Genomic DNA, 144,179 nt, shown 5'->3' with positions numbered 1-144,179 from the left:
TAGGTTTTTGTGATACTTTTTTTGAGCCAAATTCGGAATGTGTATCCAGCAGAAAAAAGTATGGTATATGTCATTCCTTTCTAACCAACTTCTTGCATTGGCTAAAAAAATAAATAAAAATGCCATGAAAACATGTGTAAACCCACCCACTCTTACGGTCCATTCACACGTCCGTAGTGTATTGCGGATCCACAATACACCCGGCCGGCACCCCCGTAGAACTGCCTATTCATGTTATATTTTTTTTGGGAGCTGCGGACCGGAAGATCGGGGCCACGCTCTGGAAATGAAAATGCGGACAGCAGACTGTGTGCTGTCCGCATCTCTTCCGGCCCCATAGAGAATGAATGGGTCTGGATTCGTTCCGCAACGTTGCAGAACGGATCCGGACCCATTTTACGGACATGTGAATGGACCCTTAGGCCTCTTGCACACGACTGTATGGCTTTTTCAGCATTTTGCGGTCCGCAAAAAAATACGGATGACGTTCGTATGCATTCCGTTTTTGGCGGAACGGAACAGCTGGCCCCTGATAGAACAGTACTGTCCTTGTCCGTTATGCGGACAATAATAGGACAAGTTCTATCTTTGAACGGAACGGAAAAACAGAATGCATACGGAGCACATTCCGTTTTTCTGCGGACCCATTGAAATGAATGGTTCCGTATATGGAATGCAAAAAACGAAACGGAAAAACAACATTTGTGTGCAAGTGGCTTTCAGCTGTGTTGACACTGACGTATTTCAGCTACACACTAGGGATTTATATTTAGCATCAATTAGCGCTCCGATTCTGGCAGGGGAATGTAAGATAAGGACTGGATTTTGTTTTTGGCTCCAAATATACAGCTTGCATAACAGTCACAATATGAATCAAGCCATCTCCAGCTTTTGTGAAACTACATCTCCCAGTATATGATGCCACTTAGTCAAGACTTCTACGTTTGTACACTTATGTAAAAGACCACTTGAAATTGTGTGAAGAAGTCTGCTTACCCCTCTTTCGTAGGTTCAACCCCCTCACCCCAAAGCATTGACTAACCTCAAACTCACACAGTTAATTAATTTAATGAACAGAGTTGCACAGCATCCTCTGGAAAAGGCAGTTTCCATGACAACCACAGCTTTGTACCAGCGGTACGATACACAACATATGATGAAGGTCGAAGACGTAGGAGAGGAGCCAACTTCTGCCCTCGTAGGGTTCATGAGTTGAAGTTCTCCAGCTGATCCAGGAGTGCGAGATGGAAATGTCAAATGTTTTTTCGAAGGTTGAATGGATGAAGTTATGGAACTTGTATTATGTTGGATGTCTTTCAGAAGTGTCAAAATTATAAAATGGTGGAATTTATAGAGAGTCTCTGGGTTGTGATCGGTCATGACTCAAGTTGTCTCAAGGAAAAGTGCAAAGATCTGATCTTCCTTGAACTTACTCATCTTCTGTTGGGTTGTGGATTAGGAGATGCGTGCTATTCTATAGGTCCCTCATATATGATTAATATTCATTTTCAGGAAGTGGCATGAGAAAGGTTGGAGGTCCTAACTGAGCCAGTGCATATACATGGGAACATGTAATGGTATATTGACTTTGACTGGGCTTCGTATCTTGTGGCCAAGACGTAATGTGGTGGAAATGTCTAGCAAAAAGTCTCAGCTGGGGCTCCCAGCAGGACTTGTTTCGCTACTATTACTGACAAGGCATTCATTGGATTTCAGGCTTGGCAACGATTTACAGCTGGGAATAGATGCCAAAGATCCGCACAGGCCCAACATTGATGGGGTAGGGTCCTTACCTGAGGACAAAAAATTAATAAAAATCAAACATCTATAATAAACCAGAGAAAATAGCATATAGATCATGTAATCACTGGGGGCAGTGTATCATTGAAGTCTAAGGAAAATGTTGGTTGCGCCCGATAGTGGCGAAAAGTGGAACTGCAACTAGTGACAGACGTGGATGAACATTGCAGTGAGGTTGGGCAGAAACTTATCCAAGGGATGGCAAAATACCCGTAGGTCATCAATTAAATTAAAATCCTGGACAACCCCTTTAATTAATGTACTGTATATAGATAACATATACTGGTGTTATGAGTCAGAGGAGGCAGGCATAAAGACCTGAGATTTTCAAATCATAGAATCCAATATAATATTTTAGAGCTAGAAATTTGCTCAGTTGAGTGAAACCGTAAGTGCAAATTTTAATAATTGCAAACTGAATAATTTGATGCTCCAGGGCCGTAATTCAAAATCCACTTTCAGTCTTTTATAGTACTGGTGTCCTTAGATGGGCCAGAGGAGCTTGGATGGGACTGCAAACTCTACACCCCCTACAGCAGTTTTCCCCAATTCTGTGGCTCTACAGCAGTTGTACGACTACAACTCCAGCATGCCCTGACAGGCTAGGAGTTGTAGTTTTAAAAACTGAAAAGACACAGGTTAGGAATCACCACCCTATATGCATACAGATTAAAATTGTACAACCAATAGGGTCCATACTTCTGAAGAGACTATAATAAGACGTCTTACCAATAGGACCCCATGGCTCCCCATCCTGTTTTGCTTCTCCCCTTTGGGATTCGGAGCTCAGGCTGAGCTCAGCAGACAGATGATCAGTGCTCATGTAGCTGTGCCTGGGGAGAAGAAACACTGGTATTACATTCCATAGAACATCAGCTTAGGCTGAGTTCACACTTCAGTTATTTCCATCAGTTAATGTGAGCCGAAACCAGTAGTGAAGCCTACTCGGAGATCAGGTATAATAATTTGATTTGCACCTATTATGTGTTTTTGACCCACCCTTGGTTTAGGCCCACAATAACGGATTTAAATACAACTGAAGTGTGAACTAAGCCTTACAAGACAGTCATTGCTATGCAGACAGTGGGCAGGCGGTGTTCACAGATAATAGGGTTTCCACATCTATATTCCGGGCTTACGGCATACATATTAGGACATCTTCAGACATCATCCACAACTCCATCTTCCGTCAGGCAAAACTCCATCAGTCCTCCTCCCTCAGACCAAACTCCCTCCTCCGTCAGACTAAACTCCGTCCTACCTCAGACGTCAGCCAAAACTCCCTCCCCCTAACTGAAAAGTCCCTCGTCCCTCAGACATCAGTAAAAAAAAATACCTCCTCCATCAGCCCTCAGCACAAACTCCATCAGCCGTCAGGTGTCAGCTCTCAGCCGTCAGGGGTCAGACATCAGTTGTCATCCCTCAGCCTAAACTCCATCAGCCGTCAGGGGTCAGCTCTCAGCCGTCAGGGGTCAGACATCAGTTGTCATCCCTCAGCCTAAACTCCGTCAGCCATCAGGTGTCAGCCCTCAGCCTAAACTCCATCAGCCGCCATTGGTCAGGTGTCAGACATTGGTTGTCTGGGGAAGGGGTGGCACAAACAGTGGCATACATACTGGGGTCGCAGTTGCGACCGGGTCCGGCCACCTGTGGACCCCCCTGGCCCCTGCAGTCAGTGGTCCCTGTAAGCTGTGCGGGTGGGTGGCCGCGCAGCAATTAATGTGGCCCCGCTCACAACTTTATAATCCCCGCTCAGCCACATCGCGCCGCTCAAGCTGCTGGCAAAATACCAGCAGTCAGTGCAGACTCGTCGCCACGCCGGCAGATTGAGCTTAACATCTCTCCCTCAGTCATGCGCCTCCTGCCCCACCTGCCTGCTTCATTCATAAAGTGGGAGGAGCCGGCAGACAGGGCAGGAGGCGCATGACGGAGGGAGAGATGTTAAGCTCAAGCTTCCGGCGCAGCGACGAGTCTGCCTGCCACGTTTCTGTCACTGCACTGACTGCTGGCATTTTGCCAGCAGCTTGAGCGGCGCAATGTGGCTGAGTGGGGATTCTAAAGTTGTGAGCGGTGCCACAATAATTTCTGCACGACCGCCCACCTGTGTGCATGAGGCCTAAGGCAGAGTTCACATCTTCACATTTTTTTAGGTAACCGGATAAGGCATAGTTCACATCCTTCTTGTTTTTGGTTTCCTGTCCCGTCATGCAACAGACCCCATTGACTTATAATAGGGCTATTGTAACATCCCAGAGTTATGTTACTAAACTCTTTTTCCCCGCTACTATTTGTTGGTAACATGTGCCTTGTCATCTAATGTGTAATTTTACATAATATTCCTCACAAATGTGCATTTTCTAAGCCTGTTACATGTAATTTGCTGTAATTTCCATGTACACCAGCAGGTGGCAGCATCGTTTAGCAAGGTCTTAGGTCAGTTTAGTGTATCTAGATCTAGACTGGAATAGTACATTCCAGTTTAGCTCCCCCTCTATGAGCAGAAGTGGGCTGGCCCATGTCCTGCCTCATGGGGAGGAAAGGAAGTTACAGTGAGTGTGCCAGCCACCCCGGCTAGGGGAAGGCTGTGCTGGTAGGAGCTCCCAGTTCTAGGGATCCCAAACCCAGGATCGTGTCTCGGCTGAGACCAAAGATCTTCATCCCCAGTCTGAACCTTCAGCCTCAACTGGTTGACAAGCAAGCAGCACCTCCAGAACTCCAGGACGAACCATTCCCTGTGAGCATAACTGTGAGTAACATCCAGAGACCAGGAGAAGCCAAATTCCTCCTCACCTAGTCAGTCCCATACACAGCAGAAGATAGACAGAGCAGAAGATAGATTCCTGCCATATTCTCCAGGCACATGATAGGAGCAGAAGAGATATTGACCCCTGCCATACATTGCCAATACCTGCTGGGACCAAAGACTATTGCTGTATCTCAGATGGATTAATGCTGCCTCCAGTAAAGACAAGTTGAATTATATTCCAAGTCTGGATCTCATTTATTGCTACCAAAAACCTCAATTACTCCTACTAGCAACACACTCATTTATTGCAAGTGAGCCAGGATCCAGGAGTCCAGCCGTACCAAGGTAGGAGACACCGTTGACACTATACCTACTACTACACAGAGACATTACCCCACTCTGGCATTCCTAACCTGGTACATGAGTTGCAACATCTTAAAGGGCCCTGAGACTGTACCCTGCGCACGCTGCAATTGGCATCACGAACAAAAACTATAGACTTATATACCCATATCCGGACCCACTGCAGAATTTGGCATCCGTGTAACCGTACCACGGTCCTGCTCATTGCACTTAGCTTACCATAGAACATAGAGCTGCCTGCTGCCCTTTTTTCGCCAAATGTGACAAAATTTGAACGTGAATGTGAACAGAGCTTGATGAATAACAAGGATGCCTGGTTCAATATACTAAATGTCAGCAAGCGGGAGAAAGGCTTGATGAGTGGAGTTCAGAGTTTTCTTCAGGTCTATTGCTAGGCCTCTGCAGGCCACCCTACTACTGGATCCTCTGTAAAGAGGATGGGCAAAACGGTGGCTCAGTGGTTAGCAATGGAGTCCTAGGTTCGAATCCGACCAAGAACAACATCTGCATGGAGTTTGTATGTTCTCCCTGTGTTTCCTCCGGGTACTCCGGTTTCCTCCCACACTCCAAAGTCATACTGATAGGGAACTTAGATTGTGAGCCCCATTGGGGACAGTTGGATGCTAATGTCTGTAAAGCGCTGCGGAATATAGTAGCGCTATATAAGTGCATAACATAAATAAAGAACCTTTAAAAGGAACTCCCATGATTCCTTACAGTTGAAAAGATTTTTCTATGACTTAGATAGAGGGAACAAAGAAAGGGGGGTGGGATTTATTGCAGAAGACTGGGTTCTGCTAGGTAGGGCCATGACAACCTCTCAGCATCTTGTAATTGGTTTGCGACTTCAGTGGAGCTCATAAAAAGCTTATCAATATTTGTAATGGCTGAAGAAGTATTTAGACTATTGACATCCATGGCCAACCTTTCAGATACATTCCAAATATCTTATAGATTACATCCCAAAACATGGACGAACAGGGGTCTCCATTATGCCAAAATGGCCATTGGCAGCCAAGAAAGGGACAGAGCAGGCTGGAGATGCCCATTGATCTATCCAGTCTATGTGAATTATGGAAATAGCAAACCTCAGTGATCGCACCTTCTCCTTCTCGTTCATACCTTGACTGCCACTGTCCATTTAGATTAGTATGGCGGCATTACCCATTCTACGCCAATAGCAGGCTTCAGACATTTCTGTGGTATCCAACATATACACTTTAAATGACAATGGTCAGAATGCTTCTTTAAATACCTAATTCTAAAATCTAGAAAAGTGAATGTCCTATAATTCAAACATCTAAGCAATATTTCATGCAACATAAACATGGTCAGCATTTCAACAAAACCACAGAAAACAGAAAAAGTGATGTAAAAAGGTGTATGATTCCTTTAAATGAGTCAGTTTGTGATGAGTTAACATCAGGACATGAGAAATATGGTGCATACTCAACGAACGTTCAGACTAAAGATGTCTTGTGGTGTGTGTCTTACCTCCTGTACAGCGAGGGCTTAACAGATGTCTCGTTATCATTAAGGGTGCCCAGGGACGGCCACTGGTTTACCAGAGGGGCCCCAATGCTTGAGTTGAACTGTTTGATGGGGGCATTTTCAGAAGGGAGTAGCCCAGTGCTGGAATTACAGGGAAAGAATGCTCTAGTTATGAAATGCCAAAGTGCATGACGGGTATGTCTGGAAGGGACTGGCAAATGTTGCCCTCAAAGTGTAAACCCTAGCTGTTGTGAAGCTACCATTTTTAGCATGCACACTTGCCCAGCTTCCACTGAAGAGAACGGAGCATGCTAGGAGTTAGAGTTTCACAACAGCTCAACTGCCACAGGTTGCTAACCCCTGCCCTATAGCATGTTGTGACCTCTGTCACCGAGCCAATATCAGTTATGACCTTCTTATAGGTTATATGGATTGTATGCCCCTTCATCTTCCAGGAAGAACCCACATCATACTTTCCTATTGTGGTTGGATTTTTCATTTTGGTTAATGCAACAATCAATATTGCAATTTTGTACACTTTATTTTTCTATGCTTAGTGCATGGTCACAGTGTGTGGATGATGAGGGTGAGAGTTCAGGAGTAGGTAGGAGTACGGTCAGAACAGGGTTTGTTAGCCCATACTAAGAACTTGTGTGGGACACATGTATGAAATGTTAGTGCTTGGAGTGGACAAGTAGATAGGTGAATCTGTGCCACATCAGGGGTCTGTGGCCACCCAGAGTTTACTATGAATATGTCCCATAAACAAGTGTAAGTCCAACAGACGTGGTTGGAAAGGAAAGAGCCGTGTGAGAAGGTAGAATACTTTTGGGGTAGATAAAATGGGGATTTTCTGTGAAGCATTTCGATAGGGCTATGGTCACTACTTGGGGTAGATATACAGGTACAGGTACATTCCTGACTAATACAATGACATATCTACTTGATTGATTTCCTAGTGCTTTGTCTTACTCACAGCTGTTCCTGCAGTTCAAGGATGACTCCCTCCAGCTGGTGCTTTTCTTGAAGACTCTGTTCCGCCTGCTCGGTGAGCCTCTGAGTCAACCGCTTATTCTCAGCTTCTAGATTCTTCAGCTGAGACTCTCGCAAACGGACCAGCTCCTCCAGGTAACCCTAAGGAGGTACCACAACAATGAGGACATCATATGGTGGAATGAGCTCCAACAGTAAATTTGGAGGTTCACACAAAAAGGCTGATCCTTCTAATATCGTGTTGCTATTTCCTCTTGGCTCGTACTAAGCCACCAACCATGCTCCACCACTGCCCCAGGTTGTCTCTGCCGGTGGTACCTTTTAAGTCAATGGATTGCAACACAATGCATTGACTTTGGGCTACAAGAGCTTACAAGGACACATCCCATGCCATGGCAATTAATACCATGCAGCCTGGAGAATAGGCCACCATGTCCTTTACATTTACACACCCCTGTACATTGATCTGTAACTTTTTACAGCAGATAGACATCATCAGCATCACTGACTTCTCCTATACAATTATGCAGGTTGCGGAGCTCATATTTCCCAGCATCCTCTGCTTATTCAGACTTTGTGCTGGTGATTTACTTTCTTGAGAAATGTATTTTGTACACATATTGTAAAGTAATCTAATATTTTAAAAAATAAAATTCAATCCAGTCCGACAAGCAGTGGATTGCTCTAGCTTCAGAAATCTTCGGCCGCCAGATGTTACTTCCCGGGCCGCCCTATATATGCAGCACAGTCAACTAGAGCAAGAGCTGCAGATGCCTTCATAGGCAAATAGAAAAGGGTTTATGTCTTTGTAAGAAAATTCCTTTAAGACGCAGTTACCACATTTTTCTGTATTATTTTGCTCAGATTTTGTGGTCTCACATTTTGTATTGTAAAAAGGAGAATTCGGAACAATTCAGGACATGAAAACTCTTTACTTATTTTGGTCGCTACTCAGCCCCCTATGACTTTTCCTTCTTTCTTTTGTCAACAAGAGGTCTTTTTTAAAATTTTCTCTGTCTCATTTCAAGCAGCCCACCTATTCTCCAAGAGGCCTCCAGGCCCCATAGCAGCTGCTAGGGCTTGTAATTATATCTATGGATTTAAGGGACTCTCCAACTTTTTATAAAATTTTGGCTCCCCTCCCCTGTCAAAACTGGCCACAGCAGTGATCGTCCCCTAAGCAGCACATCACTGGGTCATGTGCCACCCTGGGTACACATCATAGCTGCGGCCAGTCCTTGGCTGCAGCAGCACACATGACCCCTTGTCCATGCCAGAATTTTACAAGCGGTGACTGAATGCAGCAGTGGACCAAAGGACTCCCCTCTACAGCTATGGTGGGATGGGGAAACGGAGTGACAAAATATGGTAAAAAGCTGGAGAACCCCTTTAAGGGTTAGACTGGTATTACTACATTTATGCAAGATAAAGTGATCCAGCAAGCTAGCTCCTTGATAAAATCTAAAGAATTTATTGGAGAGCTAAAATGATATCATGTAGCACAACACCGCATGTCTGGCCTTTAAACCCTGCAGTACCATGGCCCTGATTAAGATCCGTAGGGTAGATTTTATCAAGAAGCTAGAATGCTGGGTTGGTTTATATTGTATGTTCATCTGCTCTGCTCCTGGGTTTCCATACACCTAGCTGTCTGGGTAAAGCAACAGAGGTGAGCTGAACTTTTCTTTGGTACTACACTTTAGTGTTTTTTTATTACACATTATAAAATATCGCCTACCTTTTGTGCATAGACGATACGAAATTTCTGCTCCATTTTACGCCACTTGCTGTACCAGGTCTCCTCATCCGTGAGAAGTGGCAAATAGGGGTGTTCTGGGGAGCTGTCTTCACTGCTGCTACCACCCACACTCTCTCGATCTTCTTCTTCACTCAGGTAATCATAACTGGGAAGCAAAGGGTAAACAAGAGTGAACCCAATGTAGTAACAACTTAAAGGGGTTGCCCAGCCATTAATATTGATGACCTATCGTCAGGATACGTCCTCAATATCTGATCGGCGGGGGTCCGACTCCCAGCTGTCTGTAGAGGAGGCGGCGCTGCATGCGAGAGCAGCTTCCTCTTCATTACACTGAACGTCGTCTCAGAAGTGTAGTGTAATATGAGTACTCGCTCTATTTAAAAGCTCTGAACCCGGACATACCCATAATTTCACCCAGGCAGCCCCCCTAATTTTAGCATCAGAGCATCTCATGCTCTGATGCTCTCCCTTGCCCTGCGCTGGATCGCGCAGGGCAAGGACTCTTATTTACAATAACACACTGCCGGGCGGAGGCTTCCGTCCAGTAGTGTGTTCAGTGACGTCACCGGCTCTGATGGGCCGGCTTTAGCGCTGCCCTAGCCATTTTACAGGCTAGGGCAGCGCTAAAGCCCGCCCATCAGTGCCGGTGATGTCACCGGGCTTCCTGGCAGCCCTATGGAGAGCCCGGTTCGTCACCGAAACTCCAGAAAATGCCTTTGCCCTACGTGATTTAGCGCAGGGCAAAGGAGAGCATTGGAGCATGAACTGCTCCAATGCTCAAGTCAGGGGGGCTGCCGGGGTATAAATGGGGATATGTCTGGGTTCAGCTCTGAACCCGGACAACCCCTTTAAGTGATCGGAGCGAGTGCTTGTAATTACAATACGCCACCGCTCCACTGGAGATTAAACACAGTGTAATGACATGGAGCACTGCCTCCTCATCAAACAGCTGATCCACGGGGTGCCCGGTGTCAGACCCCCGGTGATGATATTGAGGATATTAGCTGCCACACAAATACAACCAGTTATGTGCCTTTTTTTCTACTCACCTTTGTGTGAACTTCAAGTACGGGGTGTAATCTATAACTGCTGGGGTCTTTCCATCAATGCCTTCTCCTTTCAAACAAAAGCTGCAAGGTGGTAAAATATAAGGAACAGACATTAAATTCCAAAAGACTGAAGAATTAATTGGAAGACTGTATTACCATCATAAGGTTCCCCTACAGTGATCCTTACCTGAAGTCAATGGCGCTCAGTCCTATCAGCATCCCTGTGAGTACGGACGACTCTTCACGCAGTAAGATGGCTCCATCATCATAAAACCTTCTGCAAAAAGTAGGCGTCCAATGTCAAAATCCAATTTCATAGTGTTTAAGAAAGTAAACACCAGGGCACCGTAGCGGGAAGCTAAGATCGGGGCTGCTGTATGTGGGGTCCTCACACACCATAGAGCGGCTTTAGGGTGGTTGCACACTATGTGGATTACGTGGGTTTTTTCCGCGCAGATTTTGTGTGGAAAAACCGCAGCATAATACAGTGCCAGCAAAGTGACTGAGACATAGCAAAGGTCATGTACACTTGACCTGTTGTGCAGATTTCAAAATCCGCAGCATGTCAATTGTTCGTGCGATTCTGCACCTTCTGCAGAGTGGTTTTCCCATAGACTTCAATGGGGTTGTTTTCATAAACAGAAAAGCCGCACCAAAAACCGCATAAAACCACAAAAAAACGCACCAAAACTACAATAAATAGCGCAGATTTATGTGCGTTTTTTGTGCAGTCATGGTGCAGATTTTGACCCTTACAGTCCCTATTCATGGTCGAGACATGGAGGTTGCAGGATGGTGATGGTCACCACTGGTAGCTTTCCAAGCTAAAAAAATAAGTTTTTTACTCCTTTATCCTTCAAAGAACATAACATTAGAAGTGGTGGCCATCTTTATTAAAGCAGAGAGACAGATAACGTAGTTCTACAGTGTTAGGAAACCGTGCATATAGCAGCCCAAACCTCAGCTTCCTAGGCCCTTGAAACTACTGTATGTATTAGGAAGGGGAGTAGGAAATAGTAGTAGTTGATCTGAATGATAACATTAATGGGGTCTGTGTCACTTCAGCAAGTGGCATTTATCATGTAGAGAAAGTTAATACAAGGCGCTCCCTAATGTATTGGGATTGTCTGTATTGCCTCCTTTGCTGGCTGGATTCATTTTTCCATCACATTATACTATATTGTTTCCATGGTTACGACCACCCTGCAATCCAGTAGAGGTGGCTGTGCTTGCACGATATAGGAAAAAGCGCCGACCTCTCTGGTGGCCAGGACCATAGGAGTGCACACATAGGCTGGTGCTTTGTCCTATAGTGTACAAGCATGGCCACTGATGATGGATTGCATGAATCAAGCCAGCAAAGGAGCCAATATAGACAATAACAATACATTAGCAAGTGGCTTGTATTAACTTTCCCTATATAATAAATGCTATTTTCTAAAGTGAGAGAACCCCTTTAAGGGTGGGGACATTCATTCTTCTTTAGGCACACAGCATTTAAACAGGCCCTGTAACTTCTCCCGCTCTTGACATGTCTGTTTTAGTAACTACTGGCATATCCCATGTAATAAGAATTGAAGCTCCAGAATTGTTATGACTCTATGATGTGCCATTCCTTTATTATTCCTGCTAGAAGTTTTAAATGAATTGGTAGCAGTTTGCAATGAAGGTCCACATGGGTGGTACCAGTTGGGGAGGGGGGTGGGGTGTCCCTGCACAGTCTGACACTATCTACTCAGTGCTGCCAGTGGCAGACTGTTCAGGGATACATCCCAAACTGGTAACACCCATCTGGACCTTCATTGCAGACTATGATTAATTCACTCAATTTTTAGCAGGAATAATATAGGAATGGCACAACATAGAGAAGAATAGATGCTCCAAAATTGGTATTACATGCGGAATGCAAGTAGTTACTAAAACAGACCTGTCAGGATAGTTGGGACAAACGTGGATGATGCACAAACACAGTGAAGCATTTTATGACCAACATGGAGTTTGTTGCTCACCTGGTGGTCCTGGTGTCTCTTAGTGCTGTCACTATATACTCGGAGAGTCTCTTCTCCATGAGCGCCAGGCGGATCCAGGCCCGGCCCTACAGCAAAATTTGCTGAAAGTGAGTCTTCGCCTTTCATCATCAGATCATTTATAGGTCCTATTTCATTTCTTAATATATCTTTCATTTTAAAGGATTACATTCTGCTATGCCACTCTATGGGCTTGCTACATCCCATTTTAATCGTAACCCTACCCCAAAAAAAAAAAAATTGTGGCATAGGCTAAAAATGTTTTAACAAAAGGAGCCTTGCTCATCTAGCCCCACACCGCTCCTGTTTTCCCCACCTTTTCCAGCCTCCCCAACTACCCCACCTGATCATAGGAGCCAGGCACATCATAGTTGTAGACACCAATGACAATGATCACGTGGCCACTGAGGCCAGTGACTGGCTGCAGCAGTCCAGTATGTCATCGCTGCAGCGCCAGAAACAAAGACTGTCAGAGAGCAACGGGGTGAAAGGTGAACATTCCCTGCCTTCACCTTAATGTTCGGGGGTCTTGGAAAACCAATATAATATACAAGTCATAAGCTATATGCTTTTAGATCCCCCTGGTGATGGCTCCCGGAAACACGATCTTATGATTTACAATTGCTGCTATGGAGGGCTAATTTTGACCACCACGACAGCAGATCTACACAAAAAGGTCATAATCCTACTAAATAACCCAGTTACACAACTACTGACCTTTGCTCGTGATGTGCTAATGTTCTCCATATTCTCAATACTGCTAATGCAGTTATTGGGCACTTTGCTACAAGCAATGCGAATATAATCCCAGAATCCTCTCTGTCCATCTGTGCTAAACCAGCTAACATGGCCTATAAAAGTCAAAAAATAAAGAAATGAGTCTCCAATGTAACTTTATGTATAATGTATACAAGGTGCCAAAATTCTACACATGCACCATATCCATACCTAACAGCTATTACAAAAATATGAAGAGCACAGCACCACTCCTGTCCATGGGTTGGTATTGCATTCATTTTGTGAATAAGGCTGAGCTGCAATATCAAACATAGCCATGGATAAGAGTGGTGCTTTTTTTATTTATTTATTTTTATTTTAAAGGTAGCCTTTTTTCAAATTCTGTACAATCACTTGAATTAGGCAGGTATGGAGCTAAAGGTGGTCCAGATGTAGCAGTTGCACCCAGACCCTGGTGCCTGTATTATGAAACGTACATAGCAGGCGGACAGCCTTGTTGCAGAGGCCCTGAACATGGGGGGGGGGGGGGGGGGGGAATTAATTTATCAAAAGGTGTTACGCCAGTTTTATGGGGTAAAAAAAGACGGCAATTTTTGCACAAGCGGGAAATTTGTATGTTCTGCACCTTAACATCATGCTCGCCACTTCCTTAAAAAGTGGGTATGGCGCAGGCTTTTAGCCAGAGGGCATGTGGACTCCAGTAAGTTACTACAGAAATTGTCATAAGTTATAGCTCAAATATAGATTTGACTTTCTGGCTTTGGAGGGCCTAATTTATTGAGAAGGTCGTGGCTCCCACTCCAGTACAAAGTAGATAAAGACTGGCCCATAAGACACCAGCCTCGATAAATTCCTCCCGAAGGGATCTAAGAATGTGGCATGCAAGGTGGGACAAATTGTAGCAGGCCAAACAAGCCTCAAGCCAACAGCTACTGAAGGTGTAAGACCAGTTTTACTCCTGTTTCCTCAGTTCTCACCTTTGAAGCGGTGGCTCAGGATATGTTCCAAAATTGCAGCAAAATTCACAAACTCTTCTGAGGAATCATCAATAGGTTCTGCTGTATATTTCTCCAGTAGGGTCTTTACTGAGAACCTGGACGGATATGGTTAATAGTGAGTGATGGCAGCAGAATTATTAGATCATCCAGATGAACAAATCCAATATCTAAAGAGGTTTTCTCATAGATGACAATGACTATGATGCCTCCAAAAATAGCTGAAGAGGCAAGGCAATTTCCTAGAACCATTACCACTTCTTCCAAGCAATCAGCAAGGATTCCCACCAGTTGGATACCCACAGAACGGGCATTGGTGGCATATTCTAGGAACAAGCCATTCATTCTAAAGTCAGACAGCCCCCATAAATTGAATCAGTCACGGCAGGCCCCTTACACTGAGCGTGTTACAGATTCCCTGATGATGCAAACTCGGATGGTGCAGTTGTGCCCTCTGTAAACCCTACCAGGCTACCACCCATTCAATCGATCCAAAAGGTCTCTCCTATCTACATGTACCCTTTGAGCTTTAACAGAAGTACATAAGACAATAGCTAATAATGCAGTTGCTTAGCATATATGTCAGGATATGTGGCATCGGTGCATTTGCCACCTTATGGTTAATGACTACTTCCTCCATATACTCGAAAAGCCACCCAATCTCTAGTCCTGATGTCACTTCCTGTTCCCATCTTACATGCATTCCCAAAGACAGCAAACCTCAGTCCTTCCCATCAATGATGATATCCTGTGGAAATTGTTTCAACCACAATTTATTAACCCTTTATAACCCTCATTTTTCCCAATTCCCTCAATACATACAGTTCACAGCGCTGGTCTATATAAGACCTTCCCCTTTCCTGTCACCTTGTGATCACACGTGAACTCTTCCCATTGCCCATGCACTGTACAAGGTTGTGAATTCCAATAGCCATTTATTGTAATTCTTTAATACCCACCCCCTCGTTCTTCTTCCTTAAATATTATATTACATGAATACATTATCCAAAGAACAGCACTACCACAAGACCCAGCACTGACCTGCACACAGTGAGAAGGTTTTTCCTCTCTACAGCAATGTTCCTTGAAGAAGCCTTCTTAGATGGCAAGCCTAAAGCCATGGCCGACTGAATGAAGCTTGGTTCCATGCAAAGCTGAAGAACCAGGCTCTCTATTCCCACAAAGGCTGCTCCAAACCACCAGCAGGCCTGCAGGCTTCTCCACACCAGCCAGGACCCCTCCCCACCTCCTCCTGCAGGCCTGTGGCTCTCTGCCTCCTCCTATGGACTAGCAGGATGGTTGGAGCAGAGCTCAGGAGGGATGAGGAGAGGCTGCTCTCCCTGGTGCTGAAGCTGAGCGTTGCTAGTGACGTCACCAGGCCTGGGAAGACAGGAGGGGGAGGGGGAGCTCAGGTTATAGTGGTAGAGGGAAGGACAGCACAAAGGACCCAGCAATGAAAGAGCAAAGCATTGTACAGAAGACATCCTACCATAAAAATCCATCCAGACAGATGGGATTATCTACTCTGCTTCCTGCCTCATAACCGGAGTGTTTCTAATAGGGGATGGAGAACAGTATATATAAGTCAATGAGGAAATATATGGAGTAATAGGAGGAGATATAGGAAGAGGTTATATGGAGTAATAGGAGGAGATATAGGGAGAGGTTATATGGAGTAATAGGAGGAGATAAAGGAGAGGTTATATGGAGTAATAGGAGGAGATATAGGGAGAGGTTATATGAAGTAATAGGAGGAGATATAGGGAGAGGTTATATGGAGTAATAGGAGGAGATATAGAAAGAGGTTATATGGAGTAATAGGAGGCGATATAGGGAGAGGTTATATGGAGTAATAGGAGGAGATATAGGAAGAGGTTATATGGAGTAATAGGAGGAGATATAGGGGAGGTTATATGGAGTAATAGGAGGAGATATAAGGAGATGTTATATAGAGTAATAGGAGGAGATATAGGGGAGGTTATATGGAGTACTAGGAGGAGATATAGGAAGAGGTTATATGGAGTAATAGGAGGAGATATAGAGAGAGGTTATATAGAGTATTAGGAGGAGATATAGGGAGAGGTTATATGGAGTAATAGGAGGAGATATAAGGAGAGGTTATATGGAGTAATAGGAGGAGCTATAGGGAGAGGTTATATGGAGTAATAGGAGGAGATATAGGGAGAGGTTATATGGAGTAATAGGAGGAGATATAGGGAGATGTTATTTGGAGTAATAGGTAGAAATATTGGAGAGGTTATATGGAGTAATAGGAGGAGTTGTGTACATCTCTTAAACATGTAACATGAAGTAAATAACAGTAACTATATCTCTGCTACATCTCTACTTTTGATAATTTTTGTAGCCAAGAAGTAATGGGGAGATCACCCTTGGGCCAGCTGGCTGACATTGATAATATTACAGACTGAGTGTTTTTGGCGTACAGTGAGATTTCTAGCGCAGGATTTAAATCTACCAATTACAGACGACAACAGCTAGAGGGTGTTAGTAACTATTACAGATCTGCATGTTATGTAACATGGTTTTCTAATTTTCATGTCTTTTTGCAATTTACCAGGAAGAATATGGAGAACAACCCTTTACTTTATATTAGGATCTTACTTAATGTCAGCTGAGGAAGGTAATGGGAGACTTTGTTTTAGGAACAGTGTTTTACACGGGGTCTTAATTGTAGGAAATTGTTCCCACAATCATTTTGCCTCTTTCTACTCTCCACTGGATGAGATTTATCAAAGGCAGTGCAAGGGAAAAGTGGAGCAGTTTTTATAGCAACCAAATGTATCCTCATTATTTTATGGGCTTTTGGAAGATAAAAATGTGAGATTAGAGAAACAGTACCACTCATGTTCATAGGCTGTGACTGGTATTGCAGGTCAGACTCATTTAATTGAATGCATCAACACTAGTCATAGCCTATTAGAGTGACACGGTTTCCTTTTTCCCTAATCTAATATAGTCCCTTTAGAAAGAGGATAGTCCCTCCTTCATTGTCCTATTCATTTCCTTAACCCATTTTCAAATGTCCTATTAAAGGGTTTATCCCAGGATTATTGTCAAAAATAAAAATCAGACATCATATAGATCTCGTACTAACAAAGCTAGAACCAGCTCTGTAGCTCACATGGATCCAGAGATCTCCCCATTCATTGCTCTGCTAGATTTATAGCAAGCTGACAGCTCAGGGGGAGTGTCTTTTCTGCTGCAGCTACGGGGGCGTGTCCATGCTCTCCCTATCACAGCTCAGGGGGTGTGTCCATGTTCTCCCTATCACAGCTCAGGAGGCAGTTGAAGGATGAAACTGAGCATGTGCGGCCTTCTCAGTGAGCAGAACAAAGAAATAAGAAAAAGAACAGCAGGTGGCGCTATACAGATAGATTTAATTGAATAACTCAGTAGCTATACAAATTTTTTTATTACATGCAATTACAAAAATATTTAGATCAAGCTGTTGGTTCGAAAACTGTAGAATATTTTTCACGGGACAACCCCTTTAAGGAATTCAGAATTAAAAGACTGAGCATCCCCTTCCAATGGAGAGAATTTAAAAGGAAAGTGTAATCAGAAAATGACCTATTGTTTAAATCACGTTTTTATGTTTAACATATTTTAAAAGAATTTTTGGTGATGTTATTTTTAAGTTTTTGTGTCTATATTTAAAACAAAAACCATAAAATCCTGCAGTTTTTGCACTGGCCAGCAAGCCTAATAATAGGCACCACTTCTTGGTCTGTATAGATGTCTTTACTGCAGTTATAAACCATTCTAAAGGCTGTATTACACAGTCTAATGTGGCAGACAACTGTTGGGACAGATGCGTTCTCTCCTGGCAATCACCTGCTTGCTAGTGGAGGAGACCGCTACTATTACATGCAGCAATCTCCTCCACAGCATGGGGAGGAGCAATCGCTATGCCATTGCTCGTCCCCATGCTGTATAGTGGTTTGCAAGCAGCAGGTCGTGATTCGACACCACGATCTGCGCCTGCAAACGATAATTTTTTTAACATGTCAAAAGATTTGGATTGCCAGATGATCGAATGCTTGTTACCGATTATCTGCCGAAAAACCGGGCAGTGTAATGTAGGCTTAAACCTGCTTGTAATGATACGGAGATATGACCTCTGTGCATAGATAAGTCAGGACCCACAATACACAATAGGCGATTGTCAGAGCTGATCTATTCTTTCCTTGTACAGTGACCTCTGCACAGGTCACAGAGCATGCCTAGAAAACTCTCCCATACAAGTCAATGAGGTCCCCATCCTGACCATTGTGTCTATGGCCAGTGGGACTGCTGCAAAGCAATTCACTTCATGCTGTTTAAATGCTGATACGAACTGCTCAGGTAAGATGGCAGCCCCCATAATCATGTTCAGGAAATAGAATTAAAAATCTGCAATCAGAAAATAAAAACTGATTTGATAAAAAGGATATGTGTCACTATCTGATTTCAACTGGCAGATAACATTTTCCTAATTTGGGGAAGGCCAGTGTGCCAAAGCGTTGCTGTTATGTGATGTTCAATCCACAATAAAGCATGCAAAAATGTAGCTGGCTGTACCTTGGACTTTTCATGCATATCAGACTTTTATGGTGGATCTAGATAAAACCCATCCAAGAGCTCATTGAGACGGGTGATGTTCATGTCCAGGTGCTGTCCAAGGGTAGAACAGATCGAGCCCAGATTTATTACAACCCTTCATAATCAATGGGCCAGTTCACATGTGTGACTTTCCATAAGGACCATCAGGCTAGGTCTACATGACGACATATGTCGCGCGACAATTTTTATAAGGATAGTCTATAGTGTTGCGACACGACAGTCGCAGAAAAATCCATCTCGAATGGATTTTTTGCGACTGTCGCGTCGCAGTATGTCGCATGTCGCAGTGCGAGACCATAGACTACCCTTATAAAAATTGTCAGGCGACAAATGTTGTTGTGTAGACCTAGCCTCAGACTATAAAGAGAGTCTTGCAGTGTGCACCATCTAGCTAAGATCTTCTTACAAGACTCATTTGTGTGAACTGGTTTGCAAGAAAAATGTACTGAACCACAATGCCATCCAATTTGCAATCAGTAGCAGGACCAGCTGGACTAATTTCAGATTGCTCACCTAAATTAGGGCTAAGATAGCACGCGTCATTCTTACCTGGTACATTCAATTTCTAATTGGAACCGTTATGTTTATGAATTCTACAAAAAGCGCATTGATGTAGTGTAATACTTCATTTTGCCTGCGGGAGTGCTGTGGAGAAATGGGACACTTGCTGATGCATCCCCTAATCATTACAGCAGATCACTGGGGGGATCTGTTCAGCAGGGAACATTTCTGGATTACAAAAGAACCTTTCAAAATGCCTATACCATGGATGAATTTTGCTAGCCAGCAGATGGCTGCATCAAGGGACTATCGCGAGTCCCCAACATTTGGACTTACACCCATTTTACCCGGGCACAGTGACAGAAGTGTTGACTTGTCAATGCTGGTATTATTACAAGCTTTTAGGGTTCTGAGTGCATTTATTAACTATATTCCAATACCTATTGGTTTAGCCCATACAATATGCGTGCCTCCAGTGATGGTGCTCTTTAAACTATACTGGGTGGCAGCACATTTGCACCGGGTACAGTACTTATTATACCATGAATTCTATGTTCGTAGGGAATGTGCCTCTACTCAGCTATTTCTTTGCAGGACGATGACAGGGAGGGGTAGCACATACTGAAGCAGCAGAAACAGCTTAGTCACGTAGCAGCACTGGGTCCCTCGGTGGTAGTATCAGCACATGACAGATGCAAGCAGATACATGTAGGAAGAAGCGGGAGGAGGAGACGACGGTGGGTATGCATTTTCCAAAATGCCAGCAAGTATACATGTACAAAAGGGGAGTGTACCACATCCACACACAGTCAAATCCTATACAACGATCTGTCATATCTGTTTGTTGGAAAGCTGAGTAAAGCCTCTTGCAAACGAACGGTGTGCATCCGTTCCGTGCATTCAATGCACGTGCAACGCCCATGCGGCAGCCGGAACGGATCGAGACCCATTCAACTTCAATGGGTCCGTGATCCGTCCGCACGGCCAAAAAATAGAACAAGGTCTATTTTTTTGCGGTGCGGAGGCACGGACAGAAACACAACGGAAGCACTCCGTAATGCTTCCGTGGAGTTCTGATCCGTGCTTTCGTTCCACATCTCAGTGATTGCAGACCCATTCAAGTGAATGGGTCTGCATCCAAGAGGCCTAAAGGTGGGTTCACATCAGGTTTTTCCCATCCGTTTAAGGATACTTTCACACTAGCGTTTTTCTTTTCCGGCATAGAGTTCCGTCCTAGGGGCTCTATACCGGAAAAGAACTGATCAGGTATATCCCCATGCATTCTGAATGGAGAGAAATCCGTTCAGGATGCATCAGGATGTCTTCAGTTCAGTCATTTTGACTGCTCAGGCAAAAGATAAAACCGTAGCATGCTACGGTTTTATCTCCGTCGAAAAAACTGAAGACTTGCCTGAATGCTGTATACGTATACGAATGCCGTATACGTATACGTTTTTTGTATACATTAGGGTACTTTCACACTTGCGGCAGTGTGATCCGGCGGGCAGTTCCGTCGTCGGAACTGCCTGTCGGATCCGACGATTTGGTTGTGACTGGAAGCATTTGTGAGACGGATCCGGATGCGGATCCGTCTCTCCGCTTGTCATGCGGACAGACGGATCCGTCTTGTATTTTTTTAAAACATTTTTACCGGTCTGCGCATGCGCAGGCCAGAAGGACGGATCCGGCACTAATACATTCCTGTGGGGAAAAATGCTGGATCCGTCCTTCCGGCCTGCGCATGCGCAGACCGGTAAAAAATTTTTCAAAAAAATACAAGACGGATCCGTCTGTCCGCATGACAAGCGGAGAGACGGATCCGCATCCGGATCCGTCTCACAAATGCTTCCAGTCACAACCAAATCGTCGGATCCGACAGGCAGTTCCGACGACGGAACTGCCCGCCGGATCACACTGCCGCAAGTGTGAAAGTACCCTAATGTATACAAAAAACATATATGTTAAACGGATGCCTCAGACTGATGCCATACAGTGGCATCCGTTCACCATAGAGTTCTATTGTAAAAAAAATAAAAAATAAATTATACTTTTTTTTTTTACCAAACTGTGCAGGATAAAACAACCTGGTCTGCTGCTTTTTGTATCCTTTTTTTTTTGTAACGTATACGTACAACAGAGGCATAAAATGTGATGTGAACCCACCCTAAGAATTGATTTGACTACCAGTAGATCTCTTATGTGGGTTGTGACCTAGCTTTCCAGCTGTACGGGTACATAATTAGATAGATTAGCCAGGGTCAATCCTTGTCCAGTCTGTAATGGGAGCCATATTGGTTTCCATCCAGCTTTGCCAGAAGCCAGTGGCATAGCTATAGGGGAAGCAGGGGAAGCGGCTTCTTTGGGGCCCAAACTCAGAAAGGGCCCACCTAGGAGGAGGCCTAAAAGATTTTATTGTCAGGGTCCCCGGAACAGTATTATAGAATGACATTATATATAGTGACACTGTAGGAAACAGAGTGGCTGCCGGTCCTCGTCTGAGAGAGCGATCTTGGCTAGCCTCAGGAGTGGGGGTTGAACAGGAGTCAAGAGTTGCGAAGAAGTTGTTGGGGAAGGGGGCCTGTACAAAAATTTGCTGTGGGGCCCGGTCATTTATAGTTACGCCACTGCCAGAAGCATGTTTTTTCCGAAAGTTTGTGTAACAATGAAATGAACAGGGGTGTAGCTATAGGTGGTGCAGAGGTAGAATAGCACCCAGGCCCTAGTGCTTCAGAGCACCCAAATTGCCCTCTGCCACCAGTATCATAAACAGCACATAGTAGATGGGGGGCTTGTTACAGATTTTGCACTGGGGCCCATGAGCTTTAAAGGGGTTTAACTCATCTCAACACTTGTGGCATATAACTAGGACATATCACAAAGGTAAGATAGGTGCAGGTCCCACCTCTGGGACTTGCATCTATCCCCACAAAGTGAGAGCAGTCACACATACACTGGCTTGGCTATTTCCAGCAGTCCCATAGTGGTGAATGTAGAAGTGGGCACGTGTGCAGCTTGCTGTCCATTCACTGCTTTGGGACTTCCAAAAATAGCTAAGCGCACTTGCTCTACTGCTCTAAGCGCACTTGCTCTACTGCTCTAAGCGCACTTGCTCTACTGCTCTAAGCGCACTTGCTCTAAGCGCACTTGCTCTACTGCTCTAAGCGCACTTGCTCTACTGCTCTAAGCGCACTTGCTCTACTGCTCTAAGCGCACTTGCTCTACTGCTCTAAGCACACTTGCTCTACTGCTCTAAGCGCACTTGCTCTACTGCTCTAAGCGCACTTGCTCTACTGCTCTAAGCGCACTTGCTCTACTGCTCTAAGCGCACTTGCTCTACTGCTCTAAGCGCACTTGCTCTACTGCTCTAAGCGCACTTGCTCTACTGCTCTAAGCGCACTTGCCCAGTTCTGGATATAGGAGGGGGTCACACTTGTCTGACAGTTGTGGGATATCCTAGTACAGGGGTAGGCAACCTCCAGCACTCCAGCTGTTGTGAAACTACAACTCCCAGCATGCATACTTACTCTTCTCTTCTCTGAAGTCCCATAGAAATGAATGCAGCATGCTGGGAATTGTAGTTTTACAGCAGCTGGAGTGCCGAAGGTTTCTGATCCGTGTCCTAGCAATATGCCATCCGTGTCCCACATTTAGTTTCAGAAGTTACACCTCTAGAAATGAGCTTGACCTGTCGGGACAAGCAACGTGGCTCACATTTTGTTTTAATCTTTCGTCTATGAAGGTGTGAATGTGTGCCTGGTACAAGACAGGTTTCTTGGATCTTAGTTTATGCTGGAAGCTCCCCTAAATTAAGTACGTTTGGGGTTTGGCTGGGAAGCCGCAGTCATACCAAGACTTTCTTGCATTCAGTTCACTGTTCTAGACCTGTATCTAAATACCTTATGTAAGGCACAATGGCAGGTAGGTACCCCTGGCCCCTGGAGCACACGCTCTATTAGTCACTCTCTTTGGCAGACACACTGTAAAGGAAGAACTGGGTACTCTTATGTTCCTGTGGGCACTGCGTCACCCGGACTTTCAATTTGAGTGGTAAACAGACTTAGGGCTCATGCACACGACCGTGAGCGTGCCATATGTCCCGAAGAGGCATACATTGTGCGAACGGGAGCGCACAGCATCATAGGTAAGGCTACTTTCACACCTGCATTTAGGTGCGGATCCGTCTTGTATCTGCACAGACGGATCTGCACCTATAATGTAAACACTGGCATCTGTTCAGAACGGATCCGTCTGCATTACTCTGTCAAAAAAAAGTCTAAGTGTAAGTCAAACGGATCCGTCCTGACTTACATTGAAAGTCAATGGGGGACGGATCAGTTTACAATTGCACCATATTTGTGTCAATGTAAACGGATCTGTCCACATCCAGGATGGAATGGAGGCGGAACGGAGCCAAACTGATGCATTCTGACCAGATCCTTATCCCTTCAGAATGCATTGGGGCTAAACGGATCCGTTTTGGGCCACTTCTGAGAGCCTTGAAACGGATCTCACAGGCGGACCCAGGAACGGCAGTGTGAAAGTAGCCTTACTATGATACTGTGCGCATCGATCCGCCTGCGGGACTATTGTCCTCCACTTATAAGATCATATGAGTGCAGGACAGTAGTCCCGCAGGCGGCCCGATGCGCACAGTATCATAGTAACCTATGATACTGTGCGCTCCCATGCGCATGATGTATGCTCCAGGACATATGGCCCACTCACTGACCGTATGTCCCGGAGGGCATACGGTCGCGTGCATGAGCCCTTAGGCTACTTTCACATTAGCATTTTTTGCGGATCCGCCATGGATCTGCAAAAAACGCTTCCGTTACAGTAATACAACCGCATGCATCCCTCATGAACGGATCCGGTTGTATTACGTCTTCTAAAGCCATAACGGATTGGTCTTGAACACCATTGAAAGTCAATGAGGGACGGATCCGTGTTCTATTGTGTCAGAGAAAACTGATCCTTCCCCATTGACTTACATTGTGTGCCAGGACGGATCCGTCCTGTCCGCGATGGGGACGCAACCAAATGGAACGGAATGCATTTTGGTGCATTCCGTTTCGTTCAGTTTTGTCCCCATTGACAATGAATCGGGACAAAACTAAAGCGTTTTCTTCCGCATCCTATGACGGATCTCAAAAGTAGCCTTACTGCGAAAGTAGCCTTACTGTATATCCCCCTCGGAAGCAGAGGTATAGTGAGAGCCCCTGATGGCCCTAATTAACCCGCACCCCATAAGCACCTTGTTTAAAAGTGCACCTATTGCATGTACTTTCCAAATGATGTTTTCTTTTAATATCAGACCTGTTTATTTGCACAATGAGGTTGCAGGTCCGTCTGTACGTTATAGAGAAGGCAAACAATAGCACAGCTGTGATTCGGGCTTGGCTCGGCATCAGGCAGCTGCTGGTAAAGCTGAAAGCAATATGGTCAAAATAAAAGTACCCATATACGTTAATCTAAAGGTAATCAAAGTGGACAATTTCAACCAAAACGAGCGTGAGATTTTACAACGAATGACCTTTTATCCAACCAATGGCAGACCATCCTTGTGGAACATTTTTTTTAAATTTTCGTCTGATAGTTGGAAGAAAGATCTTTCATGCTAAGAAGGATTGTTCGTAGTCGAAAGATTGCCAATATGGACTAATATGTGTGCTTGCGTCTGTGAAACAATCGTTCACCCGATGATTCATTCAACGGCTGTTCAACTATCAGGCATGCTCAACCTGCGGCCCTCCAGCTGTTGTAAAACTACAATTCCCACAATGCCCTGCTGTAGGCTCATAGCTGTAGGCTGTTCGGGCATGGTGGGAGTTGTAGTTTTGCAACAGCTGGAGGGCCGCAGTTTGAGCATGACTGAATGTGTATGGCCACGTGAACTGAACAAGAGCTGCTTGACTTCCCACAGATTTTAGCTGGGTGCTGGGGGCACCAACAGCAGGACTCCTTGCAATCAAATGACTGTCGGGGGACCCTTGTAACAAAAATAAGGATTGCCTGAAGTGGAGAGCCCTTTTCATCCGAGGTGACACATAGCATTGTGTAATTACTCTCCATACATAGATAGGGGTGTTCTTACTACTCGTCAGGCACCCGTCATCATCCATAGTCGGTACACATGTATAACGATTCCCTACTTGACTGTATTACAAGGAGACTATCAGAGGAAGACACTGCACATTCATAGGCAACAAACATTATTTTTTGCAGATTTTTGCCATGGACACTGTCTGCAGAAAAGAACCAAGACATGCTGAAGATAAGGCACTAAGCAGCAGAGCTCACAATCCACTTGACGCTGAGAAGATGAGGAGAAACTGGTGGATGCTGGTTAGTAGACGCATTTTAGCATTTTTTCTTTTAGAACAAGAGCATCATGAGTTAAAAGGGTTAAGTGAATGGGACTGCAAAGTGAATGCAATTCCAGACAAAGCCTGTGAACAAGGGTGGCACTGTTTCTAGAAAAAAGCATATAACAGGATATCCGCTGATCAGAATTTTAAACCGGTCCATATGCTCTAGATCAGGGGTGGGCAATTATTTTTTCGATGGGGCCACATGAGAAACTGAAAATATTTTGGAGGGCCGGGCCAAAAGGCTAAACTCAATACTGCATAAAATCAATTGTATTTCTTTATAAAAAGCAGTAAATATCATTGTTGGACAACTGGTACGAGTACTTGTTATAGTTAAACAATGAAAAAGTGAGGTTGCCTTACAAGAAAAAAATTTAAATTTATTAAACAAAATTTCCCAAAACAATGAACATTTTTCACTATTTGTGACTCATATTAGTGAAAGCCATTGTCCCCCTGTGAATCCAGCCATTGTCCCCTGTGAATCCAGCCATTGTCCCCTGTGAATCCAGCCATTGTCCCCATGTGAATCCAGCCATTGTCCCCTGTGAATCCAGCCATTGTCCCCCTGTGAATCCAGCCATTGTCCAATGTGAATCCAGCCATTGTCCCCTGTGAATCCAGCCATTGTCCCCTGTGAATCCAGCCATTGTCCCCTGTGAATCCAGCCATTGTCCCCTGTGAATCCAGCCATTGTCCCCCTGTGAATCCAGCCATTGTCCCCTGTGAATCCAGCCATTGTCCCCCTGTGAATCCAGCCATTGTCCCCATGTGAATCCAGCCATTGTCCCCATGTGAATCCAGCCATTGTCCCCCTGTGAATCCAGCCATTGTCCCCCTGTGAATCCAGCCATTGTCCCCTGTGAATCCAGCCATTGTCCCCTGTGAATCCAGCCATTGTCCCCTTGTGTACAGAACACCCCCCCGGCCCCCCCCATCATATACAGAACACCCCCCCCCCCCCCTTACAATAGTACACACCCCTCCCCCCCCCCCCCTTGCCTTTAGAAACGTAATGCTCAGAGATGATCAGCCATGTGTTAGTCACACTGACTACACACAGCACAGGGGGAGGCGGCCGCAGCTTCATGCTTGTCGGCTCTGTGACTGTCAGTGTCAGACAGTCACAGCCGATACTATGAGAGCCGCGGGCGCTGCGCTGTTACAGAGAAGGGAATAATTGCGGCCGGCCGGGTCCCGGGTACGGCTCGCACGAGGCACCCCCCCCCCTGCTGTGTCTTACCTAGACAGTACTGCCGCTGACGCTGCCTCCCTGCCACCGCGCCATGCCACACGCAGCACGCCGAGTCGGAAGTCCTCTTCATTCGCGGAGGAGGGGTATCGTTGCTTGGCACGCCTCTGGCTCCGCCCGGGGGCCGGATTAAAAGGTCAGCCGGGCCGTATACGGCCCGCGGGCCGTAGTTTGCCCAGGTCTGCTCTAGATGAAGGTCAGCTGAAACCACCTATATTGATGAGACCGGCCTGACTGACTGTCCCACAATGGCAGATGTGAGGGGCAGGAAAGGTCAGGTATGTAGAATGTATTGGCTCCTATGAGCCGAAGTTATTACTTCACGAAGTCTCGCGAGACTTCGCATAATAACTTCGTAAATCAATTTCTACTGTAAAAAATCATTTCCCGAACTCGGGTTCCGTTCCAGGTGGTACACTGGAACCGAACCAGAGTTCGGGAAATGTTTTTTTTACAGTAGAAATCAATTTATGAAACTACCCGAAGTCTCGAGACTTTGCGAAGTAATAACTTCGGCTCATAGGAGCCAATACATTCTAATACTGTACTGATCACTCGCTCCGTACAGTATTGAAACGAAGTTTTATGTGAATGTGATGAAACATCTGAAGTCTATTCGCTCATCCCTAATCTCCATCAGTGGTTGTGAGCCAAAACCAGGTGAGGCTCTAAATACAGAACAGGTGCAGATCTTTCCCTTATACCTTATGTCTGTGTACCCTACACTCATGGTTTTGGCTTAAAATCACTGATGGAAATCACTGACCAAAACACTGACCTGTGAATGAGGCTTTACACTGTGAAAGTAAGAAGCCTGGGAATGCGAGATCACCCATAATGCCATGTAGCCAGCCACTCCGCAGTTAGCCATCCCCCTGTGATGTCAGAGCCCTATAAAAACCTCATCCCAGCATAGGGAGAGACGTGGCCGGCGCTCATGCCCTAGGGACAGTATTGCTGAAAACAGTTAAAAAAAATAAAAATAAATATTGGATAGGGAGAGTGCATGGACAGTGCAGAGAGATCGTAGGGAGAATTTTTTGAGACTGTAGGGAGCAGGGGCGGATTAAGTGCATGATAGGCCCGGGGCTGTCTAACCAACTTGGGCCCCCCCCATTTTAGTTTAGTTTTTTTTTTTGTATGAAGAGGCTACGGTGCTTCATGAGTGCCACAGTCTCTTCCTAGGCCATATGACATCTTCAGACCAAAAAAAATACCCCAAATTGGGTCCTAAACTGAAAAATTTGGTCGCCAAATTTAAAATACATATAATTATAATAAAAAAGACATGGAGGAGAATACAGCACCACATACCTCTTACATCCAGTGACATCTCCTGTCATGTAGACCTTCTCTTTCCTCTTCTCCTCCTTTTGACCGAGACCACCATGGCAAATTCTTTCAGCAGCATCTCGTCTCTACAGTTTGTAACACAGACACGTTCGATTTCTCAATTTTTCCATCAACCTCCTCATCCTGGTGTCCCCACAGTGTCATCCTGCTGCCATTCCCAATACTGTGCCCTTCCCCCCCCCCAATGCCCCAGGTACTATACTGCTGAAAAAATAGTGACCCTAATAGACATAATTGCAGTCATTTATCAAACTGGTGTAAAGTAGAACTGGATTTCCAAAAGAGCTGTCAAATATGAAAGGTGGAATCTGATTGGATGCTATGGGCAATTAAGCCAGTTCTACTTTACACCAGTTTGATAAATTACCCCAAATGTCCCTATAGCGTCCACAGCAGCTATAATGTCCCCTAGAGTGCCCCAGTAATAATAACACCCTCTATTGTGCTCCAGGCAATAATCCCTGTATAGTGTCCCCAAAAATAATAGAATTGCCCCTACAGTGCCTCCCCAATAGCAACACCGCATATAATAATTTCCACCACACTGCCCCCACATAGTAATTCCCCCATAGTAATTTCCCCCCACACAGTAATTTCCCCCCACACAGTAATTTCCCCCAAACTGCCCCCATATAGTAGTTTGCCCCCACACAGTAATTTGCCCCACACTGCATAGTAATTTGCCCCCCACACTGCCCCCACATAGTAATTTCCACCACACTGCCCCCACATAGAAATTACCCCACATAGCAATTACCCCACACTGCCCCCACACAATAGTTTCCCCCACATAGTAATTTGTCCCCACATAGCAATTTCCCCACACTGCCCCCACATATAAATTACCCCACACTGCCCCCACACAGAAATTACACCACACTGCCCCCACACAATAGTTTCCCCCACATAGTAATTTGTCCCCACATAGCAATTTCCCCACACTGCCCCCACATATAAATTACCCCACACTGCCCCCACACAGAAATTACCCCACACTGCCCCCACATAGCAATTTCCCCCACACTGCCCCCACACAATAGTTTCTACCACACTGCCCCATATAGTAATTTGCCCCCACATAGTAGTCCCTCCCATAATAATTTGGCCCCACACAGCCCCATATAGTAATTTGCCCCCACACTGCCCCCACATAGTAATTTGCCCCCACACTGCCCCCACATAGTAATTTGCCCCCACACTGCCCCCACATAGTAATTTGCCCCCACACTGCCCCACATAGTAATTTGCCCCCACACTGCCCCATATAGTAATTTGCCCCCACATAGTAGTCTGGCTCCCATAATAATTTGGCCCCACACAGCCCCCACATTCCCCCTCCCATGTACTCGAGGTCTCTTCCCTAATATGTCCTCCTCTGTGTGTCGTCCCCCAAAGTAGGCACATGAAATAAAAAAATAAAAAATGAAAAAAAAAATGAAAAGCTAAATACTCACCGTCCAGGGCCAGGCACTTGATCGCAGACGAAGGTGGGATGAGGCAGGCGTGCACACGTCAATGTGCTGTGTCCCGGAACAGGCGCGTGATGACGTCATCACGCACGCCTGCGCCGGGATTTCACTACTGCATAGGCCTCAGGCCTACTAGGCCTGAAGCCTATGGCGGTGATAGGCGACGGGACAGGGAGCTATGCGCTCCCGTGCCCCGCCACAGTATGTGGGCGTTCGGGTTGGCGCTGGGCCCCCCAGCGGTGCTGGGCCCGGGGCTGCCGACCCGAACGTCCCTATTGTAATCCGCCACTGGTAGGGAGGGCATAGGGAGACAGCAGGGAGAATGCAGTTCAGTGTAATCGCCGCGTGCATCTTGCTATGACATTCATAGTTAGGGTCCATTCACACGTCCGCAATTCTGTTCCGCATTTTGCAGAATGCAATTGCGGACCCATTCATTTCTATGGGGCCGCACGATGTGCGGCCCGGATCCGGAATTGCTGATCCGAACTTCCGGGTCCGCAATTCCGTTCCCGAAAAAAATAGAACATGTCCTATTCTTGTCCGCAATTGTGGACAAGATTAGGCATTTTGCATTAAGTGCCGGCGATGTGCGGTCCGCAGAATGAGGAGCGCACATCGCCAATGTCCGTGTTTTGCGGATCCGTAAAACACACACGGACGTGTGAATGGACCCTTAATCCGTTTCTTTACTGATAGACTTACTGTGCCTCAAGGTACCTTTACACGAGTTATAGACAATTACACCATGGGTGTGTTTAAGCACACCACTCAAGTTATCGCTTTGTGTAAATGCAACTGCTTTACAAATGATGGAATATGAGATCGAAATTACAATTTTGTGAATGATAGTCGGGGCGTCTAAAAGGTCAATGTTGAAAATGTTCAGAACACCAAATGACTTGTTCGTCGATCAATCATACCAATAATCTACCTTAACTTCCAACACTTTACATTGAGATTGGGCCATTTGGGATGAATATAATTAGGCAGAGCGGTCTGGCTATACCTGACGTATCGCAATTCGTAATAAATTAATTTGAAGTGAATCTAATTTATTTTTGAAGTTCAGCATATTGGCCAAATCAAATATTTCAAAACTTCGCTCCTCTCTAGTTCCAATTTCCCCCAAGTCATAATCCCACTTTTTCCGGTTGCTCCATTGTCTCCATCGGTCTTGTTGCAGTTGCCCCTTTGTCTCCATCACTCATGGCCAGTTGCCTGCTTGCCTCCATCCTCTTGTTGCTGGATGCCTTCTTGTCTCCAACCCTATTGTTTCCTATTGTCCCCATGTCTCTCTACATGTTGCTGGTTACTAGTGTTGAGCGAACTTGTGTTTTAAGTTCGGCATCTAAAGTTCAGGTTATTGAAGTATCCCGTTATGGATTCCGCTACCACGGACGATAACGGAATTTATAATCCATAACGGGATACTTTGATAACCCGAACTTTAGACGCCGAACTTAAAACACAATTTCGCTCAACCCTACTGGTTACCCCCTTTGTCTCCATCCTTCATGTTGCTGGTTGCCCCTTTTTCTCCATCCCACTTGTTGCCCCTTTCCCTAATACAATGAAGTTTCAGTCTGGTCACTTCATAAAGGAGGTTAGGTTTGATTTGGTCATTGGTCCAATTGTTTGAGCTCCTTTATAACACTGTGAAACATCTCGAAAGTGATCCAGCTCTGTATTATTCTTGTGGTGCATACAGAGGAAGGACAGGCGCACAGGTGATCACAGACAATGCCCAGATCTATAATTCATGGGCCTTCGTAGTAGAATGATATCCTAAATGTAGAAGGTTCAGCTGAGTTTCATTGAAAGGCCTGTGAAGACAAAATGCAAGTAAATGTACAAGGCAGGGATGAATATTGAGCCAAGAGGGATTCATTCTGAAAGGCAATACAGGTTATAGGAGATTAAATGTATTCTTCATTGCACAGCAGACATAAAAACCTTCTAAGATTTCAGTTTTGAAGATGGAACTAAAATTACATAGAGAAAGTTGGATTTTAAGAAATAAAACGAGGACATCAAGGTAAAAATATGCTTGGGATATGCCTTATTCCCACATAACTATATATTGGGCCAACAATGTAAATTTACGGGATGATGCAGAATTTATGTCCCATCATGTATGAGATTTTGGTGAGTGAATTTATAACCATCTCACTAGATCTCTAGAGCCCTTCAAAATTATGTACTTTCCTGAAGAAAAAAAAAATACAGTGTAATGGCGCCTCAATTTTAAGAAGGCATTGGGGAGACAGAGTACAGAGGAGGCGAGGCAAAGAGGTGGAGGTTTAAGGGAGCAGTGTGTATGGAGAGATAAGGCTCATTTTTGGCTGAGGGAGGAGGCTCAATGACTTTGGTGACTCAGGGTTTTGGAAGAAACCGTTGGTCCCAGGACAGCAACAACCGAAGTGGGACAGGATCCTGCAAAGACTGGTTATCGAGGTAGGTTTCAATGGGGAATACTGGGTTAAAGATATAAATATGGGCATATGAATGATAATTTATGCTATTGGAAAAGTATTTTCATATACCATAAGAGGATTATGAAATATTATTGAATGTATGATAGGTCTGTGGAGTTTGAGGTGGAATATGCACCATGAATTTAAACAACCATTAACTTTGACAAAGCTTCTTGATAAATGGTCGTAGACTGCTGTACTTTAGTTCTTTGTAAAATTTGTATATTCTTGAGAGGATCCCATCAGAGAAAAGAAATGAGTGAATCTCAAGATCTGAAAAAGCTTCTTGGTAGAGGTTTATACATGCACCATTAGTGGCAACCATTCTTGTCCATTGCCACCTATGTATTCTCTTAGCCAATATGTTGTAAAAAAAAAATTGCCATGTTAGTTATTAATGGTAAAAAATATATATAGCATGTCTAATAATAGCTCCAACTCATTGCATACATTTCCATTGGTTGGAACTAATCATTTAGCCCCAGACGTCACAACTAGTGTTAATGGCATGTCAATTAGAATAGGGCACTGAACACTGGGACCACCATAATACCTAGAATAAGTGCTTAAGACACCTTCCAGTAGTACCCCAGCACTGTGTCTTTATGCCCACAATGCAATGGCCCCTTGATTTCAAGGATTAGTGAGGGTCTCAGTAGTGGGACTTTACATAAGACATTGATGTTGGAAATCTCTTAAAGTAGTATCATATAACATGATAGATTCTGGGGTAAAGTCAGCCTATAGTATTATACTTCTAAATATCTTTCTTTATGTAATATCCATCTCTGGAAATGTACATAATAGTCCTACATACACTTCATCAGGGTCAGTAAGAAAGTTTGCCGCTCTAATTTAAATGATGCACCCATAAGACATTGGTCTTCTTCCTCCACCCAACTTTTCTCCACCCAGATCTGCTAACAATGTTTACTGCACGTTGACTCTGCTTATTGACTTAGTCAGATACTGGTGGTGTGTAAAGTCTATGATCTGGACATATGTATATGTAGGAATGGTGAGGGGCTATTTTTCTAAAATAGTAATCATGACTAGAGAATAAAGAAGGTTGAATGTTCTACATTAATTCTCCGAGCGTATTTGAATTGAATCGAGTTGAATTGATACCTTGCAAATATCATAACCACCTTTATTAAAGGCTGGGATTATACACAGAGTTTTTGGAATACATTGAGTTGTATATTCATGTAATGGTCATGTGACAAATTTATTTTAATAAGACCTGAAAATTTCATGGAAGGTGCACACAACTGAAATTGATGATTTTACACCAAGTTAAGTCAGCTGATAACCTCAGTTTTAGGTGGTGCATTTCATTATTTTTTTTTGTTTTAATTTGGCCTAGATTAAAAGTAGACCAAAGTTATAAAGGGAAGCTTCATTTTCTCCTCTTTTATGCTACACCATAAATTCGGCTACGTAGTGTGTGCCTGTTTCAGATACACGGTAGGGTCTGAATTATGGGTTCAACACCCAGAAACTGCTCATTCGACTGGATGTAACCATCGATGGTTTCTATGGTGTTCAAAGTTGGCTTCAGTGGAAAGGGAAACGAGGAGTGTGTGGGTGTTTCAGCCATTAGATGGGCCCATTTACTGCCATATTATAGCTATGTAAAATTGGTTTTACTATGGAAATGCTTCAGAATTTTTTTATATGAGCAATCTGCTGCCGGCAAACAACTAGTCAGTATGGGTACGAGCAATGGCATTAGCAATCGCTCCTCCCCATACAGTGGAGGAAATTGCTGCATGTAATAGCAGTGGTCTCCTCCACTAATGAGCAGGCGATTGCTGGGAAGGAATGCTTCCTTCCGGACAATCGTCTGCCTGATCTTTTAACGTAATGTAGCCCTTAATCTTGAGTAACAATTGAGGAAACAGTGCTACTGTACTGAAAACAGTGGCTCGTAATTGACCAACAGAAATTAGACCCTTCTGAGAGGCAAGACCCTTTAGAGGCAAGGCATGGCCTGAAAGGAGCCATAGACGCTGACATTGAGGTAGTTACCTGTGACCTCAGAAAATTGTACTACAGTAAAATATTTTAGATACATGATTCCGATAAGGCTTGGTTGAGGCAATGCAAGGGTTCAAATCGATGCAGGAGTTGGGTGTGGTGGGGATTCCTCCATCCTTATCTTTGGTGTCACGTAGTAGGGAGTTCCCTGTCACTAGAATGTCTTATCAGCTGTAACAGAGTGGGGTCTTTGAAAGAGACAGCTAATGGAAAATATTAAGCAAACATTAACGTAAATGTCTTATCTCCTTTTTAACGCTGTACAAGAAAATATTTATTTATAAATATATATTTATCATGAATCCCTTCATAGAATATGGCCAAGTGGACCCAATATGACAGGAACTGGATGTGTTCCAAAGTTCTAGGACTTCTACATGATTTACATCTGGTATATTTTGAATCCACCTTTGGAAACCAATTTACATGTAGAATTTACATATAAATATGAGTACATTTTCTTATATTAATCTTGAGTTACAGTCTGTATTATACTCCAGAGCTGTATTCACAATTATGTAGCCTTCAGAGCTGGAATCGCTCAACATTCCTTGTCTGCACAGAGCTAGTTCTGGGCAGTAGCACTCTGGGAAGTTTCCTCCTTACACCAGGCACTACATAGTAATCTGAACACATTACATGTAGTGTGATCTTACACCATGGACATGTTTGAAACAAAAATCTGCATGTCTTACATTTCTATCAGGGCATGACCACACAGCATGGCAGTGTTGCGTTTGCGATGTGGCCTCTCTGTAGTGGAGAACTGGTCTATAACTAAACTAATGAGACAACACTGTTTAGTAGGTCTGCATTGTTATTGGTACCCACAATACCGCGCCGCCATTATCAACAAAGCTGCTAAAATACATTCTGTAGAACTAAAAAAAAAAAACTGTCTGCTTTCTTCCTAAAACTATAAATGCAACTCAAAAGGCAAAATCTTTACCAGTTTCACATAAAATCTGTATCAATATCTGAATCAAACTTCTGATGTAAGATATGTGGATTTTGCCTTGGATTTGTCATAAAAGTCACAGTATGCATGAATCCATACATTAAGTAGCATATTATCCAAGAGAAAAAAAATTGTGCATGAATATAGGTCCATTTTTTAGCTAAAGCTGGGTGACAATACAACATTACTGATGCAACAGGAGTTGAGAACTCAACTGAAAAGCCTTCAAATAAGAATCTGCTGCTTGATATAACCCTGTAAATCCAGAAGACGAGGTTGTCGACATAGATCATGTGAAGCTTGTGTCTAGGCATGAGAATCAAAGCCATACAGCCTATATGTATTGACACCGATACCATATCCAGGGGATATATAGATAGGCTGTGGTATGTAAGACTATTATCTAAACAATCTGAAGAAAATCATTGGTAGATGGTACACCCTAGATGATATTGTTAAAAGTATAAGATTGAGTAAAAAGTCAGGAAGACATGTATTGGTTATACCGCTTCTTAATACCTTGCCCTCTCTGTACAGGTCTCAGTCCTCGTGTTATGTTCGCCAGTCACCTGACATTGGAGCAGGCAGGGAAGTAACCAGTGGACAAAATGACATCTAGAGGAGCGGTAAGAAGAGTCTTTACTGTTTATATCAACATAAACGAAGGGTATACCTCAAAATGCACATCTGTACCACCATACCCTGGTGTATGAGATGTCCCAGAGAACCCTCTGCCACATTAGACATCAGTATTATAAATGGCACAGGTTAGATGGAGGGCTGTTACAGATATCTCAACAGGGCTCAGGAGTTTCAAGTTACACCTCTGTGCCCAGGGGCAGACTGGCCATAGACCTTATGGGAAAATGTCCCAGTGGGCCAATGCCAAGGGGGCCACCAGAACCCCCCTCATGGCCAGGTTCATATCAGTCTGATGCTCTCAGCATTAAGTAGTCAGAATCAGATAGATACTTATGCACCTGGCTGGCAGACGCAAGTGTATTCTTGAATTTAACTATATCACTGTCTTCAGGACAGAGATACAGTTGAATACTGTGGCAGGGGTAGCACTATTTTGTGCTGCACTGTGGTATTTGGTGGTATTTTGCACTGCACTACAGTACTGTTGGCCCCATGTACTGCTGTTGTTCCTGCCTACTTGTGTTGCACCACTTTCTGTCAATCTGGACCCACCTATAACATTTAGTTTTTTTCCAGACCAATTTACGTTCCCAGTGTGCCTCTGTCTGTGTCCCACTATAGCCAAGTGAGAACTTGGTCCTATCCTATGCCCAATGAGTTGGCTACTGAACCCAACCCAAAAACATTTCTCATCCACACATATTCATCTTTTTACAGTTCTAGATCTATATGAACCAAAGCGTTCAGCCAGCAATATGGGGATTTTTCAAATAATTCATTATTGTTTGTTCACACGTTATATTACTTTCTTTTCTTCAAGTTCAACTATGATAAAGACTTGGAAGAAGCGCTGGATGCCACAGGCTTTGAAGATCCAGAGCAAACTATAGGCAGTGGGGACCGTAAGTATCAGGGACATTTAAAGTCATATATCGACAGAAATCCGAATGAAACATGCAGTCTTTACGCAAAAGAACTTGTTAGGTGGCAGCGAATGGGGTGGCATTGACAGTCTTGAATGTTATTAATCTAACACTCTGCATACTAAAGAAGTGCTTAACACTACAACATGGACTTGCCATTTCAGCAGAAGCTCAATACATTTGCAGAGGTTCACTTTACTTATAACCCTTATTCTTCAAGTTTTTTTGTACCTAGATACTTATGGCATATTCACAGGACATGGCAGGTATCTGATAAGTGGGGTCCAGTTTATCTCTGCAACCCCCACCTATTGGCAGAATCAGGGTCTCCTGATTCTCAACCAGACTGGCTGTGCAGTTTCTATTACTTCTTTAGACTTTCTTAAAGGGGATGTCCTACCATAAAAACTTAAGGATGGGAATATGCCATATACCATGTTTAAAATACGCCCTTTAATGCCACATTATAAGAACCCAAAAAATTCTGAATTTACTCTGACATGAAATTACCACATGGATCAACATTTAGACTAGTCTTTGATACATCCAGCCTCCTTCTGCCTTTATTCTCCAAAGCCTGGGATGGAGTCCAGCAAGGGGAAGGGAAAACTAATAGATGGGATCCATTCAATTTTTCTTAAAAATAAATAGAAAAATGGATCTGCGTAATGCTTCATGACTGGTTACTTGAAGAAGCGAAGACACCAATGCAAATTTAGTACAAACTTTTCTACCTTTTCTACCAAAATAGTAGCACAATGTTTGACTTGAGGGACCTGTGTGGCTACAGCCTAACAATCTTCATTTAGACTAAAACTGGCGGCATCTTCTAAATATGCCATTGTGTCAACTTTGTCCAATGTGCTGGATAACAGAGATGGTTGACCTATTAGAGGATAGATCTAGGTTTTTACAAGTTGGACTGTATGAGTTGAGCCCCATGGTAGGTACTAGATTGGTTCCTATTACACACTTTTTTAAAATACACTCCTTGGGAAGGGAAGGGTGAAGCCAGGTGTCAAAGTCAATGTGGTATGGGTGTAAAGGCAAGATGTGTCCCATCAATAGAGATCTATATAGATTTACTAGGCAGACCTACTTGGAGTATTAAGGTAGTAATGGCTCATTTATACACACAACACTCAATTATGAACTAAATAGAGACAAGAAGAGTATAAGATCTGTTAATGGAAGTTAGTTTCTTAATAGCAACTGAATATTCTTTCTACCTGCAGTAAGACAAATAAAAAAGGCATTAAAACAGTAAAAATGGTAATGAAGAGCTCTTATGAAATGCAGAGCTTACACATTCTGACTAAATAGCTAATGGTAGTGGAAGGAAAGCCCCCCCAAAAAGTATCTCTACTACTTTACTTTTTAGATGTAGTCCTTGGGGGTTGACCAATACCATAGTGAAGGAATATTATAGAAGATACATGTGTCACTGGTTCTCAGGATCAGGACATAATATAGTACAGTCTTTGCTTTGTGTAGGAGAAAGGCAACAGACGGAGAAGCGGAAGTCAAAACTTTACAAATTCTTTAGGTGAGTTTGCATGGCATTTTAAAATTGGCAGTACAAGATTTCCCCTCCAATCAGGATAGTACCATCTACTGTTTATACCAAGTCCTTATAGTCTATGATCTATGTTTGTCTACCAAAGTTGCCACCTAACCCTACCTTACCCCTAAAAAAATAGGGTAAGGTTCTACTTGTCACTGCCAGGATATAATAAACCCTTGAGATCTGTGACCCAACTGGCCATACATGGTGATCACAATCAATGGAAAGATATTTCTTAGCACCTAGTTGTCCTTCTTATTTGTAGAAACCAATTCAGATTATATGTACTGAAATAGGGAAAATAGATTGGGTGGGGGTGTCCCAAAAGACAAAAACAAGATATTACAATCTCCTGCTCTCCTCCTACGAGTCTGTTTTTCAGACAGTCAACAGATTGGAGGATCCGTGGATCATATAATCTGGAAAGGAGGAGGCAGAAGGAAGACAGAGGGCAGGGAGGACGATACCATGGGAGAAGAAGTAGGTGACTTCCATTATTTCGTCCTATGTCCAGAGTTCAGGTTGAATCTGTTCTGCGAGTTATAGCTTGGCTATGACTAGTGATTCTTACCATTGTTATAGTAGATGGTGTTTATTATGAGTCTTCAGCTGTATATACCACTAGTTGAAATGTTTTTTCCTACCAACCATTGGTTTCCTGGATAGGATTTTAGCTCAATGTTAGATATTACTTCTATTTCAAATTGACATGGGTGTTATGAACAAATCAGTTTTATATGCACTAGACAGGAGGGCTCAATATCACATCATAAATCACATAAACCTAAAAGCTACTAAATTCTAAAGCCATGATATATGCTACAGGAACCACCAAAACCAAAGAAGTAGATTCTATCATCACTTATGTTCATGACCATTGATGAAGCAACTTATCAGATGGATAATACAGGCCTGTTATTTATTACCTATCCATTTCTAAGGCTTCCAAATGGCTGAAGGTCTTCCATTCAACCAGTGATTATTCAGTCTTTGGAGGCAGTGGCTTATATTTTATTCCTTCTTGAGCACTAACCCCCAAATCTAACCCAACAAAGTAATTGACCTTTCTAACATCTCCCATAACATGGACCTTTTTCGTGGTCAGAAGAGCATGATAGAGTAGAAGGACATAAGAGATATATAGCTTCTAGACACTTCCATCGCTGCTTGTCAAGAGGGAAGCAATTGAATTTGACAGGAGAAATCTACTATGTCCAGTTGGCACAACATAATTTAAGGCTATTGCAGTTCTTGTAGACACCAAACACCTGCCAATATGTCTTGTTTTTAAGCTTCTTTTCAGATTATTGCAAAATTCTCACCCATGTATTATCCACTTAGATATCAATTTGAGTTGGGTGGGAATTGAAAGCAGTGTGAGGGTTGCACTACTTCAGGGATCAGCAACCACCGGCACGCCAGCTGTTCAAAAACTACAACTCTTAGAGTGCTTCATTCACTTCTATGGGAATTAGAATAACAGTGTTCGCATGCTGGGAGTTGTAGTTTCAAAGCAGTTGGAATGATGAAGGTTGTTGATCCCTGCACTACACCATGGCACTCTAGCTTAAAGCATGCACATACTACAGGTCTGTACAACCTCCATGTCGTGATATGGCAACCATATTGGTCTATGGGCCTGTCTTGGATTTCATATGTAAACATGCAGAGGTTTGCATAATCTATCAGATACTAGAGATACAGTATTTTCCCCTAAAGGCATTGTATGGAAGAATACCTCCATACATTCTTGAGTCCCTATGACTCTGAAGCCAAGAACTGTAAGGACTCAGTCATAGTTGCTCCCCAATTTCCCTGTCACCAACAGCCACATATCCAATACACCAGACTAAGGCCGTTTTCACACTACCATTTTTTGTTTCCGTTTTGCGGGCAGTTTTTTGCATTCCGTATACGGAATAATTCATTTCAATGGGTCCGCAAAAAAAACGGAATGTACTCCGTATGCATTCCGTTTCCGTATTTCCGTTCCGTTGAAAGATAGAACATGTCCTATATTTGGCCGCAAATCACATTCCGTGGCTCCATTAAAGTCAATGGGTCCACAAAAAAATTAAATGTATCCGTCCGTTCTGTTTTTTGTGGAACCATCTATTGAAAATGTTATGCCCAGCCCAATTTGTTCTATGTAATTACTGTATATGCCATACGGAAAAACGGAACCGAAACGTAAAAACACAACGAAACTAAAAAAAGGAACCACGGATCCGTGAAAAACGGACCGCAAAACACTGAAATGACATTACGGTAGTATGAAAGAGGCCTAACTTTGCTTTGTCTACACCCAATTGCCAACATAGGGTAACAGCCTGTCCTTCCAACAAATATGCTACCAAAAATTGGAGATCCGTGTGCTGTCCACATCCGTTGCTCCGGTCCGTGGTCCGCAAAAAAAATATAACCTGTCCTATTCTTGTCTGGTTTGCGGACAAGAATAGGCAGTTATATCAATGGCTGTCCGTGCCGTTCCGCAAATTGCAGAATGCACATGGACGCCATCCGTGTTTTGCAGATCCGCAATTTGCGGACTGCAAAACTCACAACGGTCGTGTGCATGAGGCCTTGAGGGATTGTCCAGTTTTCTCATATTAATGAACTATCCATAAGAAAGGTCATCAATATCAAATCTGTGGGGGTCCGACTCCCGGCATCCCTTCTGACCAGCTGTTTGAAGAGACCCCAGCACTCTTGCAAGCGCTGCATTCTCTTCATTGCTAACTGCATGACGTCGAGATTGTATCGGCGGGGTAGTGTAATTAAAGCTGCTCCATCCCATTCACTTGAATGGGACGGAGAAGTTGTGGTTATACTGCACCACCGCTGCAATGTTCGATGGCATCCAGGTAAGCAATGAAGAGAATGCGGCGCTCACACGGTTGCCAGGGGTCGGACCCCCTATCCTGAGGATAGGTCACCAATATGGGAAAACCGGACAACCCCTGTAAGCCACATGAACATAACTTGTGCAGGAAAAAAAAAAAAAATGATGCGGAATCCGCTTCAGGATTCTTTGTGGGTGTTTAAGATGCAGCTTTTATTCCAACGTAGTTTTTCACACTTTTTATGCGGTTTTTCATCCTGCCCATTTCAAAGGGATCTCTGGACGTGGATTCCGTGTCAAGAATAGACATCATTTCCTTTTTTTTCTGTGGCGTGGTTTTTAAAACGCTAGTGGAAAAGGAAGCGCTGTATGAATTAACAAGTAGTTTCCCCTTTAAAAACTCAATAGAAATTAGTCGCAAGCCTTTTTGGGCATGTAATCCATGCCACTATCCAAACAGTGCCCCCTATAGAGCATTCAAATAAAAAATTATAATAGGAGAACTATATTCATAAAAAGGTTACAGTGAATATTAGAAAATCTGTATAATTAACCTTCCCAAGAATAGAATAGTTCATATGAATCCTTGAAAAGATGAATAGCAGGCCGCCCTGCATGTCGGGCTTATCAGATCTATGTGCGGTATATACACACCACATCCAGTTATGGACTGTCTATGGATACACAAGGCCTGTTTATACAGAGCACATACACTACAGTACACTGCTTTTACAAGCCATCTTCGGGCAGAGCTCAGGTGCATCAATCACTTACACCAACCCTCTTATCAGGGCCTCAAATTAAATCCATAGAATATGCCCACCGACAGGCGCAGGTATGTGTCATACTCAGAGATATGCCTGTTTTGTGCAGCCAACATAGGCAGTGGCGCAGGAAAATGGATTCAGCTCATTAAGACAATGATAACCATCCTCTAGTCTATTGCAAGAGTTAAATGCCTTTTTATTGCTTATTTTCGCCTTCACTTTTGCTCCTTCATTATTGTCTGGTTTTCAGTCGTGGAAAAAATTGTACTGATCATGAAGGCACCCTCAGGGCACGGCCACAAGGTCAGGTTTCCTGATGTCGTTTCGGAAGACAAAACAAGGAGGGAATTCAAAAATAGAAGCCATAGCTGTGCTTTATGCTTTCTCTCTTTTTATGATCCACTCCAAATGATGGCTTCCAGGGAACTCTGTGGCCATACTCTTAGAGAGCCCTAAATGTCCTGCTACCCCACATGAAGAGATTGGTACGATTAAAGGCACCATATAGTCAAGGGGGTTGATTTATCAAATCAGGGTAAAAGAAAAATGGCTTAGTTGCCCATAGCAACCAATCAGATTCCACTTTTCATTTTTTTGACCGCCTTTGGAAAATGAAAGGTGGAATCTGATTGGTTGCTATGGACAACTAAGGGTACTTTCACACTAGCGTTATTCTTTTCAGGCACTGAGTTCCGTCCTAGGGGCTCAATACCGGAAAAGAACTGATCAGTTTTATCCTAATGCATTCTGAATGGAGAGCAATCCGTTCAGTATGTCTTCAGTTCAGTCTTTTTGCCTTTTCAGGACAGAGATAATACCGCAGCATGCTACGGTTTTATCTCCGTCCAAAATTCCGGAACACTTGCCGGAATGCCAGATTTTCCCATTGACATGCATTAATGCCGGATCCGGCCCCGAGTGTTCCGGCAAAACGGATCCTGATTCATCTGACAAATGCCATCAGTTTGCATGTGTTTTGACAGTTCCGGCGACGGAACTGCTCTGCCGCAAGTGTGAAAGTACCCTAAGCCAGTTCTACTTTACACCAGTTATGATAAATCAGCCCCAAGGACTTTAATTTCTGACGGACTCCTATATCTCACTGGGCTCAAGTGTCATGTTGCTCCCGTTCTTAAATTCATGGGAGCTGCAAATATAGTTCTGAGGATTGCGACATGTTTATTGATACCTTATATTTTAGCATCCATGCGACCACACAGAGTTTTCAGAGCATCTTCTGGATAAAACCGCAGGATCTGAGTCCATGCATGGCGGTGGGTGGAGTGCAGGCTTGTAGTCTCTGGTGTCATCAATTAATACAGATTACTGAAGAGACCACAATTCTTTTCTTCGGCTGGTATTCAGTTGGTGCAGTTAAGTGTGGTTGAGGCTGCATTCACACAAACTGGTACAAAGTAGAACTTGTATTAGGCTACTTTCACACTAGCGTTTTTTCTGGATCCGGCAGGGCTCAGGAAAAACGCTTCCGTTACTGATAATAATCCGTTATGAACAGATCCGGTTGCATAATCTTTAACATAGCCAAGACAGATCCGTCATGAACACCATTGAAAGTCAATGGAGGACGGATCCGTTTTTTATTGTCTCAGATTGTGTCAGAGAAAACGGATCTGTCCCTATTGACTTGCATTGTGGGTCATGACTGATCCATCTTGCTCCGCATCCCAGGACGGAAAGCAAACTGCAGCGTGCTGCGGTTTGCTCTCCGGTATAAGAACGGAATGCATTTTGGAGCATTCCGTTCTGCTCAGTTACGTTTTGTCCCCATTGACAATGAATGGGGAAAAAACGGAAGCATTTTTTTCCGGTATTGAGACCTTATGACGGAGCTCAATACCGGAAAATATTAACGCTAGTGTGAAAGTAGCCTTAGTTGCCTATAGCAACCAATCAGATTTCACTTTTCATTTTCCAAAGGAGCTCTTAAAAAAAACGGAAGGTGGAATCTGGTTGTTATGGGCAACTAAATCAGTTTTCCTTTACACCAGTTTTACTAAATCCCCCCCCCCCCCCTTTGTCTAAGCTCACGCCATCTATAGAATTAGTAAATGTGGTCATGTAGTTTAAGATGTTTCTTCTGTAAAAACAAACCTCACCAAATTGCATGCTTTTATTTTTCCAATGCACTTAGGCCTCATTCACACAACCGTATTTTTGCTCTGCATCTGACGTGCATTTTTTGCAGATTGGATACAGACTCATTCATCTCACCGTTCCTGCAGTTTTTGAGCACCTGCATGCATTGTGGGTTATGCTTGGGTTTTCCGCACTTATTACAGTGTGGAAAAACCACAGCATAGTACAATACCCGCAAAGTGTACGAAAAAAGATAAAACATATTGCTCATTTTTTTCTATGCGGAAATCGACCTGCCGTGCAGATTTTCCATTCCGCAGCATGTCAATTATGCCTTATTCACACAGACAGTGTTTGGTCAGTGATTTTGAGCCAAAACCAGGTGCAGCTCTAAACACAGAACAGGTGCAGATCTTTCCCTTATACCTTATTTCTGTGTAGCTCCAATCCTGGTTTTGGCTCACAGTGACTGATGGAAATCACTGACCAAACACTGACGTGTCAATGAGGCATTATGTTTGCAGTTTTAGTGCTCATTCAGACGACCGCGCCGTGTTTTCCGGTCCGCAAATTGCGAACCTGTAAAACACGGATGCTGTCTGTGTGCATTCCGCAATTTGCGGAACAGAACGGGCGGCCCAGAATTGCGGCCGAGAATATGACTTGCTCTGTATTTTTGCGGGGCCATGTAACAGAACTACAGATGTGGACAGCACACGGTGTTATGTCCGCATATTTTGCAGCCCCATTGAAATGAACGGGTCTGCACCCGTTCCGCAAAATTGCGGAACGAATGTGGACCCGTTCATACAGTCGTGTGAATGCACCCTTAGCTGCAGATTTCACCATTTTCAAATGAGGAAAACCCCATCAAATCCACATCAAAAACCACAATTAAAAAAAGATGGAGGAATGCATTTTGCCGGAATTCATATTTTGCCGATCCGCAAAGCACATAGGCTTGTGTACATGAGGCATTAGAAAAAGGAAATTCCAATTGCGATCTTGTGATATTGAGTGAATGGCATCACGGTGGCTCAGTGGTCAGCAATGGTGCCTTGTAGTGGTTGGGCTGGGCATGCACAGCTGATAACTAGTGTTGAGCGAACTTGTGTTTTCAAGTTCTGTGTAGAAGGTTCGGGTAGAGATGAGTGAATTTCCCAAATTTGGTTTGATCTGAATTTACTTGTGGCGTTAAAAAATGGCTATTTCCCGGCTGCTGAGAGCCTTTATAGGGGTGTAGAACACTGTGCCTTGTAGTAACATGCATAGGGAGTCTGCTTTGGTAGAGAAATAATACTGTGAGTCCATATGACATGCAGATGACAGGCGTCGCTCTTAGAATCACTGCACACTTCACTTATTTGGGCAGTCACGGGGCCAACACTGACCAAATAACTCAAGTATAAACTCAGCCTTACAGGTCGATGTTAGCGCCAAGAAGAAGCGCACTCCTTTTATCCTTTTACACCGTTGTCAGCTGATTCCACATAGATGTCTACAGAACCTGTTCTATTAAACGCTTATACAAGTAGAGCCCCCCCCCCGACAGAGAGGAGAGGGAGTCAGCAGTAAGTTTGTGTCGACGTCACTGATTAATTTTCCTTTCCTCTGATCCAAAAGAGAGATGACCGAGTCAACCATCTAAGAACCGCTGGGTTGCTGGTCAAGACAGGACCGCTAGATGACACCGGAAGCTCAGGCCTCTCGCTGCAAATCCTGCTGCCACGCCCCCTGACTCTGCTGCGACCTGTGCCTGCGCCAGAAACATTTAGGCCTCTGCCACTCCCCTGTGCAGAGCCTGGCACTTCTCTGTCTGACATACTGTTAGATCCAATAAATAAATAAAAAGGAAATTAAAACACCCCAAAAAAAGTCTATAATTTTCTTACTTCACCACACAAAGGCAAAAACTTATTTTTGTGCCACTAATACACGACAAAAAGGGCTTTAGAACATATAACTGCACCGCTGAACGACAAATAGGCCCTTATTTTTTCCACTTATACACTCCAAAAAAGGCTGTAATTTTAGCCCTTCACCACACAACGGCTAATGAGCCCTTTTTTTCCCACTAATACAAGCCCAAAAATGCTTTAGAAGATATAACTGCACCGCACAAGGGCAAATAAGACGTAGAAATATTTCCTTGTAATAAACCCTGTTAATGGCTGTATCAAACAGCACTTGCACCCCAATAACAAGAACGGTTTGTTGGAATTAGGCCCCTTGCAGACGAGCGTGTGTGGATTAGGTCCGGATGCGTTGCAAATGCGTTCAGTAAAAAATGTGCGATTTTGCAAAGTCATTCAGTTTTGTCTGCGATCGCGTTCAGTTGTTCAGTTTTTATCGCGCGGGTGCAATGCGATTTAATGCGTTTTGCACGCACGTGATAAAAAGCTGAAGGTATACAAACAACATCTCTTAGCAACCATCCGTGAAAAACGCATCGCATCCGCACTTGCTTGCGGATGCGATGCGATTTTCACGCAGCTCCATTCACTTCTATGGGGCCAGCGTTGCGTGAAAATCGCTGAATATAGAACATGCTGCGATTTTCACGCAAAGGACAAGTGATGCGTGAAAACCAACGCACATGTACAGAGCCCCATTGAAATGAATGGGTCCGGATTCTGTGCGGGCGCAATGCGTTCGCATCATGCATTGCATCCGCAAGGAATACTCACTCATGTGAGAAGGACCTTACAGAGCTGTATAATGGCAATTTGGGTGCCCAGTCAGTGCAGCAAGGTGTAATAGGATTGGTCCTATTACCCAGGCTGTAACCTCCCCTACTGAACCCTGTTCTGCTTCAATACTGTGGAATGTTACCTCCCTATCCTTTCCCTACACCTTGAATAATCTTTCCCTGCTCTTGTAAATAGTTTTTTTTAGCACAATGAAGTCTTTCCTAGCACTGTCCCTAGCGCCTGCTGACATCTCTACCTGCACTAAGTGCACCGGAAAATGGCTGAATCCAAGATGGCTGAGGCTGTTTATAGGGCTGTGACATCACAGTGCTGGCTGGCTGCTGATTGGCTGCATGCATGGCATCCCGCCTTCCCAGAGTTCCTTGCCCCATGTCCTCACACGTGCATCAGCCATTTTAGGAAAAAATGCAATTTGTTACCACGAAGCGCGAGGAAATTCGGATTCGGTGTGAATCGATTTTTCCTGAAATTTGGATCAAATTCCACTTTGTCAAATTCAATTCGCTCATCTCTAGGTTTGGGTTATCTAAGAATTCCGTTATGGATTCCGCTATCACGGACTATAAGGCAATGGTTGCAAGGTTATCACAACTTTTTTCCCCATAGAGAATATCAAGGCTGAAACATGGTGTCGGCAACACCACACATCTCACTGTTACATTGGAGAAATATAACACTAGTATATTTTATCTATTGATCGTTCGATCAGTGTCTCTGTCGATTAATCCAGTCTCCAGGAAGCTACAGGTTTACTTAATTACAGATAAGGAGGGCATGTTATGGAGGGTGAAAGGGTGAAACGTCCTCCACTTTACCCTAAGTGTTTACAGTCAGCAGGGGTGAATTGCTGAGTAATTTAGTGTAAACACAGGCTGGATGACTGACAGCAGAACATGGTTATTGGGACAACTTAGAGATGAGCGTCGATTGGTCAGGACTCGGCAAGCAAAGGGGTGTCACCAAATAAAATACGCAAAGTGTCGCCCTGTCTCCTTCGTTCTGTCTCCACTGAGGATGCTCGACAGGTGAGATGGGGGATCCATTACTTCTTGTCAATACACTCTCTGGCCATACATGTAGTGGACTATCTATCTATCTATCTATTTAAACTTTTGAATCAGAATCCCTGACTGACCCGTTTAAAAAAAAAATCGTGCTCATAGTCTTCAATGCCATCTGGGCAATTTCAACTTTGGTAGCCCCATGGATAATGTTCTCCAGGGTGTCTCGTTTTAATTTGGGTCTTCGAGCGTCTCAGTGACTTCATCCATCTGTGATGGTTTCCAGCCCTCCAGAGACATTAAACATAGAGTCTATTCTAATTCCTATCTGCTGAGCAGTTCATAGTCCGCCTCACCAGGGCCATATTATGGATCACCATTCACTGTACAAGTCAGTGTTAGAACATGGTTCTCATATTGGCCTACCAGGGAAACCTGTCTGTGCACAGATCTGTTTCTGCCTTTTGGGCCTCAGTAGCTAATACCTCCTTAGGGATACTTGTAAGTAAGCTTAGGGAGATGGCAAGCAATGCTATATCTTTACTAATTTTGTCTCTCTATTACTGCAGTGGAATTACAAATCTCTGCAGAAGGACACTCTCCATATCATAAGAGTTAATATATATGCTTGCTAGGGTCTATCACTTGAACAAGGGTCTAGAATAGCTTGTTCTTCCTTACTGCATGTCCATAGAAAGGAGGATTTTGAATGGAGCGGCAGATGCTTGACCTTTCAAATTCCTTCTCACCATGGTTTTGTGTTGAGGAGGAACAGTAGACTTGAGACTCTCATTCAAATGACTGGTGGAGGTCCTAGTATAGAGGAGTGAATAGATAATATGGAGCTGGCTAAGGTGGTTAGCTATACTAGGTGGATGGGAATTAGGCACAAAGACAAGGGTATTGAGGGGCCCCAATTCTTTAAATAGGTGCAGATTATTTATTTTTTCTGCATGGTTGTTATAGATGATGGTTACATTAACCATAGGGCATTGGTCTCCAACCTGTGGCTCTCCAGGAGCTATGAGCCTACTACTACTACTACTACTACTAGTACTCCCAGCATGCCGTAGTTCACTTTTTATTTGCAGTGTTTATTTATTTTTTATGTCTTCCATCCTGTAAATGGCAGATTTAGAATTTTGACTATAGTCAAGTGTTGAAGAAATTGTGACCATTCATAATCTTGGTAGAAGTGCTTATAATTATATAACAATCTCTTCTAGTTTCATTCTCTGAAACTCCAGCCCAACTCTTCCCTCCTGCGGCTCCATCCTTTATCCCACCCAGTCGTGGAGTAGACGAGGTAAGACCCTGCATTACCTTATAGCTGAAGCCTTTAACTGCATAATCATTTGAAAGTAAATGTCCACCATTGAACTTAGTTATGTTTATTTCACCTAAGGAGGTCAACATTTCTGTACTGATTGATTTCTTGATATAATGCACAACTCCAAATGCCCTGCATTGACATTGAGATGAATGACATTCTGGCTACCTTCAGCCACTACTAGAGGGAGCATCCTTAAAAAAAAATCAATAAGAAAATAATATGTCCACCTCCAAGCATCCCCTAGTGGTGGCTGCAGTCAGCCTGAATGTTATCATTTATCCAAGCCAGCAAATCGACCAACTCAGCCCTGATACGTCTGACGAACCCTCATCTCACTGTAATAACCATATTTATATTGCATATAGGATCTTATTGCCTTGCAGTGCATCTTTATATATCTCTAACCTTCTTGTCATCCCTCTCGAAACTTCCCATTAACCTCATAAAAGGTGTGTGCAGGAATTGCAGTGTGTTTACAGATAACACAGCTTAGTCACGAGGGAAGAATTGTCGTCCTTGTTTGTAGAACACGACAGAATTTGTGTCTTCTGCTTGTTAGGAATGTACAGGTCTAGCAGTGCTGAGTTTGTCATTTGAAAAAAATCAAGTCATAGGGTGATATGATTTTAGACAGACCTGCGGGCTAACCTACCGAGTTACCTTCACCCAGAGCTATCACTGAGCGCAGAAGTGACAGTTCAAGGTGAAAGCCAGAAACAATGAACTTGACTTGAACTACAGCACGGTGGCTCAGTGGTTAGCACTGGTGCCTTGCAGCTCTGGGGTCCTCGGTTCAAATCTAACCAAGGACAACATCTGCATGGAGTTTGTATGTTCTCCCTGTGTTTGCGTGGGTTACTTCCAGGTACTCTGGTTTCCTCCCACACTCCAAAGACATACTGATAGGGACCTTAGATTGTGAGCCCCATTGGGGACAGTGTGATGCTAATGTCTGTAAAGCGCTGCCATAAAATCCATAAACTACCATTGATTTCCAGAATGAAAAGAGCACCTTATGCATACCTTCAGAGACTTCAGCTTCTGGAGTTAAAGGAGTTTTTTGGGATTCTGATATTGATGGCCTATCCTCATGTCATAAATATCAGAACCGGGGAGGTGTGACTCCCGGCACCCACACCGACCAGCTGTATAAAGAGGCAGCAGTGCTCCACATCCTAGGCCAGCGACGTTCATTGGTCATATGGCCTAGGTGCAGCTCAGTCCCATTTAAGTGAATAGGGCTATGCTGCAATACCAAACACAGCTGCTGTCTAAAGGACGACGCTGTGCTTGGTAAGTTGCAAGGAAGCCACGGTGCTCACCAGAGCTCCCCTAAGCGCCGCAGCTTTCTCAAACAGCTGGTGCTGAGAGTTGGACCCCCGACTATCTCTTATTGATGACTTATCTTGAGTATAGACCACCAATATGAAAATCCTAGAAAACCCCTTTAACCCTCCACTCATTTAAATGGACCGCTTATGGGGATCCGTTTTGAGTGGGTTCCCCCTTTAAATCACAAATCCAGGTTTGTTACATCAGATCTATGTTGCATGGTCAAATAACCTAACATATGAAGTCTTACTGGTGAGACTTCTTAGTATGGCCCTCAAGGACAGCCCTTAGGCTCTGCAGCTGCAAAGATGGCAGTGCCTCATAAGATAAGCTGCAAACATAGATTTTTTTTTTATGCCTGGAAACCAAATTGAGAAGTCTTCCTACAGTAAATGTCAGCACATCAGCTCTGCCTACAAATATAATTTTCCTTTAAATTGTAGCTTATGCCCAATCATATCATCAAAAGAATCACATCAGCAGGAGATGAGTGTTCTGAACTTGCAGGAGGCAGTGACCTGTGTAGCAGTCGACCTCTGGTAGCAGGAATGCACCATGGCAAAAATTAAAAGACCTCTTCCCTAAATTTGGCACCAATGTGAGGGGCTTTCTAGCCATACAAAGTCCCTTGGAAGGAAAGATCTTTGGGTAAATATGGAATAGAGATGGGTTTAAAGGGGTATTCCCATCTGGGACATCAATGACATATATTTTCGGAACTCCCACATCAATGAATGGAGAGCACACCGAACATGGGTGCTCTCACCTTTACTTCAGGGGTCCCATTCTCTAGCTAGGAGCAGTTTTCAGAAGTGAGACCTGCACCTATGTGACAGTGATCCCAACAATATGCCATCAATATCCCAGATGGGCCAACCCTTTTAAATGTCACCCCATCTTAATTTCTCCCTTTAGCAGTCGTGGAATAGAAACAATTCTTAGCTGGGGTCAAAATTTGCCCCAATGTAAAATCTATGAGATATAACTTGTTGATCTGCAAGTTATTAGGCCCCTTAGGTTGAAACTGGGAAAAAAACGTGGCCCATTAGCCACCGGTTGGACAACTCTAATGTAACTGACTTACCAGTTCAGCAGGCCACTGTTTTATGGCACATGTGCCCTCTGGTCAAAAAAATGTGCAGATATCTCAAGGTCAGCGTCCTGTGTCAGGTGACGACCCTTTGGTGTTCATGAATGTATTTTTCTTCAGTGTGCTATGTGTTTTTAACACAATTCAATGGGGCTATTCATACATCCTAATCTCAGAATCTCACCGCAGGTCCTATTCTTGTCCATATTTGTGGATGAGAAAAGCCCATGGGAGTGAGGAAAAAACTCATTGCACATGAAAACTATGCATTGCTTAAGGACCACTTTTTATTTCATTAAAGGGGTAGTGCAGTGATATGATGTTAATAACCTATCCTCAGGATAGGTCCTTAATATTAGATGGGCAGAGGTCTGATTCTTGGCATCCCTGCCTTTCAGATGTTCGAAGAGGTAGCATTGTCGTCTCCTTTGTAGAAGCGGCACAGTGTAATTACAACTGCTCGTCCCATTCAAGTGAATGTATTGTAATCACACTCCACTGCTGCTGCAAAGGAGGCACCATGCAGGTAATATAGAAGAGCAGGCAGCATCCACACAAGTGCCGCTACTCCTTCAAGAAGATGATCGACAGGGGTGCTGGAAGTCGAACATGGCTTGAAGGTAGGACAACAATATCGTTGCACTGCACAACCCCTTTAAATGAATGTATTTTCCAACTCCAGTATTGATTGTCTCTGTCCTATTACAGTCAGTTTTTTATATATGTCCTCCCACTAATGCTTGCCCTGTAGCAAGATTGGATGTAGAGATCTGTAATATAGTTCATCCTGAAGTAGGAGGGGTGAGGTACTGTTACAGGCAATGGTTATGGAACCACTGTGCCAACCACCCATATTTGACTTTGTGCTAGTCCTGAGGCTATAGAGGGATCTGGACTCCAGGCTGCCACCTCCTGGAATAATCCCTGTCTGGTTGTCTGCTGACTCACAGGATCCAGAGACATCGGTGCCTGACACAGCAGGATCAGGCAAATATGTAGTCAATAACAGGCCAAGGTCAGGGCTGGCAGAGTTAATGAGAATCCGTCAAACAATCCAAAGGTCAGGGCAGGTGGCACACAGGATCAGTACGGTGAACAGGCACAGGTCAGGAGCCAGGAAGACAAATGGCTCTAGGCAGTGTGGGGACTCGCTCTGGTACACAGGATTAGCGGATGCAGTATAGAGGCAACAACAAGTTCTTTGGATCAAACAGTTCAGTGTTTTATTCACACTTTAGGCAAGTGACAATACAAGCAGTCATATTCAAACAAAAAGTCACCTTGCGGCGTTGGTGGTAATTCACACCATGTGGCAATTCTGCCTCAGAGTCCTTGCTGATAGCAGCACCAACCTGTTTTCACGCCATACAGGTAGCAAGCCTTCATCCAGACACAAGGTTCCCAGATCCCAACACAGAGACATGGCTTCTGAGCCCAGCTGCCTATTTAAGGACAGCCAGGTGCTGCCAAAACCCGGACTGGCATTTGAAATCCGGTCCGGTATTTGACCTCACCTGGCTGTAAATCAGCCCAGCAGCACATGCTGGGAGGAAAATACCTGTTTTCCCAGACCAAGCCTCTCACTGTGGCACAGCAGCTAGGGAGACCTAGCAAGATCAAGCTCTGTAAACCAACAGAAATCAATTGCACAGGCAGGGAAGTAGCACGCCTATATACAAGCAGCCTATTTGCAATTGGACGCAGCCATGCAGAAGCTCACAGAACAGGAGAAAATGAATTCTATGAGTGCTGAAGACAGAGATAGAATAAATACAAGCCCCAATTCACACACAGGAAGCTGGCACTAGTGATGAGCGGCAGGGGCGATATTCGAATTTGCGAATATTTGGGCAAATATTCATCATAACTTCGCGAATTTGGGAATTCACAATTTTTGTCTTGATTGCGAAAATCGGCAATGTAATATGTGCGTATTGCGTGCGCAATACAGACGTGGGTCACTTTTGCTAAATTTTTCAAGCTGCTAGAAGTTTCCTGAGACTGGAGAAAATGGTTGGCACGGCAGAACATTACAATAGCTTTATATGCAGATAGAGTGCTCCAATATATTAGTAAATCGGCAATTAATGATGCGCATATTTTAACGCAATACGTGCAACTTCACATATTATCAGGTCTGACTACATATTACTGATTGGTGCACTAAGTATTGTTGTGAACTTGTGACATCTGAGCACTATGTCTGTAGCATGTATGTATGGACATCACACCACCTAACACCCTGCACTGGAACCTATCAGCTACACTATATCACTATCTAACCTACACTAACTATCTCCCACTAACTATCTGTATTATATATATGAGCTAACTAACTAACTATTTAAAATTAAACAGTAAAGCACAGAGCACAGCAATGACACTGCTATCTCTCTCAGAACTTTAAAAAGGGAAGGCAACTTTCCTATAGGTTGCTAGAGATGTCGCTAAGCTCTGACAAAGACATTGCAGCCTTCTTATTGGCCCACAAGCAAGAAGCAGGGAGGGATCATGGGTTCAGATAAAAAAAAAATCTAGAATATTCGCGAATACGAATATATAGCATCTATATTTTAAATATTTGCGAATTCTTGAAGTGTGATATTCGCGATTAAAATTCGCAATTCGAATATTCGCGCTCAACATTAGCTGGCACTTGTGCACACAGGACAGCAGGCACCATGAAACTGCCATTGTAACAGGTACAGTACAGACCAAAAGTTTGGACACACCTTCTCATTCAAAGAGTTTTCTTTATTTTCATGACTATGAAAATTGTAGATTCACACTGAAGGCATCAAAACTATGAATTAACACATGTGGAATTATATACATAACAAACAAGTGTGAAACAACTGAAAATATGTCATATTCTAGGTTCTTCAAAGTAGCAACCTTTTGCTTTGATTACTGCTTTGCACACTCTTGGCATTCTCTTGATGAGCTTCAAGAGGTAGTCCCCTGAAATGGTTTTCACTTCACAGGTGTGCCCTGTCAGGTTTAATAAGTGGGATTTCTTGCCTTATAAATGGGGTTGGGACCATCAGTGGCGTTGAGGAGAATTCAGGTGGATACACAGCTGATAGTCCTACTGAATAGACTGTTAGAATTTGTATTATGGCAAGAAAAAAGCAGCTAAGTAAAGAAAAACGAGTGGCCATCATTACTTTAAGTTGAATGAAGGTCAGTCAGTCAGCCGAAAAATTGGGAAAACTTTGAAAGTAAGGGCTATTTGACCATGAAGGAGAGTGATGGGGTGCTGCGCCAGATCACCTGGCCTCCACAGTCACTGGACCTGAACCCAATCGAGATGGTTTGGGGTGAGCTGGACCGCAGAGTGAAGGCAAAAAGGGCCAACAAGTGCTAAGCATCTCTGGGAACTCCTTCAAGACTGTTGGAAGACCATTTCAGGGGACTACCTCTTGAAGCTCATCAAGAAAATGCCAAGAGAGTGCAAAGCAGTAATCAAAGCAAAAGGTGGCTACTTTGAAGAACCTAGAATATGACATATTTTCAGTTGTTTCACACTTGTTTGTTATGTATATAATTCCACATGTGTTAATTCATAGTTTTGATGCCTTCAGTGTGAATCTACAATTTTCATAGTCATGAAAATAAAGAAAACTCTTTGAATGAGAAGTTGTGTCCAAACTTTTGGTCTGTACTGTACATGGAAAGCTGGGTGAAGAATTTATGGGGTTGAGCTGTAATACCAGACACAACCTGCAGAAAAGAAGGGCACTGCCGTTTCAAGCTGTGTTCCTTATTTTCTGTAATTAAAATATTCTATGTTTTAATAGAGAGCGCATATAAGTCATCCAGTAAATGCATGTCCTTGAGTTCTCCTCTTCTAGCAAGTTGTAAAATTCCACCAAGCTGTGTTTTTTTAACAACTGTTAAAAGAAAAGTAAAAAAAAAAAAACCTAGATGACAGCGAGTTACAGCTGCTTTAGATGTCACCCAGATCTTTACAATTATCCCAAGCAGATAACAGCTCCCCTTTCTCTCTGCAGGACCCAACTCATCTTTGTATTACATGGGCTATTCATGGATTTTAGGTACCATGTAATGCTTAATTTATCCTGCGGTGGCACTGCAGGGAATTCAAACACTTGCTGTCATGTTCCCCTGAAGATTACAGCTGATTGCTGGGGGTCCCAGCACTGAGATACCCTGTGATCATCTTATTTTTTGAAGAACTATCAAATAATAAGGGAATGTAAAACGTGGACAACTGTTTTGCTAAGTTGTAGTAAATTATTCTGCTCCTGATCTGAAACGTACCCGTATTATCACACACTGTACTGCAGCACAGACTGATTTTCAGGTTTAGCCAGAATATCTGTGCACACTTACCCCCTCCTCCTTTTTTCCGACACTTCTTTGAGTCTTGCATTAAAACAGTAGGTTTTCTAACAATGTATACCAGAATTTGCAGTGGACAGAGCTTCTTCCCCATCTCTCTATCCTGATCCTGAAGGTTTTATGGGTAAGACAGCCAGCAACAAGGTGGTGGGAGGAGGAGTGGAATGCTGAAGTGTGTGCGGAGTGTGCCATAATGACTTTATATAGACAAGTCATGTTTATACATACACAATTGATGGGGATGTTTATAGAGGTTATATATATATTGTCTATATACAGATGTAAAAGCTCTCTGTCTATTGTATGTACAATAAACAGTCTCTGAACTGCTCCTTATCATGTAGATCTGCCTGTGAAGTTCTTTATGTTAACCATAATGTACTGTAATATTGTATAATTGTTTTAATTCAGATGTAGCAGAGACAAATTTACGTTTGCATGTTTTTAGATAATCCATTAGGTTTATCTTATGCCCTATAGAAAACTACAGATAACACTCCCCTGAACTGTGCCAAATGATCAAACCAGCATTCCTACTTTACCAGATTAGTACTACAACATCTGAACGTAGTAGATGCAGTTAAATATATGTTCCGTGTAATACAGTATGAGCGTATATCATGCTGCAAAAATTCATAACTCTCTTCATCTTCAATCTCACTCGTTCAGATTTAGCGATTCCATAATTTCTCGTTAATTTTTGTAGCGCTTAATTATGAGGTTTTCTATTGCCGATCCTTTTCTCATTGCTTATTTTAAACCTACATCTAGTGGAGTCATTTTGTAGGTTGAACACCCAACTTTTGTATATGCTATTAATGTGATCCTCTGGTTTCTAGTCTCCATTTTCAAATTGGTGACCTCAATGATGAGAGGTGTCCTCTAGTTGGCTCATCTTACCTACTTTAATGACTAATATAGTCCTTTCTAGATATATAATTTTTTTTTACTTTTTGACTTGTCCTTACCATCAGACCTACGTGGAGTTGCAGGAGTTGGTCATGGATCATACCAATGAACTGCACTGGGTGGAGGCAGCCCGTTGGCTGAAGACTGAAGAAGACTTCCAGGATGATCTAAGACAGTGGGGGAAACCTCAACTCTCCTACCTCACCTTCAATAGCCTTCTGGAGCTACGTCAGACCTTGAAAAATGGTGAGGGCTTCTCCACTATTGAAGAACCTTCTATTACAATAAATTGTATTCTCTCCTAACTGTTTCTGTATCTGCAGGAACCGTGATTCTTGACCTTGCCGAAAAGACTTTGCCTGGAATTTCTAGCCAAGTTATTGACCAGTTGATTTATGAAGGACATGTTAGGCCTGAAAACAGAGAAGAGGTCCTGAGAGCTCTTTTGCTGCATCACAGGTAACATTGAACCAACATATACTTCCTCCATGTATCTCAAAAATATTGAACTGAAGGTCTGACTGAACTGAAATTCAAAACTGAAATGTCATATACTATTTGAAATTGTGCCTACCTGAGTCCTGACTGCCAAGGGCAACTCAAAGAGCCCCCAAACCAAATGACCTATGGAAACGTCCTCTGTGAAATTAAGTGGTACTCCCAACATAAGGATACGGAATAAGTATCTAATCAGTGATGGTCTGACTGCAGGGACCACCAATTATGTCCGAGTAAATGCAACAACAGTCATGCATGCACACTGCTACTCCATTCAACACTAGAGGACTGCCGGAAATAGCTGAACGCTGTACTTGCACCTGTGTGATTGCCACACCACTATTACTTTTTGAATTCCAGCACTTTATGCTTGTGATCAGTGAGAATCCCTGCCATCAGACCCCTACTGATTAGATACTTATCAGTTCCTATGGTGGGGCAACATATTAAAGGCTGTATTAGACAGCCTGATCAGGCAGGCAATTGTTGGGAGGGAACCGTTCCTTCCCGGCAATCGCCTGCTCACTAGCGGAGGAGACCACTGCTATTACATGCAGTGATCTCCTCTACAGCATGAGCAGGAGCGATTGTTATGCTATTGCTCATCCCCATGCTGTCCAATTGTTTTCTGGCAGCAGATCATGATTACACAGCGTGATCTGCCATTGGCAAACAATAATTTTTAAGCAAGCTTAAAAATCTGGATTGCCTGATAAACGAGCGGGTAATCGGCGGCAGTATTACACTGCCAGAGCATTGCTAAATGAGATTTCCTGTGAACGCTTATTAACGATAAACTGGCCGACACTTGGCCAGTCTAATACAGGCTTTAGCTTCACTGTACAAATAAAGTCCCTAGGAATGCACAAGTAGAGATAACAAGGGTTTTATTTTTACAGCCATCCTGATAAAGAAGGATCTAAGGGAGATCCTGAAAGTGGACAGCCTCTTATACATCAAATAGAGATGAAAGCTGTTTCCGAGAAGGTAAGAAAAGGTCATATAGTTCGGAGGTGTAGCTTGAAGCTCATGGGCTCCAATATAAAATTTGTAACAGAGGCTCTACTTTCCATTTATAATACCGGTATCTTCTTATGTGACAGAGGGGTCTTTTTGGTGGAGAATTGGTCCAAGGGTCATAGAAAGGGGAAACAAAGGCTATGCCCTTCTGTTTTAAGTGGCAAAACCTGGCACTTTAATGGTGCCATCCTTTCCCTATGTTTGCTGCTGAACCCAACCCCATGATCCACTTACATAACATTATCTGCCTCTGTATGTGCCAGGACCTTGTGTATCTGCTACAGTATTTGATCTAATTGAAATTCTCTGCATTGTCTTCTAATGAATCTACCAGGAGTTTATATGAATAATAATACTTGTTTATACAATGAGTGGAATATATATATATTTTTTACTTTGCATCCTCTAACCCAACAGGAACCTCTCAAAGGAAATTTGTCAGAGCGAGTACCAGAAAATGCAGAAGCCTCTGTGGTCCTGGTGGGTAAGTAAAACTTTCTAGGTGAATTCTATTACCTGTACAACTCAAATATTATAAGACAGACAGACCTACAGACAGACAGGCAGTTAGACAGATAGTAGATAGTTAGATAAATTCTGAAAAATGTAAGTAGTTCTGATTTCATATATTATATGGTTATTAATCATTGGTTTTATTTCTCTTTTTCATCACCTTCCATGTGTATGTTGCCATTCATTCTCCAAAGTGTCTATCATCCATACTGATTCTATCATTTCTATTCTGTGGACCATTCCAACATGGCATGTTTGTCACCCCATCTTCCCTCTCGCCATGTCCCAACTCCCTAGGTAGTGCTGATTTCTTGGAGAACCCCACACTCTGTTTTGTACGTCTGAAAGAAGCCGTTCTTCTTGAGTCAGTCCTTGAGGTTTCACTGCCCATCAGGTTCCTCTTCATTATCCTTGGACCTAGAGATAGCTACAAGAGCTACCATGAAATTGGAAGGGCAGTGTCCAGCATGATGGCTGAAAGAGTAAGTAATAATTTACATCTAATGCATGTCTTGAGGTTGTCTCTTTCAATTGGTTTAAGAACTTAAAAAAACAATATTGTCCTCATTGCAATCTACAAACCGGATTCCAAAAAAGTTGGGACACTAAACAAATTGTGAATAAAAACTGAATGCAATGATGTAGAGATGGCAAATGTCAATATTTTATTTGTAATAGAATGTAGATGACAGATCAAACGTTTAATCCGAGTAAATGTATCATTTTAAAGGAAAAATACGTTGATTCCAATTTTCACGGTGTCAACAAATCCCCAAAAAGTTGGGACAAGTAGCAATAAGACGCTGGAAAAAGTACATTTGAGCATAACGAAGAGCTGGAAGACCAATTAACACTAATTAGGTCAATTGGCAACATGATTGGGTATAAAAAGAGCTTCTCAGAGTGGCAGTGTCTCTCAGAAGCCAAGATGGGTAGAGGATCACCAATTCCCACAATGTTGCGCAGAAAGATAGTGGAGCAATATCAGAAAGGTGTTACCCAGCGAAAAATTGCAAAGACTTTGCATCTATCATCATCAACTGTGCATAACATCATCCGAAGATTCAGAGAATCTGGAACAATCTCTGTGCGTAAGGATCAAGGCCGTAAAACCATACTGGATGCCCGTGATCTCCGGGCCCTTAAACGACACTGCGCCACAAACAGGAATGCTACTGTAAAGGAAATCACAGAATGGGCTCAGGAATACTTCCAGAAACCATTGTCAGTGAACACAATCCACCGTGCCATCCGCCGTTGCCAGCTGAAACTCTACAGTGCAAAGAAGAAGCCATTTCTAAGCAAGATCCACAAGCTCAGGCGTTTTCACTGGGCCAGGGATCATTTAAAATGGATTGTGGCAAAATGGAAGACTGTTCTGTGGTCAGACGAGTCACGATTCAAAGTTCTTTTTGGAAATCTGGGACGCCATGTCATCCGGACCAAAGAGAACAAGGACAACCCTAAATGTTATCAACGCTCAGTTCAGAAGCCTGCATCTCTGATGGTATGGGGTTGCATGAGTGCGTGTGGCATGGGCAGCTTGCATGTCTGGAAATGCACCATCAATGCAGAAAAATATATTCAGGTTCTAGAACAACATATGCTCCCATCCAGACGTCATCTCTTTCAGGGAAGACCCTGCATTTTTCAACAAGATAATGCCAGACCACATTCTGCATCAATCACAACATCATGGCTGCGTAGGAGAAGGATCCGGGTACTGAGATGCCCAGTCTGCAGTCCAGATCTTTCACCTATAGAGAACATTTCGCGCATCATAAAGAGGAAGGTGCAACAAAGAAGGCCCAAGACGATTGAACAGTTAGAGGCCTGTATTAGACAAGAATGGGAGAGCATTCCTATTTCTGAACTTGAGAAACTGGTCTCCTCGGTCCCCAGACGTCGGTTGAGTGTTGTAAGAAGAAGGGGAGATGCCACACAGTGGTGAAAATGGCCTTGTCCCAACTTTTTTGGGATTTGTTGACACCATGAAATTCTGATTCAACATATTTTTCCCTTAAAATTGTACATTTTCTCAGTTTAAACTTTTGTTCCGTGATTTATGTTCTATTCTGAATAAAATATTAGAAGTTGGCACCTCCACATCATTGCATTCAGTTTTTATTCACGATTTGTATAGTGTCCCAACTTTTTTGGAATCCGGTTTGTATGATTTCTTCTCCATTGCTGATCTTGGTTTCCTAAATATTGTTCATTAGGTATTCCGAACTGATATGTACTTGGCTGGTGGGCGCCAAGACATCTTGCAATCTCTGGATGAGTTCTTGGACTGTTGTATAGTCCTGCCTCCCAATGATTCTACCAGTGAGCAGTTACTTAAGGAGCTGCTACCAGTACAACAAAATCTGCTGAGGAGGAGGTATCAAGAAGTCAAGGTGGTGCCTGGAGGACACAGAGGTGAGGACCACATGTTGTAGGAAACTTTTTCTAATTAATTTTGGGGTTCTGTCCCTTTAACCAGGGAATACATTGTGCCTTTCCACTAGAGGAGGTTTAAGCTACCTATTATTTATCTATAATTTCATGTATTCCATAGATAAAAAAACTAAATCAGAACCACCTGAAGATCCTTTGCAAAGAACCCGCAAGCCATTTGGGGGCCTTGTGCGTGACATCAAAAGACGTTACCCAAAGTATCTCAGTGACATTCGAGATGCTCTTAACCCACAATGCCTGGCCGCTGTCATCTTCATCTACTTTGCAGCCCTCTCTCCTGCTATCACATTTGGTGGTCTGATGGGTGAGTATCTACCACAGCTATAAACTACCGTAGTTATCATTACATAGTACATTTTGTACAGTAGATTACCAGGCAATTGTACACAGTTTCAATGCAGTGGATGTGTCTTTGAATTTTGGATTGTTTTTAAGGAACAGATCTGGCTTTATTTTGTTGGCATATGCTATAATATTTACATTTTGTTTTTGCCAAACTGGGCAAAATGTAAAATAAATGCAAAAAAATGTCATATGCAGCATTTTATGCATGCAGTTTTATCACACAGAATGGACCTCAGATAATGTTGACCTCGTTTTACATTCTGCTTCTTCCCCCGTGTATGAGGATGACCAATATGAGTGTTTACTGTCAGCCTTGTGCTGGGGCCTGGCAGTAAAAGAGGCCATTTCAACATTTGCAGTCCACCAATTCTACAGTTGAGTCTCTTGTATGGCAGAATTTCACAAACACCCCAAAAAAAATAATTTAAAGGGTTAGTCCAAGAGAAGAAATTAAACTCCATACGAGCAGACACTGTAAAGTTTTTAAAAAAAACTAAATCTGTTCAATTTGTTCCAAGTTCTGCACTGGGCTCTTGTCACTGCTGCTTCCAGTCCCAGCTGGACCACAAATGTGTTGTCCCATCGACACTCACCTCACTACTGCAGGTTAGACAATGGTCCTAGCAGTGATGCATCAGGAACGGCACATGACCACTGACCTTCGGCAATCATGTGCTGTTTTTGCACAGACCACCACAGAGTCCATTGATTGGCCCGCAGCGGTGAAGTGTATATTGACAAGATGTCACACTTCCAGTCCACCGGAATCGGCAGACATGGGAGACCTACACTGGACCTGGGACATTTTTAACAGGTTTTTTTTTAATTTAATTTTACACTGTGCCTGGCCCTGTGCAATTTAGTTTCCACTCTCAGACAGCCATTTTTGCCCGTGGTAAAAATTTTAATAATTGAGAACTATGTGGCATTCCTCAAAAATGGATGAGTACACAGGCATGGTTTTGAGGGACACGAGGGAGAAAGTAAAAATAATCTTTGTGCTGCTCATGTTTTCATTACTACCTCTTCTGGGGCTAACTGCCTTTTGATGTTAGGAGATTGGGGGCATTGTTTGGAAGTTGCCAGGGTTTTGCAGTTTGATCCACCGGCAGCTTAGGCCCACCCAGTGGAGCTAATCCATGTCAGATACCACAGTTTCTGTGCAGTCACTTCTGGTCCGGCAGAAATGGCAGGGCCAGGAACCCCTGGAATGATGGGACTTTCATAAAAAATTGTTTGTTTGTTTTTATACTATCCCAGCTTGTAGAGTATTGACTGCAGTCTCAATAGGGTCCTGGAGCAACTTATTTTAGTTGACATTGGCATGATAGGGTTATTGGGGAAGTCCACTCGGGTCCCACATACCCTTTTCCCACCCCAAACACTCAACCAGCCCCACCCCCCTTTTTTACCCCAATAAATACACTGAGGCAGGTACTGGAATTAAATGGCCACAGCAGCCTTTTATTAGCATAACATAACATTAACAATAAACACATGTCCATCATGAACCCGACGAAGGAGGTCCTGAAAGCCCTAGTTACACTCTAAAACAAGTGCACCAAAAACACCCGGGTAAGTACAACTTGCCTCCAGCCGCACCACACCAGCTCGGAGACCCCCGAGTGTTGTATCCCCTTTTAACCGCCCGATTACCGAAACCTGGGAGTCCAGCCCCACCAATTGAGGCCCTCCCATCCACAAGACACCAAGTCATAGCCCAGCTTCCAGGACCTCCTACCGCCACCCCTGCCGTGACAAACAGACTCAATCACCCATCACCAAGCAATATTGAAACCCAAAAACCAGGGAGGCTGGGTGGGAGCTTGCTTCCAAAATCAAGATGGCGCCGGATAGCCCTTGGCGCCACCCCTATAAACCCTTAGCTCCGCCCCTCCACCTCGGCCGCTACTTCCCACCATTTTTAACCCCTACCTCACCTCGCCCGTCCACACTCCATTACCCCACGTCCCCTCGTTCCCCAAAACCCATCACGGCAGCCTCCCCTAAAGGCTGTCGCCCCCCAGTACGGCTCCACTTGATAGGGTTATTGGGGAAGTCCACTCGGGTCCCACATACCCTTTTCCCACCCCAAACACTCAACCAGCCCCACCCCCCTTTTTTACCCCAATAAATACACTGAGGCAGGTACTGGAATTAAATGGCCACAGCAGCCTTTTATTAGCATAACATAACATTAACAATAAACACATGTCCATCATGAACCCGACGAAGGAGATCCTGAAAGCCCTAGTTACACTCTAAAACAAGTGCACCAAAAACACCCGGGTAAGTACAACTTGCCTCCAGCCGCACCACACCAGCTCGGAGACCCCCGAGTGTTGTATCCCCTTTTAACCGCCCGATTACCGAAACCTGGGAGTCCAGCCCCACCAATTGAGGCCCTCCCATCCACAAGACACCAAGTCATAGCCCAGCTTCCAGGACCTCCTACCGCCACAGACGCGCAACTTGACCCGCCTACCTCAAGCTTGCGCGCCCCTCCACACCACCAATGCTCGCTCAATTCCACCCTGCAAACCCAGGGCCCACAAATCCACCCCCACCGCATTAAGGTGAACACCATCCGCTCTCCAATACGCTCCTTCCCCCGACTCCAGATCAAAATGCCTCACCACCACCGACCCATTCCGAGCCACAAACTTACCTACCGCCCTATTCACCTTAATACGAGCCCTATTGATCCGTTCCACCGAACGCGCCTCCCGCCAACACTTCCTTGGGACAATATCCGACCACACCACCACGAGCCCCGGGAACAAGGCCCACAACCTCAGAAAATCAAATTTAATGTCCCTTATCAACTCTCTTACCGGCTTTACCCCCAAATCGTTACCACCTGCGTGCACGACCAAGACATTCGGGGGACGGTCCAGCTGAACAAAACGATGCACTTCCCTCAACACCCCACCCCACAACATACCTCTATAGCCCATCCACCGGACGGCCGCAACCTCCCTGCCAATACCCAACTGCCGCCCGTTAAGCCTCACGTCCGCCCGAATCGCCCCCCAGAACACAAAGGAATGGCCGATAATCCACACCAACGCCGGCGAATGACCTAAAATACAAAAGAAACAATCAACATCAGAAAGCCACGCCCTGACCACCACCCCTCAAACCACCCCAAGCCTCACGTATGACCGGAACCTATCGGATTCCCACCGCCCAATCCTCCGAATCACCTCATCACTCACACCCCTCCGCGCCGCCTCAGTGGCTGCCCCAATCCTGAAAGAGTGACCCGTGTAACACCCTGGGTCCACCCCCAGGTTCCGCAAACACCTCTTCAACACAGCCACAAACTGAAACCGGGACAAGAAGGCCCCACTCTCATGCCTGAGCAAAGGGGCCCCCGTCTCCCGTAACCCCGCACCATACTCCCTCAAACAAACCACCGGGCACATAGCACAGCCTGGAACCGCAAACAAACAGACACAACGCCCCCGCCCTTCCTGATCCGTCTTCGACGCCCTCAGCCGAATCACCACTCGATCTGGGAACACATCCACATCCTCGTCCCGCAAACCCCCCGCACAGCGAACACTCCCACTCACCAGCTCCCCCAACCGAAATGCCCCAAAAAACGCCAGCGAATAAGCAGCCTTAAACAAACGAACCTCACTCCCTGAGCTGCAAACCAGCTCCACCTGTACCCCCAGCTTTAGCAACAAATCAAAGGACACCGGCCGACGCCGATCCTCCGACCTCCACCCCCGCCGCCAACCCTTTAACACCTGACGCACCACAAAAGCTTTGGTGCAATCCACCAACCCCCGCACCCGAAACCCAAACGCCAGCCCCGCCATGCACTTATTAATCCTCACCACCGACCAACCCTCCTCCTTCTTCCATCCCAAGAACAACACTAAAGGAACCTCCCCAGCATCTACCTCCATACCCAATATCCCACACCACTCCCTCCAAGCAACCCATGCCGCCTCGTACGCCACCCACGTACCAGCCGACAGGGACGCCCTAAACAGCCTGCTCACTGTACCTCCAATATCTCCCACAACAACCCCGGGCACTCCATCCCGACGACATCCGCGTCCGGCGCCAACTGCCGAAAACGATCCCACTGCGAACGAGAAAGAGCATCCGCAATACCATTAGACACACCGGGCACATGTACTGCCACTGCCCAAACATTCAATGACAAACAACTCAAAACCATATGCTGCAACAACCTCACCACCTGCGGAGATGACGCCGACAACTGATTAATTGCCTGCACCACTCCCAAGTTGTCACAATGAAAACGCACCTTTTTATTCCTAAACATGTCCCCCCACAACTCCAATGCCAACACAATGGGAAACAATTCCAACAACGCAACGTTCTTGACCCAACCCCTCTCCACCCACAATGAAGGCCAGCGATCCGCACACCACTGCCCGTTACAATAGACCCCAAAACCAACCCCCCCCGCCGCATCTGAAAAAAGGTCAAAATCCACACTATCCACTGCATCCCCCAAAACCAACGCCCTCCCATTGAACTCCTCCAAAAACCGGGCCCACACCACCAGATCCCCCCTCAACTCCTTCCCCAAACGAATAAAGTGATGCGGAGCAGTCACCCCCGCGGTCGCAGCCGCCAACCGCCTACAAAATATCCGCCCCATGGGCATAATCCGACATGCAAAGTTCAATTTACCTAGCAATGACTGCAAATCACGCAAACGAATCTTCACCAACCGACTTGCCCCGGCCACCACCGCCCGTAAATCCACCAGCTTGTCCTCCGGCAGCCTACACTCCATAGCCACCGTATCTAACACGATCCCCAAAAAACTAAGCTCCGTAGTGGGCCCCACCGTCTTACCCTCCGCCAAAGGGACCCCAAAAGACGCAAACACTGACTGCAACGTAGCAAGCAACACCGCACAAACCCGAGAATCCGCCGGACCCAAACACAAAAAATCATCCAAATAATGGATGACCGACACGCTCCCTGCCACCTCCTTCACCACCCACTCCAAGAAACAACTGAACGTCTCAAAGTACGCGCAGGACAGGGAGCAACCCATCGGCAAACACCTGTCTACATAAAAACCCCCCTCCCAAAAACACCCCAACAAATGCAGGCTATCTGGATGCACCGGAAGCAGCCGAAACGCCGCTTCGATATCCGTTTTTGCCAGCAAGGTCCCCGGCCCCAACCTCCGAACCCACTCCACAGCCGCATCAAACGAGGTGTAGACCACCGAACATAATTCGGGATCAATGCCCTCATTGACCGACGCCCCCTTTGGGTATGACAGGTGATGAATCAACCGAAACTTGTTCGGTTCTTTCTTCGGAACCACCCCCAAAGGTGAAACCCTAAAATTAGGCAAAGGCGGCACCAAAAATGGGCCATCCATCCTCCCCAATCCCACCTCCTTTGCCAATTTTTCCGCCACCACCCCCGGATGATCCCCCGCCGAGCGCAAATTTCGCCCCACGAACGGAGCCGGCCCCGGATCCGACGGGATCCTAAAACCCCAACTAAAACCTTCCCACAACAACTGCGCTGCAGCCCTATCCGGGTACCTATCTAGAAACGGCAACATCTCTGCCACCCGCACCGGCGTCCTGCCCTTTTCCACCATTCCCCCCCTGCTGTCGTCCCCCCTTGAAACACCGTGCCGCTCCATGCCCCCCCCCACAGTTGGTACACTCGTGCTTAAATTTGCACTTGGCACCGAATTTACAGGTTCCCTCATTGAAGAGGAAACACAGCCCCTTTGCCATTGCTGTTGCCGCACCTGATGCTCCCGCCCCGGGACCCCCCTCCCACCGAAAGGACTGCCCCTGCCGCCCCGGCGCCGTCACCCGCATCCATAACCCAATATCCTTATGGTCCCACCTCATAGATGGGCGGACCGCTTTTCTCTGCCGAAATTGCTCATCGTACCGGAGCCAACCCACACCCCCATACACCCGGTACGCTTCCCCGATCGCATCCATGTAGCAAAATAACGCCGAGCAACACTCCGGCACCCTTTCCCCAATCACGCTGGCCAGTATCGCAAAAGCCTGCAACCAATTTGAGAACGTGCGCGGGATCAAGCGATACCGCCGCTTCTCCTCCTCCTCCTTCTTCCCCTCCTCCCGACGCGTCCTATCTAAATTAAATCGTTCCAGCGGCAACACAGAGAAAATCTCTATATACTCCCCCTTTCAAACCTTTTCCTTCACCTCCTGCTTCAAATGCGCCCCCAAGGGACCCTCAAACAAACATAAACTTCCCCCTGCGCCGCATCATCCACCTTGCGCCTCTCCTCCTCCCCACCGGCCTGCGTCTGCACCGAAACTGCCTCACTCAACCGGCCCGCCGCCACCGGAATCCCCCCGCCAACCCCGCCTGGCCCCTGAGAAGCCACCTGCCCCCCCCCACGCCGGCAACGGAGACACACCTGCCGTCCCTGACCTCCCCAAGGCGGCCACCCATCCCGCCAAACTCCCTAACAGCTGGCTAATGCCTCCAATTAATTCTCCCTGACCTCCCCCAACACCCACACCTTGAACCCCTACCACATTCTGCAAAACATTCCCCATGGTCCTACCTGGCTGCCCGGGTGCTGTGAACCCCGCAGCCGTGGGTCCGGAATCCTGATGAACTATCCTCTGCGCAGAGACGTCGTCACATGGCACCTCCCTGGAACAGGAACCCCGCACCCCAGCCTCCAAGCTGCTGGGTGCGCCGGAAGATGGATAATCTGAGGCAAACAGCTCCTCCGCACGACCGCTCTCCATAGGGCCCGCGACATCACCCTCCAAGTCCAAAGGCCTGGGCCTACTGTGGCCGGACATCCCATGCCCAGCCTCGCTTCTGCCACTGGCGCCGCTCCCACGTCGCACGGGCCTCCCCACCCCCCTGGAGGGGGGGGACCCCGCAGGCCCTGGTCCGGATCCCCCGTTGCTAGCAGGAGAGGGCAGGGGGAGGGAACCCCTGCCCTGCACAGGACTCCGCCGTACTGCGGGATTCCTCCCGCGCCGAGAGGATGATGCTGAGGGTCTCCTACCTCCTCCCCGGCGTGGAGGGTCCCCGGGGGGGCTCCCAATTCGGCGCCGAGTCCGTGGGGTCTCGCTCGGGCTAAGGCGCGGCGGCGGCCGTACCCGCCGCGGCCGTCTGCCCTCCGGCGGCGCGCTGGCTGTGCCCGCCGCCTCCCCACTCAGCAGGCTAGATACCTGCGCCTCCAGCCACTCCGGGCCCCGCTCCTCCGCTACCGCCCTCAGCCTTTCCAGCATGGCCTCCATCTCGAGCACCGCAGGCACTTGCTCACAGCTTGCTTCCAAAATCAAGATGGCGCCGGATAGCCCTTGGCGCCACCCCTATAAACCCTTAGCTCCGCCCCTCCACCTCGGCCGCTACTTCCCACCATTTTTAACCCCTACCTCACCTCGCCCGTCCACACTCCATTACCCCACGTCCCCTCGTTCCCCAAAACCCATCACGGCAGCCTCCCCTAAAGGCTGTCGCCCCCCAGTACGGCTGCACTGGAATCCTTGGGTTGGCACGCTCTCAGTCTTTGGTCACAACAGCAGTATTTCCAGGGCCTTCCTCAGCCCACAGTACATGCACCCTCCAGGAAGCGATCATGAACTGCTTGCAATACTCCAAGAACATCTCCGGCTAAGGGGCCTAAGGGCTTTCTAAGACATGACAGTCTCAAGCGATGCTTAAGGTCAAGGCGAACAGGGCATTGGTTTAATGCCCAACAGAATCTCACGATCATCCTCCCTAGTGTGAATCACTGACCAGATAAAATTCCACACTCACAGACCAGATGGTTCAGCTCCACCCCCCACCCACTACAAACAGAAGTTGTCCAAAGCAGACAACCCCTTTAGCATCAAGTGGTTTGCAGCTTCCATGTTAGGTCTATCATTAGTATAGGCTTGGGTGTACACAGTTGATGGTATTTTGGACAGCAACCAAATTGTAACATGCACTTTCCTTTTACCTTAGCTCAGAAGACCCAGTTGTGGATGGGGGTTCCCGAACTGATGGTCTCCACAGCCATCCAAGGCATTATATTCTGTCTGCTGGGTGCTCAGCCTTTGCTAATTCTTGGATTTTCTGGACCTCTCCTGGTGTTTGAAGAAGCTTTCTTTAAAGTAAGTTGTGGGTCCATGAGTACATATTTGGAAAACACATAACTTATGCTGTGCCAGAATAATGGCACCTACCAAGGTCCTTCGAAAAGTAAGCAATACTATCTTGTCTTTCAGTTCTGTGATTCCCAAGAGATTGAATACATTGTGGCACGTGTGTGGATTGGATTCTGGTTGATTCTCATTGTCATCATTGTGGTGGCCTGTGAGGGCAGTTTTCTGGTCCGCTTCATATCACGATTCACACAGGAGATCTTCTCTTTTCTTATCTCACTCATCTTTATCTATGAGACATTTTCCAATTTAGCTAAGGTGAGCATGAAACATGATGGAAAGCCAAGCAGACCTAAAGTAGGTTCTATACATTTTCAGACCTGTTTAACTAATTTCCATTCCATAAGCAGGTGCTACCATAAACATGATTATTGTTTGACCACCAAATCCTAGCTAGATTGTTAAACTGGTCTCCCAATCCAATTCATCATCTTAAGAATCATAAGTCTTGACTGAGAGACAGTTTGCTGCAGCAGAAAACGTTTCCGCTTCTCATTCTACAATGCAGACAATCTTTCCAAACATGGTCTGAAGTCAGCAGAAGTGTTCCTGAAATCTCATGCATGACCTGTTGATTCCTACTCCCTGGGCATGCGCAGTGCAGCCAGACGTACAAGCTCCAGGTTCATCTGTACACTGCATATGCACCCAAGGCCGGGAGAGGTAGTGAGTAGAGATGAGCGAATTTCCGCTTATGAAATTCGTTTGCGATTAGTTTACTGGTAAAAGCAGAATTGCGTTATGGATTCCGTTACCACGGACCATAACGCAATTCTATGGCGAAATGCATAACGGAATGCCTTTAGAGGCATTCCATTATTCATTCCGTCATAAAGAAGTCTATGGGCTGCATAACGGATCTGTACCGTTTCTGTTATGCAGGAGATTACTCCCTGCATAACGGAAATGGGACGGATCCGTTATGCAGCCCATAGACTTCTATTATGACAGAATGAATAACGGAATGCCTCTAAAGGCATTCCGTTATGCATTCCTCTTAGAATTGCGTTATGGTCCGTGGTAACGGAATCCATAACGCAAACGAATTTCAAAATATAAAATTCGCTCATCTCTAGTAGTGAGCGATAGAACTTGTCACCAAGCTGACAGTATGGATAGCTGAGGGCCTTAAATAGAAAATTGTCTTCCTAAAACATTATTCAAAAGTGAGTTTTCCATACCAGACAACCCCTTTAATAGTATATGTTGCATGGGTTATTCCATTTTCTTCACAGATTTTCTTAGCACATCCTCTCAAGGGCCATTACAATGAATCCACTGTTAATATCCCAACTGAGCCCCAGCCAAACACAGCTCTGCTGTCACTGGTGCTGATGTCAGGAGCTTTCTTCATCGCCTACTTCCTGCGTCAGTTCAAGAACAGCAGCTTTTTTCCTGGAAAGGTAAAGTTGTCATAGTCCTGTAGAATTATAGAATACTGTAAATTTTTAACTATTTCTTGAAAAGTATCTCAGGATCAGGCATAGAAAAAAATCCATAGATTAAAACCAAAATCGGCTCATCTCTGGGCGCTGAGGAATACCAACCATTCAAATGAGAGGCGAGCTTGGCACTACCTCATTTTTTAACTCATTAGTACGAAGGATAGTGTGGCCACAGTTGTTACTGGTCTTTCCTTTACCCGAGGGCATAAATAAAAGGGAATATGTCACCTAGATTTTTATACCAATTAAACCAGAGAGTGACGCATATCACATTTTTGTAATCTGTCTGCGCCCTTACAGTTGATATGCCAAGATATGTGCCCCCTTCACAGTAGATATGCCAAGATATGTGCACCTTTCATAGTAGATATGCCAAAATATGTGCCCCTCACAATTGATATGCCAAGATACGTGCGCCCTTCACATGAAGTGAAAAAACAAACAGTAAATACTCACATGGTTCCTCCGATGATCTGCGCTCCCCAGCAGCAGGATGCTGTCAAACATTCCGCTGATGTGTAGGAGAAGCAGAGGCTGATCCTAGCCTGCCCTGCTCCTACACAGACCAGCTCCCTTCTTCTCCATTACAATCAGCTTTGGGTCCCCCCCAGGAGCAGTAGGCCCCAGCACTTGTCCAGGCATGCCGGGTGCTGACGCCAGCCCAGGGCCGGACTAGCCATAGACCCTACAAGGAAATGCATCTGGGTGCCTGAGCCCTCTTCATGGCCAGGTACATAGCAATCTGATACTCTCAGCATGTATTAATGGTAGAAGCATCGGGTTCTTAAGCACTTGGTCAGCGGTCCAAGGTGTCCCCCTGAATTAAACTGTACTGTCGTCTTCAGGACGGTGATAAAGTTAAAAAGGGTTTTCGGAGATTTTAAAACTGATGACCTATCCTCAGGATAGGTCATCAATATCTGATTGGTGGGGATCCCACACCCAGGAGCCCCACGGATCAGCTGTCTGAGAAGGCAACTGAACAAGCAGTAAAGCCATGGCCTTCTCACAGCTTTGACTAGGCTATGTGACATGACGTTCATTGGTCACATGGTCTAGACGCAGCTCATACCCATTGAAGTGAATGGGGCTGAGCTACGATACCAAGCACAGCTGTTATACAATAGATGGGGCTGTCTTTGGTGAGATGGTGGGGTAACATGGGTTGGGGCTTCGCTCTACACATATTCCACCCTGAAGGTTTAATATTTCTTTTACAGCTCCGTCGTATTATTGGAGATTTTGGTGTCCCCATAGCAATCCTCATCATGGTGACAGCCGACTTTTTAATCAAGGATACATACACAAAGGTCTATATTTTTTAAATTAATATCACATATGTAGAGTATAACATCTTCAGAAAAACCAATTACATATATGCCATCAATTTCCAGAAACTCAGCCTGCCCAAAGGTATAAGCGTCTCCCGTCCTGCAGACCGTGGTTGGTTCATTTCACCTATGGGGCTACGTCCAGATATCAAACCTTTCCCTGTGTGGATGATGTTTGCCTGTGTGGTCCCAGCATTGCTGGTCTTCATTCTGATCTTTATGGAATCTCAGATTACCACGTAAGCATTTTCCGTAATTTTTTGTGAAATTATCATTCAATTATAACTATAAGTCCATAACTTCTACCAAGTTTGGCATTCCTGGTGATACGTATACAGTTCGGCTGTGACAACCTCTTATTATCTGATCAGTCTGACCACTGGGACCTCTACCGATCACAAGAATGAGGTACTGGAGTCCCTGGAGTGAACAGAGTGGTGCTCATGCATCTGCACTGCCGCTCCAATCAGTTCTATGGTACTGCTAAAGAGAAGCAAAATACAGTGTTAAGCTATCGCCAGCGGTCTGAATGAGGAGGCAGCACGCATGCATGACCATCAGCTCATTCTTGTGATCAGTGGGGGTCCCAATGTTCAGACCCACACTGATCAAATACTTAACCCATATCCTATGAATAGTGGATTACTTCTTATGGTGGAACAACCCCTTTAATGGGCTATATCTGGTTATAAAAAGAATCTGTCTTTTCCTCCAGAAACAGCGCCACTTTTGTCCTTGGGCTATGTCTGGTGTTGCAGCTCTCCCCACACTTTAATGGAGCCAAGTTGGAATACTAAACAAAGCCTACAGACTTAGACGGTGTCTGTGAAAACCAAGCCTTATTTTTCTATTACCTGTCTAAGAACATTTTAACCTTGGTCACCAAAACATTGTTTCTGTCTATATTTCTATATATAATGCAAATGTTCAGCTTATGATGTCACTCCTTCAGGCTCATTGTCAGCAAACCAGAAAGAAAAGCTGTGAAAGGATCTGGATTCCACTTGGATCTTCTGTTGATTGTGGGCATGGGGGGTATATGTGCACTCTTTGGAATGCCCTGGCTTAGTGCAACCACAGTCCGTACAGTCAGCCATGCCAATGCTCTTACCGTCATGTCCAAGGGAGGAAAACCTCAAATAGAGCGTGTTATAGAACAACGAGTCAGTGGTCTGCTGGTGGCTGTTCTTGTGGGTACGTATGAGACTATGTAATAATGACATCACAGAGAAAAATGACTTTTCATATAAAACATAACTTTTACTGTTGTTGGTTAAAATATTACCCCTTCTTAGTATATATATTAGGCTACGTCAAATAATTAGACAAGGCCTTACTTGGACGTATCAAGATAATGAAGTCCGATGTATAGAAAAATTTGCGGCAACTTACAGTTAGATGACTGTTGGACCTGGCCAAACGGTAGAAAGAGAGGTGGTGGATAAGGGGAAGGGAACAATATCCCTAATACAACCCTCAATGTACCCCTGCCTACAGGCGGAGCACCCGCCCCGAAAGGGGCGACCCCACCTCTCGGTGGCTAAATCCTCACTGTCGCCTATTGATACCCTGCCTAAACGGATCGATGATGTTCGTCCCTTTTTTGGCAATATGTCCCGACGCGTTTCCCCAGACGTAATCAAGGCTGGTTCATCAGGGGACTCAGGATAGTTGGTAAGTTCTTGCAGGTTTCAATAGATAGATGCCCAACTGATAATAGTGGGCAAAGCTCTGATAATTGCATAGCAGACCTCCTGGTATAGTAAGGTGCATAGGTATTGCTGGATAGGTGATTCAAATACCTGGTTTTGGCGCCTAGATTTAAGCCCCGCCTCCTGGATAACCCTATTAGTGCCTAGGATCGAAAAAAACTCCACTTCCGATGTTTGGAACGCATGCGGCGCCAGGTGGAACGCACATGTGCCTCCGAAACCGGAAGTGAGCCGGCATTCACTCACAACATCATATCCTGCCTGTGAACCGCATGCAGGGAGATGGGAGGAGATAAGGACGGCAGCTAGATGCTGTCACTATGATTGAAAAAGGGGAAGGGGAGTAATAGTAGATATATAGGTTCTTGGGCCACATGTTAATGAACTGTGCATCTTAAAACGATCATCCCATATGTATATATAAAGGGGGTGTATAGAGAGGCTGGATATAAACTGTAATAACATAAAATTATGTCAAAGGAACAGGCCCCCCATAATGATATATATATATATATAGCTGGACCAATTGCGGTCCGATATAAGACTGATTTACATTTATAAAGGATAACCATAGTGCTGGCTACTGCATGAATAAAGTGAAGGAGAATAAATAAAACACCCAAAGGAAATCTGCTCATTTAGTCCCATTGGAAACACTGTTTTAAGACGGTATATCCACTGGGCTTCCTTACGGAGAATCCTATTATCCCAGTCGCCACCCCTTGGTGACTGCCGTATGACTTCAATGACCTGGAATTTGAGTGTACTCACATCGCCATCATGTACCTCAAGTACATGACGGGCGATCGGTTTGTCTCTACGGTTCCTGACGTCACCTAGGTGTTCCCCAACTCGTCTCCTAAGTTCACGTTTGGTTTTTCCCCCCGTAACTCAGAGGGCAACTACAGGTACACAGGTAGACTACCCCTTGGGTGCGACAGTTAGCGAAGTCCCGTATAGTATGTTATCCCGGTGGTAACACTAGTGAACACCTTTGATTTTGAAATAAATAGGCAGCAAACACAGTTTCCGCCAAACCTAAAAGTACCCGTTGGTTTGGGATTAAGCCATGTGGTGGTTCCTGTTGGTCTTTGGTAGTGACTGTGCACCAATCTGTCCTTTAGGGAGCATCCACGTCTATATGTGATCGCTGATCTGGGGGGGGGGGAGCACATCCTTAATATCTGGATCGGTCAGGAGAACATCCCAAAATCTACTTAAGATACCAGTAACTTTCTGATTTTGTTGATCAAAAGTACCGATAATTCTGATGGTGTTATTTCCTTTTTTTACATTCTGGGTCTTGTTTACTAGTAGGGCTTGGCGGTCCGTTTTACTGGAATGTAAAAAAGCATCCCTCAGAACTAGATTGGGATATCCCCGTTGTTGGAATCTCTTGCACATGTCTGCTGCTTGGTGATGGAATGATTCATATGTGGAACAATTTTGTCTAACTCTGAGGTACTGTCCCTTTGGGATACCGCGTCTAAGGCTCTCAGGGTGATAACTGTCCCACCGCAAAAGGCTATTGGTGGCCGTCGGTTTCCTGTAAGTTTCGGTATGCAGTTCACCCTGACGCTTAGTAATGCGTATATCCAAAAAGGCAATGCTTTCTCTGTCGGTCTCAGAGGTGAACCTGAGACCTATGTTATTGGTGTTGAGGTGAGTAACGAAATCAGAGAAAGAATCACTAGTGCCATCCCATATGATAAACACGTCGTCAATGTATCTCCCCCAGAATATGATATTCTGGGCCCATTGACGACATGGTTCATTAAACACGATGGTGTCCTCCCACCAGCCCAGGAATAGGTTAGCATAACTGGGCGCACATGGGCTACCCATTGCCGTACCCCTGAGCTGGTGAAGGAAACGCGTCCCAAATACGAAATAGTTGTGCGTCAGTATGAATTCCAGTGACTGGATAACAAAATCAGAGTGAGGCTTATACTGAGTTCCTCTTGTACTGAGGAAGTACTCGACGGCTGTAATCCCCCAGTTATGCGGGATGCTGGTGTACAATGCCTCCACATCAATGGACGCCAACAGAACCCTATCATCTACTTGTATGTTGTCAATCTTAAGTAGAAGGTCTGTTGTGTCTCTAATATAAGAGGATAGTGCTGATACAAAGGGACGCAAGATGTTATCAACATATGTGCTGAGACTATGGGTAATCGATCCTACCCCGGATACAATGGGGCGGCCCTTAAGGGGAGGGTACCCCTTATGAATTTTGGGAAGTGAGTAAAAAGTAGGAATCTGGGGGTGTAAAGGTACCAAGTATTTCATCTCATCCTTGGAAATCAGACCCTTATCAAGGGCCTCTGTCAGGATAGACTCCAGGTGGTCAGAGAACTCAGCTGTAGGGTTTGATGGCAGGATGGAATAACATGTTCTGTCATCTAGTAATTTGAGGCACATATCGTAATAAGTAGGATGGTCCATGATTACGATATTTCCCCCCTTATCAGATGGCTTACATACAATATTCTTGTCTGATTCTAGATTTTTTAGAGCATCCATCTGATCTTTACATAAGTTTATGGGCCCTTTTGTGTTGGCTTCCTTCAATTTCTCAAGTTGGTCTATCACTAGTCTATTGAACAGGTCAATCGCTGCAGTCTCCTGTGGTGGAGGCATTCTAGTGCTTTTTGGTCTGAGATGTGTGAAAGGACCTAGACTCGGGGGATATTCATTTTCAATCAGGAGCGAGCTAAGTGTGCGAACTCCCTCAAGATCTTCCAGTGATATACCTAATTTGATACATTCCTCATTATCATGGTTTTTGAAAAATTTGTGCCACTTTAATTTACGCACGAAGAGGCTAAGGTCCTTAACCCAGTCAAAGCAACAAAATCTGGTTGTAGAAACGAATGACAGACCCCTTGTTAGAAGTCTCACCTCTTGGTCAGTAGGTGGTCTCTCCGTCAGATTAATCACCTGGTTGGGGAGTGATGTTATTTGGTTTTGGTGGGCTTCTGGATTGTTCCAGTATCCCTGTCTCTCAATTGGTAGGGGAAGGTGTTTGTCCCCCCACTTACTTCTAAAAAAGTGCCGGTAGAGGATGTTGGAATTGGTAAGGAGACTGAAGAAGGTAAAGCAGAGGAGGATGCCTGCAGTGTGGGTCCTATTCCTGTGTTTTGTGAGAAACCCTGATAGTTGGCTGTGGGATTCATGCCCCTGTATCCAAGTTGGCCTTGTGGCCATCGTCTCCTCCCTCTTCCTCTGGCTCTATTTCTACCCCTAAAGAAAGTTGTACCTCTCTCTGTATCTGAAGACTCAAGGTCAGTAGAGGATATGTCAGTGCCGGGATGAAACTCAAAGGCGTGTTTTTCATGGAAATCTGACAGATCCCGTACAAACTGTCTATGTTTTCTTTCTTTAAGAACTGTCTGTTACCTTTCTACGTTTGTACGTAAGATATTCTCTCTCCTGCTGAAATCAGAATCGGATTTCAGTTTTAAGGCGGACTCAATGAGGGTATTGAGGTGTTTTGAGGTTCTGTCCAGGATCACTTACTCCTCATCCAACAGCAGCTGCATGAAGCGAATTGAGCTGGACAAAAGCTCCTCCTCCCACTTCTCCAATAATTGTGAAGAACGTGATCGCTGTGCTGGTGTGACCTGTACTCTAAGTCCTTTTGGAACTATTTTGTTCTTAATATAATTTTCCAAGGATTGGCACTCCCACCAGGATTTTAGATTCTCTTTGTAGCCCTTGTATAAATCACTAAATGTACCTTTTAGTGTTGGTGTCTTATCAAGGTTTGTGTCTCCCTCTCTCTCAGAAAATACCTCCTGAGCATCATTCAGCCAAGCGTTAGTGTCTATGGGTCCTGTGAGAAAACCTGCCATACTCAATTTACAAACAAATCACAGTGGAATTTATAGGGTTACGAAAAGTATCAATATAGACATCACAGAGAAAAATGACTTTTCATATAAAACATAACTTTTACTGTTGTTGGTTAAAATAATACCCCTTCTTAGTATATATATTAGGCTACGTCAAATAATTAGACAAGGCCTTGCTTGGACGTATCAAGATAATGAAGTCCGATGTATAGAAAAATTTGCTGCAACTTACAGTTAGATGACATATGCTATATTTAGGTCTTGAACAAAATTTAGGCCAATAATGAGCAAGGGGGTCCATGTAAAATGTGTTGCCAAGCCCCCACCTACTAAATGCCAGTCAGAATACTGGTTCCCTGTTACATGGCAGAGAGACATTTGGTCTCTCTCAGGCAACATCGTCCAAGTGTGACCCTACATCTGCATCCCCTATAGCTATGTCCCTGTTGACCATACTCAGACAAGGTTTTTCTCTTGCCTAAAGGTTTTTTTTGACAGTTTTTTTTACTGATGACCTATCCTCTGGGTAAGTCATCAGTATCTGATCGGTGGGGTGTATCTGATCGGGAACCACACGACCAGCTGTTTGAGAAAGCACTGGGGCTCAGAGTAGCTCCATGGTCTTCTCTGAGATTACCAGGCACAGCGCTGTACATTGTATAGCAGCTGTGCTTGGTATCACAGCTCAGCCCCATTCACTTTAATGGGGCTGAGCTGCGCCTAGCCTATGTGACTGATGAACGTGATGTCACATGGCCTAGGGAAAGCTGGAGAAGGTCACGGAGCTACTTTGAGTACCGGTGCCTTCTCAAACAGAACAGCTGATGGGTGGGGGTCCCTTGTGTGGAACCCCCATGATCATATATTGATTACCTAGCCAGAGGATAGGCCATCAGTAAAAAAAAAAACTGTCTGAAATCCCCTTTAAATGTGAAACGTATGTGATGTAATAACCTTCAAAGGATTGTCTCAAGGAGGGATATACTTTTCATAGGCCCAATTAGGCCATATGGATGTTATGGGGGTCCCATGTTAAGGATCATCCTCTGTTAGGCCTCATGCACATGACCGCATGTATTTTGTGGTCCGCAAAAAATACAGATGACGTCGATGTGCATTCCATATTTTGCGGAACGGAACAGCTGGCACCTAATAGAACAGTACTATCCTTGTCCGTAGTGTGGACAATAATAGGACATGTTCTATTTTTTTGCAGAACGGAGATACGGAAACGGAATGCACACGGAGTAACTTCCGTTTTTTTTTGTAGACCCATTGAAATGAATAGTTCCGTATTACAGCCTGCAAAAAAACGGAACGGACACGGAAAGAAAATACGTTCGTGTGCATGAGTCAGAGTTGATGGAGGAGTTTCAGACCCATAGTCATCAGTTGGTCACCTGATGATCTTCATTTGAAAAAGGGGTGTGAGACAACCCCTCCAATGAAATAATTTTCCTTATATTAAAATTAATAACCTTGATAGGTAGTAAGGGTTAGTAATCCCTAAAAAGGGTTTTTAGGTTTGGCCTTGAGTCTTTACAGCTAGCCAGAAAAACCTTTGAACTTGCTAAAAGTGTCTTCACCATCAAGGATGTATTTTGGGTTCTGTAAGCCAAGAAGCCACTTTTTCTTGATCAGGGCATCCAGTTACAAGGCAGTGAACTTCCCTGGGACAACAGTCTGGAAAAGCCTGGGATAACTTTGTTGAACACCATCATCATGTACCTTTATATCCTAGCACCAATATTATCTCCAGATGGCTAAATTCTGATTGGTTGTTATAGATGGTTTTGATACAGGCGGGTCATTATGTGTATACAGATAGGTGTATATTTTAAGCCTATCATAGAAATACAGTGGATATAAAAAGTCTACACACCCCTGTTAAAATGTCAGGTTTCTGTGCTGTAAAAAAATGAGACAAAGATAAATCATTTCAGAACTTTTTCCACCTTTAAAGGGAACCTGTCATCAACTTTATGCTGCCCATACTAACGGCAGAATAAAGTAGAGACAGGTGAGTTGATTTCAGCGGTCTGTCAATTAAAAATTAAACGTAAGTGGTTGCCGAGAACCAATATCACAATCATTGCAGACTGGGCCTGGAAAATGGCCACGGCCACCTGAGAAGAGTCATGGGTATTCATGAATTCCTGCTCTCCTGCCCACCTGCTGATGACTGACCGTCTTCTACCTAGTTTTCTCCCTTTCTCTCTAGGAGAGAACTGCCAATCATCAGCAGATGTGTGAGAGCAGGAGATTATGAATAACCACGACTCTTCTCAGGTATATTTGACTCTCTTTCAAGGCCTGGGCTGCAATGATTATGATGCTGGTTCTCAGCAACCACTTACTTTTAGCTCATGAGTGACACACCGCTGATATCAGCATTTCTGTCACTATTTTATGCTGCCCTCAGTGAGGTCAGCGAAAAGTTGATGACAGGTTCCCTTTAATGTGACCTATAAACTGTACCACTTAATTGAAAAACAAACTAAAATCTTTCAGGTGGAGGGAAGAAAAAAAAACTAAAATAATGTGGTTCCATAAGTGTGCACAACCTCTTATAACTGGGGATGTAGCTGTGTTCAGAATTAAGCAATCACATTCAAAATCATGTTAAATAGGAGTCAGCATACACCTGCCATCATTTAACCACCTCCGGACCGCCTAACGCAGGATCGCGTTCCGGAGGTGGCAGCCCTGCGCAGAGTCACGCATATATGCGTCATCTCGCGATGGGCGAGATTTCCTGTGAACGCGCGCACACAGGCGCGCGCGCTCACAGGAACGGAAGGTAAGAGAGTTGATCTCCAGCCTGCCAGCGGCGATCGTTCGCTGGCAGGCTGGAGATGTGTTTTTTTTAACCCCTAACAGGTATATTAGACGCTGTTTTGATAACAGCGTCTAATATACCTGCTACCTGGTCCTCTGGTGGTCCCATTTGTTTGGATCGACCACCAGAGGACACAGGTAGCTCAGTAAAGTCCCACCAAGCACCACTACACTACACTACACCCCCCCCCCCCCGTCACTTATTAACCCCTTATTAGCCCCTGATCACCCCTGATCACCCCATATAGACTCCCTGATCACCCCCCTGTCATTGATCACCCCCCTGTCATTGATTACCCCCCTGTAAAGCTCCATTCAGATGTCCGCATGATTTTTACGGATCCACTGATAGATGGATCAGATCCGCAAAACGCATCCGGACGTCTGAATGAAGCCTTACAGGGGCGTGATCAATGACTGTGGTTATCACCCCATATAGACTCCCTGATCACCCCCCCTGTCATTGATTACACCCCTGTCATTGATCAACCCCCTGTAAAGCTCCATTCAGACGTCCGCATGATTTTTACGGATGCACTGATAGATGGATCCGATCCTCAAAACGCATCCGGACGTCTGAATGAAGCCTTACAGGGGCATGATCAATGACTGTGGTGATCACCCCATATAGACTCCCTGATCACCCCCCTGTAAAGCTCCATTCAGATGTCCGCATGATTTTTACGGATGCACTGATAGATGGATCCGATCCGCAAAACGCATCCGGACGTCTGAATGAAGCCTTACAGGGGCATGATCAATGACTGTGGTGATCACCCCATATAGACTCCCTGATCACCCCCCTGTAAAGCTCCATTCAGATGTCCGCATGATTTTTACGGATGCACTGATAGATGGATCCGATCCTCAAAACGCATCCGGACGTCTTAATGAAGCCTTACAGGGGCATGATCAATGACTGTGGTGATCACCCCATATAGACTCCCTGATCACCCCCCTGTAAAGCTCCATTCAGATGTCCGCATGATTTTTACGGATGCACTGATAGATGGATCCGATCCGCAAAACGCATCCGGACGTCTGAATGAAGCCTTACAGGGGCATGATCAATGACTGTGGTGATCACCCCATATAGACTCCCTGATCACCCCCCTGTCATTGATCACCCCCCTGTAAAGCTCCATTCAGATGTCCGCATGATTTTTACGGATGCACTGATAGATGGATCCGATCCGCAAAACGCATCCGGACGTCTGAATGAAGCCTTACAGGGGCATGATCAATGACTGTGGTGATCACCCCATATAGACTCCCTGATCACCCCCCTGTCATTGATTACCCCCCTGTAAAGCTCCATTCAGATGTCCGCATGATTTTTACGGATGCACTGATAGATGGATCCGATCCGCAAAACGCATCCGGACGTCTGAATGAAGCCTTACAGGGGCATGATCAATGACTGTGGTGATCACCCCATATAGACTCCCTGATCACCCCCCTGTCATTGATTACCCCCCTGTAAAGCTCCATTCAGATGTCCGCATGATTTTTACGGATGCACTGATAGATGGATCGGATCCGCAAAACGCATCCGGACGTCTGAATGAAGCCTTACAGGGGCGTGATCAATGACTGTGGTGATCACCCCATATAGACTCCCTGATCACCCCCCTGTCATTGATCAACCCCCCTGTCATTGATCAACCCCCCTGTCATTGATCACCCCCCCTGTCATTGATCACCCCCCTGTCATTGATCCCCCCCCCCCCCCTCTGTAAGGCTCCATTCAGATATTTTTTTGGCCCAAGTTAGCAGAATTTTTTTTTTTTTTTCTTACAAAGTCTCATATTCCACTAACTTGTGTCAAAAAATAAAATCTCACATGAACTCACCATACCCCTCACGGAATCCAAATGCGTAAAATTTTTTAGACATTTATATTCCAGACTTCTTCTCACGCTTTAGGGCCCCTAGAATGCCAGGGCAGTATAAATACCCCACATGTGACCCCATTTCGGAAAGAAGACACCCCCAGGTATTCCGTGAGGGGCATATTGAGTCCATGAAAGATTGAATTTTTTGTCCCAAGTTAGCGGAACGGGAGACTTTGTGAGAAAAAAATTAAAAATATCAATTTCCGCTAACTTGTGCCAAAAAAAAAAAATTTCTATGAACTCGCCATGCCCCTCATTGAATACCTTGGGGTGTCTTCTTTCCAAAATGGGGTCACATGTGGGGTATTTATACTGCTCTGGCATTCTAGGGGCCCCAAAGCGTGAGAAGAAGTCTGGTATCCAAATGTCTAAAAATGCCCTCCTAAAAGGAATTTGGGCACCTTTGCGCATCTAGGCTGCAAAAAAGTGTCACACATCTGGTATCGCCGTACTCAGGAGAAGTTGGGGAATGTGTTTTGGGGTGTCATTTTACATATACCCATGCTGGGTGAGAGAAATATCTTGGTCAAATGCCAACTTTGTATTTTTTTTTTTTTTTTTCATACAAAGTCTCATATTCCACTAACTTGTGACAAAAAATAAAAAGTTCCATGAACTCACTATGCCCATCAGCGAATACCTTGGGGTCTCTTCTTTCCAAAATGGGGTCACTTGTGGGGTAGTTATACTGCCCTGGCATTCTAGGGGCCCAAATGTGTGGTAAGGAGTTTGAAATCAAATTCTGTAAAAAATGACCTGTGAAATCCGAAAGGTGCTCTTTTGAATATGGGCCCCTTTGCCCACCTAGGCTGCAAAAAAGTGTCACACATCTGGTATCTCCGTAATCGGGAGAAGTTGGGGAATGTGTTTTGGGGTGTCATTTTACATATACCCATGCTGGGTGAGAGAAATATCTTGGCAAAAGACAACTTTTCCCATTTTTTTATACAAAGTTGGCATTTGACCAAGATATTTATCTCACCCAGCATGGGTATATGTAAAAAGACACCCCAAAACACATTCCTCAACTTCTCCTGAATACAGAGATACCAGATGTGTGACACTTTTTTGCAGCCTAGGTGGGCAAAGGGGCCCACATTCCAAAGAGCACCTTTCGGATTTCACAGGTCATTTACCTACTTACCACACATTTGGGCCCCTAGAATGCCAGGGCAGTATAACTACCCCACAAGTGACCCCATTTTGGAAAGAAGAGACCCCAAGGTATTCGCTGATGGGCATAGTGAGTTCATGGAAGTTTTTATTTTTTGTCACAAGTTTGTGGAATATGAGACTTTGTATGAAAAAAAAAATAAAAAAAAAAATCATCATTTTCCACTAACTTGTGACAAAAAATAAAAAATTCTAGGAACTCGCCATGCCCCTCACGGAATACCTTGGGGTGTCTTCTTTCCAAAATGGGGTCACTTGTGGGGTAGTTATACTGCCCTGGTATTCTAGGGGCCCAAATGTGTGGTAAGGAGTTTGAAATCAAATTCAGGAAAAAATGAGGAGTGAAATCCGAAAGGTGCTCTTTGGAATATGGGCCCCTTTGCCCACCTAGGCTGCAAAAAAGTGTCACACATCTGGTATCCCCGTACTCAGGAGAAGTTGAGGAATGTGTTTTGGGGTGTCTTTTTACATATACCCATGCTGGGTGAGATAAATATCTTGGTCAAATGACAACTTTGTATAAAAAAATGGGAAAAGTTGTCTTTTGCCAAGATATTTCTCTCACCCAGCATGGGTATATATAAAATGACACCCCAAAACACATTCCCCACCTTCTCCTGAGTACGGAGATACCAGATGTGTGACACTTTTTTGCAGCCTAGGTGGGCAAAGGGGCCCATATTCCAAAGAGCACCTTTCGGATTTCACAGGTCATTTTTTACAGAATTTGATTTCAAACTCCTTACCACACATTTGGGCCCCTAGAATGCCAGGGCAGTATAACTACCCCACAAGTGACCCCATTTTGGAAAGAAGAGACCCCAAGGTATTCGCTGATGGGCATAGTGAGTTCATAGAACTTTTTATTTTTTGTCACAAGTTAGTGGAATATGAGACTTTGTAAGAAAAAAAAAAAAAAAAAAAATCATAATTTTCCGCTAACTTGTGACAAAAAATAAAAAGTTCTATGAACTCACTATGCCCATCAGCGAATACCTTAGGGTGTGTACTTTCAGAAATGGGGTCATTTGTGGGGTGTTTGTACTGTCTGGGCATTGTAGAACCTCAGGAAACATGACAGGTGCTCAGAAAGTCAGAGCTGCTTCAAAAAGCGGAAATTCACATTTTTGTACCATAGTTTGTAAACGCTATAACTTTTACCCAAACCATTTTTTTTTTACCCAAACATTTTTTTTTTATCAAAGACATGTAGAACTATAAATTTAGAGCAAAATTTCTATATGGATGTCGTTTTTTTTGCAAAATTTTACTACTGAAAGTGAAAAATGTCATTTTTTTGCAAAAAAAATCGTTAAATTTCGATTAATAACAAAAAAAGTAAAAATGTCAGCAGCAATGAAATACCACCAAATGAAAGCTCTATTAGTGAGAAGAAAAGGAGGTAAAATTCATTTGGGTGGTAAGTTGCATGACCGAGCAATAAACGGTGAAAGTAGTGTAGGTCAGAAGTGTAAAAAGTGGCCTGGTCTTTCTGGGTGTTTAAGCACTGGGGGCTGAGGTGGTTAAAGTGCCTCTGATTAACCCCAAATAAAGTTCAGCTGCTCTAGTTGGTCTTTCCTGAAATGTTCTCGCATCCCACAGCAAAAGCCATGGTCCACAGAGAGCTTCCAAAGCATTAGAGGGAGCTCATTGTTAAAAGGGATCAGTCAGGAGAAGGGTACAAAAGAATTTCCAAGGCATTAGATATACCATGGAACACAGTGAAGACAGTCATCATCAAGTGGAGAAAATATGGCACAACAGTGACATTACCAAGAACTGGACGTCCCTCCAAAATTGATAAAAAAAAACGAGAAGAAAACTGGTCTGGGAGGCTACCAAGAGGCCTACAGCAACATTAAAGGAGCTGCAGGAATATCTGGCAAGTACTGGCTGTGTGGTACATGTGACAACAATCTCCCGTATTCTTCATATGTCTGGGCTATGGGTAGAGTGGCAAGACTAACGCCTTTTCTTACGAAGAAAAACATCCAAGCCAGGCTACATTTTTCAAAAACACATCTGAAGTCTCCCAAAAGCATGTGGGAAAAGGTGTTATGGTCTGATGAAACCAAGGTTGAACTTTTTGGCCATAATTCCAAAAGATATGTTGGCGCAAAAACAACACTGCACATCACCAAAAGAACACCATACAAACAGTGAAGCGTGGGGGTGGCAGCATCATGCTTTGGGGCTGTTTTTCTTCAGCTGGAACTGGGGCCTTAGTTAAGCTAGAGGGAATTATGAACAGTTCCAAATACCAGTCAATATTGGCACAAAACCTTCAGGCTTCTGCTAGAAATCTGAACATGAAGAGGAACTTCATCTTTCAGCATGACAACAACCCAAAGCATACATCCAAATCCACAAAGGAATGGCTTCACTAGAAGAAGATTAAAGTTTTGGAATGGCCCAGCCAGAGCCCAGACCTGAATCCAATTGAAAATCTGTGGGGTGGGGGGGCGTGGCTTGTGAGTGCATGGAGTAAGACGCACGTTTCACTGCTCCTGCCAAGATCCTGCTCATTTACAGTGAAAGCGCACTCAAAATTGCCTGAAATTACTTACCTAAGGAGAGGAAGGTGTCCGGTGACTGCAGTGACAAAATCGGAGCCTGAAAATGCTGAGGAAATCGTCCAAACTGGCGCAACAAAACCGCATGGAGAAAATCCAAGATGGCGCCGGAAGTGGAGAGGGGTCGGCGCGGCAGGAGTTGGTGAGCCAGAGTGCGGCTGCTAAACTTAGTAGATATGCCAGATTGGATGGTGGAGTGGGCGATTCGGCCAGTGATAAAGGGACTGATATTCCTACCTCCTCTGACCAGGAGGACAGATCCATGGACGGCGATGACCCGGTTTTCTCCGGTCAGCCGGTGCCCAATTCTGCGGTCCCTGAAACAGTTCCAGCAGGCCTGCGGGCTGATTCTACAAGGGAGCCCACACTGAAAGATATAATGGTGGCGGTGGCAAGCTGCAACAGTACCCTTAAAGTGCTTGCAGTACAAGTAGGCAGCCTGAGATCAGATGTGTCCATAATCAGGCATGACCTGCATAAGATTTCTGAGCGTACTTCAGATCTGGAAAAGAGGGTGTCCTCACTGGAAGATGTTATTCAGCCCCTGCAAATGGCGTCAAAAATGAATGGGAAAGATATAGCTGCCTTATACGCCAAAGCAGATGATTTAGAGAACAGATCGCGGAGGAATAATTTGAGAATTGTTGGAATGCCAGAAAAAACAGAAGGGGCCAATGCTACAGAGTTTGTGGAGAAATGGCTGCACCAGTTATTCCATGAGAAGGGCCTATCCTCCCTGTACGCGGTTGAGCGGGCGCACAGAGTCCCGTCGCGGCCGCTCCCGCCAGGCAGGCCTCCTCGCCCCATACTGGCGAAGATTTTGCACTTTAAAGATCGGGACACTATCCTACGCCAGTCAAGGGATAATGATGAGATGGTCATGAATGGGGTCAGAGTGTCCATTTATCCGGATTATTCCAATGAGGTACAGCGGAGGAGGAGCAGATTTATAGATATAAAGAAAAGGCTCAGAGTGCTACAAGTTCCATACGCCATGTTGTTTCCGGCCAGATTGCGAGTGGTGGCATTGGGATCCACCAGATTTTTTGAGGACCCTGATGAAGCGACACAGTGGCTGGACGTCCACGAGAGGCAATTGAGAAGTGGGGCCCTGGACACTTGAAGGAAACAGTTTGCAGTTTGTGTTCACTTTATATGCATAGGATTGCACCTTAATGTCACTTGAACGTTATACCTGTTATAAAGTGTATTGAGTGTTGCTACCACATGGTAGATCCTGATGCAGGAGTAGGAAGTTGGGATAAGAAATGTATTTCCCAGTTGTGGAGAGGATTCTCTACCTGAGGGAGAGTGTTGGAATCAGAAATGATTTTTGTTCAGCATTGGGCATGGTGCTTACAGATTGCCCTGCGTTAGAGTTGGATGTTTGGGAGGGGGGGGGGGGGTTGGGGTTACTGTTCAAAGTAGTCTGATCACTGGGGAGGGGGAGGGTCGGGGGGGGGGGGGGACGGGTCAGAGATGGGTGAGGGGCGTGAACTATGCGAGAGTGACTTTAGTATGGAGTGTGAGATTCAAACATGCCGTAATCTTTCATCATGACACAGGTGATTAAAGTGTTGAGCTGGAATGTGAGGGGAATGGCTGATGCAAGAAAACGACAATGTATATTTCAATATTTGAGTCGATTTCAGCCGGCTATCTGCTGCTTACAGGAAACGCATTTGTCAAATGATAATGTGCAGTGGCTGAACAAAAATTGGGTAGGACATGTGGTACATGCAATCCATTCCTCTCACTCCAGGGGCGTAAGTGTGATTGTGCATAAAAGTATAAGGTATGAACATCTGAAACAATGTGTGGATGCTGAGGGCAGGTATGTGTGTGTAGTGTGCAAGATTGATGGGATCCAGGTGGTGTTGGTGTCAGTGTATGTGCCTCCACCTTTTGCTTCCCCTTTAATAAGGGATATTATGACCTTTGTGGCGGACTTCCCTGGACTGCCGTGGCTGCTAGTGGGGGACTACAATTGTACATTGAATGACTCCATAGATAGATGTCGGGTAGAAGGTGCCAGTGGATCACCGGGGAGTGTGGCTCTAAAGAATATTATGAGGGAAACTGGCTTACTTGATGTTTGGAGGCTGCGTAACCCGGATAAGCGGGCGTTTTCATGTAGATCTGCTACGCATCATTCACTATCACGCATAGATCTGGCTTTGGTTAATGATGTTATGCTGCCATTGATAAGAGATGTTATTTATCACCCTCGGTCGTTGTCTGACCATTCCCTGGTGCAGGTTGATTTGTGCCTGGGCGTGCTTAGGCAGGGACCGAGGTTGTGGAAATGTAACCCGCATTGGCTGAATGTACTGGGGGATCTGTCTGAGATTACTAGGGAGATCAGGGAGTACTTTTCTATTAATGGAGGGACGGCTTCAATTCACGGAGTATGGGATGCCATGAAAGCGTTTCTGAGAGGGGTATTGATCAAAGAAATAAGTAAGCATAAATCTAAATCCAGAGAGGCGGATGTTAAAGCGCATGTACAAGTGACTGAGGCTGAAAGGGAGTTTGGTAGAATCCCCACCATGGATAATAGTGAGGCGCTGGAGGTAGCTCAGGAACAACTGAGGTGTCACCTACTACAGGCTGCGGATAGGAAGCGTAGTTTCTACCGCCAAAGATCCTTTGAGGAGGGAGAGAAAGTTGGGCATTTGCTCTCAGTGGTTTCTCAGGCACAGAGGGGTTCTTCTTGTATACAAGAGCTAATGGATGGTAACGGAAATAGTAGCCAGGATACAAAAGGGATATTAGATATTCTAAAAGGGTTTTATGTCTCTCTCTATGCTTCTAAGGCGTCTAGCTCGGAGGAGGCCTTGTCCGCCTTTCTGGCTGAGGCTCAGCTATCAGTGTTATCAGAGGAGGATAGAGAGAGACTGGAAGAGCCGATCACGCTGGAGGAGTTGGAGGCAGCTCTTGGGGGGATGGCGAATGGTAAGGCGCCGGGGGCAGACGGTATACCAGTGGAGGTATATAGAAAATTGCAAGGGATACTTCTCCCTGAATTACTAAAGGTTCTTGAATATTCTCTGGAGACGGGTTCGCTACCACATTCTATGCAGGAGGCTATCATAGTAGTTATTCCTAAGCCTGGGAAGGATCCCAAAGTTCCTGATTCTTATAGACCAATTTCGCTATTAACAGCAGATGTGAAGCTCCTGGCAAAGGTGTTGGCAAACAGGTTGTCCAGAGTAATACTTACTATAGTGCACCCGGATCAAACTGGCTTTATGCCTGGGAAATCGACTGCTATAAATATCCGTAGAGTATATACTAGTCTGAATATTCCAGCAGATAATGGAGGAGATAGGGCCTTACTTGCGTTAGACGCCGCTAAGGCATTTGACAGTGTTGAATGGAACTACCTATGGGAAACATTGAGAGTCATGGGCTTTGGTACTCGATTTATTCAGTGGGTGAAAGTGTTGTATTCAAGCCCAAAAGCACGGATCAGAGCTAATGGGGGGCTGTCAGATAGCTTTTCTTTGTCCAGGGGCACCAGACAGAGGTGCCCATTGTCACCCTTGTTGTTTGCGTTAGCAATTGAACCACTTGCAGCCCTTATTCGCCTGTCACCTCATATTGTGGGGTTTAGATATGGTGAGACGCAAAACAAAGTGGCGATGTATGCTGATGACACTATGTTATTTTTGGGTGACACTGGGGGCTCTCTGGATGCGGCCATGGCTTTAATAGATAGATTTGGTGGCTTCTCTGGGCTCCGGATAAATTGGCAGAAGTCCGCCTTGATGCCGGTTGACGGACAGGCACTCTCTGGTGTGCAGGCAGATAGTTTGATTCCTTGGGTGGGCAAGTTTAAATATTTGGGGCTATATATAACACCTAGACTGCTAGATTTTGAAGAGCTTAATTTAACCCCTTTGCTAAATACCTTCAGGCTTAAGGCTAGGACATGGGGTAGACTCTTTTTGTCAGTAGTGGGTAGAGTGAATCTCCTAAAAATGGTAATGATGCCTCAGTTACTATACATTTTGAATAATGCACCTGTATGGATCCCAGTGGAGAGATTTAGGAAAATACATTCGATATTTAGAGATCTCATCTGGAAATATGGTCAAGCTAGGATTAAGCTGGAGACGCTGCAATATCCCAAGTCTGAAGGTGGCTTGGCTGTCCCTAACGCCTGGATTTATTTCTTAGCCTCTCAGTGTCAACACTTTAAGGGTTGGATGGAATTTCAGCTACCAGATGTGACGGGGAAGATACTGCAACACTGGTTGGGTAGTAGGGATCTTATGGGTATTCTGGAGGGCGCAGGAATGCATGGGGGAAGAGAGAAAGTGACGCTTATTGAGCTTATGAAAAAAGTGTGGGCAAAGGTGAAATTGATCAGGGGAGTTGGTGGGGTAGGAGAGCTTTCCCCATTGTGGAACAATAACCTGTTGCCAGAATTCATTTCTCTATCAGGAGTCCGAAATTGGGAATCCCATGGAGTAATGAGGATAGGTCAATTGATTGAGACTAGTATATTTAAATCATTTCAAGGTCTACAGCAGGAATTCAACATTCCCAAAGTGTGGTTCTATCAATATCTGCAACTGAGACACGCATATGAGGTCACGATAAGGAAGGGATGCACTATTGCAAAAGTGGATGTGGTCCATAAACTGGTTCTCCCAGCTGGAGGAAAGAGAGGTTTGATATCACAGGTGTATACTCTGCTTTTAGACAAATTTCTGGTAGAATTCCCCCTTACTAGGATGAGAAAATGGGAAAAGGATTTGGGGGACATCCCAAAGGAACAGTGGGAAGATATATTGGAGGCAGTTCCGAGAGTGTCTGTAAGTGAACAGGGCAAGTTGTCACAACTATTTATCATCCACAGAGTTTACAAAACTCCAGTATTTTTGCGGAAAATTGGGACTAGAAATGATGACAATTGTCCAAAATGTATGGCGGAAGGTGCAGATCTATTTCATATGCTTTGGTCTTGTCCAGTGCTAAGTAGATATTGGGATGAGGTGTTGTCTTTGATTAATCGTAACCTGGAGTTGAGGGTGCAGAAGGACCCTAAGATATGTTTGCTGGGGTATGTGAAGGAGATTGGTGGGGGAGAGGCGGTTAAGGTGGCAGTTGGGAGACTACTGTATGTGGCCAGGAAATTGATTGCCTTTAGGTGGATCCAGGGGAGTCCGCCAACGGTGGATGAATTTGTGAGAAAGGTGAATGATATGTTAACATTAGAGAAGGGAGTGTTTGTTAGGAGGGGATGTCCCTCGAAGTTTGAAAAGTTGTGGAATGAATGGTTGTCTCACACTCATGTTGTAATATAAAAGATCTTGGAAATTCATGCTCTGATCGGGGGGGGGGGGGGGGGGGGGGGGGGGGGGGGGGGGGGGGGTGCTGTTGGGGTTATAACAGTCAAATGACTTTGTAAATGATTTGTCTATATCTTGGTATATTCATTATGTACAATGATGGTAGAAGATGTAACAAATATATGGACAGATGATAATGTTTTTATAATTGTGTATATTTGTGATTCGGAGGGGAGAAAACTCCAAGAAAATTGTGATACAAAATGTATTGTGATATACCAATTTTATTTGAACAATAAAAAACGATTTGATTGAAAAAAAAAAGAAAATCTGTGGGGTGATCTGAAGAGGGCTGTGCACAGGAGATGCCCTCGCAATCTGACAGATTTGGAGTGTTTTTGTCAAGAAGAGTGGGCAAATCTTGCCAAGTCAAAATGTGCCATGCTGATAGACGCATACCCAAAAAGACTGAGTGCTGTAATAAAATCAAAAGGTGCTTCAACAAAGTATTAGTTTAAGGGTGTGCACACTTATGCAACCATATTATTTTATATATTTTTATATTTTTTCTTCCCTCTACCTAAAAGATTTCAGTTTGTTTTTCAATTGAGTTGTACAGTTTATAGGTCACAATAAAGGTGGGAAAAGTTCTGAAATGATTTATCTTTGTCTCATTTTTTTACATCACAGAAACCTGACATTTTAACAGGGGTGTGTAGACTTTTTATATCCACTGTATATGTAATTCTTGTGCATATAAAGTAAACCTGTTCATATTCAGTAGTACCCTACCAGCCTTCTGTGTCATCCTCATAATGTCATAAATTTCTTCCTGCCCAACGCTACAAAGTATGACCTCCTGTCCTCAGATTCCCTTGCCTCTGACAAAAAACAAGATGAGTTGACAATGACCCTGGGGGGTATTCAGATACAGCGAATATGCAGTGACAGGGATGGGGGAGGATTCGGAAAAATGGGTCAGACATTGAACTGAAGGACACAAGGAGTATGAGATGCACAGAAGGACATAGACACACACATAGAATGGTGAAGGAAAGTTTTGCTGCCATGTAGTGTAATGTAATGGAACATAATAGAACTTAATTTAAAAAAACTTTGTTTTAAGAGGGCACTGGCAAAAAAAATGTATAAACATTTTTGAAATTGTTGACCCCCAGCTTCCAACAACTTGGACAGTCTTCTAAATACTGTAAAGGACTATGACGAGAAAGACACAAAATTCCAATATATGTACCATCTCTATGTACATATTGTAACAATCAGGGTAAACTGTCCACCCCTGGGCCCAGGACCTGAATTCTAGGACCCAAAGGTCCTGTAGGAAACATTCTCTTAATTCTCAAGACTGTCTGATCTGTGAATGTGATGTATAGTGAATTGTGTAACTTCAGAATTCTCACTTATATAGATATATCTATGTTTCTCTGTAGGTGTCTCCATATTGATGGAGCCAGTTCTGTCCCTCATTCCCCTGGCTGTATTGTTTGGCATTTTCCTGTACATGGGTGTCACCTCACTGAATGGAATACAGTTCTTCGACCGGATCCTACTCACCTTGAAGCCACCAAAATATCATCCTTCAGAGCCCTATGTAACCCGGGTGAGTGACAACGGGAGAAGAACATTCATGTAGTGGAGTTTAGGGGGATCTGTACTGTGGACGGTTCTATTCGTAAAAGTAGAGAGAATATGCTGGGGGTTCCAATCCAACCCATCCCAAAAAAAACTTTCCGCCACATAAGATTACTAGTTTTATATACAGTACATGGTAGGTGGGGACCCTGTTACTGGTTTTGCAATGGGGCTCAGGAGCTTCACGTTGTCTTCTGGGCAGGGCTAATCATAGCTATAGGCCCCTTGTGGGCCGACACAGCAGCCAATTATTGGTAAGGAACCGTTCATTCTCGATAATTGCCTGCTCATCAGAAAAGGTCTGAGCTGAACATAATTCATTTGTAGGTATTGACCGACTAATGAAGTCATCTTCTTTTTGGTTAGAATAGTCCACCAACAATAATCTGGCTCAGGGGTGTAGCTAAAGGCTCATGGGCCCTGGTGCAAGAGTTCAGGGCCCGGTGCTTTGTGGTCAGGGGCAGGGAAGCACACAACCTTCCTGCTGCCTGAGGCAAAAATTAAAACGGCACCCCCGCCTCATGCCAAATTCTTGACCTACCCCTTCCCTCCAGCCAGAGGTGTAACTTGATCAGCAAGCACTTTCTATAATACCAGTGTCCTCTTATGTGGCACAAGGGTCTTTGGGCCCCCTCAGGCTCCTAGGCCCGGTAGCGACTACAACCTCTGCACCTCCTATAGCTACGCTCCTGATCTGGCTACAACTAGACCACAGTCATAAGCTCTGATTCTCAGAGAACCAGACAACAAGTAACTGCCCCTGCAGCGCCACCACAGTGAAAATAAGGAATTACATGGTGTTCACTTAAATCAATGGGCCATCAGTGTAAAAGCCCCCATACAAATGAGATTACTGTCAAACTTGCAATTTTTCATTGGGAAAAGAAGGATTAGACATGTTGAATTTCAGCACCCGACCCTTTTGCTGCTAGAAGCGTGACAGCAACTTTCTTCTAAGCCAAGCGTGTAGCTGTATGGGGGAGTCGGGAGAGATAGGTGTATGGGCACATTACAGCACAGACGTGATGAAGCGTGGAGTACTGCAGAGTACCAGGCCATAGAATAGAAATGATATGCTTTATTTTCTTTGCAGGTTAAGACTTGGCGTATGCACGTCTTCACCCTGATACAGCTGATCTGCCTGACCGTTCTGTTTGTTGTGATGTTCACTCCAGCTTCACTGGCACTTCCATTCATCCTCATCCTCACTGTGCCAGTCCGCATGTTTATCCTGCCTCACATCTTCAACAATCTGGAGCTCAAATGTGTAAGTATTCAAGGAATACCTTAAAGGGGTCGTCTGGGCTACAGATATTGATGACCAATCCTCAGAATCGTTCTGCAATATCAGATTGGTGGGGTCTGATACCCAGGACCGCCACCGATCAGCTGTTTTGGGGCAGCCACCCGCAGCAGAAATTATACAGTGAATGGAGCTGGAAGCAGACAGCTCCATCCACTTGTGTAGTGGCCGTGCTGGGGTACTGCAGCTCAGCTCCCATTCATTTGAATGGGAACTGAGCTGGATATGCTGCTCCTGGAAACTATACAGTGTACAGAGCTGTCTGCTTCCACTCCGTACTTTCTGTAGTTTCCAGTGCTATGGCTGATTGTGGGGGTGCTAGGTGTCAGCCTCCACCAATCTGATATTAATGACTTATTCTGATGATAAGCATAGACAACCCCTTTAAGTGATAAGCAAATTGTAGTAAAACATCCTACTTTTCTTGCTTATACTTACAACGCTTATATGGCATGTCCTTAGTCATGAATAATACTTTCTAAGGTGACCCTGTATAAGCCACCAGAGATGGGGTGAGTTTATGATTTTTAAGCAGATTATTGGGAAAAGGCATTTATCAGCAGTTCACGGGACGGGTGATAAATGTCTGATTGCTGGGACTTCCAAATAATCAATAGAACAAGGTCCCAAGCTCCCCATTCCTCCTCGCTGCAGTGAGTTTGTATGGAACCGTGGTCATACTGTTCAATATGGTCACCATTTAGATTCTTCTTGGTAGCAGGGCAGCCAATCTTTACTATTGACGACACATCATAGTGGTGGTCTGAAGTTGGCTGCCCTGCAACCACTTGCAATAACAATTCTGCAGCATCTATTCTTATGGCTCTATCATGTGCCATTCCTTTATTATTAGAAGTTTATAAATTACTAGCAGTTTGTGAATATCTACATGGTTGGTGCCAGTTGGGGATGTGTCCCTGCATAGTCTGCCACTAGCAGCACTGACTGGATAATATCTGATGATACGGAGACCCCCCCCCCCAAACTGGTAACACCCATCTGGACCTTCACTGCAATCTAGCAATCAATTCATAACTTTTAGCAGGAATAATAAAGGAGTGGTACATCATGTAGAGTCCAGTGTCGGACTGAAGTCCCTTGGGCCCACAAGAGGAAATGATTTTCAGGGACCACCCTCTGTGCATACAGGTTCTATTTTATTGGGGTTCCTTTATTGTCAGAATTTGGGCCCACCCTGATACAGTCATAAGAATAGATGCTCCACAGTTGTTATTACATGGGGAATGCATGACGTTTCTTAGGCTACTTTCACACTAGCGGCAGCCTTCTCCGAAGGCTGTCCCGGTGGGTGAGATGTTGTAGTTTTATTCCGGCCGCCTCTCGGCATGTTTGTTGTGTTGCTGCCAGAACTCCGGCCCGACCCCATTATAGTCAATGGGGCCGGAGCGGACCTCCAGCGTCACACGTGCACTTGCAGTAGCACGGATCCGGCAGGCTGTTCACCTGCCGGGGAAGGCTGCCGCTAGTGTGAAACTAGCCTTAAACAGTCATGTCAGTAGAGATGAGAGGTCCTCTATATGGTTACTCAGTGGGATGTCTAGCTTGACTTTCCAGGTCATCAGTCATCTCTTTATCATAAAATTCTAGCATGCTATGGAGCTTAACCCATGTGGGTGCTTTCTGACTCCTAGAGGGAGGTGTCCGGACCAGGTTAGCTTACGGTGGCCACTGGCTTCACCGGCCACGCCCCCGAACAGATAAACCACGCCCACCTCTGTGAAGCCACGCTCCCATCGCCACCGGGGGGAGGAGAGGGAAGAACTTTCTGACGGGAAGGTGAGCTGGGGGCAGCCGGGGTGCTTCTCTCCCCCTCAGTCAGCCACAGGGAGACATGTCTGAGGCTCTGGTGACTGACTGGGGGTGAGAGAAGCCTCGGTCAGTTGCTGCAACTCACGTTTAGACAGCGCAGTGCTGCTCTCTGAGCGTGAGCCACTGAAAGGGTGGACATCCCTGCGTCCGTCCAGGCCCTGCGCTGGCCGAAGGACAGGAAGCCTGAAAACTGGACTGTCTGGCCTAAAACCGGACGTCTGGCCAACCTAGGCTAGCTACATCGTCTATATTAATGTGTGGTGAGATACTGTAAAAGTTCTCCTCACCACGGATCCTACAGTGCTAGAAAACAAGGATGTGGAGAATGAACCCATTTCCCACCCTGGAAAGAAGGTAGTGGCAGATATGTGCGTCCTCTTGTCCCTGGTGGGTGGTCGTGTTAAACTAGCCCCACAAGGGGGCTGTATTTTAAATTGTGGCTTCTTCACGCAATGAATGATTTCCATCACCGTGCTTATACTCCCCCTTTCTATCCTTTCAGCTGGATTCAGATGGCGCTTCTGTCAATCTGGAAGAAGAAGACGGTCAGGATGTCTACAATGAAGTTCAGATGCCTGTTTAATCCTGCCCTATGTCTAGAAATACTGCAGAGCCTACATAATGCTGCCATCACATATAGCAAATTTTAAGTGAAGAGCCTTTTGCTGAAAGACCATCTATAGAACCCATGGGATCATGAAATACAAGTATTGGGAGCCTCAAGGCGCTCTCCTTCGATAGCTATGCAATTTACTTTCTGATCATGATTTTAAAGTTTTCAAATGCACTATTGTCTAAGGATAAAAAAAAATCTGTAATTTTAGATTTTTTTAAATTAGTTTTCTTTCTTTCTTTCCTACTGGTTGCATATTATTAAAAGGGTTGTCCAGGATTAGAAAAACATGGCTGCTTCATTCCCGAAACAGCTCCACCCCAATCCATGGGTTGTGTCGGAAATTGCAGCTCAGCTCCACTGGACTCAAAGGGGCAGAGCTGAAATACTGCACACAACCTGTGGACAGGGGTGGTGCTGTTTTTTGTTAAAAGCAGCCATGTTTTTCTAATCCTGGACAAATCCTTTAACTTGAAGAGGCCTTATGAGATTAGAAAAACATGGCTTCTTTCTTCCTGAAACAGTGCCACTCTTTTCTGTAGGCTGGTTCTGGTATTGCAGCGCAGCACCTTTCAAATAAATTAGACTTATGCTGCAATACCAGGCCTGACCCATAGACAAGAGTGGCGCTGTTTTTCGGGTGGGGGGGGGGGGGGGAAATCATAGGTTTTTTTGTCTCTCTAATCTCATCAAGATTTCTTATTTTATCACAACTTTTTTCTCTGCTTTATTTTATTTAAAGGAACACCAGGCAAAACATATACACTGCGTTATGCCTAGTTCAGGGTCTGAGGGGGTGGAGCACCGCACAGGTAGACAGAATCTCTGTGTCAAGCTCCACCCTCTGTACTAGGCACGACCCACGTGTCAGCTGTGTCTAGAGTGTTACTTTAAGGCTAACGCGCTTTGTTTTAGAATAAAATATCTGTAAATATGCTTAAAATTAATATATTTTGATATAATAATATGTTTGCCTCAAGAACAAACCCTCCTTAATTATGGACTGAACACACCTGAGTATTTTAGAACTGATCGTATAAAATAAAAAAAATATAGAAAATTTTTATCTGAACATAAGGAATGTGTCGTGTGAATACACTGCAATCATTTTTGTATTATTTTATTACATGTTTTTTGTAAGAGAAATGTTTTTTTTGTGGCGATCTGAAGCTTTGCAGAACTGGATATTATAATATCTGACACATTATTTTATACAAATAATAAAATATATTACTAAAACCTGGATGTTCTCTGTCCTGTATAAAGTTTATCTACTCTTTTATAGGAATTGGGCAGGGCTCCGTTTAGAGACCGGCAAATTGCTCAGTTGCCCAAGCCCCGATTTCCCATGGTGCCCCAAGGAGAAAACTGAATTTACCATTAATCCCTTTGCTGTCTTAAAGGGGTTGTCCGGGATTGGGGACATTGGTTTAATAGTACTAGAGTGACATACATATTACATACATGCATGTCCTACCTTTGCCACATATTTCTGAAGCCCCGTTTTCAAATAGGAAATTCTTAGCCGGAAGTGAGTGTTTTCTTATACTCGGTGACGTACCGGGTCTCTTGCAGGCGAGCCGAAGCCTCTTCTTCTGGCTGCTCAGGGAGCCCGGTGATGTCACCGGCACTGATGGGCGGGCTTTAAAATGCCTAGGGCAGCGCTAAAGCCCGCCCATCAGAGCCGGTGACGTCACCGAACACACTGTCAGGCGGAAGCCTCCGCCCGGCAGTGTGTTATTGTAAACAAAAGAGCCTTAGCGCAGGGCAAAGGAGAGCATTGGATTGTGAACTGCTCCGATGCTCAAGTCAGGGGGTATGTCCGGGTTCAGCTCTGAACCTGGACAACCCTTTTAAGATACGACCACACAACGCAGTTGTGGTCGAGTCACGAGCAGCTGTATGAGTCGCATCAGGCTCTAATTAAAGGGGTATTCGCTAGGATATGCCCCCATTGGCTACATACACACGAACGTTGTTTGTTTCAGTGTCCGTTCCGTTTTTTTTGCGGATAGAATGCGGACCCATTCATTTCAATGGGTCCGCATCAGTATGTCCGTTCTGTAGCCCTACAAAAAAAAATAGAACATGTCCTATTCTAGTCCGTTTTAGGCATTGTTGCAATGGAGCCGCCAAAAAAACAGATGTCAAAACACATACGGTCATGTGCATTTAGCCATTGTCTGATAGGTGCAGGTCCCACCTCTGGGACCCGCACCTACAATGAGAACAGAGCAGGGAAATGAACGGAGGGCGCACTGCGCAGACGCCATCCGTTGATTTCTTTGCGGCCCGCCGAAAATAGCTGAGCGCTGGCTCAGCTATTTCCATCTGCCCCATAGAAATAAATGGGAGCAGGGGCTGCACGTGCACGGTGCCCACCCATTCACTTCTATGGGAGCAGCGCTTGGTGGTGGATGGACCCTGAGAAATCCGAGGTCCTCCAGCCACAGCTGTCCCTGCTCTGTTCTCGTTGTAGGCGTGGGCCCCAGAGGTGGGACCCGTACCTATCAGACAATGGGGGCATATCCTAGCAATATGCCCCCATTGTTTGAGATGGGAATACCCCTTTAAACTAGAGGACTACATTTAGTCTGTCCGCATTTTGCGCCTGTGCGGTATTGCGGGAGCCATGCAGCCATTTGCAATAAAGACCTTTTAGAGTGCAGTCCTCATTAGTTTAATTAGGGCCTGCTGCAACTGTAGTGTACTTGACCACTGCATGACCACATCACAACTGTGACAAGACTGTGCCGCATGGTCCTATCCTTAAAGGGAGTCTGTCACCAACCTGACTAGTTTTAAACCGATCACATAGTTCAGTGGGGCACAAAGACATGACACAGATGTTACCTGTGTTTAATTTTCCAGATCATCCAAATCGCCCAAAAAGTCGTTTTTATGATATGCTAATGAGCTATCACAAGTGCCCAGGGGCGGAGAGTTTTTGCAGAAAGCGCCTCACTCGTGCCTAACTCCGCCCCTCAGTAAGCTCAGGCCAGCCCTGTGGCTCTGTGACATCATATTTTCCTATAGGCCGTTCGTGCATCGCAGAGGCACAGAGATATGCAGTGCGCATGCGCAGATTTTACGCCAGTAACTGGCGCATGCGCACTGCATATCTCTGTGCCTCTTCCCACTGTGGGCAGAACACTGCGCATGCCCAGGCCCGGCAGTGATGCGCGAACGGCCTATAGGGATATATGAAGTCACAGAGCCACAGGGCTGGCTTGAGCTTACTGAGGGGCGGAGTTAGGCGCGAGTGAGGCGGGGGAACTTGGGCACTTTCAGCAAACTCTCCGCCCCTGGGCACTTGAGACGGCTAATTAGCATATCATAAAAAATGACTTTTTGGGCGATTTGGATGATCTGAAAAATTAAACAAAGGTAACATCTGTGTCATGTCTTTGTGTCCCACTGAACTATGTGATCGGTTTAAAACTAGTTACGTTGGTGACAGACTCCCTTTAAAGGGGTTTTCGGGGAATAATTACTTTTAATCTAATACCCAGAGCCGAGCACTACATGGACATGGCCAGATGCTCCGCTGCTGCCAATGACTTGTTTTAGAGAAGACCTGACCACGAGCAGCACATCACCGCTGAAGCCAGTCATTGGCACCAGGAGAAAATGTAATCATGCCCATGCAATTCCCAGAAGTAAACACTCCAGGGACCAGAACATGGACCCACCAGAGGCCACCCGGAGAGCCCAAGTAGCAGGGAGCAGGTAAGAATGAATCTTCTGTTTAAGGAGGCAGTCTGACGGCATTAGATAAAAAGTGATTGTTCCCGGACCACCCCTTTACCAACAAATTCAGTCAACCCTTTCACTACCCTAGACCACCCGAGATGTTAAAAATGACTCGAAAAACTGGCTTTACCTTGTTTTTTGCCCAGTTTCATATAGAAACGGTCCAGTAATCAAGTCTAGGTTTCCCATATGGCATTTGTCTAAAGGCAACTCTACTTGGGCAGTATGGGTATAGCAGTCAGCATCGTACAGTACGTCAATTTGTCCGCCATCAAAAAGTGTGATGGAGGTAGGTACTGTATATGGGTGAAGAAGGCCCTGCGGTGTGCACTAGGGAGGGTAAGGCTTTGTGGTTAAGGGGGTGTTGTGTGACTATTGGAGAAAGGAGGAGAGGCCTACTGTGACTGCTAGGAAAGGCACTGCTGCCACCCCAAGGGAGAAAGGTGGGGGAGTTCTGTTGGAAGGACATTGACTGCCACTGGGGGATCTGTTGTGACTACTGGGAAGAACTGGATGCCAAAATGACACTAATTATTGATTTACCAGCATAGCACCCTCTGCAGTGTCACAGATGAATGCCCTCAGAATAGGTGGTAAATTGGATGGGATATGGCTGGGAATTCTTAGGATTATTGTGCTGTTGCAGTGCCAGGCTCTACGTGGGGCACTGGAGGAGGAGAAGGACATAGATACCACTTAATGTGCTGATCCATAAGGTGCTCCCTTGAAGCCAGGTTCTAGCAACTACGCAGTGTCCATCTCCACACTGAACCTGACTGCACGGCCCCGCACACTCTCTGTTGACGCTGGCGTCATGGGTTCTAGTTTTAATGAATCCGTTAAGATTTATGCGCCTGGTTTCCATTGAGGATATGTGAAGGCTGTCGTTTTGAAAGGAGACAAATATTAGTTTTAGTATTCTAATCCAATTTGTATCACTTTTCTATTATTGGAATTTCATCACTCAGTAACTAGTTTTAGGTAGTAGAATACTAAGACTGCCCACCAGATGGCGCTGCACAAGTCTTGTGGAGGGTGTCGTTGTATGGGCTGGGCTTGTGAAGCACAAGGAGCATTGGCTGCAAGACATGGATGTTTGTATAGGCCAGGGGGTGAGGAGAGCCTCCAGAGCTGTGATGGCAATGACACATGAGCATGGTTATGCAGTACAGAATATAGGGAGTACATAGATGGTACACAGATGTTTACATATACGGCATAGTATACATATATAGGCGGTACACAGATGTTTAACTATTTGATATAGCATACAGAGAGTACAGTCGTGGCCAAAAGTTTTGAGAATGACACAAATATTAGTTTTCACAAAGTTTGCTGCTAAACTGCTTTTAGATCTTTGTTTCAGTTGTTTCTGTGATGTAGTGAAATATAATTACACGCACTTCATACGTTTCAAAGGCTTTTATCGACAATTACATGACATTTATGCAAAGAGTCAGTATTTGCAGTGTTGGCCCTTCTTTTTCAGGACCTCTGCAATTCGACTGGGCATGCTCTCAATCAACTTCTGGGCCAATTCCTGACTGAAAGCAACCCATTCTTTCATAATCACTTCTTGGAGTTTGTCAGAATTAGTGGGTTTTTGTTTGTCCACCCGCCTCTTGAGGATTGACCACAAGTTCTCAATGGGATTAAGATCTGAGGAGTTTCCAGGCCATGGACCCAAAATGTCAACGTTTTGGTCCCGAGCCACTTAGTTATCACTTTTGCCTTATGGCACGGTGCTCCATCGTGCTGGAAAATGCATTGTTCTTCACCAAACTGTTGTTGGATTGTTGGAAGAAGTTGCTGTTGGAGGGTGTTTTGGTACCATTCTTTATTCATGGCTGTGTTTTTGGGCAAAATTGTGAGTGAGCCCACTCCCTTGGATGAGAAGCAACCCCACACATGAATGGTCTCAGTATGCTTTACTATTGGCATGACACAGGACTGATGGTAGCGCTCACCTTTTCTTCTCCGGACAAGCCTTTTTCCAGATGCCTCAAACAATCGGAAAGAGGCTTCATCGGAGAATATGACTTTGCCCCAGTCCTCAGCAGTCCTTTCACCATACTTTCTGCAGAAGATCAATCTGTCCCTGATGTTTTTTTTGGAGAGAAGTGGCTTCTTTGCTGACCTTCTTGATACCAGGCCATCTTCCAAAAGTCTTCGCCTCACTGTGCGTGCAGATGCGCTCACACCTGCCTGCTGCCATTCCTGAGCAAGCTCTGCACTAGTGGCACTCCGATCCCGCAGCTGAATCCTCTTTAGGAGACGATCCTGGCGCTTGCTGGACTTTCTTGGACGCCCTGAAGCCTTCTTAACAAGAATTGAACCTCTTTCCTTGAAGTTCTTGATGATCCTATAAATTGTTGATTGAGGTGCAATCTTAGTAGCCACAATATCCTTGCCTGTGAAGCCATTTTTATGCAACGCAATGATGGCTGCACGCGTTTCTTTGCAGTTCACCATGGTTTACAATGGAAGAACAATGATTTCAAGCATCACCCTCCTTTTACCATGTCAAGTCTGCCATTTTAACCCAATCAGCCTGACATAATGATCTCCAGCCTTGTGCTCATCAACATTCTCACCTGAGTTAACAAGACGATTACTGAAATGATCTCAGCAGGTCCTTTAATGACAGCAATGAAATGCAGTGGAAAGGTTTTTTTGGGATTAAGTTAATTTTCATGGCAAAGAAGGACTATGCAATTCATCTGATCACTCTTCATAACATTCTGGAGTATATGCAAATTGCTATTATAAAGACTTAGGCTGCAACTTTTCCAATTTCCAATATTTATGTAATTCTCAAAACTTTTGGCCACGACTGTATATAGACGGCACACAGGTGTTTACCTATAAGGTATACCATACAGATAGTATGCAGACGGTACACAGGTGTTTACATATACGGTATAGTATACAGGTGATATATAGATGATACACAGATGTTTATACAGTATACTATAAATATGCTATATAGATGGCACACAGCTGTTTATGTATAGAGTATAGTATACAGATAGTATATAGACGGTGCACAGGTGATCATGTATACAGTACAGTGTACAGATAGTATATAGACGGCACACAGGTGATCACGTATACAGTACAGTGTACAGATAGTATATAGACGGCACACAGGTGATCACGTATACAGTACAGTGTACAGATAGTATATAGACGGCACACAGGTAATCACGTATACAGTACAGTGTACAGATAGTATATAGACTGCACACAGGTGATCATGTATACAGTACAGTGTACAGATAGTATATAGACGGCACACAGGTGATCACGCATACAGTACAGTGTACAGATAGTATATAGACTGCACACAGGTGATCATGTATACAGTACAGTGTACAGATAGTATACAGACGGCACACAGGTGATCACGTATACAGTACAGTGTACAGATAGTATATAGACGGCACACAGGTGATCGTGTATACAGTACAGTGTACAGATAGTATATAGACGGCACACAGGTGATCACGTATACAGTACAGTGTACAGATAGTATATAGACGGCACACAGGTGATCACGCATACAGTACAGTGTACAGATAGTATATAGACTGCACACAGGTGATCATGTATACAGTACAGTGTACAGATAGTATATAGACGGCACACAGGTGATCACGTATACAGTACAGTGTACAGATGGTATATAGACGGCACACAGGTGATCACGTATACAGTACAGTGTACAGATAGTATATAGACGGCACACAGGTGATCATGTATACAGTACAGTATTCATATAGTATATAGACGGCACACAGGTGATCGTGTATACAGTACAGTGTACAGATAGTATATAGACGGCACACAGGTGATCATGTATACAGTACAGTGTACAGATAGTATATAGACGGCACACCGGTGATCACGTATACAGTACAGTGTACAGATAGTATATAGACGGCACACAGGTGATCACGTATACAGTACAGTGTACAGATAGTATATAGACGGCACACAGGTGATCATGTATACAGTACAGTGTGCAGATAATATATAGACGGCACACCGGTGATCACGTATACAGTACAGTGTACAGATAGTATATAGACGGCACACAGGTGATCACGTATACAGTACAGTGTACAGATAGTATATAGACTGCACACAGGTGATCACGTGTACAGTGTACAGATAGTATATAGACGGCACACAGGTGATCACGCATACAGTACAGTGTACAGATAGTATATAGACTGCACACAGGTGATCACGTATACAGTACAGTGTACAGATAGTATATAGACAGCACACAGGTGATCATGTATACAGTACAGTGTACAGATAGTATATAGACGGCACACAGGTGATCACGTATACAGTACAGTGTACAGATAGTATATAGACGGCACACAGGTGATCACGTATACAGTACAGTGTGCAGATAGTATATAGACGGCACACAGGTGATCACGTATACAGTACAGTGTACAGATAGTATATAGACGGCACACAGGTGATCGTGTATACAGTACAGTGTACAGATAGTATATAGACGGCACACAGGTGATCACGTATACAGTACAGTGTACAGATAGTATATAGACGGCACACAGGTGATTATGTATACAGTACAGTGTACAGATAGTATATAGACGGCACACAGGTGATCGTGTATACAGTACAGTGTACAGATAGTATATAGACGGCACACAGGTGATCACGTATACAGTACAGTGTACAGATAGTATACAGACGGCACACAGGTGATCACGTATACAGTACAGTGTACAGATAGTATATAGACGGCACACAGGTGATCACGTATACAGTACAGTGTACAGATAGTATATAGACGGCACACAGGTGATTATGTATACAGTACAGTGTACACACAGGTGATCACGTATACAGTACAGTGTACAGATAGTATATAGACGGCACACAGGTGATCACGTATACAGTACAGTGTACAGATAGTATATAGACGGCACACAGGTGATCACATATACAGTACAGTGTACAGATAGTATATAGACGGCACACAGGTGATCGTGTATACAGTATAGTGTACAGATAGTATATAGACGGCACACAGGTGATCACGTATACAGTACAGTGTACAGATAGTATATAGACGGCACACAGGTGATCACGTATACAGTACAGTGTACAGATAGTATATAGACGGCACACAGGTGATCATGTATACAGTACAGTGTACAGATAGTATATAGACGGCACACAGGTGATCATGTATACAGTACAGTGTACAGATAGTATATAGACTGCACACAGGTGATCATGTATACAGTACAGTGTACAGATAGTATATAGACGGCACACAGGTGATCATGTATACAGTACAGTGTACAGATAGTATATAGACTGCACACAGGTGATCATGTATACAGTACAGTGTACAGATAGTATATAGACGGCACACAGGTGATCATGTATACAGTACAGTGTACAGATAGTATATAGACGGCACACAGGTGATCACGTATACAGTACAGTGTACAGATAGTATATAGACGGCACACAGGTGATCATTTATACAGTACAGTGTACAGATTGTATATAGACGGCACACAGGTGATCATGTATACAGTACAGTGTACAGATAGTATATAGACGGCACACAGGTGATCACATATACAGTACAGTGTACAGATAGTATACAGACGGCACACAGGTGATCATTTATACAGTACAGTGTACAGATAGTATATAGACGGCACACAGGTAATCACGTATACAGTACAGTGTACAGATAGTATGTAGACGGCACACAGGTGATCACGTATACAGTACAGTGTACAGATAGTATATAGACGGCACACAGTTGATCGTGTATACAGTACAGTGTACAGATAGTATACAGACGGCACACAGGTGATCATGTATACAGTACAGTGTACAGATAGTATATAGACGGCACACAGGTGATCATGTATACAGTACAGTGTACAGATAGTATATAGACGGCACACAGGTGATCATGTATACAGTACAGTGTACAGATAGTATATAGACGGCACACCGGTGATCACGTATACAGTACAGTGTACAGATAGTATATAGACGGCACACAGGTGATCGTGTATACAGTACAGTGTACAGATAGTATATAGACGGCACACAGGTGATCGTGTATACAGTACAGTGTACAGATGGTATATAGACGGCATACAGGTGATCGTGTATACAGTACAGTGTACAGATAGTATATAGACGGCACACAGGTGATCGTGTATACAGTACAGTGTACAGATAGTATATAGACGGCACACAGGTGATCACGTATACAGTACAGTGTACAGATAGTATACAGACGGCACACAGGTGATCACGTATACAGTACAGTGTACAGATAGTATATAGACGGCACACAGGTGATCATGTATACAGTACAGTGTACAGATAGTATATAGACTGCACACAGGTGATCGTGTATACAGTACAGTGTACAGATAGTATATAGACGGCACACAGGTGATCACGTGTACAGTGTACAGATAGTATATAGACGGCACACAGGTGATCATGTATACAGTACAGTGTACAGATAGTATATAGACGGCACACAGGTGATCACGTATACAGTACAGTGTACAGATAGTATATAGACGGCACACAGGTGATCACGTGTACAGTGTACAGATAGTATATAGACGACACACAGGTGATCACGTATACAGTACAGTGTACAGATAGTATATAGACTGCACACAGGTGATCATGTATACAGTACAGTGTACAGATAGTATATAGACGGCACACAGGTGATCATGTATACAGTACAGTGTACAGATAGTATATAGACGGCACACAGGTGATCACGTGTACAGTGTACAGATAGTATATAGACGGCACACAGGTGATCACGCATACAGTACAGTGTACAGATAGTATATAGACTGCACACAGGTGATCATGTATACAGTACAGTGTACAGATAGTATATAGACGGCACACAGGTGATCATGTATACAGTACAGTGTACAGATAGTATATAGACGGCACACAGGTGATCACGTATACAGTACAGTGTACAGATAGTATATAGACGGCACACAGGTGATCATTTATACAGTACAGTGTACAGATAGTATATAGACGGCACACAGGTGATCACGTATACAGTACAGTGTACAGATAGTATATAGACGGCACACAGGTGATCACGTATACAGTACAGTGTACAGATAGTATATAGACGGCACACAGGTGATCATTTATACAGTACAGTGTACAGATAGTATATAGACGGCACACAGGTGATCACGTATACAGTACAGTGTACAGATAGTATATAGACTGCACACAGGTGATCACGTATACAGTACAGTGTACAGATAGTATATAGACGGCACACAGGTGATCGTGTATACAGTACAGTGTACAGATAGTATATAGACGGCACACAGGTGATCACGTATACAGTACAGTGTACAGATAGTATATAGACGGCACACAGGTGATCGTGTATACAGTACAGTGTACAGATAGTATATAGACTGCACACAGGTGATCACGTATACAGTACAGTGTACAGATAGTATATAGACGGCACACAGGTGATCGTGTATACAGTACAGTGTACAGATAGTATATAGACTGCACACAGGTGATCACGTATACAGTACAGTGTACAGATAGTATATAGACGGCACACAGGTGATCGTGTATACAGTACAGTGTACAGATAGTATATAGACGGCACACAGGTGATCACGTATACAGTACAGTGTACAGATAGTATATAGACGGCACACCGGTGATCGTGTATACAGTATAGTGTACAGATAGTATATAGACGGCACACCGGTGATCACGTATACAGTACAGTGTACAGATAGTATATAGACGGCACACAGGTGATCATGTATACAGTACAGTGTACAGATAGTATATAGACGGCACACAGGTGATCACGTATACAGTACAGTGTACAGATAGTATATAGACGTCACACAGGTGATCACGTGTACAGTACAGTGTACAGATAGTATATAGACGGCACACAGGTGATCACGTATACAGTACAGTGTACAGATAGTATATAGACGGCACACAGGTGATCACGTATACAGTACAGTGTACAGATAGTATATAGACGGCACACAGGTGATCGTGTATACAGTACAGTGTACAGATAGTATATAGACGGCACACAGGTGATCACGTATACAGTACAGTGTACAGATAGTATATAGACGGCACACAGGTGATCGTGTATACAGTACAGTGTACAGATAGTATATAGACGGCACACAGGTGATCATGTATACAGTACAGTGTACAGATAGTATATAGACGGCACACAGGTGATCGTGTATACAGTACAGTGTACAGATAGTATATAGACGGCACACAGGTGATCACGTATACAGTACAGTGTACAGATAGTATATAGACGGCACACAGGTGATCGTGTATACAGTACAGTGTACAGATAGTATATAGACGGCACACAGGTGATCGTGTATACAGTACAGTGTACAGATAGTATATAGACGGCACACAGGTAATCACGTATACAGTACAGTGTACAGATAGTATATAGACGGCACACAGGTGATCGTGTATACAGTACAGTGTACAGATAGTATATAGACGGCACACAGGTGATCACGTGTACAGTACAGTGTACAGATAGTATATAGACGGCACACAGGTGATCGTGTATACAGTACAGTGTACAGATAGTATATAGACGGCACACAGGTGATCATGTATACAGTACAGTGTACAGATAGTATATAGACGGCACACAGGTGATCATGTATACAGTACAGTGTACAGATAGTATACAGACGGCACACAGGTGATCGTGTATACAGTACAGTGTACAGATAGTATATAGACGGCACACAGGTGATCATGTATATGTACAGTAAGCGCCGCCCAGCTCATCAATATTCACTTCGCTGGGCGGCGCTTACTGTCCCCGACTTCACAAGATCCGGCGCATGCGCAGGGCACTGTTAAGCGCAGCGCTTCAGAGCGGGGACTGCAGAAGCCGCCCAGCAAACTGAATATTCATGAGCTGGGCGGCGCTTCAAAGCGGCAGTTGGGGGAGGCTGGCTGGGCGCAAGAGAGGTGAAACGCCGCCCCTTGGGCAGATTGAAGACCGTTGGAGCAGGTTATAAAACTTAAGTTTACTGTATGTATAATGTGGACAGGGGGGATACTTAGATGATTGTAATACCCATTATAAGACCTGTACTGCCATATATATACCTCAATATGCTTATTGGCCCTGTCAGTGTCCCTTTAAAAGGAGTTGCATTAATGCAGCTTAAAATTAGAATTTTGTGAAAAGGTTCATTATTCTGGGCTCAAAGTGTCACACTCTAGTCAGCTAATTAATCCATACCCCCTGAGCAAAGGGGACCTGAGATTGTGACTTTGGGGTTTCAAATAAAGGCTTGAAATATCTCGCTTTGCGTGTATTGAGTCTATCTCATATGTTAGTTTCACCTTTTAAGTTGCATTACTGAAATAAATGAACTTTGCACATTATTCTAATTTTTTGAGTTTCACCTGTAAACTGAGACACTAAAGCTGATGCCGACATTGTTATGGGGGCACTTTATATGGCACTAATACTGATGCAGACACTGTTATGGGGGCACTTTATATGGCACTAATACTGATGCAGACACTGTTATGGGGGCACTTTATATGGCACTAATACTGATGCAGACAGTGTTATGGGGGCACTGATACTAATGCAGACACTGTTATGGGGGCACTTTATATGGTATGGCACTAATACTGATGCAGACACTGTTATGGGGGCACTGATACTAATGCAGACACTGTTATGGGGGCACTGATACTGATGCAGACACGGTTATGGGGGCACTTTAGCTGGCACTGATACTGATGCAGACACTGTAATGGGGGCACTTTAGGTGGCACTGATACTGATGCAGACACTGTTATGGGGGCACTTTATATGGCACTAATACTGATGCAGACACTGTTATGGGGGCACTTTATATGGCACTAATACTGATGCAGACAGTGTTATGGGGGCACTTTATATGGCACTAATACTGATGCAGACACTGTTATGGGGGCACTTTATATGGCACTAATACTGATGCAGACACTGTTATGGGGGCACTTTATATGGCACTAATACTGATGCAGACACTGTTATGGGGGCACTTTATATGGCACTAATACTGATGCAGACAGTGTTATGGGGGCACTGATACTAATGCAGACACTGTTATGGGGGCACTGATACTGATGCAGACACGGTTATAGGGGCACTTTAGCTGACACTGATACAGACACTGTTATGGGGGCACTTTAGCTGACACTGATGCAGACACTGTTATGGGGGCACTTTAGGTGGCATGGATACTGATGCAGACACTGTTATGGGGGCACTTTATATGGCACCAATACTGATGCAGACAGTGTTATGGGGGCACTTTATATGGCACTAATACTGATGCAGACACTGTTATGGGGGCACTTTATATGGCACTAATACTGATGCAGACAGTGTTATGGGGGCACTGATACTAATGCAGACACTGTTATGGGGGCACTGATACTGATGCAGACACGGTTATGGGGGCACTTTAGCTGGCACTGATACTGATGCAGACACTGTTATAGGGGCACTTTAGCTGACACTGATGCAGACACTGTTATGGGGGCACTTTAGCTGACACTGATGCAGACACTGTTATGGGGGCACTTTAGGTGGCACGGATACTGATGCAGACACTGTTATGGGGACACTTTATATGGCACCAATACTGATGCAGACACTGTTATGGGGGCACTTTATATGGCACCAATACTGATGCAGACAGTGTTATGGGGGCACTTTAGCTGGCACTGATACTGATGCAGAGACTGTTATGGTGGCACTTTAGGTGGCACGGATACTGATGCGGACACTGTTATGGGGGCACTGATACAGTGTTATGGGGGCACTTTATGACACTAATACTGGTGCAGACACTGTTATGGGGCACTTTAGGTGGCACTGATACTGATGCAGTGTTATGGGGGCACTTTAGGTGGCACGGATACTGATGCAGACACTGTTATGGGGCACTTTAGGTGGCACTGATACTGATGCAGTGTTATGGGGGCACTTTAGGTGGCACGGATACTGATGCAGACAGTGTTATGGGGGCACTAATACTGATGCAGACACTGTTATGGGGGCACTGATACTAATGCAGACACTGTTATGGGGGCACTGATACTGATGCAGACACGGTTATGGGGCACTTTAGCTGGCACTGATACTGATGCAGACACTGTAATGGGGGCACTTTAGGTGGCACTGATACTGATGCAGACACTGTTATGGGGGCACTTTATATGGCACTAATACTGATGCAGACAGTGTTATGGGGCACTGATACTAATGCAGACACTGTTATGGGGGCACTGATACTGATGCAGACACGGTTATGGGGGCACTTTAGCTGGCACTGATACTGATGGGGGCACTTTAGCTGGCACTGATACTGATGCAGACACTGTAATGGGGCACTTTAGGTGGCACTGATACTGATGCAGACACTGTTATGGGGGAACTTTATATGGCACTAATACTGATGCAGACACTGTTATGGGGGCACTTTATATGGCACTAATACTGATGCAGACAGTGTTATGGGGGCACTGATACTAATGCAGACACTGTTATGGGGGCACTGATACTGATGCAGACACGGTTATGGGGGCACTTTAGCTGGCACTGATACTGATGCAGACACTGTTATAGGGGCACTTTAGCTGACACTGATACAGATACTGTTATGGGGGCACTTTAGCTGACACTGATGCAGACACTGTTATGGGGGCACTTTAAGTGGCACCAATACTGATGCAGACAGTGTTATGGGGGCACTTTATATGGCACTAATACTGATGCAGACACTGTTATGGGGGCACTTTATATGGCACCAATACTGATGCAGACAGTGTTATGGGGGCACTTTATATGGCACTAATACTGATGCAGACACTGTTATGGGGGCACTTTATATGGCACTAATACTGATGCAGACAGTGTTATGGGGGCACTGATACTAATGCAGACACTGTTATGGGGGCACTGATACTGATGCAGACACGGTTATGGGGGCACTTTAGCTGGCACTGATACTGATGCAGACACTGTTATAGGGGCACTTTAGCTGACACTGATGCAGACACTGTTATGGGGGCACTTTAGCTGACACTGATGCAGACACTGTTATGGGGGCACTTTAGGTGGCACGGATACTGATGCAGACACTGTTATGGGGACACTTTATATGGCACCAATACTGATGCAGACACTGTTATGGGGGCACTTTAGCTGGCACTGATACTGATGCAGAGACTGTTATGGTGGCACTTTAGGTGGCACGGATACTGATGCGGACACTGTTATGGGGGCACTGATACAGTGTTATGGGGGCACTTTATGACACTAATACTGGTGCAGACACTGTTATGGGGCACTTTAGGTGGCACTGATACTGATGCAGTGTTATGGGGGCACTTTAGGTGGCACGGATACTGATGCAGACACTGTTATGGGGCACTTTAGGTGGCACTGATACTGATGCAGTGTTATGGGGGCACTTTAGGTGGCACGGATACTGATGCAGACACTGTTATGGGGGCACTTTAGGTGGCACTAATACTGATGCAGACAGTGTTATGTGGGCACTTTAGGTGGCACTGATACAGACAGTGTTATTATGTGGGCACTTTTAGTGGCACTAATACTGATACAGACACTGTTATGGGGTAATGCCTGTAATGAGCGCACACGGCCGTGTGGCGGCGCTGCAGAGGGCCCCGGTTACAGCGCCCTCATCCTGTCATCGTCTCCTCCCGTTACCGCCTCTCTGACGCTTCCAGCAGTAAAGGTGGAGCCGAGACCGAGGAGAAGGAACCGGGAGCCGCCAGTGCCGGTCCTGTCATAATAAACGAGTCCCGCCCGCTGTGTGTGTGCTGTCACCTGGAGCCGGGGTGCTGGATGGCATGCCCGGCTCCGTGCCCACTGATCCGGGGGCTCCCCCTGTACATGGCGGCTGCCTGGATGGATGGATGACTGTGAGGCGGGCGATGAGAGAGAGGGAGGGAGGGAGCTGGGCAGCAGCTGGAGCCTGTGACGGGGCGAGGACGGAGGGCGCCCGGCTGATTGGAAGGCAGTGCAGGCACGGAGAGCAGTGGAGGCGGGGGAAGTGCGAGCTCTCTGCGGGGACTGAGCCGAGTCCACGCCCGGGGCCAGCGCTGCAGATCTGGCCGTTATTTAAACGCAGCTCCCCGGTACTCGAGCAGAAGGAGCCGCCTAACGCGCACAGGTGAGGACCGGACTCCCCCTCCCCTCTGTCGGAGCCTGCGGGGCCCCCCTGCCGGGCAGTGTGAGGGAGACGCGGCGGGAGGAGGAGGCGGCTCCCCGCGCTCTGTCTGCCCGCTCCTGCTGCAGCGACGCTGGGCGGGGAGAAGGAGCAGGCAGCGCCCCCCCCCTCCCCCGGAGCTCTTGCCATTACCCAGGGGCTGCTGCAGCTGCTTTGTCTCCGAGATCCGGACGCAGAGCTCCGACTGCGCCTTTTGTCCTTGGAGGAAGACGGGGAGCGGGTAAGTGCGGGGGGCGCTGCCGGCTCTGGGCTACAGGGAGCCGGGGAGAAGCAGAGGGGTGAACCGCGTGGCACCTCCGCACATGGCGGGGAGTCGGGGAAACGTGATCATCGAGGTCACCTCCAGGGACCGGGCGTAGCCGCCTGCTCGTGGCCGCCTCTGGCGCTCCTTTTTCGGGCACGCTTCCCGCCCTGTCCCGGACCCCGGTCACACGATGAATTTCTATTTCTTATCACGGATCGGGCTATCTGCGGTCTCGGATAATTTTTAATTATTTTTTTTTTCCCCCACCATCATTTATTACTATTTGACGATTTTAGTTATTACTATTAACCGGGGATCGTCGATTACTGCGGCCGGTGATCGGTCCCCGCAGAGCTCGGCGGCTCCCCTTCCCCCTCCTCCTGCAGCTGCTGCCCCGGGAGCCTCTTGTTTTTCTCGGCCAGGCTGCTAGTTCCGCGCTGGGTCTGGTGAGGTCGCTCTCCTCCGAGTCTCCGGCGGCTCCTCCTCCTCCCTGCGGCCGGAAGGTGAGGCAGAGCAGCTTGAGGAGAACAAGAAAGTCGGAGGAGCCGCAGCGTCAATCAGATCGGTCAGCAGCTTCGGGGGGAGGAGGAGTAGGAGGAGACACCACCGGCACCACGAGGTCCTCAGCCCGGGCTGCAGTGCAGGAGAGACGCGAGGCTTCCGGAGGTGACACGTGCTGTGCTGCGGGGGACGCGCTCCACATCGTCGGCTGCTGGGTGAGTGCTGGAGGGGGCCGCCAACAGTCCCCACGGACGAGCCCAAGTTCTGAGAAGCTCCGGGGTGCTGCCGGGGAGAGGGAGGCTCCACCGGGCGGAGGAGAGGGGACATGGCCGCTGCGTCATGTACCGGGCATCCCGGGATCAGGAGAGTAATGTCCGCTAAACTAAGAACTTCGAACCGGTGACCGGGTAGAGGAGCTGCGGATACCGACGGACGGGGGAGACACGAGCGCACCGTCCGTCCCCCGTCGGGAGACTGGAGATCCGCCTCGCGCTGCTGTGTTCCGGATCCCGTCTCCTCCCGGTGCTGGGCGGGTACTATGGAGAGGCGGCGGGGGCCCCCTGCAGGCTGAGGCGGACTGACCTCCCCGGGAAATGTACGGCTGCCCGCGCTACCTCATTGTGCCTCACTGTATTATACCAGAGAGGGGGGGCACATACTTATACCTCACTGTGTATTATACCAGAGAGGGGGGGGGGGGGGGGGGGGGGGGCACATACTTGTACCTCACTGTGTATTATACCGGAGAGGGGGGGCACATACTTATACCTCACTGTGTATTATACCAGAGGGGGGGGGGGGGGGGGGGGGGGGGGGGGGGCACATACTTATACCTCACTGTGTATTATACCGGAGAGGGGGGGCACATACTTATACCTCACTGTGTATTATAGGGGGGGGGGAATACGTATACCTCACTGTGTATTATACCGAAAAGGGGGGGCACATACGTATACCTCACTGTGTATTATACCAGAGAGGGGGGGGGGGGCACATACTTATACCTCACTGTGTATTATAGGGGGGGGCGCACATACTTATACCTCACTGTGTATTATGGGGGGGGGGAATACGTATACCTCACTGTGTATTATACCGGAAAGGGGGGGGGGGGGGGGCACATACGTATACCTCACTGTGTATTGTACTGGAGGGCACATACTCACCAGCTCTCAGACCCTCTGCTGTGCCAGTTTTTTGGAGATCTTCTAGAACAGTGGTGCCCAACCATTTTTCGTCTGAGGGCCGCACTAGACTTGGTATAAATTTCGCGGGCCGGAACCAGGAACCCCCCCCCTCAGTGTCATCCACAGATATCCCCCCCCCCCCCCAGTGTCATCCACAGATATCCCCCCCCCCCCCCCCTCAGTGTCATCCACAGATATCCCCCCCCCCCCTCAGTGTCATCCACAGATATCCCCCCCCCCCCTCAGTGTCATCCACAGATATCCCCCCCCCTCAGTGTCATCCACAGATATCCCCCCCCCTCAGTGTCATCCACAGATATCCCCCCCCCCAGTGTCATCCACAGATATCCCCCCCCCCAGTGTCATCCACAGATATCCCCCCCCCCCAGTGTCATCCACAGATATCCCCCCCCCCCTCAGTGTCATCCACAGATATCCCCCCCCCCCTCAGTGTCATCCACAGATATCCCCCCCCCCCTCAGTGTCATCCACAGATTCCCCCCCCCCCCCAGTGTCATCCACAGATATCCCCCCCCCCTCAGTGTCATCCACAGATATCCCCCCCCCCCTCAGTGTCATCCACAGATATCCCCCCCCCTCAGTGTCATCCACAGATATCCCCCCCCCTCAGTGTCATCCACAGATATCCCCCCCCTCAGTGTCATCCACAGATATCCCCGCCCCCTCAGTGTCATCCACAGATATCCCCCCCCCTCAGTGTCATCCACAGATATCCCCCCCCCTCAGTGTCATCTACAGATATCCCCCCCCCCCTCAGTGTCATCCACAGATATCCCCCCCCCCTCAGTGTCATCCACAGATATCTCCCCCCCCCTCAGTGTCATCCACAGATATCCCCCCCCCCTCAGTGTCATCCACAGATATCCCCCCCCCCTCAGTGTCATCCACAGATACCCCCCCCCCCTCAGTGTCATCCACAGATATCCCCCCCCCCTCAGTGTCATCCACAGATATCCCCCCCCCCTCAGTGTCATCCACAGATATCCCCCCCCCCCCTCAGTGTCATCCACAGATATCCCCCCCCCTCAGTGTCATCCACAGATATCCCCCCCCCCTCAGTGTCATCCACAGATATCCCCCCCCCTCAGTGTCATCCACAGATATCCCCCCCCCCTCAGTGTCATCCACAGATATCCCCCCCCTCAGTGTCATCCACAGATATCCCCCCCCTCAGTGTCATCCACAGATATCCCCCCCCCCCTCAGTGTCATCCACAGATATCCCCCCCCCCCTCAGTGTCATCCACAGATATCCCCCCCCCCCTCAGTGTCATCCACAGATATCCCCCCCCCCCCCTCAGTGTCATCCACAGATATCCCCCCCCCCCTCAGTGTCATCCACAGATATCCCCCCCCCTCAGTGTCATCCACAGATATCCCCCCCCCTCAGTGTCATCCACAGATATCCCCCCCCCTCAGTGTCATCCACAGATATCCCCCCCCCTCAGTGTCATCCACAGATATCCCCCCCCCCTCAGTGTCATCCACAGATATCCCCCCCCTCAGTGTCATCCACAGATATTCCCTCCCCCCCCCCTCAGTGTCATCCACAGATATTCCCTTCCCCCCCCCCCTCAGTGTCATCCACAGATATCCCCCCCCCTCAGTGTCATCCACAGATATCCCCCCCCCTCAGTGTCATCCACAGATATCCCCCCCCTCAGTGTCATCCACAGATATCCCCCCCCCCTCAGTGTCATCCACAGATATCCCCCCCCCTCAGTGTCATCCACAGATATCCCCCCCCCCTCAGTGTCATCCACAGATATCCCCCCCCCTCAGTGTCATCCACAGATATTCCCTTCCCCCCCCCCTCAGTGTCATCCACAGATATTCCCTTCCCCCCCCCCCTCAGTGTCATCCACAGATATTCTCTCCCCCCCCCCCTCAGTGTCATCCACAGATATTCTCTCCCCCCCCCCCTCAGTGTCATCCACAGATATTCTCTCCCCCCCCCCCCTCAGTGTCATCCACAGATATTCTCTCCCCCCCCCCCCCCTCAGTGTCATCCACAGATATTCTCTCCCCCCCCCTCAGTGTCATCCACAGATATTCTCTCTCTCCCCCCCCCCCTCAGTGTCATCCACAGATATTCTCTCTCCCCCCCCCCCCTCAGTGTCATCCACAGATATTCTCTCCCCCCCCCCTCAGTGTCATCCACAGATATTCTCTCCCCCCCCTCAGTGTCATCCACAGATATTCTCTCCCCCCCCCCCCCCTCAGTGTCATCCACAGATATTCCCCCCCCCAGCTAATTTATTCACTGCACTTGCCTTGCCTCTGTGAAATTGAAGAGAAGCGCCGTAATCTGGCAGAGGCCAGGAAGACGGTGCATGCGCACTTCGATGTCTCTGCCAGGGCGCCTGTGCGAGATTACGGCGCTTCTCTTCAATTTCACAGAGGCAAGTGCAGTGAATAAATTAGCTAGGAGGCGGCGCTGGGCGGGGAGATTGCAGACACAGGCAGCATCGCTTTGCTGCCTGTGCCGTTCGCAGAGCGCCCTGCACTGATAAAGTCCAGTCCTTGCGTGGGCCGCATGACACGGCTCTGCGGGCCGCAGGTTGGGCATCACTGTTCTAGAATATCAAGGATATCTGTAGTTGGTAAGATTTTCTACCATGAAAGGTCCTGGAAAACCCACCTAGTCATTGTACAACATAACACACATACCCATAGTGTACCTGCAGAGGGCGCTGTGGTCACATGGTTGGCGATACTTGGGTGCTTAATATCCCTTGAGTTTATATAGATCAGGGGTGCACAACCTGCGGCCCTTGTTACCATTCTGTGCGGCCCCCTACCATCTGGTAACAGACATGTATGTCTGTTTTTTGACTACTCGCATGTATTTTTCATGAATTCTTCCATCAGATGGGAGTCCTGGAACTGTAACTAGATATTAATGTTATGTACTGTATGTTCAATATGCCATAAATACAGTATTTCAGTTGTTAATACCTCTTTAAATTTTATTTTTGGCCCTTGACGTTGGTTCAGTCTGACAATGTGGCCCCCAACCAGAAAACGTTGTGCACACCTGATATAGACAGATAGTGGTGTGTTATGTGCCCTTACCTCCACCTCCTAACTTGGCATCTTCCGTCTTACAGTCTCCTGGACGACTTGGTGCTAAGGCTTTGCCCAGTAGAGAATGAACGGAGCAGCTGGCGACGAACAAACCAGCATGACTGCCATTAGTGATCAAGGTAAAGAAAGTAGGCTTTGGCTTTGAACCTAAGCTCCTCCTTCAGTCGGCCGCCAGCCTTGTTCTATACGTTGTCTCTGTTCCCTGACAGATCACTGGTCCCAGGAGGACATGCTTACTCTCCTGGAAACCATGAAGTCCATTCTGCCCAGCCAGGACATTTTAAAGTTTAAAACCACAGAGTCTCATCTAGACTGGAACAAGCTGGCATTTAAGAATTATACGGGACCCGTGTGTCGTCAGAAGTGGACTGAGATCTCAACTGAGGTGAGATGTTGTGCCAGCTCATGTGGATGCGGACCAAAACTACGTATGTGTGCATGAGGCCTTATAGTCTACATATTTCAGTACTGTGGCTGATGTCTATTGACATTCTGCCTATGAAATCTCTAACCTCATGGAGGCCACCAGTTTCCTGGATGATGGTACATTCCTCCTCGTAGTCTAATTTACGGCAGTTTAGAATCAGAAATCAGTTATGTTAGGTTGCTAGATGCCACCTAGAGGCTATTTTATGGCACAGCCTGTCATCAGAGCCTTTTGTAAGGCTCCAACAGCAGGCACTGTGCATCCTGCATGACTTCCCATAATGCCAGCGTAGAATCTAAGACTCTGGAGCAATGTGCTTCATGCTAGTTAGTATTCTGTATAATAAATATCTACAGGCCTTTTACTAACAAACATTGTTGCTCCCCCTGTATCCCTTTAGGTGAGGAAGTTCCGCACTCTCTCAGAAATAATTATAGATGCAGAAGAACATGTGAAGAACCCATATAAAGGGAAAAAACTGAAGGTCAGTAGCGGTGTAGGTCATCAAATGCTGGTCTGATGGTGACTTGCTCAAATTCCAAGTCATGGCCCCAATGTTGCAAGACATATTAACCCTTAATATTACTTTTCAGAAACACCCCGAATTCCCCAAGAAGCCCCTCACACCCTATTTCCGCTTCTTTATGGAGAAGAGGGCCAAATACGCTAAGCTACATCCAGAGATGAGTAACCTGGACCTAACCAAGATTCTGTCCAAAAAGTATAAAGAGTTACCAGAGAAAAAGAAGGTATTTGAAGGTTCCTAGATAAGAAAATAAGTGGCGGGCATTGGTAGATGTGGACCGATTTGTTACTGTGGTTTGACCCAATATATCCATCCCATTTCCTTTCCAGACTAAATATATTCAGGATTTCCAGAGAGAGAAACAAGAATTTGAGAGGAACCTGGCAAAATTCAGGTGGGTCATGTGGACGTATCTCTTGATAGTTAAGATTTCACCATCTGTTGCTTCTATCTGATCCTCGCTAATGTTCACAGGGAGGAGCACCCAGACCTCATGCAGGCTACAAAGAAATCAGATGTCCCTGAAAAACCCAAGACCCCCCAGCAACTCTGGTACAATCACGAGAGGAAGGTTTACCTTAAAATAAAGCCTGATGTAAGTACAAGACCTTCCAAGTTTGCTTTTCTGTTCTTGGTGGAAGGAGTAAGATTGTCACGCTGCTTCTGTAATTTCAGGCTAGTACAAAGGAAGTGAAGGAATCTCTAGGGAAACAATGGTCACAGCTCTCTGACAAGAAACGTCTCAAATGGATCCATAAAGCATTGGAACAGCGAAAGCAATATGAGGTGATGGGCTTGCATGCAGTAGAGCGTGGGTTTGGCTAATTTCCAATGTTCAGATGAATTTTAAGGGTATCTGTTACCCAAAGAGGGGGCTAATAAATGCTCACATCATGCAATTACAAAGGGCGTATGTGGCACAATAAGGGGTCCTTGATGAGTAATTAAAGGAACACTTAGGTTAAAATGCGCACCAGGGCAAAAGTCACACAGTAATGTGTTTAAAAAAACAGTTCTGCATGGATCCAAGGGTTGTCTGGTATTGCAGTTTAGCGCCATTAAATGAGACTGAGATGCAATACAACACACAGTTAATTAACTGATGAAGATGAATGGACATGGCATCAACATGATCTTGACCATCCACTTCTTTGTATGCTAACCTCTTATCTAAACCCTACAGGACATCATGCGGGAGTACATCCAGAAACATCCAGAAATGAACCTTGAGGAGGGCGTTACCCGCTCCACTCTTACCAAGGCAGAGCGTCAGCTCAAAGACAAGTTTGATGGACGGCCAACAAAACCACCTCCGTAAGTTGTGCTCCACATCATTCATTGGCGTTTCTGGTGGTGTCCTGGGCCACAGGTTGTATTCGTGTTCTAGGCTAGCATCTGTACATAGAATAATGACCAAATGACCACTTGCATGAGATGAGATAAAAAAAAAAAAAACATGGTTACTGCCAGAAACAGTACCACTGTTGTCCATGGGTAAGGTCTGTTATTGCAGCTTAGCCCCAGTCAAATGTTTAGCTGCAGTACCAAACACAGTCCATGGACAAGAGTTTCACTGTTTCTGGAAAGTACTGAAAGACTGCTGTAGACAGAATGGTTGGAACCATGACAAGAAATGGGGATGTTGTGTATGATACAGAACAGCTCTGCCTGAATGATATCTAACTTAATGGTTTGTGTTTATACTCTCAGAAACTGCTACTCCATGTACTGTGCAGAACTAATGGCCAACATGAAGGACGTCCCCAGCACAGAGCGCATGGTCCTCTGCAGTCAGCGGTGGAAGCTACTGTCTCAGAAAGAAAAAGATGCATACCACAAGAAGTGTGAACAGGTATTGTAATGTAATAGCTGTGGTATATATGGTCTCCAGAGGCTGCTCTGTGGCATGTACATAGATCTCAGTGGATGAGTTCACGGGCTATGTTTCTATACTGTGCATATTGCACAATTAGAGCCTTGTAGAAGAAACCATTTAAAGGGGATGTCCACAAGCTGATCACAAGGTGTCTTCCCACCTTAGATCGCCAGCGATTGACTGTAATCTATGGTGGAACCTGACAGCAAGTGTTCTTTCTCTGCAGCCCCACCACAGGGGTATTGAAGCATTACACAGTGCCCACTGAAATCAATGGGATGTCCATGTAATACTCCAGAGCAAGATATTTCTTGTTGCTTATGTGTTCTGTCTAATGGATAAGGGTGCTCAAACTGGATCCTCTATTAGTTGTCAGTTTACTAATGAGGTACTTATAGCTTGAGGTGATGACCTTTATGACAAAAACTTTAATTTTTGCAGAAAAAGAAAGAATATGAAGTGGAGTTAGTGCGTTTTCTTGAGGTGAGTCTTGTGTTGGTGATGTTGGATTTTGATGAAAGAAGGGCACTCACCTGGAGCAAGTTACTAATCTCTTATTCTTTTTACTTGTCCAGAGCCTCCCAGAAGAACAACAGAAGAGGGTTCTTGCGGAAGAAAAGATGGTGGGGGTGAACAAGAAGCCCTCACAAGCATCAAGGGTGACTGGTCAGGATTCTACGAAGGTGAGTGCTCTTTGACCTCTTCTGTCTTTGGCTGTTTCTTACTGCTAGACATAATATTTTCACTTGAAGGGTTCTTTAATATGACACAAATTTATTATCCTCGGCAGCCAAAGAGCAGAGCAGAGAAGAAGAAAGCTCCAGATGAGCGGGGGAAACTCCCAGAAACGCCGAAAACAGCAGAAGAAATCTGGCAGCAGAGTGTAATTGGTGACTACCTGGCCCGGTTTAAGGTAAGGAGGGTCAAGCTGGTCAAAGTTTTGAAGCCTAGTGACCCTCAAAGGCTGTTTGTTCTTACCATATTGTCTTCACATTTACATTTTAGAATGATCGAGCTAAAGCTGTCAAGAGCATGGAGTCCACTTGGTTGAACATGGAGAAAAAGGAGAAGATCATGTGGATTAAAAAAGCAGCTGAGGACCAGAAACGATATGAGGTAATTGAGAATAAAAAAATAAAAATAATGAAGGTTCTTGGAAAGCCTATAGATAGTATGACTACTTAACTGGACCTTTTCCCATCTGGATAGATGTAGTGTGCTGTTATAGGGGTTAAAAGGTTTGTCTAGGAACACATGGTTTCTGTCATCCAAGAACAGTGCTACACATGATGTGTGCAGTATTTTAGGTCAGTTCTATTCACTTTAATGGTTCTGAACTGCAGTACTACACACAGCCTGTGAAGAGATATGGAGTTGTTTCTGGAGAAGAGAAGCCATGTTTTTCTTATTCTGAACAATCCATTTAAAACTTGTGTGCTTTCATGCCAAGTGCTAGATAGACAGTAGGGCTGCACGATATGGGAATTTTGTGCGATTGCGATTAGGGCCCTAAAAATTGCGATAACGATATGCGATATTTTAAGGGAATTGTGCTAGAGGTCTATTTGCTTGGATTTTCCCATAAGAGCCGCTGACGCGGCTGGGTATGACATAGTTATGGGGGATCTGTGGATGACGCTGTTATGGGGGATCTGTGGATGACGCTGTTATGTGGGGGATCTGTGGAGGACGCTGTTATGTGGGGGATCTGTGGATGACGCTGTTATGTGGGGGATCTGTGGATGACGCTGTTATGTGGGGGATCTGTGGATGACGCTGTTATGTGGGGGATCTGTGGATGACGCTGTTATGTGGGGGATCTGTGGATGACGCACTGTTATGTGGGGGATCTGTGGATGACGCTGTTATGTGAGGGATCTGTGGATGGCGCTGTTATGTGGGGGATCTGTGGATGACGCACTGTTATGTGGGGGATCTGTGGATGGCGCTGTTATGTGGGAGATCTGTGGAGGTGTAGATCTGTGGATGATGCTGTTATGGGGATTTGGGGAGGACGCTGTTATGTGGGAGACCTGCGGAGGGCGCTGTTATGGGGGACCTGCGGAGGGCGCTGTTATGGGGGACCTGCGGAGGGCGCTGTTATGGGGGACCTGCGGAGGGCGCTGTTATGGGGGACCTGCGGAGGGCGCTGTTATGGGGGACCTGCGGAGGGCGCTGTTATGGGGGACCTGCGGAGGGCGCTGTTATGGGGGACCTGCGGAGGGCGCTGTTATGGGGGACCTGCGGAGGGCGCTGTTATGGGGGACCTGCGGAGGGCGCTGTTATGGGGGATGTGTGCTATGACACATGGGGCCACGAGGGGGGCCAGCATAAGACACACATATAGCATCTTATGCTGGTCCCCCTCATGGCCCCATGTGTCCCTTCATGTGTTAACTCTCCTATTCATAAAATGGCCAGCCTCTGTACTTTCACTATGAATGCACTCACACTGCAGAGAGCGAGCCGTCCGGCGCGTGACTGACGTCACTGGCACGCTCCTCCCACTTAATTCAGGAAGCAGGAGCGTGACTAAGTGACGTCAGTCCCGCGCCGGACGGCTGCCTCGCTCGCTCCCGCTCGTCGCTGCAGTGCATGCATTCATTGTGAAAGTAAGTACAGAGGCTGTAATAGGACAGAGGACTTTTTTTTATCAATAGGGGCCCCTTCATATATAATAATCGCAGCATTTTCGGCTCGGCCGAATCGCCAAACCGCATTTGCCGATTATCGCGATTCGATTACTTTTGCGATATATCGTGCAGCCCTAATAGACAGCTATATCTGTATTGTTTTTTCTTCTTAAAAATATGCTTTATTTTTCATCTTAGAGAGAACTAAGTGATATGAGGTCTGCTCCAGCTGCAGCAATCCCTCCAAAAAAGATGAAGTTTCAGGGAGAACCCAAAAAAGCCCCAATGTAAGTGTGTAAGCCAGAGTTCTTCAACCTCTTGTTTCCTTCCATCTGAAGCATCCCTCCTGTGCTATCTGTTTAAGGCAGTCCATTCTCATATACTCTGAGGGCATTAATAGAGAACATAGTTTGGGCTCCTGAGAACCACATCCAGTGTTGCTCTGTTGGGCCACAAGCATTCAAGACAATTTTATTAGCCGTGAAGCCGAATTTCCTTTTGCTTCGGTAACAAATCGTTTTTTCCTAAAATGGTAAATGAAAAAAATTATACTCTCCTCATTCACTTGATCGCAGAAACGCTGTCTGCTCCGTCTTAATTGAAGAAAACCCACTAAAGGACCTACTGCGAGCATGTAGATGTCACCACCTGGTCACGCTGGCCACGTGCAGTGACAACGTCACCTTGCACGGCCAGCTTGATCACGTGTTGACATCATCACGCTCGCCGCAGATCCTTTGGCTGGTTTTCTTCAAACAAGATGGGAGTGGGCGGCCTCTCTGTGAGCAAGTGGATGAGGTCAGTATAAAATGTTTTTTTTCTGAATGTTGGTCTCAGATGCTGCAATCTGAGTTGAACGCAACATCTGAGGGGTTAAATGACCCGGGGGGAGATACGGCACCATCGCTGTTCTCCGTCATTGTGCACACTCTACAATAAAGAGCAGATCGTGACAAAGTGATTTGTAACAAATCAAATTTCTTGACTAAGTTTAGTGAAGCTGCCGAATTGAATTTTTCAAAACTTCAGTCATCACTAATGACAATGAAACATTGACATGTGTCACCAAACTTAATACCACTCTCATGCTGCTTTATTTTTCTTTTAATTTAGGAATGGTTATCAGAAGTTCTCACAGGAGCTCCTCTCAAATGGAGAGCTAAATCATCTCCCCCTGAAAGAGCGCATGGTGGAGATTGGCAGCCGCTGGCAGCGGATTTCCCCCAGTCAGAAGGAATATTACAAGAAACTGGCAGAAGATCAGCAGAGAGTCTACCGCATGCAGCTTGAAACGTGGATGAAGGTGAGTTGAAATTAGAGCAAGGCTTGCACATGTTGACCATCTTTAGGCTAGGGCTACATAGTGAGCTGCCATGTCGTTACATTGTTTAAGGATTCCCCCTTTGTAAAACTATGCCAGTCCTCCAATGTCTCTGGGTTGGTGCTTTCTTATTTATATTCTCCTGGTTTGTACGTCAAGGGGTAATTTTCTTCTATTTTGACTTCCAGGGTTTATCATCTCAGGATCGGGCAGCATACAGAGAGCAGTCAACCTATGTAAGTTTTACTGTGTTGACTAGATAGGTTGTGCTGTTTTTTTTTGTACCATAACTGAACCATTTCTTTGTATTTTATTTTGTCTTGCAGAAGCGCAAGAGTACAACGAAAACACAAGCACCCAGTCCAAAGTCTAAGGCTACAGCTCAGAGCAAGTCAGTAAGTGATAATCATTGTGGTGTACAAATTGTTTTAGGAAGATAATGGGGTGTATTTTGTGATTATGCTTTTCAACCAGATCTACAAGTCCAGGAGCGTGTATGTAAGCCTTGCATATTGTAGTCTAGATATCTTTTGACGTTGGGTCATGTAGACTTAAGGTAGACATTTTGCCTAAGTCAAAGATGGAAGTTTACTTATGAGAAAATTGTTGGTGACCAGTATAACTGAGCTGCTCTTCATCCTTTCTTCCAGGATGATGATGACGACGATGAGGAGGAGGAGGATGATGATGATGATGATGACGAAGACGAGGATGAAGATGATGACGAGGACAAAGAGGATTCCTCTGATGGGGACTCCTCTGAGTCTAGCAGTGAAGATAGTGAAGATGCAGAAGAGGTGAGCCAACTATACATGGTTGTATTTGGCATACATGCATTAACAACCTATTCCTCTTTATGACCTTTGTGTTGTTCTACTGCAGAATGAGGATGAGGAAGAAGATGATGACGATGAAGAGGATGAAGATAATGAGTCCGGCTCCAGTTCTTCATCATCCTCTTCGGGAGACTCTTCAGATTCTGACTCTAACTGAAGAGGAGCCACCAGCTGTGAAAAAACCAGATCTGACATTTTAAGGGCACCTGTCCCCCTACACTTGAGTCATGCAAATTTTCAGTTTGAAAGGAAACTGACTGCACGGAAACAAAAAAAGTGAAGACTTGGCGGTTTAGTATTTTATCCTCCCTCATCTTGGTGTGTTTTGCCGCAGTCTCCATTTGCACTTGTCTTGCCTTTGGCGTATTGACAGTTAACATAAACAGGCAATGCCCACTTATGTCACTTGATTACTTAAAGGCAATGTTCACCTTCATAAACCATTTTTCTTTATCTCCCCAGTGCATCCAAAATGTAAAAAAATACTTTTTAGCACCTATGAAGAATTGTGTCTCCATAGTAAGTCTACAAACTTTCACTGTGTAGTCTGATCTAGCTGTCATACTCCCTTCCATCTGTCCCCTACTTAATCACGTATATTTGCATGAAGTAGGGAACAGATGGAAGAGGTTATGTCTACAGGACCAGAATACCATGGAGAAAAAGATTTGCAAAGCAGCTGTAGACAAACAGTAGAACGTTTTTAGTGGAGACTATTTGCAAAGTTGCTTTGTTTTTGTTTTTTTGTGGTTCGCTGGAAAGCAATGAAAAATATAGTCGTGAAAGCGGGCATGCAATTTATTTAATTTTGTTCCTTCTGAAATTCATTGAAGGCAAGGCACACCTTGAAGCGAGAAGCATCCCACCCAACCGTTAAAGTTTTTGTTTTGTTTTTTCATCCAGTCTGACCCCTCCATTCTCTAAGGGCTCTTTCACACGAGCGGATCCCATGCGTGGAATCCACTGCGTGAAAGAGTGCCAAGCCCCATTGTGGACAGCAGAGACACTGAGCATTAACATGATTGATAATGCTCTGTGCCTCTCTCTGCTCTTTTTACTACAAAATCACAGTGACAACTTTATCTCACTGTGATTTTGTAGTGAAAAGATCAGAGAGGCACGGAGCATTATTAATCATGTTAAAGGGCTTCTGTCACCCCACTAAAGTCGTTTTTTTTTGGCTACTTAAATCCCTTATGCTGCGATATATCAGTATATAATGCTCTTACTGATTCTCATTCTGTAGTTTCTTCAAAAAACAGACTTTTATAATATGTAAATTACCTCTCTACCAGCAAGTAGGGCGGCTACTTGCTGGTAGCAGCCGCATCCTCCTTTCATAATGACGCCCCCTCATGTTGATTGACAGGGCCAGTGAACGCGCTCATCCTCTGGCTGGCCCTGTCTGCGTTTTAAATCTCGCGCCTTCGCCGTACCGGTCTTCAGTTAGCGCAGGCGCACTGATTAAGAGGACGCTCGCTCGGCCGCTCCTTCCTCAGTGCGCAGATGTGACGTCATCGGCGCAGGCGCATTGAGGATGGAGCGGCCTCCTCTCAGTGCGCCTGCGCTGACTGAAGACCGGTACGGTGCAGGCGTGAAATTTTGAATGCAGAAAGGGCCAGTCAGAAGACTAACGCATTCGCTGGCCCTGTCAATCAACATGAGGAGGGGGCGTCATTATGAAAGGAGGATGCGGCTGCTACCAGCAAGTAGCCGCCCTATTTGCTGGTAGAGAGGTAATTTACATATTATAAAAGTCCGTTTTTTTTTTTTAAGAGACTACAGAACGAAAATCATTAAGAGCCCTATATATTGATATATCGCAGTATAAGGAATTTAAGTAGCCCAAAAAAAATAATAATGGCTTTAGTGGGGTGACAGAAGCCCTTTTAATGCTCAGTGTCTCTGCTGTCCGGACCGGGGCTTGGCTCTCTTTCACGCAGTGGATTACCTGCACGGCATCCGCTCGTGTGAAAGAGACTTGAGAGAATGGAGTTTTATTTTATTTTTCTTTGTTTTATCCTGTTTTAGTGTCTTTATTTAGTTAGCCGTTTTTCGCCCCCCCCGCCCCCCTTTTTTTTTTTTCTTCTCATTTTGGGTGGGAGTCTGTTTTAAGAAACAAAAAAGCCCTATGAGTAATTTTTGTTTTGTAAGTTTTCTTTTTGGGGGAAATGTAGATTCTTACCGTGCGAAACAAACGCACAGTGAGAGGCAAAACACTTAGTGCATTTTTAGCACTATAAACGAAATAGGACGTTGAGGTGCGTTAAAAAAAAAAAAGAAGGAAAATAAGACCTTTTTTTCCTGTATGGACGACAATATTTAAAACACAGAAGCTTTTTTTTTAGGTTAAATTGAAAATTAAAAAAAAATGTGTTTTGTAACAGAATCATTGGTTTAGTGTAGACAGTTTAAAAGAAATGTGCGTTCTCATTATTTTTGTTTTGTACAAAAAGAGCGATGGGGTGGGGGGGGTGAGTTTTCTGTTTACGCTGGAAAAATAAAACTGATATATAGGGATTGTTGTGTTTTTTTTTTTTTTTTTTTGCAGCTTACCAAGCACATTGCCATCTGTTGGATAGCAGCTGCGCTTGGTATTTCAGCTCACCCCTGTTCAGATGAAAGAGGCTGAACTGTGCCTAGGCCATTTGACCAACGGACGTGACATTGCTGGCCTAGGAAGAGGCTTCAAACAGCTGATTGTCAGGGTTGCAGTGAGTGGGACCCCCACTGATAATATATTGATGACCTATCCTTAGGATAACCCCCTTTTAATAAATATATATATATTATTTATTTAAAGATAGACAAATCACTGGGTCCAGATGGCATACATCCCTTTTTCCTAAAAAGAAAAAGTAATGTCAGACAGACCCTTATTTCTGATATTTAAGGACTATATAATGGCAGGGAGTTCTAGCTAATTTAAACAGTGGCTATGAGGAGAAAAGTTCAAGACTTGACTGGGGAGAGTCAATGGATGTCGTATATATTGACTTCTCCAAAGCATTTGATACTGTGCCACATAGTACATAAAATGAGGATGCTTGGACTGGGAGAAAATGTGTGTAACTGGCTCAGTGATAGAAAACGGTGGTTATCAACTGTACATACTCAGATTGGGTCACCGTCGCCAATTGGGTAACACATGGGTCAGTATTGAGCACTATTCTCTTCAATATTTTTATTAAAGAGGTTATCCTGTCCAAAATCAAAATTCTTTTTTCCATTTAACCACCATGACTGCATATAACTGGAGATTGACCTCTGTAGGGGCAGGAAAACAGAGAAAGATTAAGTTGCCCCCTCCCACTACTCATCCCACTACTCACCTCAGTGTGTTCCTGCCCCCATAGGGCAGCACATCGGGGGCTGGGGCCTTCCTTGTGTTACATACAATCCCTGTAAATGTTTCCCCTTTTCGCCGATGGTACTTTAACAATGCTGGGCAGAGGAGATGTAAAGGCCTTGCTTCTGTTGGTTGGATGCCAGTCCTGGGCTGTCGCACCTTCCTTTTCCCTGGAGGGATAAGCAGGTGTATGCCGGGAGATCCCACGTGCAGTGTGCAGGTGTCTGACGTCACTTCCGATCCGGGACAGCGGGGTGGCGTTCCCGGAAGTGCGCTTCACAAGTGGCCGGTTTGCAGTTAAATGCAGGCCAGGTAAGCCACGGAAGGTCCTGATCTGAGGTCTGGTGTGGATGATGTTGGGCCCTGAAGTGCAGCGTCATTGAATGTAAGACCCTGCATGGAGAATATTGGGCAAACTATGTGTGCTGATGTATTCTATGTGCTATCATTTCTCGGGCTGTGGCCCTAATTGAAGTGTGGGGTACATCAATGTTTTTGCACACTATGAAAATATATATATATATATACACACACACACACATGATAAACAGTGATATTGTTCCTCTCTTACCAGTAGGTGTCTAAGGATGCTCAGAAAAGGCCCAAAAAGAGTATTAAATGCATTTCATGTTTTAAACTGCAAAACCAGTATAGAAAAAAGTTATGCAAGCAATGCATCTCGGTCGTTGTAAGAGAGGAACAACCATTTATGATGGACGAATTAAGGACCACAATCCGTGATGAAGTAAAATCTTCCCTGGCTGCTTTAAGAGATATCAGCCCTGGTCCACAACCCCTTAAGCGACAAAAATTAGCAGCTCACTCCTCTGATTCCAATGGATGAGGCTGCTTCTTCTAAACAGTGGGATGATGATGATCCCCTTTCTGAAGGAGAGATTGTCAAAGATCCCAAAAAATTCTATTTTTCCGTTGAGTAAATGGATGACTTGTTAAAAGCGGTCTGGGCCACGATGGGCATTGAAGAGGTCCAAAAGCCACAGAGACCGTATGGAAAGAAAGGCAGAAAGCCTCTTTTGTAAATCTTGGGAAGCGGCAATGTTTAGTTTAAAGACCAACATAGCACCATCATCAGTAGCCAGATCCATGTATTTGTGGCTCAGTGAGCTGGAAAATCATCTAAAAAATAAGACCCCAAGGGAAGAAATAATAGATTAGGTACTCTTACTAAAATCAGCCACAGCTTTTCTAGCTGACACTTCAGCAGAAACAGTAAGATTCAGCTCTCTCAAATACAGCCAGGAGGGCTTTGTGGATGAAGTCATGTCTGGGGATAAAGCATCTAAAATGAAATTGTGTTTAATTGCTTTTTCTGGAGAATATGTCTTTGGCCCAGTTCTGGACAAGATACTTGAAAAAGCAACGGATAAGAAAAAGGTTTTCCAGAGGAGAAAACTCAGAAAAGGAGATTTTACTCTCTAAGGTCTCCACCCAGATCTAATAAGAGGCAGAAGACTAAGCATGGTCTATGTATTTCATGTGTTCAGCCCTTACCCCTGAACTGGTCATCTAATATATGTGAAAATTGCTCGCATCCAGAAGAAGTGTCTGATACAGAAACCAAAAAATTAATGTCTATGTTTAAAGCCTTTTTGTCGCAAGCCAAAAAGAAAAAGCATTTAACACATAAGAAGCATTATGTCTCTCCATCATCTTCTGAGGAGTCTTCTAGATCTGAGGGTGAAGTGTCTTCAGACTCAGAGCTTGACTTGCCTACCCTGGAAGACAATTTTTTGTTTAACAAAAGTAATGCAAATCACTTGATTAAGGAAGTGAAAAACATCATGGAATCAAAAAAAGAGGAGACAGCCGATAAGGAAGAAGATAACCTTTTTTATTTTCCCAAGAAGAAGGCGTCTGTTTTTCCTAGCCATCCAGTACTCAATACTATTATGCGTAAAGAATGGCAGCAGCCAATAGGAAAAATAAACTTAGGATCAAGATTCAAGTCTATATATAAAATAGACCCGGCTGAGTCTACAAGTTGGGAAGTTCCTGCTAGGGTTGATCCTGCTGTCGCCAGATTAGCCAATAGATCCATGTTTCCTAGCGATGATTCTTCTCAAGGATCCAATGGAGAAAAAGGCGGACGGTCTCCTAAAAAGATTGCATTCCTACCTGTCTCTTACAAATAAAGCTGCTATGGCTTCTGTTCCGGTAGCCCGTGCGCTGAGAGTCTGGCTAAGTCACCTGGGCAGAGACATAGAAGACGGTGTATCCAGAGAAGAATTACTCCAACAGTTACCCACATTGAAACTAGCAGCAGAGTTCCTCTGTGATTTTTCTGTAGATTCTTTAAGATTAATAGCTAAGAATATGGCGCTTTCCAACTCCGTCAGAAGATCTGTCTGGCTCAAATTATGGTCTGGAGACTCAGCATCAAAAAATAATCTATGCTCACTCCCTTTTGAGCCCGGGAAGTTATTTGGGTCCCATCTAGATAGACTGCTGGAATCCAGTAATGAAGAAAAAGCGTTGAATTTTCCCCAATTCAAGGGTAATGAAAAGAAGCGTTTTTTTCGTCCCTACAGAGAACAAAATTATAGAAGGTATAGATCAAGAGGACGCTTTAACAGAAGCAGACCTGACAGGAGATCCTGGATGCCTTCAGAAAAATCAAAGCACAAATCAGAGGATGGAAAACCCTCTAAGAAGGAATTCTGACGCCAGAAGCCAAAAAGTAGGAGGTCGGCTGACACATCACTACTCACAGTGGCAAGAGATTACTTCAGACACCTGGGTTCTAAACATCATAAAAGAAGGATACATGTTGGAGCTAGATCGTCATCCAAGGGACAGATTTCTACTGAACAAGAAAGAAGATCCCAAAATTTTCTCTCTTCTAGACGAATTCCTAAAGAAAGGAGCGTTAGAACCAGTACCCAGGCACCAAAGAAGTTCCGGAGTATACTCCAAAATATTTCAGGTTCCCAAACCAGGGGGGGAAGTATCGTCTTATAATAGACCTTCGATACCTGAATCAATTCATAAAAAAGATCCATTTCAAAATGGAGACATTAAGATCTATCACAGCGGTGCTCACAGAAAATCAGTTCATGGTCTCTCTAGATCTAAGAGACGCCTACCTGCACATCCCCATAAGGGAAGAATCCAGAAGATTCCTAAGAATAGCGGTCATAAGAAAGAAGAAAGTGTCACACTTCCAGTTCAAAGCACTACCGTTTGGCCTTTGTTCCTCTCCCAGAATCTTCACCAATGTGGCAGTCCTGGTTGCAGTACATCTTCGTCTCCAGAGAATACAAGTTTTTCCATATCTCGACGACTGGTTACTGGTAGCTCAGTCAGAAGATCTTCTACACTTTCATCTCAAACAAACTATCATGACACTTCAAAAACTGGGGTTTTTAATAAATTGGGAGAAATCCGACGTGATTCCTACTACCTCAAAGATTTTTTTGGGCCTGCAGATAGATACACTCTCAATGGCTCTGTTTCTTCCCCCACCAAAGATCAGAGCTCTGAAGAAAGAAATAAAGATTCTCATTTCTTTACATTCTCCCAAAGTCCGCAGAGTGATGAAGACCCTGGGACATCTAACAGCAGTAACGGATGTGGTACCTTGGGCAAGAATCCATACCAGAGACCTACAGCACAATATGCTTCAAGTCTGGCATCACACTTCTCACAATCTGGAAGCAAGAGTGAGACTAAGGCCTTCAACAGTTCAGAGCCTCAGGTGGTGGTTGCAATCCAGGAATCTATCCAAGGGGAAGACCTTCAAATATCTACCCCCAGTTGTAATCACTACGGATGCGTCTGGCCGAGGCTGGGGAGCCCATCTTCAAGACAGTTGGATCCAGGGGCTGTGGTCCTCCGAGGACAGGAAGAAGTCTTCAAACTTCAAAGAACTAAAGGTAGTGCAACTGGCACTTCTCCAGTTCAAGAAACTTATAGTAGGAAAACCACAGTTGATTCGTTCGGACAATCTTGCAACTGTATTCTACCTCAACAAGCAGGGTGGAACGAGGAACAGTTCCCTCCTGAAGTTGTGCAAAGAGATCTTCTGTTGGGCGGAAGCCAATATCTTAGAGCTAAAAGCCTTGCATATAAGAGGTTGCTTGAATATTCAAGCGGATCGTCTGAGCCGGAGAAAAATAGACCCAGCAGATTGGGAACTGAACCAGAGAATATTTCAGCAGATTGTGACCAGATGGGGATGTCCAGAGTGGGACTTGATGGCATCAGCATCGATCAAAAAGGTTCCCAAATTCTGCTCTCTGAACAAGCTGGACAAGCCCACAATACTGGATGCCTTTTCCTTCAGTTGGAGACGCCTGTTTGTCTACATTTTTCCTCCAGTACCTCTCATTCCAAGAGTCCTGAGGAAGATAATGATGGACAAGCCTCAGACGATATTAATAGCCCCATTCTGGCCAAGGAGGTCGTGGTTCCCTTTACTACTCCAGCTATCCAAGGGGGAGTTCTGGAAGCTTCCCCTAGTTCCAGATCTACTCTTACAAGACGGTTTCTATCACCAGAGCCTCAACCATTTACACCTGACAGCCTGGAGGTTGAGAGAGCTAAGTTAATGCAGATGGGCCTCTCTGATTCTGTAGTTAAGACCTTATTATGTTCCCGCAAAGATTCTACTAATAAAAAATACGCTAGAATATGTAAAAGGTTTACAGCCTGGTTGGCTGAAGCGAACCATGTGAAGATTGAGGTCGGATCCATTCTTCAATTTCTTCAGGAAGGTTTCCAGAAGGGATTTAAGCCTAACACATTAAAAGTGCACATGACGGCTATCAATCTTATGACTGAGAACAAGTTTCTCCATCACCCACTTATTTTCAGATTCTTCAAAGCAATAAGAAGATTGAAACCTACACATAGAGAGCCTACACCAGTCTGGAACCTCTCTCTGGTTCTGAGGAGGCTTACACTTGCTCCATTTGATCCCTTGCAGCAAACTGACTTAAAATGGCTGTCATACAAAGTATTGTTTCTGGTTGCGGTCACCTCCGCAAAAAGAGTAGGTGAACTTCAAGCGCTGTCTTCCAAATACCCCTATTTAAGAATCCTGCCTGATGGGGTCCTTCTTCGCACCATACCATCTTTTACTCCTAAGGTGCCTTCTACTGCTAACAATAATAGAGAAGCCTTTCTCCTCGTGTTTTTTCCTGACCCGGTTGATGAAGAACAAACTCTACTACATACTCTAGATCTGAAAAGGGCAATCGAGATCTATCTCCAGAGAACAGAAGAGTTCCGGTTAGCCGAAAATTTGTTCATATTGTTCACAGGTCCAAGAAGAGGGCAACAACCTTCCAGAGATACATTAGCTAGATGGCTAAAGGATACAATCAAAGAATCATATTCCTTAGAAGAGATGGTTTCTCCTTTTCCAATTAAAGCCCATTCAACAAGGTCTGCCGCAACCTCCTGGGCTGAACAGGCGCATGTATCTATAGAAGAAATCTGCAATGCTGCCTCCTGGTCCTCATCTCAGACCTTCATGAAGCATTATCGGTTAGACATCAACGCTAGAAGCTCAGCCTTTGGCACTGGGGTATTAAGTGCAGTTCTTGATGAAAAATTCCCCCCTTCATGATCTATACAAATCCCATGCTGTGCTGCCGTAGGACGAAATGGGAAAGGGAAAATCTGTACCTGGGATTTTACTTTCCTTGAGTCCGAAGGCAGCACAAGTATACCCTCCCTTAAATAAATTTTGTTATTTTTGCATTGAATGAAAGTCTATTCTTTTTAAACACAGTGGAGCACTGTGGGAGGCCAGCTTTATAGTCTCTACTAATGATTTAATTAATTAATTTAATCTGGTGGGCGGTCCTAGCCAAGGGGATGAAGACGAGCTTAACCCATGCTGTGCTGCCTTCGGTCTCAAGGAAAGTAAAATCCCAGGTACAGATTTTCCCTATACGGGCCGTCATGGTGGATTCAAGGAAACAGAATTACCGGTAAGACTAATTACAGTTTTCCCATTTCATCCACCATGACTGCCATGATGAGAACTAACAAATATTAAGTAGGGTGGGATATCACCTGCAGAACTTTTTGGCCAAACTGTAGGTCTGCAGAGGCGGTTAGGCCAAAGCGATAGTGTTTAACCAAAGTATTTAGACTGGACCAAGTCGCAGCTCTGCAAATTTGGTCAAACGATACGCCTCCCTTCTCGGGCCAAGAAGAGCCGGTGGCTCTGGTAGAATGAGCCCTAATACTCCCCGGGCATGACTGTTCCTGGAGGGAGTAGCAGAATTGTATGGTGGATCTAATCTACCTAGCTATCGAGGATTTTAATAGCTTCTTTCCTTTATTCTTGCCTGAAAACTGAATCAAGAGGTTATCTTCCTTTCTAAAATCTTTGCAGGCCTCTAAGTACTGTAAGACGGTACTTCTTACATGTAGGAGTTTAATCTTTCCCTCAATCTCTTTCTCCTGAAAGCTGGAGACTGAAGGCAAAACAATCTCTTGTTTACAATGAAAGTTAGAGACTACTTTAGGTAAGAATCCTGGATCTAGTCTTAGTTTAATATGATCCTCAAGAATCTGGAGGTAGGGCTCTCTACAGGAAAGTGCCTGAATCTCCCCTATATGTCTTGCGGAAGTGATGGCTATCAAGAAGGTTGTTTTGAAAGAAAGATGTTTGATCGAAATTTCAGATAAGGGAACAAAGGGTGGTTTTGTTAGCCTCTCTAGCACTGTGTTTAGGTCCCGCTGAGGAATCCTGGACTTTAATGTTGGTCTTAACCTAGTGGCAGTTCTAATTAATCTTTTTATCCATCTATGTTCTGCAAGACGTACATCATAGAAGGTGCTTAAGGCCTCATGCACACGACCATTTTTTTGCAGTCCGCAAAACGGATTTCCGTTGTTCCGTGATCCGTGACCGTTTTTTCTTCCGTGGGTCTTCCTTGATTTTTGGAGGATCCACGGACATAAAAAAAAAGTCGTTTTGGTGTCCGCCTGGCTGTGCAGAGCCAAACGGATCCGTCCTGACTTACAATGCAAGTCAATGGGGACGGATCCGTTTGACGTTGACACAATATGGTGCAATTGCAAACGGATCCGTCCCCCATTGACTTTCAATGTAAAGTCAGGAGTCCCTATTAATATACCATCAGATCACAGTTTTCTCCAATCCGATGGTATATTTTAACTTGAAGTGTCCCCATCACCATGGGAACGCCTCTGTTAGAATATACCATCGGATTTGAGTTAGATCGTGAAACTCAGATCCGACAGTATATTCTAACACAGAGGCGTTCCCATGGTGATGGGGACGCTTCAAGTTAGAATATGCAAAAAGAACTGTGTACATGACTGCCTCTCCGCTGCCACCAATGATGGGGGGGGGGGGGGGCGGCCGCACTGGCCACCAATGTGTTAAATACAAGGGAGGGAGGGTCGGCCGCTCTGGCCACCAATGTGTTAAATACAAGGGAGGGGGGGACGGCCACACTGGCCACCAATGTGTTAAATACAAGGGAGGGGGGGCCGGCCGCACTGGCCACCAATGAGTTAAATACAGGGGGGGTCTGCAGTCATGTACACAGTTCTTTTAGTATATTCTAACCTGAAGCGTCCCCATCACCATGGGAACGCCTCTGTGTTAGAATATACTGTCGGATCTGAGTTTTCACGAAGTGAAAAATCGGATCTAAAAAGCTTTTATGCAGACGGATCAGCGGATCCGTCTGTGTGAAAGTAGCCTACGGACAAGGATGACGGACGCGGATGGCAATCTTGTGTGCATCCGTGTTTTTTCATTGACCCATTGACTTGAATGGGTCCATGAACCGTTGTCCGTGAAAAAAATAGGACAGGTCACATTTTTTTGACGGACAGGAAACACGGATCACGAATGCGGCTGCAAAACGGTGCATTTTCCGATTTTTCCACGGACCCATTGTTTCAATCTTTTTTATTGGCATTTTAAAGTAAAACACATCACAATAAAGTCGCGTTACAATCTCATCTTAGACAGTCGAGTTATTACTAACAACTAACCATACATAACATAACAGTTATCTCACATTAAAGCTTTATATGCTTTAGACAACATCCATGTCTGGTGTATATTAACCACCAGTTAAGTATTGATGTTTCACAAGTCAATTACTTATCCACCTCCTCCATTTAACACTTGTAGAAAAATATTCGCTTATTCCTTTAATGGCAATATTTCTATTCTGGTAATATCAAGTTAATTTGTAAACCAATGCGCACAAAAACATCTACCACTTCTTTAAAGGGCAGATCTAGTCGAGTGTATTCTGCCTACCTACTCACCCCATAGTACAATGTCTTGAGGTTATCCATAACTGCCATTGTTTCAGAAATTTATGGTAGGAACCATTCCCTAAAGCTATGATTTTTTCATAAGCAAAGGTGGTATTAACAGCTGATATCAGATCTTTCAGACTTGGGATATCTTGAGATTTCCACCTCTGCAGTAACATTAATTTTGCCAGAACGCAGATAGTGCAAACCAGTTTCCTGTGTACCACAGGGAGATTTGTCACTTCAATCAAAAGTAGGGCAAATTGTGGTGTCCACTTAATCTTCTCTTGGAGCAAAAGGTTCAACAAATCCTCACATTCTTTCCAATATTTGGATATCAATGGGCACTTCCAAAGTATATGAAGAAGTGTACCTCTCCTTCCACATCCCCTCCAACATTCACCTGACACCCCCACATACATATGTTGCAGCCTTTCGGGGGTATAGTACCAGTGTAAGATAGTTTTTAAAGCCGATTCTACATGGTTAGAGCAATGTAAGTGAGAATGGATCAATTTTATTGTTCTCTGCCACTCTTCTTCAGCAATATTGATATTTAGTGAACTCTCCCATTTACGCATAGGGTGAGACTTTTTAAATTGTGTTGGCTGGAGTAATGATTCATATAGTGTTTTAATTCCTTTAGATTCCCCAGAAAGATATAACATACCCACTTGAGTGCATCTCAGATTCGATGGGGATAGTGATTGTACCAAGTGCCTAATTTGTAGGTATTTAAAAAAATCTGACTTGGGTAGCAGGAATTGATTCTGCAAGGCCTGGAAAGATTTCATCGTCCCATTTTCAAATAACCATTCTATATTGCTTTTATTCTCTATTTTCCATTTAGATAGATCTGCATGCGGGAGTAGTGCTCTGATAAAAGAGAATGGTACTGAGGTTAATTTTAGCTTGTACCCTTCCTTATTAATGTGGTAAAATTGTTTCCATGCCATAACAGAAGCCAGTATTATTGGATTTAAGTTTTTTGGGGTCTGGATATCCCAGAAAGGCAAAAATATTAAATCTGGCAAAGTAAAAGGTGCTGCCTGCGCTTGTTCCACTTGAACCCAGGGTATCTCAACCTTTCCTTTGTGCCAACTCCTAAGCATAGATACTAACGTGGCGAGATAATACAGTTTCATGTCTGGGACCGCCAAACCTCCCATTGCTCGGGGTCTCTGAATGATATTACTTGCTACTCTCGGTTTCTTATTTTGCCATAAATATTTGGAAAGTATTTGTTGCACCTTACTGAAGAACCGTTTTGGCAACAGAATTGGGACCGTGCGGTATAAATATAAGAAACGAGGGAGAATGAACATTTTAAAGGCTGCAATCCTTCCTAGCCATGAAGTTTCATGTTTATGGAAATCTTCCATATCTTTCCCCACCTCTGCTAACAGGGATTCATAATTAAGATTATATACTTTTGACAGTGATGGGGACATGCTAGTACCTAGGTATTTGATGCTCTCCGTGCACCAGTCGAAGTCCCACTGTTCCTTAAAGGACTGAATCAGAGTGTCCGAAACATGTATCGGCAGTGCTTGTGTTTTAGAGGAGTTAAGGTGATAATATGAGAGACTGCCGTATAGTTCTATTTGGTTCATAACCGCTGTTAAGGATATTTCTGGGCTTGATAGTGACAATAAAACATCATCAGCGTAAAGCGAGATTACATGCTCCTGCCCTCCAATTTTAACCCCTGAGATTAAGGGATCTAATCTAATAGCTTGAGCCAATGGTTCTATAGCTATAATGAAGATCAGAGGGGACAGCGGGCAGCCTTATCTGGTACCGTTGGTCAGCCCAAATGTCTCTGGTCAGCTCCATTGACGTAAACATTAGCCGTTGGGTTGCTATATAAGGCCTCAATTGCGGATATGATAGGACCACTGAATCCCATAGCCAAAAGCACCGAGAAGGCAAAGGACCATCTAATTCGGTCAAATGCCTTCTCGGCATTCAAGGCCAACACCAACAAGGGGCTTTTCTGTTGTTTAACCTGATGGAATATACCCAGCATTCTTCTAGTGTTGAAGTAGGACTGGCGAGTCGGGACAAAACCTGTTTGGTCATTATGGATAATGGAAGGAAGTATTGTAGCTATCCTAACAGCCAGGAGTTTGGCATATATTTTTATGTCCTGATTTAATAAAGATATAGGCCTGAAATTCTGAGGTCTGTCCGCAGTTTTACCTGGTTTAGGTAGGGTAATAATAATAGCTTGTAAGTTCTCCTTAGGGAAACTTCTGGAGGATAGGGCAGATTGACAGAAATCTCTCAGGAAGGGGCTCAGGATATGTGAGAACTTTTTGTAATAATGGCTTGCAAAACCGTCCGGGCCTGGAGCCTTATCCTGGGGCAAGGACTTTATTACTTTCTCAATCTCCTCCTCTGTTATTGGGGTATTAAGGCCTTGGAGTTGAGTGTTTGTTAGGGTAGGTAGATTTAAGGATCTAAGATAACTACTCACCATGTCTGTCAAGATTGGAGAAGCAGGTATGGAGTCCCTTAAGTTATATAATTCATGGTAATAAGTCTGGAAGCCTTCTGCTATATCCTGTGGGGAATATAATTTATTTTGCGTTTTGGGATGCAGGAGGTAATGTATCTTACTTTTTATTCTTTTTGCCTTTAGGCCAGCCGCCAAAAGTTTCCCCGCCTTATTCCCTTGGGAATAATATCGTGCTTTAGTTTTCCGAAGCCCCTTCTCATAAGAATCCAACATGTGGTTCCTTAGATCTTGCCTAACTTGTTTTAATGCCTCTGCGTTGGGGGGTGAAGGGTTATTTTTGTTTTTATCCTCCAGCAGTTTCAGTTTTATAAGCATTTGTGTCATGGTCTCCTCTAGTTTTCTTTTCCTCACCGCCCCTTGTATGAATGACCCTCTAATACACGCTTTGTGGGCGTTCCATAGTGTCATAGGGTTAGTAGTATCTGATTTGTTAAGAAGGAAGAATTCTTTCAAGTCTGATTCAATGCGCTGACCATGCTGTGGACAAGATAATAGTATGGGATTGCTCCTCCAAAGATACTTTGGGGAATAGTTGATGTCCTCTGATATTTTCAATGTTATAGCAGCATGGTCAGACCATTTAATCTGTCCTATCTCCGCTTCTATCACTTTAGATAATGTCACCCTATCTACCCAGAACATATCTATGCGAGAGTATACATTATGTACTCCTGAATGCAACGTAAATTCTTTGTCTGAAGGGTGTTTAATACGCCATATGTCAAATAACTCTGCCTTCCACATGGTGTCACTTAAGGACTGAACCGATCTACAGGAGAGGGATGACGTGTCTATTTCAGGGTCTGTAGTTAAATTGAGGTCTCCAAATATCAATAGTTGCCCCTTCTTTTTCTTGTCAACTATTTTTAATACTTTCTTCACAAATCTATTTTGGCCCTTATTAGGTGCATATACCGATACCAGAGTGAAGAGGGCGTTATTTAGAGTACATACCAATATCACATATCTTCCTGCCGAGTCGCTTATATGTTCTAACAATGTAAATGCCAAGGTGTTCTTTATAGCTATCAGCACTCCCCTGGTTTTGGAGTTATAGTGGGCTTGAAATATGTGGGGAAATTGTATGTTTTGTATTCTATGGGCATCCTTCTCTATTAAGTGGGTTTCCTGTACTCCCAGGACATCACAATTAAGGGATCTGACCTTCCTCCACAGATGCGATCTGCGCATTGGACTATTTAAACCATTGGCATTAATACTTGCGAGTGATATTACCATAATAAAGCAGTTTAAAACGCAAGGTGTGTAAGTTGCACAAAAAACTGTAAAAAAGGTGCAAGACGCCTCCCAGCCATAACACGGAGGTGGTGGAGCATTGTAAAGGCCCACGTTTAGCATCTATCATGGACGTATCATCATACAGCATTGGAGATATAATATAATAATAACATATAACCAAAAACATAACATATAGGTGTATCCGTGAGAACCAACAGGCTCTCCGTGAACCTAAATAACTTGGGGTATCAAAGTCCCGTCTGAAGCCTAGGTAATAGCCTGTTTTGGCGAATCACCTCTCCGGCCAGTAGCACTGAAGGTTAAACCACCCTCCGGTGAGTCTCTTCATCTAACAGTGTCCCAATCTTTCCGGATTTTTTCAGGATGCCCCCGGTGCAGCTCCGTCTGGGGGTCTATAGGGATGTCCCAACTCTGCAGAACTTTCTTTTCTTCTTCTATTGTTTTAATAGCAAACATTTCTCCCATATGATGAATTAGAAGGCGCACTGGGAACACCCACCTATATTGGATTTTAGCTTTTTGTAAAGCAGATGTGATGGGTATCAGGGCCCTCCTTTGCCTGAGCGTAGCAGCCGACAGGTCAGCATATAAAGATATTTTGTGATATGGTGCAGGTAGACCACCATTTTTCCTGGCAGAGGACATCAGTTGCTCCTTGACAGTATAAAAATGAACTCTGGCAAGAACATCTCTTGGCACGTTTTCGTCCAGATGTCTAGGACGTGGGACTCTGTGTGCCCGGTCAATCTCTAAGTCCTCATCCCTGCAGTGAGGTAGAACACATTTAATCAGCTCTTTGACGTATAAAGGAATGTCTTTAGCCACCACATTCTCTGGGATGCCTCTTATCTTTATATTGTTACGTCTACTACGGTCTTCCAGATCCGCCATTTTAATTTTCATAGCCTCCACTTCAGCTTCTAAGGCATAGTGAGCTTCAATGAGGTCGTTGTGGGAGCCTGCAAACTCCCCAAATTTGCGTTCCAGGTGGTCTGTTCTAGCTTCTAGTTCCTCCACCTCTTTTCTTATGGGAGCCACTATCAAACGCATATCATGCAAAAGAGAGCGCCTCTGTATTAGAAGCATGTCTCTCATGGCAGTATCTGTCAGGGCTATGTTGGTGACTGGCAGTGCTAAGAATTCTGCTTCCCCCGTATCTTGCAAGTCCCTGTGTGTTCCCAGAGTACCTGCTTTGGTGATTTCTGCAACAGGAGAACCGTTCAGTGGAGTGGGATGTGATGTCGCCTCTCCCCCATGTGATCTGCTTGCCGCTGCTGCGCCACAGGCTCCCTCCTGCCCGTTGGATGAATCTCTAATTCCAGGTGCAGGTCTCGGGGATTTCGATATAGCCAGCTCTTCCCCAGGGTCCGGGTGACTAGCTGAGTGGACGTCTTCCTCTTTATCACTTTCGGCCGCGTTCTCCTCTCCGGCGCCATCTTGGGATCTTCCCGCCTCTCGGGTAAAGTAAAACTTTGTTAGCTGCGGGTGCTTCTGCCCCTTTTTCTTTCTCCCGGTCATGCTTAGGAAAGGATCGGAGCTTTTTCTGACCAGTTTTGGTGTGTTCACCATGGGTGTAGTCGCTTTGTAGGTCGCTGAATATCGTGCTAACTCCGGAGCTGCCGCACACTACATCCGCGCGCCTCGGCAGCCAGACCACGCCCCCTCCACGGACCCATTGAAAGTCAATGGGTCAGCGAAAAAAAACAGAAAATGGAACAACGGCCGCGGATGCACACAACGGTCGTGTGTATGAGGCCTAAAGCAGATATCTGTACTCTAAGAGTACTAGGCCTTAAACCTAGCTCTAAGCCCCTTTGCAAAAAATCTAAGATCTTATTAATTGGAGGAGA

At 45.0% G+C, this 144,179-nt stretch overlaps 3 protein-coding genes across 7 annotated transcripts; 2 read left to right on the top strand and 1 right to left on the bottom strand.

The window, feature by feature from the left end:
- Nucleotides 1–1,188: 1,188 nt before the first annotated feature.
- Nucleotides 1,189–15,273, bottom strand: RUNDC3A (RUN domain containing 3A). The gene is made up of 11 exons (XM_040436557.1): nt 15,003–15,273; nt 13,944–14,059; nt 12,946–13,079; nt 12,211–12,296; nt 10,389–10,478; nt 10,202–10,282; nt 9,132–9,297; nt 7,377–7,534; nt 6,404–6,541; nt 2,530–2,633; nt 1,189–1,793 (listed from the first exon to the last, which is right to left on the bottom strand). Exons 1-11 carry the CDS (start codon nt 15,107–15,109, stop codon nt 1,651–1,653), a joined length of 1,323 nt encoding a protein of 440 aa, XP_040292491.1. The 5' UTR covers nt 15,110–15,273; the 3' UTR covers nt 1,189–1,650.
- A 16,594-nt stretch (nt 15,274–31,867) lies between these two features.
- Nucleotides 31,868–98,363, top strand: SLC4A1 (solute carrier family 4 member 1 (Diego blood group)). 3 transcript variants are annotated; one of them, XM_040434973.1, is made up of 22 exons: nt 31,868–31,987; nt 35,543–35,631; nt 36,468–36,549; nt 38,065–38,116; nt 38,517–38,614; nt 48,779–48,858; nt 56,647–56,827; nt 56,905–57,040; nt 57,979–58,066; nt 58,517–58,583; nt 58,910–59,094; nt 60,835–61,033; nt 61,173–61,376; nt 69,398–69,546; nt 69,661–69,855; nt 70,833–71,000; nt 72,263–72,352; nt 72,437–72,612; nt 73,326–73,567; nt 93,173–93,342; nt 94,468–94,641; nt 97,010–98,363. In XM_040434973.1, the coding sequence occupies exons 2-22, from the start codon at nt 35,614–35,616 to the stop codon at nt 97,088–97,090; spliced, it is 2,835 nt and encodes a 944-aa protein (XP_040290907.1). In that variant the 5' UTR covers nt 31,868–31,987; nt 35,543–35,613; the 3' UTR covers nt 97,091–98,363. The 3 variants fall into 3 exon arrangements, with proteins under 3 accessions (XP_040290907.1, XP_040290909.1, XP_040290908.1); XM_040434975.1 differs by lacking the exons at nt 38,065–38,116; nt 38,517–38,614 and having other exon boundaries at nt 35,543–35,628; nt 36,465–36,549; XM_040434974.1 differs by lacking the exons at nt 38,065–38,116; nt 38,517–38,614.
- A 15,409-nt stretch (nt 98,364–113,772) lies between these two features.
- On the top strand, nt 113,773–127,402 carry UBTF (upstream binding transcription factor). 3 transcript variants are annotated; one of them, XM_040435265.1, is made up of 20 exons: nt 113,773–114,204; nt 119,322–119,419; nt 119,510–119,685; nt 120,128–120,211; nt 120,321–120,476; nt 120,583–120,647; nt 120,728–120,848; nt 120,929–121,039; nt 121,437–121,567; nt 121,964–122,105; nt 122,571–122,612; nt 122,705–122,812; nt 122,920–123,042; nt 123,135–123,245; nt 124,961–125,049; nt 125,876–126,065; nt 126,272–126,319; nt 126,410–126,478; nt 126,770–126,880; nt 126,966–127,402. In XM_040435265.1, the coding sequence occupies exons 2-20, from the start codon at nt 119,365–119,367 to the stop codon at nt 127,074–127,076; spliced, it is 2,043 nt and encodes a 680-aa protein (XP_040291199.1). In that variant the 5' UTR covers nt 113,773–114,204; nt 119,322–119,364; the 3' UTR covers nt 127,077–127,402. The 3 variants fall into 3 exon arrangements, with proteins under 3 accessions (XP_040291199.1, XP_040291197.1, XP_040291198.1); XM_040435263.1 differs by having other exon boundaries at nt 113,774–114,204; nt 126,734–126,880; XM_040435264.1 differs by lacking the exon at nt 113,773–114,204 and adding an exon at nt 114,218–114,481 and having other exon boundaries at nt 126,734–126,880.
- Nucleotides 127,403–144,179: the final 16,777 nt, after the last annotated feature.

Source organism: Bufo bufo, chromosome 6 (assembly GCF_905171765.1).
Source record: "Bufo bufo chromosome 6, aBufBuf1.1, whole genome shotgun sequence".
Classification (NCBI taxonomy): domain Eukaryota; kingdom Metazoa; phylum Chordata; class Amphibia; order Anura; family Bufonidae; genus Bufo; species Bufo bufo.
Note: the sequence above shows the minus strand (reverse complement) of the source record. Positions and strands in the feature narration are given on the sequence as shown.

Bases quoted from the DNA above. Each gene is read 5' to 3' on its own strand.
- SLC4A1 (XM_040434973.1), top strand. The intron at 69,856-70,832 runs GTGAGCATGAAA...TTTTCTTCACAG, and splicing joins CATTTTCCAATTTAGCTAAG to ATTTTCTTAGCACATCCTCT. The intron at 73,568-93,172 runs GTACGTATGAGA...GTTTCTCTGTAG, and splicing joins GCTGGTGGCTGTTCTTGTGG to GTGTCTCCATATTGATGGAG.
- UBTF (XM_040435263.1), top strand. From the start codon at position 119,365: ATGAACGGAGCAGCTGGCGACGAACAAACCAGCATGACTGCCATTAGT. The intron at 121,040-121,436 runs GTGATGGGCTTG...TAAACCCTACAG, and splicing joins AACAGCGAAAGCAATATGAG to GACATCATGCGGGAGTACAT. The intron at 123,246-124,960 runs GTAATTGAGAAT...TTTTCATCTTAG, and splicing joins AGGACCAGAAACGATATGAG to AGAGAACTAAGTGATATGAG.
- RUNDC3A (XM_040436557.1), bottom strand. From the start codon at position 15,109: ATGGAACCAAGCTTCATTCAGTCGGCCATGGCTTTAGGCTTGCCATCT. The intron at 13,080-13,943 runs GTGAGAACTGAG...TGACTTTTATAG, and splicing joins CCTGAGCCACCGCTTCAAAG to GCCATGTTAGCTGGTTTAGC. The intron at 12,297-12,945 runs GTCAGTAGTTGT...ATTTTGCTGTAG, and splicing joins TTAGCACATCACGAGCAAAG to GGCCGGGCCTGGATCCGCCT.